At 43.9% G+C, this 127,169-nt stretch overlaps 4 protein-coding genes and 1 non-coding gene across 5 annotated transcripts in view; 4 read left to right on the top strand and 1 right to left on the bottom strand.

Moving 5' to 3' along the window:
• Nucleotides 1-11,725: 11,725 nt before the first annotated feature.
• On the top strand, nucleotides 11,726-65,267 carry STOX1 (storkhead box 1). The gene is made up of 6 exons (XM_056850517.1): nucleotides 11,726-12,062; nucleotides 35,134-35,286; nucleotides 40,858-43,204; nucleotides 63,232-63,550; nucleotides 64,772-64,867; nucleotides 64,983-65,267. The coding sequence occupies exons 1-6, from the start codon at nucleotides 11,726-11,728 to the stop codon at nucleotides 65,265-65,267; spliced, it is 3,537 nt and encodes a 1,178-aa protein (XP_056706495.1).
• TRNAT-GGU (transfer RNA threonine (anticodon GGU)) lies at nucleotides 46,424-46,495 on the bottom strand. The gene has a single exon. It is a non-coding gene; the product is annotated as a tRNA-Thr (tRNA).
• Nucleotides 65,268-68,516: 3,249 nt separating the features above from the next.
• DDX21 (DExD-box helicase 21) lies at nucleotides 68,517-83,575 on the top strand. Its single transcript, XM_056850516.1, has 15 exons — nucleotides 68,517-68,963; nucleotides 71,457-71,717; nucleotides 73,254-73,329; nucleotides 74,510-74,688; nucleotides 75,899-76,016; nucleotides 76,719-76,904; nucleotides 77,596-77,741; nucleotides 77,866-78,015; nucleotides 78,866-79,027; nucleotides 79,579-79,698; nucleotides 79,945-80,018; nucleotides 81,202-81,361; nucleotides 81,751-81,885; nucleotides 82,555-82,599; nucleotides 83,310-83,575. Exons 1-15 carry the CDS (start codon nucleotides 68,517-68,519, stop codon nucleotides 83,502-83,504), a joined length of 2,454 nt encoding a protein of 817 aa, XP_056706494.1. The 3' UTR covers nucleotides 83,505-83,575.
• A 3,542-nt stretch (nucleotides 83,576-87,117) lies between these two features.
• On the top strand, nucleotides 87,118-100,605 carry KIFBP (kinesin family binding protein). Its single transcript, XM_056849320.1, has 7 exons — nucleotides 87,118-87,502; nucleotides 90,458-90,556; nucleotides 94,773-94,852; nucleotides 94,933-95,116; nucleotides 96,385-96,469; nucleotides 97,433-97,542; nucleotides 99,341-100,605. The coding sequence occupies exons 1-7, from the start codon at nucleotides 87,122-87,124 to the stop codon at nucleotides 100,211-100,213; spliced, it is 1,812 nt and encodes a 603-aa protein (XP_056705298.1). The 5' UTR covers nucleotides 87,118-87,121; the 3' UTR covers nucleotides 100,214-100,605.
• A 22,647-nt stretch (nucleotides 100,606-123,252) lies between these two features.
• SRGN (serglycin) overlaps nucleotides 123,253-127,169 on the top strand; it is a 9,944-nt gene continuing 6,027 nt past the window's right edge. The window contains exon 1 of the mRNA XM_056850515.1: nucleotides 123,253-123,377. Coding sequence (XP_056706493.1) covers nucleotides 123,287-123,377 — 91 coding nt within the window. The 5' untranslated portion in view covers nucleotides 123,253-123,286. The remainder of the gene's footprint in view (nucleotides 123,378-127,169) is intronic.

Below are 127,169 nucleotides of genomic sequence, written 5' to 3'. Positions count from 1 at the left end.
AAAATTTATGGGTTTTTTTATAAGAAAATATCTGCCATTGTTGGCCGAAGGTATAAGTTTGAATATCACTCAGATCTGGATTTTTCACACCTGATCACTTTATGATCAGGTGATGAATTACAAGTGTAAATGAGCTATCAAACACCACAAGTGAAAATCTTATCTTCTGTCTTCTCAAAAAATGTTTTTCAATGAAGTCAGGATGGACATTCAGCTGCAAGTCATCCAGGGTTGAGCATTAAAATATACTGTATGATGTGTGAACAGTCCTCAGCAATATTGAAGGTCTAGTATTTTATGTATCTCACAGTGCTTTTCATCAACAGCATTTTAGGACTTTAGCTGTACACTGAAAATGGAATGACTGGGGTATTTCTGGGCTCTTTCCTCTCCCTATTGTGAGGAGAAAAAAATGGGCCTATTCAGACACAAGAGGAAGGCACTGGCAAACCACCTCTGTTAGTCTCTTGCCTTGAAAACCCCATAAGGGGTTGCCATAAGTCGACTGCGACTTGACGGCACTTTACACACACACACACACACACACACACACACATTCAGACACAACCGGTTTGGCTCCTGGCTGCTAGCGGATTTTTTTTATCTGTTCAGACAAAGCCGCTTGTGTCCCAGTCGCAAAGCGAGGCTGAGCTGTTTTTTATGAAAACTGCTTTGAAGCGTTTTCGGTTCTTTCTTGCACCTCTGAATCGCTCCATTGTGCTGTTTGAACTGCCTGAGACTGCCATTGTTTTCCCACTTTTTTTGCCGGTGTGTTTTTACAGCTTTTTTTAACATTCTGAGATTTGCGTTAAAGCACTATGAAGTCGGAAAATACGCGGCGGGAAAAACAATTGTAGGGCTGTTTGAACTAGCCAGAGCGCTTTAGAGATGGCTCATAGACGGATTGAAATGAGCTGTATGAACACCCATCTTTGTATCGCTTTATTCCAAAATGGGTCAACAACAGATGACATCCAGTTTATAACAGTAATCTGAATAGGGCCAACATGAATTAGACATAATTGTGATTTGGTCCCTGCAAAAGTTGGCATTTGCATTGAGTGGCCAGGACTTACTGTATTGATACATTGACTAAAAATGTTTACAAATTAAAAATAGTAGTAATAAGAGGGATAATGAAGAAATCTTACAACAGTTTGATCCCTGGAGTTTAGTGACCTGTCGCGAGTATTCTTCAGTGTAACCTCCGAGTAGGGATCTGAATGGGATTCCTGGCTGCTGTCTTTGTTTCTCATCCCTTCAACTGTACAGAATTACTGTATTCATTGCCCTACTTTCTTCTCCAGAACTATAGCTGAAGCTTTTGTGGCTGACCTCAATAAAAGCCTGATAGTGTCTATGCCAAACACCCAAACACATTCCAGCTGCAGGTTCTCTTAATTGCTTTGCTTCCCTTCTGAAACTCCCTCATCCCTAAGACAGAGTGTGTGTTCCTCTTGCTGATTAGCTTTCTTTGTATGCAGTTTAAAGGGCAGTGGGGAACGTTGTGTAGAGCTATAGCAACAAAATTTACAAGCTTAACTCTTAACTTTGACCCTGTAATTGCTGAAATAGGAGGTATTGTATGGATGTTGCTGAAACTGTCAGACAGAATCAATGCTGTTAAAGTTGCAGCATTGCCTAAATTGATGTATTTATGCCAAATTGTCCCATTCAGTATACCAGACAAAGTCTAACATGGGTGGCAGAAACTTTTGTCTGGGAAAACAGAACACCAAGAATAGATAGGAGCTCAGTTCAAGGAAAATCAAAGCTACGGTGGGCTAGCTCTACGCACCAGCTCTGACATTGTATATTCAGATTGTTTGTTCAATACAGCCACAGGTTTATAATTGACATTTAACCATCCTGATAGCCTTTAACATGAATCAAGCTATCTCCAGTAAAATTACATTTAAAAATCTGGTCAATCCTAAACAAAACAAAGACATTTTATGTACAAACAACTGGGGTTACAGACAATGTTGTAACTTAGAAAAAGATATAATGCAACCTGGCTCCTCCCAGTGTTTCTCCCTGGAGCTGGCTCCTATGTTTGGATGGTCCAGGGTAGAAGGCAAGCGCTGGGAGGAGGACCTTGGTTGAGCAATTACCATGAACTAATTCAAGAGAGGGAAGTGATTTCTTATGAAATGGGGTCAGTATGTAGGGATGGTGGCATTTCATTTATCATATAGAATTAAAAGGTTTTCTCTCACTGCGATGGACAATTTTTAAGAGATGGGTAAGTTAACTGTGTATACTGAAAGAAAAAAACATGCACAAACTTTTATGGCTCATTACAATTATCTCATAAACCAACTGTGATACTCTGGGTTATGATATCAATTCTAATGGTTTATGTTTATGATCAACTAGTTCTTAGCCTCTCATTTAGAGAAAACCTATGTAAAATGCTGCATCAATAGTATTTGTCCTGTCTGAGACTTGCTAGGACATACAGAAACTACAGATGATTCCAGGTTCTGTGATGAACCAGGGGCTGACTTTCTACACGTGGTAGAGGAGCAAATGATTCTGTAAGATAGTTAACAGAGGGGCTTTGGCAGAATTTCGCTTTTTAAATGCAGTGTACAACTGTATTACTCTTGCTCAGTTATGTTGTATCTAATCCACAACATTACCACACCACAGGTCTTCATATTAACCTCAGCTAGATTAAGTCTTGCTAAGGGCTGGCAGTAAACTTTCCCAGAAAAGAGTGGGTTATTAGGATAAACAACATCTATTTTTTCCTTACAACACAGTATTTGTTTAAAATACTCCAGAAGGGGCCAAACAGTCCCTTGCATAGGTAGTCTTGCAAATTTGAGAGGATCATACCACATGGGGGGGAATACATGTTCCAAAGTCTGAGTGCAGATTTATGTATGCATGTTCATTAGTCCACAAAATTGAGGTATGTGTAAAATGGATATCCCAGCCAAAACCTCTTAAACCACTGCTTTTCAATAAAGGCAGTGCACAAGTTCACCTGTAAGGAATAATGTTCTACCTTGCAGAGGCATGTGAACAATGCTGCACTGCCTTTATACTGTAGCATACTTTGTGAAACTATAAAATCTGTGCTTGAAGTAGAAAAAGATGTTGCTGAGACCATTCCCTCTGCTCATGTGCATCCATTCACTCTTGAGTTTTGACACTGCAAACACATTGTATTTATACAAAGCTGCAGTTCTCATGTGCTTTTGTACAGGTAAGTTGTATTATATGCAACTGAATGGCTTGTATTTGCTGACTGTATTGTACTGCAAAGTTTGCAGGAGGAAGGCTAGTGTGACTTAAGCCTGCTGCTGATAATCTCACTCTTGCAGGACTGAGGAAACCACATCCTCTCTTCCTTGTAAATAACTTCCATCTTGCAAAGGGAAGATTTAAAGTATAACGGTATCTGGGTTTCTTTTCAAGATTAAACTAAGATTGGGTTTGTATCCCTGTTGAGAAAAGGGTGAGCACAGCTTTAGCCAAATTTTAAAAAAATACCTTCAAGTCATAAATTATTCTACGTAAAAGTCTGTGTACCGAAAGGAATTCTAGTCAACATCTTACAGAAAACGTGTTTTCTCCAACCCTACCTTGTTTCTAAGTCCCTTGAGCCATCACTATACCTAATAATAAGTTGGCTGGCCTCTGTATGGCTCATGAAAGCCACACGATGGGACCACCAGTGGGGGCAGAACGTGGAGGGCTGCTGTGCAGTCCAAGCCCGGCAGAATGGTGGGGATTCTGTTCTTTAAAAAGCTGTGGGCTTTTAGCACAGAACTCCCAGGATCTTGTTTGAATGGGAGAGGAAAATGGATTTCTCCTCAACTACCCCTCTCCCATCTGCCCCACAGTGCAGAGAAAACATCCTTCGATTTGAAGGGTGGGATTTCCAAATTGTTTCCCTTTCTTACATCCCCAGCTTGCCTAACACTGCTAAGCAAAGTCTACCTGGTAGAATGGGGAATATTTTGAAATGACTCTCCCAGGCCTTTATCTCTGTTGGGAGCTTTGATATGCAGCCCGAAATGCAAAAGGAAAGCCTATGTTCTCAGAACCCGGGGTGCGTATTTGTAGAATTCGGCTTTCCCTTGATAACAGGTGCTAAGTGTCCTTTGTATGAAGGAGATAAAGGTGCTATTTACTTAGCTTTCTTGACTACAATTTTAAACAATGATCCTATGTTTCTATCCTGCTAAGATAAAGTCTGATGGATGTAGGCCAGCTATTCATATATTTCACCGGACGGCAACAAGTTGATGAAATTACATTCTCAAATACGCAATATTTTACTTTTGTCTTAACATTCTGACACGAGCATTATGAAGTAGACTAGCGCAGGGAGGGGGAATACTACTCTAGACCCTTGGACTTGTGTAGACAGTCCTTACAGTCTAAAAGGTCTCTAGGGAATGGGGTTGGACTCAGAAAGCATGCCTTTGTCAAACTCCTACCCTTTCTGGTTTAGGCTCTGGAGATGCAAGTGACAAGAGGGTGTGCGCCTGTGCAGGCAACCTTCACTCCTTGCCCATTTTGGGAAAATCACTACCTCTAGTTCTGTTCTGGCACCCAACCCATCTTGCGGGGCACCCGTTTCACAAAGAGCGATCCATGAAGGCATATTTCTGCTTTCGCAAGGCCACAAAGAGCAACAGAATAATGAATCTATTATGTTGTCAGCTCCTTTGAGAGGGTTTGAATAGTGTGTGTGTTAAGTGCCCTCAAGATACTTTCAACTTATGGTGACCCTGTGAATTAATGGTCTCACAAACGTCCTATCCTTAACACCCTTGCTGAGGTCTTGCAAACTGAGGGGTGTGGCTTCCTTGATAGATCAATCCATCTCATGTTAGATCCTCCTCTTTTCCCACAGCCTTAAAATTTTCCTAGCATCACTGTCTTCTCATAATGTGACCGAAGTACAAAAGCCTCAGTTTAGTCAGTTTAGCTTCTAAGGAGAGTTCAGGCTTGATTTGATCTAGAACCCACTTATTTGTCTTTTTGATGGTCCAAGCTATCTGTAAAATTCTCTTCCAACACCACATTTTAAAAGACACTTTCTGGTTAGTGGCCAACCATATTTGCATATAAAAATATAAATATTGCCACTAATTTAACTGGTGAGTGCATTAAATGCATGATTAGAAACCAAACTACCATATATAATCGAAATGTATTAAACTGCAGTCCTACGCCCTGATGTACTCTACTGAGAACCCCTGATGTACTCCACTGAGAACTGGGGTTGCTCTCAACACAGCAATAGGCTGAAAGGGCTTGTTCACATTTTGTGTGGGAAGTTCCATTGGTCACTTGTACACAGTTTTGGATGGGGGTAGCTGTGTATGTCTGCTTGCCAGTTAAAGTAAACCAACCCACATTTATAGCTTTCCTTTCTTGCACAATAAAATATGTCCTCCCCCACCTTTAAGTGTTCATCACGGCAAATGCCATTATACATACAACAAACCAGTTTGCTGCATAAAGTGTGGACTGCCTCTGTGTGGGGAGTGTTACAGGACAACTATTGAATGAATGGCTGCAGGATTACATTGTTGTGGCTGCATTCCAAGATTTAAACAAGCAGCTAGTGCATACTTACGTAGCCTATACCAGTTGGTAGACTAGAACTAGCCCTGACCTGGATGGCCCAGGCTAGCCTGATCTCTTCAGATCTCAGAAGCTAAGCAGGGTCAGCCCTGGTTAGTATTTGGATGGGATACCACCAAGGAATACCAGGGTTGCTGTGCAGAGGAAGGCACTGGCAACCCACCTCTGTTAGTCTCTTGCCATGAAAACCCCAAAAAGGGGTCGCCATAAGTTGGCTATGACTTGACGTCCAGTGTTCCAGGACCCATCTGCTGGTTCAGCTCTTTGGCAATGAGGTGTTGGCCTGCCACAGTTAAGGCTATGAATTCCCCCAATGCATCTAGTCTGCCCCTCCTTATTAACAGTCAAGAGCCATTTTCCTTTTTCAATGTGATTGGAAAAACAAAGGATGCTTTCCCAGTTTACACTGTTAATCCTAAACACGTTACCTCACGAAGCCCTATTATGGTCACAAACTATAAATAAAATAGAGAATTTTATAAATAAGGGCGAGAAAGGGGAATGCATTTTGCTCAGTCAGGACGGAATGATGAATATGAAGACAAAGAAATAAACTGTAACATAGGAATCGTGTTATCTTATTGTGTGTGTGTGTGTGTGTATGCATATATATATATGCATATATATATGCATATATGCAAAAGGAAAGTCCGAAGCTGTTCAACGTGTATAATAGGAACATGGAATGTGAGGAGCATGAATCAGGGTAAGCTTGAAATTGTTAAACAAGAAATGGAACGTATGGACAATTCAGTCCTGGGAGTAAGTGAATTAAAGTGGACTGGATTAGGACATTTTCAGTCAGAAAAATTACAAAGTGTTTTATTCAGGGAATGACAAAAAGAGAAGAAATGGAGTTGCTTTAATAGTGAGGCAAGATGTAGCAAAGGCAGTCAGGAGCTATAATGCAAAGTCTGACCGAATAATATCAATCAGACTTCAGGGAAAGCCTATCAACATAAGTATCATTCAAGTTTATGCCCCAACTACAGATGCTGATGAGGAAGAAATTGAAAGTTTTTATGCCAGTGTTCAGGAAGAAATTGATCAGACACCTAAACAAGATATGCTGATAATCACAGGTGATTGGAACGCAAAAGTAGGAAACAAAGCAGAATCAAATGTTGTTGGCAGATTTGGGCTAGGAGCACAGAATGAAGCAGGAGAACGCCTCGTAGAATTCTGTGAAGACAACAATCTGTTCATTGCAAACACATATTTCAGGCAACCAAATAGATGATTGTATACATAGACATCACCATGTATACATGGACATCAATATAGAAATCAAATAGATTATATAATTGGAAGCAGAAGATGGAGCTCTATTCTCTCAGTCAAAACAAGACCAGGAACCGACTGCGGTACAGATCATGAATTGTTAATATCGAAAATCCGGATAACGCTTAAGAAAAATACCAAAACATTCATAGCACCGAAATACAATCTAAGCAATATTCTGGAAGAGTTTAAAGACCATGTAAGGAACAGATTTGCATTACTGAGTTGAAGTGAATGTAAACCAGAAGAACTATGGGTGGTAACTAGAGATATTATCAAGGAAGAATGTGCAAAGACTATTCCTGTAGCCAAAAGAAAATAAAAACCTCGATGGATGTCTGAGGAAACTCTTAAAATTGCCAGAGATAGATGAGAAGCAAAAGTAGAAGGTGACAGAAATAGAATCAAAAGTCTAAGTGCAACATTCCAGCGACTCGCACGTAGAGACAAAGAGACCTATTATAATAACCAGGGTAAAGAAATAGAAGAGAACAACAAAAAAGGAAGAACAAGAGATCTGTTCCACAAGATCCAAGAAATCAAAGGGAAATTTAAAGCAAGGTTAGGCATGCTGAAAGATCAGCATGGAAGTACATTAACTGAACAGGACAAAATAAAGGAAAGGTGGGAACAATACACTGAAGAACTATACAAAAGAGATAAAAGGATAAAATATTCTTTCCAAGAAGAATCTTTTGAAGAAGAACCTACAGTTTTAGAAAGTGAAGTGAAAGCTGCATTGAGAGCAATCGGGAGAAACAAATCACCAGGAGCAGATGGGATATCAATAGATCTATTCCAAGCCACAGAAACAGAGTCCATCAAAATCTTGACAAGAATATGCCAACAGATATGGAAAACAAAACAATGGCCCACAGACTGGAAACGATCCGTTTACATTCCAATTCCCAAGAAAGGAGACATCAAAGATTGCAGCAACTATCAGACCATCGCATTAATTTCTCATGCAAGTAAAGTGATGCTCAAAATCTTACAGCAAAGGCTGTTACCATATATGGAACGAGAAATGCCTGATGTTCAAGATGGTTTCAGAAAAGGAAGAGGCACTAGAGATCATACTGCAAATATACGCTGGTTATTGGAGCATACGAGAGAATTTCAGAAGAAAATCAGCTTGTGTTTCATAGATTACAGCAAAGCTTTTGACTGTGTGGATCATGAAAAGCTATGGCTGGTTTTAAAGGAAATGGGTGTGCCACTACATCTGATCGTTTCAATGCGCAACCTGTACACTGGACAAGAGGCCACAGTTAAAACAGAATATAGAGAAACAGAATGGTTTCCAATTGGCAAAGGTGTCAGACAAGGATGTATTTTATCTCCCTATCTCTTCAATCTATATGCAGAACATATAATTAGGAAAGCAGGATTAGATTTACAACAAAAAGAGGATTCCTGCACCTGTTTATGTACACAGGGCAGTTTATAGTGCCACAGGTAAAAGACCTTTATTTGGGGCACTTCACTCCTCCCTATGATGTCATAGCAATGCCTTTTTCCCAGCCCCCCCCCCAAATTGGAAAGTTTACACCCCTGGATTGTTCCTTAGTAAATATATTTAGGAGAACAGCCTTAATTATCAACCCAAGTCCTGATCACTCTCACATAAATAGAAGTTGCTTGGATTTTGTTCAGCTAGAGTTGCAGGAATAAGAAACAGGATTTTTAAAAAAGGATTTAATGTTTGATAAGAAAAATTATGTATATAACAAACTTTAAGCAACCTACCATTTCCCCCTATAACCAAGCACTTCAATTAGTAGATCCATGTGTATCTTCATATATCTGTTCTGGAAAGTATAGAGGAAGGGGATAACCATATTACTCCTTGCATTAATCCACTAACAGAGCAATTCTAAACAGGCTTACTCAGAATCCTACTCAGGTCTATTCAGTGGGGTTTACTCCCAGGAAAGTGTTTTTAGGATTAAGTCTAGAGCCGTTTGAGCCTCTAGGAAAGGTTAAGTGACTCAATTTAAAGATCATGTTAAAATCCCACATAGGATGCCAGCAGCTTTCAAAAGAGAGAGGATTAGTTTAATGAAAGCTTCAGATTTTATAATGTATGGAGACTTGTGGATTTAACCAGCATATAAATGCATTCCCTAATCTGCTGCTGCAGCAACACTTTCAGAAAATGGAAATTACCATGAGGACACCAACAAGCCATCTCCTTCTGTGTTTCTACAACAAAAGAACCTTCAGTCAAATGCTTTTTAGAAGAATATCACAAAGAAAACACACTCACCCAACTAAAGCAATTAAATTGTATGTTAGCTCAGCTTGCTGTAAGCATTTGGCAGTCCAGGGTATCCATAACCCTCTCCTCCAACACCACATTTCAAAGGAATCTACTTTCTTCCTAACAGCTTTCTTCATTGTCCAGCTCTCACACCCATACGTAGTAATAGGTGATACGATGGCATGAATTAGTCTAATCTTGGTGGCCGGTGACACATCCTTACACTTCAGAAAGAAAATTAGTATCTTGAAAAAATGCAACTGACAATTTATATTTTTTATTGTAAGATAAGTAGCCCTGACCTGGATGGGCCAGGCTAGCCTGATCTCATCAGATCTCAGAAGCTATGCAGGGTCGGCCCTGGTTAGTATTTGGATGGGAGACCACTGTTATAGGAGGGTTCAAGACCAGTGCTGGAGCAAAGAGACACTGGGACCAAGTTTCAGGAAAAACAGTGTTTATTTAGTAGCTGCTAGACCCAGCCCGCTTTTCCAAGCACCAAAAAAGGCTGGGCCCTGAACAAAGGCAACGGGTGTTATTTTATTACTTCTTGCAGTGCATTAATTATTCAAATTACTCGGCTTCATTTTCTATGCATTTTCTAACTACATTTGCTTATTGGTTACAAAACTTTTGCCTATTAATCATTGGTTAAACAGTATTTTACTCGCTTCTAACTGGTTTTCTCATAATACAAATGAAGCAATCTTACTGGTTAATAAAAGTTCTGTTTGGACCCCTCTATTTGCATATAAGTTACCACATCTTCTTCTCTACTGATTGGCTCTAAGATAATTTATTCTACACAATATTATTGGTCAGTTTTGGATACCATCATTTACATATAAGCTGGCACCCAAACAACATTACTCAACATTTTCCCTTTGAAGCTTCCAATTTCTTATCTTGGACTTCTCTGTGCCTCAGTAGTCCATTCCATCTTGTGTATTCTCTGCTTCCAGGCCAGAGCATGGATTTCACTTCGACTCCCTCCCTCCAGACGACCCGTCCTCTGAACTTTTTCTAACCTTTTTGTAATGTTTTAATAATTTTCCAGGTCTACTGTCACACCACCCAGGAATGCCAGGATTGCTGTGCAGAGGAAGGCACTGGCAAACCACCTCTGTTAGCCTCTTGCCATGAAAACGCCAAAAGGGGTCGCCAGGAGTCGGCTGCGACTTGACGGCACTTGACACACACAAGTATCACAACAGTGCTATGGAATACAATGGATTGTAACGTCTTGTTCAAAGTGTTGCAGGAATCCATCAGGCTTTTATTTCTTCTACAAGAAATCTGTTTTATATATATAAATACACACACACACACACATATATATACATATACATATATATATAATTTTTCAATAATTACGATACATCTCATTTGACAATAAATCCTATATACCAATCTTTGACTCGATAAAAAATTATTAGGTGCATGTCTTCAGTTTTAAATATAATGAATAATAATTGACTTCCCCACCGACTTCCTCCCTGCCTACAAACATCCGGTGTCTCCTTTGTATTAATATTTTCTAATCCTTATAAGTCATTATTCACAACAGTGCTATGGAACACAATGGATGATAACGTCTTATTCAAAGCGTTGTAGGAATCCATCAGGCTTTTTTTTCTTCTACAAGAAATTTGTATATATATATATATATATATATATATATATATATATATATATATATATATATATATATATATATATATATTCCAATAATTACTATACATCTCGTTTGACAATACAGCCTATATACCAATCTCTGACTCGATAAAAAAAGAAAAAATTATAAGGTGCATGTCTTCAGTATTAAATATAATGAATAATAATTGACTTCCCCACCGACTTCCTCCCTCCAAACATCTGGTGTCTCCTTTGTATTAATATTTTCTAATCCTTATAAGTCATTATTCACAACAGTGCTATGGAACACAATGGATGATAACGTCTTATTCAAAGCGTTGTAGGAATCCATCAGGTTTTTATTTCTTCTACAAGAAATCTGTTATATATACAAGAAATCTGTTATAATATAATATAATATAATATATTATATTTCAATAATTACTATACATCAGCCTATATACCAATCTCTGACTTGATAAAAAATTATTAGGTGCATGCCTTCAGTATTAAATATAATTAACAATAATTGACTTCCCCACCGACTTCCTCCCTCCTCCCAACATCTGGTGCCTCCTTTGCAGTAATATTTCCCAATCCTTCTAAGTCATTATTTTAATGGGATGCTTTCCCCTTATTTAATATATTTCGATAAGCAATAACATAATATAATATTAATAATGAAGAGGGGAAAAAAAAGAAATCTGTTTTTGAGCGTGGGTCGGCCCCCCGCAGCTCGCCTGGCCTCGGGCGCGGAAAAGCCGGGCCCCCCCCGCCGGGGTGGGGGCGGCGCAGCAGCAGGTGGCTGCGGGCCTGGCCCCGCCCCTCGAGCGCCGCCGGGCCCGCTCTGGCCCCGCCCCCGCGCCAGAGCAGGGTTCCCCTGGCAGCGGCGAGGGCCGCGCTGAGCGCCCAGAGCCCGAGCGAGCGAGAGAGATGCCGCCGCCGCTTCCTCCCCCGCGGCGGGCCGTGCAGCTGGCGCCGAGCTCGCTGGCCCTGGTGCTGCGCCGGCGGGAGCGGGGCGAGGCGGGCTGCGAGGAGGAGGAGGAGGAGGCGGCGGCGGAGGCCGTCTTCGGGGCGTTCCGGCGCGCCAACGCCGCCTGCCCCTGGGACGCGGGGCTGGCGCGCGCCGTGGCCCGCGTGGGGCTGCAGGGCTGGCTGCGGGGCGGCGTGCTCCTGCTGCAGGGCCCCGCCGCGCCCCTCCAGCGCGTGCGCGACGCCTGGCTCCGCAGGGCGCTGCGGCCGCCCCAGGGCTTCCTCATCAAGGCCGTGGGTGAGTCGGGGGGCCGCGGGGGGGTGGGGGGCGGGTCTGAAAAGGCCCTCGGTGCCGCGGGGCAGGGGGCGTGGCCCAAGCCCCGCCCATCACCCGCACGTGTCCTGTGTGTGTGGTGTGTGTCAAGTGCTATGAATCAACGTCCTCCCAAGTGTCCCCTCCTTAACAGCCTTGCTCAGATCTTGCAAATTGAGGGCCCTGGCTTCCTTTATTGAGTCGATCCATCTCTTGTTGGGTCTTCCTCTTTTCCTGCTGCCTTCCACTTTTCCTAGCATGATTGTCTTTTCCATTGATTCTTCTACTCTGTGTTGTGTTAAGTGCTGTCAAGTCATTTCCGACTCGTGGCGACCCTATGAATCAACCTCCTCCCAAGTGTCCTCTCCTTAACAGCCTTGCTCAGATCTTGCAAATTGAAGGCCGTGGCTTCCTTTATAGAGTCGATCCATCTCTTGTTGGGCCTTCCTCTTTTCCTGCTGCCTTCCACTTTTCCTAGCATGATTGTCTTTTCCATTGATTCTTGTACTCTGTGTTGTGTTAAGTGCTGTCAAGTCATTTCCGACTCGTGGCGACCCTATGAATCAATGTCCTCCAAAGTGTCCCCTCCTTAACAGCCTTGCTCAGATCTTGCAAATTGAGGGCCCTGGCTTCCTTCGTAGAGTTGATCCATCTCTTGTTGGGTCTTCCTCTTTTCCTGCTGCCTTCCGCTTTTCCTAGCATGTTATAAAAATTAATAAAAATTAATATTAAAAAAAAAACCTTTTCCTAGCATGATTGTCTTTTCCGGTGACTCTTGTCTTCTCATAATATTGATGCAGTCAACCAGAGGTTCGTGGGGGAGAAGGAGAGCCGAGACCTTTGTTTGCAAGAAAACAGTTATTTATTCGGAGCAGCTGCTACCCAGAGCACTCTACCGAGTAAAAATCTCTGAGCCCCGATCATACTGAGGAAGGGATATTTATCCAAATTCAAGATATGACAACCCATCAATATTCAGGGTAAAGCTGATAGCACTACCGACATGGAGGTGGCAGTATAGTAGCAATTTCACCCAGTTCTTGTTATGGTTCATTATAACTAAATATTGTCGAAGGCTTTCACGGTCAGAGTTCATTGGTTCTTGTAGGTTATCCGGGCTGTGTGACCATGGTCTTGGTATTTTCTTTCCTGACGTTTCACCAGCAGCTGTGGCAGGCATCTTCAGAGGAGTAACACTGTCCTTCAGTGTTACTCCTCTGAAGATGCCTGCCACAGCTGCTGGCGAAACGTCAGGAAAGAAAATACCAAGACCACGGTCACACAGCCTGGATAACCTACAAGTTCATTATAACCCTCCGTGACTCTTGCCCCAGTTCCTTAGCACACAGACACACAGAGATATTCTGCCCAGCAACAAGCTATTCTCTGACTGTCCTAATACATTTCAATACATTTTACAGAAAGGAAAAGAGATTATTGCAAATTGCTAAATCAGTGGATCTTCCATAATCAGGGGAAGTCTACCCTGCTGTCTCAATACGTTCAAAGTACGACAGCCTCAGTTTAGTCATTTTAGCTTCTAGAGTCAGTTCAGGCTTGATTTGATCTAAAACCCACTGATTTGTTTTTTTTTTGGCGGTCCAGGGTAACCGTAACACTCTCCTCCAGCAACACATTTCAGAGGAATCTACTTTCTTCCTATCAGCTTTCTTAATTGTCCAGCTCCCACACCCATACATAGTAATAAGGAATAGGATGGCATGAATTAACCTGATCTTGGTTTCCGGTGACACATCCTTACACTTAAGAATCTTTTCTAGCTCCTTCATGGCTGCCCTTCCCAGTCTCAATCTCCTTCTGATTTCTTTGCTGCAGTCTCCCTTTTGGTTGATGATGGAACCAAGGAATAGACACATGTCTTAGGGGTCCGGTTTTGGTTCCTCCCCCTTTGACCCAACACCCTCGTCCAGCAGTTTCCCTCCGAATCAGTTGGCAACTCTAAAATGTGGCCAGCACGTCCCGGGACCAGAGGCACATGGGAGATGATCGTTCTGTGAGGGTGCTTAATGGAACTCTGGAGCTTGTGCCTGTTCTTTGGGGGAAGGGGGCTAGTGAAATAACCCCCCATCCCCATCAGTTTTGGCCCATAACAGTTCAAAAGGCACCCCCCTTCCTGTGGGATACTTTATAAATTATGCAGGTAGAATAGAAAAAAGTGACAAGTTAGCACGTTAGAGTTGGAGCAGTCTGGTTGGGAAGTTTCTTATAGTCTATGGGGACCCTACAGCGCCATCCTAAATAGAATCACCCCCTTTTCAGCCATCTGAGTTCCCGCCATAAGTCGGCTGCGACTTGACAGCACTTTACACACACAGAGACGACTTCGGGTTCATTCTCTGGCTCAGAGCACATGATGCAAAAGACTGCCGCTTGAGACCCCGGAGGGCCCCCCGCACCACCACTTTGCTACTGTCCCTAGGAACAAGGATGCCAAGACTTAGCAAGGCTTTCCCTTCGTATTCACTCTGCCGTGAAGCCATTTCGGTTTCCATGGGCCAGTCATGCTGTCTTCACCTCACAAGAGTTTGTAACTGACCCAAGGTCACCCAGACAGCTTCCATGGCGGAGTAGGGATTTAAACCTGGGTCTTCCGGCTCCTACTGCCAACACTCTACCCACTGCACCACACTGCCTCTCCTTGTGCACAGCAGCTCATCACGTGGACAACTTTTATCATCTGCTGCTGCAAGCATTTATCTGTATGACTGAGTTGTGTTATGAGCCACTTCTTGTTAACTGTTAAGAATGAGGGTTGTTTGTAAACCAGCCTCCATGTGTGTACCCACTGACCTTAAGTATGCTTACTAATTAATCGAAAGTAAAATGCTGTGATTTTAATTGCATCATTTAACACGGAGAGACTTGTGGTCCATTTAGTGCCCTGCTTTTGTGGCGGGGAGGGGGAGAGTGTCTTTGATTGCTGTATCTCTGCTGAAGAAGTGCAGAGGACAAAACAAGTGAACTGTAGGACTGTAAGCTCTTATTGCAGTAACTGGATTGGAAAATTCTGGAAGTGGGACATCTATCTGCCTCTGGTCCTTAGGTGGGTTTAGGTGCTTGCAGCACACCTCCCTGCAAGAAAACCCACATTCACCCCAGCATTTCCTGCTGGTTGGCCTGTCACTCTGTGTATAATCTCTTCATTGTCCTAAGGGTTCCTTAGTTCATCATTTGTAGTCAGATAATTGTGTGGGGTGGGGGAGAAGAGGGTAAACCAGCATACAGTGCCCACCGTAGGAGCCCGGAAGATTAACCTTTCCCTTTTTGCTGGCTCTGTGGGGGATGGCAAGAGCATCTAGACATCTAGTCGCACTGAGTTCCTTTTGATTTGAAAAAGAGGCTGGCAGTGCAATCCTATGCAGAGTTACTCCAGTCTAAACCCATTGAAATGAATGGGCTTAGACTGGAGTAACTCCATTTCGTTACTTGGATTACTTAGTTCAGAGAGAAGTGGTTTGCTGTAGGAGCAGCCAAATACCCTTTACGGAAACAAATGATTTATTGGGGGGGGGGGGGAGATGAGAATATTGCTCGTTTAACCACTAACATATGTAAAGAGTTCCTACATATTTCTCCTGCCTTCAGCCCAGCCTCTTAAATGTTCATATTTGTGTGTTCTCGCTTTGAATATTAATCTGCCTAAGCGTGTAGATTTTGATACCTCCATGTCTAGTGAACCCAGTAAGGTGGAGAAAATGTTGCTGTTCCCCATTAACATGGCAGCATTCGGTAGTATTTCTGTTCCATTGCAGTACTCTAGATTCATATGCGCTATAAGTGGAAAGCCAGCACATAAAGGAAATGGTTACAAATGCTGAATTCTACAAACGTTGTTGTAAGTTTCCAGTTAAAGGCTATCTCCTTGATCCTGCAATTGGATCCATATGGGAGGCCCTTGTGCCCCGAGGGAGTGTTGTTGAAGTTAACCGCCAAGTAATACAATTCCTTCGGCGTTAGTTGGTCAGGAATTTTATGCTAGAGAGGATGTAAGTGGTCTAATATTCATGTGCTGGAATTCTGTTAAAAGAAGGTTGTGTAAAGTTCTCTGTGGAATCTCTTTTCTGGTCAAAGTGGCTGAAAGTTTTCATTTTGCTGAAGCCTCTCCTAATGGTGAATGATAACTGAATAATATTAATTTAGAGCAAGTCAATATTTTTTATTTTGTCACATTTTGTCACATTTTCAGGGACTGCGCTGGTGCTTGCTTGTTGTTTTTTTTTATTGTCAGATGAAACAGGATTATTTGGGGGTTCTTCTTGCTTATACTTTCTTCATTCCTCTTCAGATTACCCCTTGATAATAAGGGATCAGTTAAGATTTACCTTTTAAGACTGGAATCTCCTACAGCGGTCATAATTAAAATTCTAAGGAAAAGGGAAAGTGGCCTCTATCAATCTCAGTAACATTAAACTACGTAGCAACATTTCTTATTGTATACTTTTTTTGTTTCACCATTTAATCTACTTTGTAAAGGCCTTTGGCTATTTACAAATAAATATTACTTACGTAGCAACGTACTTTTGGCAATATTGAGTCTGCTGCTGAACCCCTTTAAAGTGGGAGGGGGTCATTTAAACTGAGTAGCATAGGTAAGCAGGAGTGGTAAAACGATTCCCCCCAGATTTTTTTGACCCAAATCTGCTTATTTTTAGCTATTTTTCTCATATTAGTGCATTATATTGGTAATGAGAGAAAAATGCCTGAAAAAGAAGGGCTTAACTCTTCTTTTCCATGCCATTTTCCTGAATGCAAATCCCCCCCAGCCATTTTAAGCCCCAGGAGGGGGGAAAGGCAGGTACCTCTGATGTGTCCTACCACGGCTTAATGTAGCCTAGAGAGCCAGTTTTGCTTAGGGAAAAGGCACAAGTAGTGGGGAACAAATTAAATCCTCCTTTCCTAGGGCTGATGCATCTGCAAAAGGGAGTAGGAACTAGAAAACTATTTACCGTCATGGCTTTTTTGCATGAAAAGCAGTGATTTGGGGGCTACTAAGGCATTGCCGTATGGGGACGGCAGCTGTGGTTTCCAGTTAGAGAGGCCAGTTCTCCAAAGGGGCCAGAGTGCTGCCCAATTGCAGTTTATGGGTGGGGGGAGTTTTGTAAGTGTGAACTAACCCCCATGATTCAACTAGATGAGGAAATAGCCAGTTTTTCATCCCTGACTACTCAGTCTTGAATAAGTTAGCTTTGATTGCTTAAATGGAATGTACTTTGGGTTTGCTTGGGATCAAAGCCCTCACTATTTTGCAACTTGATTTCTCTTTAGTGTTGTTTGTGAAGGGGTTAATCTTTGAATACACTGTCTGAATACCACATGGCAGATATTTTCTCTGCTGACTCTGCCCCCCCCCATGTGTTGTTATTGAGCACTTGTAGATTGATGTTGCTGCAGCAATAGGAAAGAGCCAATTTTAAATCCAGTGCATTTGATTTGGAAAGTGTAAAAACTTTTTAAAAACGTAATTTATGAAAATGGGCTGAGGGTTTGCAATACTTATTTGTCATGTTTGTGCATATTAGGGGCATATCTTTTTTGTTGTTCTTACATCTTTGGAGGGGGAAATATTTGCCATTAACAGTAATAGTTGTAACACACCAAAAGTTTGTAAATTGCAGCTGGATTACAAACCTGCATAATTTGGCTCTCCCCTGTAAATGCACGATAAAAAAATTATTTTCTCTCTCTCAGATTATCATTTTCTGATTGTTTTGGATCACTTTTGACATGATAATGTGGCAGTCTATAGAGAAACTTTAGAAAAATGTAACAGATGCTTTATTCACTGCAGTTAAACATTAAGCCGCAGATTCGTTCTATGTTAAATTACAGGCTTGCTTGAGACCGAAGATCTGAGGTGTACATAGCTTACAACAAAATGTCCAAGTTTATAAAGTGATAATGATTAACATATGCACAGGAAATGTTGGAACAATATCTTTGTGCAGGAGAGAAAGCAAGCAGCTGTTCATCCCATAAGAGTTCTCTTAGGGCCTTTCCTGATGATCACTTGCTTTGGTTCTTGTAGGTTATCCGGGCTGTGTAACCGTGTTCCCACGGTTACACAGCCCGGATAACCTACAAGAACCAGTGAACTCTGACCGTGAAAGCCTTCGACAATATCACTTGCTTTGTTCCTTACTTTATTCATAGTGCTCATTTTGATCCCATGCCAGCGATGCTGTATCGTGTCCCTATATCGCCTGTGTTTGCTCTCACTTTATTTCTCTTTTCCAGAAGGGGAAGATGTGGGGCTCCTACCATAGAAAGGGTGATCATGCAGCTTCGAATGAGCCGAAGCAAAAGTTTCACAAACCTTTGACCGAAAACTACAGTATGTGCCACACAGGAGAGGCCTGTATGGCCCAGTTAGCCCTATTGACCTCTTCCATTAGCTCTTCTGGTGTTTTGCTGCTGCCTGTGACGTCTCCCATTCCATAAAAACGCCTAGTGGCTTGTGGAACGGGCTGAAGTAGCTTGCCTTTGTGGCTTTACCTTGTAACGTGTTCCATATGTGTGTTTGGGCTCTGAGTGAAATGGTTTCAATTTAAAGCCCGTGGTTCCTTTCCTTCCCTACCCGCACACCAAATATCTCCTGGGGGAAGAACAAAGTCTGTGTTATGTATGTGCTCCAGAACCACAGCCGGTGCCTCGTATTTTGACCGCGGAACTCAAATAATCCTGCCTTCCTTCCTCGTTTCAGCCATTGCCCGTTATCATTTTCCAGGTATTCTATATTGACTTTTCAGCTTTGAATAACTGTGTTCCTGCGCGTTCTCTGGAGTATTTTGGGTTTTATGTTTCCTTGAAATAAATGGCTTCTTTCAGTTACCAACAGAGTAATTGAAAATGTCAATCCCACCTTGTCTCTTGAGATGCCTCCTGCTTCATTTTCTTGTCCTGATATTTTATCAGCCCTCCCCAAAGCAGGGCTGATTCATACGATCGCAGATGGTCTGAAAAAGATTTCTCCTGCCCAAGTCTATGTTATAGCTTACTTCAGGCAAACTAGTTTCTGAGGTTTCTACAGCGATTGCGAAGCACGTAAGCATAGGTCTGGGGGTGTGTGAGAAACCCCCAGGAAAGCGGTTTGCCCTGGGGCTTATAAACAAATAGCCAGGCCTGTTCTTAGTGGTTGTATAAAAAAACCCTCATAGACATGTAGGAATGAAATGCTCTTGCTGAACATTTTGACATGATTCTCTTTGGGTTCAAATTCCTCTCCTCTGTTTTATCCCCTGTGAGGTAGGTTAGGCTGAGAGTGCATTACTGGCCCAAGATCACCCAGTGTGCTTCCATGGCAGAGTGGGGATTCGAACCTGGGTCTCCCAGATCCTAATCCAACACTAACCATTACACCACACTGGCTCACTCTTCTTGGGCGGCAGCCTGTTAACTGTGTTTACTTGGGAGATGTGGACCCTGAGTTGTAGTTGCGAGTTACTAGTGAAAGGCCTGTGAAGTTGCACAAGTGGGGCTGTGGGAAGAGAGGGCCCCTCCAGCTCTCCTTCTCCCACCTCCCTATCCCTAGATGCAGAGCTGGCCAAATGGCCAAATGTGTGCATTCACATACGTATAAAGCCGGGCACTCAGGGGTTCTGTTGGGCAGAGGGCCAAATCTGCACCTGGTGGCGCTTCATAGCTCCATCCTGGATTCTGCTCTTGTTCACTAAAGTGGAACAGTATGTTGAGAATGTTCTCTCATATCTATCTTTAAAAAAAAATCTGTCTCATATTTCTGCAGATAGAACCACCCACACATATGCTGGGGGCCCGTGAGGAACTGGGGGTGATGGTAGTGGATATAAGGTTCCCACCCACCCTAACGGTTGTCAAAAGATTCTGTATCCCTCTTAGAGTAGTGGTTCCCAACCTTTTTTTGACCAGGGACCACTAGGACTTTTTTGTTCGGTGCAGGGACCCCAAGGTTCAAAATAAAAATTCCAAGAATTTGAAAATAAACTTTAATCATAACTGTTAGTTAAACATTAAACTTAGAATAATATTTGAATATATTTTTAGAATAGAGAACTTTTAATTGAAAATATTAATTTATTATGGGTTTATAACTTTGTTTCGTGGACCTTAATTGAGTTCTCGCGGACCCCCGGTTGGGAACTAGTGTCTTAGAGGCTTGAGCAAGCCAATTTCCCCTTCTCCCTCTTTTTCGCTCCCCTTTAGCTGACTATTAACTACTCTGAGCATTCTCAGTCCTAACTGGGCCATTGGGGAGAACCTGTTCCTTTTTTTTGGTAATATACCAAGTCATATTTTCTGCATATAAGTGGAGTCCCCCAAATATGTTGAAAAACCCTACTTTTCCTGTGAGTAGTCAGTTTTTAAGGAGCCCCATGGCACAGAGTGGAAAGCTGCAGTACAGCAGTCAAAGCGCTGCTCACGACCTTAGTTCGATCCCAATGGAAGTTGGTTTCAGATAGGCAGCTCAAGGTTGTCTCAGCCTTCCATCCTCTCGAGGTCAGTAAAATGAGTACCCAGCTTCTTGGGGTAAAGTGTAGATGACTGGGGAAAGCAATGGCAAACCACTCTGTAAACATAGTCTGCCTAGTAAACATCATGATGTGACGTCACCCCCCCCCCCCCATGGGTCAGTAATGATCTGGTGCTTGCGCAGGGGACTACTTTTACCTTTGCCTAGTCAGGTTTTACTGCATTTGTGATTGGCCCAAGCTGTCTACTATTATATAATTAAACAGTGGTGCAGCTTAGATATTTGCACTGATGGAGTGCCACTGCTATACGTTCCTTTTGGACTAGAGAGCACATCACTGGTGTGTTTCTAGTCAGAGTCTTCATAGAAATTCCCACTATTCTGAGTATCCTTGAACCTTGGGTCAGGGAAAAGGAAACTTTTGGGATGGAAGAGGAAAACCCTCCCTGCTTTGCATACACTACAAGGATTTAAGAATATGAAGGAATGTCAGCTGATCCTGAAAGTATTTAAATAACAGCTCCCAGATCCCAGGATGAGGGGTACAGTGGTTCCTACTTTGCCTAGATCTTCTGAGATGTGGGTGAAAGTGAATCTATTTCTCCCCACCCCCAGGACTAGAACGCCATTTGTGCACTTGCACAAAGGCCTGGCTGCTTTTCCTTCTTGACCTCAGCTGTCAAGCAACATCAGATCCTTCTCCTGAAGATCCTCCAGCTTCATGGAATAGATTTTTTGTTGGGGATGGCAGTCTGAGATAGGAAGGGGAACCTGGACAGCCTTGGCCTAAGGCACTTTAGCTCCTGCTCACTGTTTTAAGGGAATGTTTACACAGTCATGCACTGGTTACCAACTTATTTCTTTTTCTGTTATGGGAGCTGAAAAAGTTCCCACCTGGTTAAGAAGTAACTTTTGACTGTTGTCAGCTGCCTTGAAATTAAACCTCTGTCTACAGAGGATAAGAACTGAAGCTGAAGGATTAATTGATGCTAACTAAGGACCGTGTAATTAGTGCTTGTTTTATGTTACTGGGTATGAATGGTAATTTTATTTATTTATTAACATTATTTACGCCTTTCTCTCTTGAACTCAAGGTGGATTCCAGTATGCGGCATCAAAGGCTATTCTTCAAATGCTGTGGAACTTAAATCAGATGCCACATGCACCCATCAGATGCCATACGCCTTCTTGTCAGTAAAACAATTGTAATGTTGATGTTTTTACAGCTGTCTTTGTGAATTTCCATCTGAAATAAATTTAGCCATTTGTCACTTTGTAATGATTATGAGTTGGATCGAAGGTGCCTTTGCACCACTGGAAGACACATGCCCAGAGGATTTCCAATTTGAGCAGTAGCATTCTGAGAGGTGTGAAATACCTCAGAGAGTCATTTCACAAGCTGACTTGTGCTTATGGTTCTTTGGATCTCTGTGATTACATTTTCTACAGACTTCTACAGACATTTTGCCCTGCTGCCCCAGGGACTCCAAAAGAAGCATATGGAAGGGATGTGTGTAGGGAGAGGCAAGAACATAAAACGCATGCCTTCAGTTTGAATGTTTGAGCAGCCCGTGCAGTTATGAGCAACATGTTGATGTGGCGATGTTAAAAGGTAGGGGTAATGTGTGTTTTTTAGGCTGCTTGCCTTACCTTTGCCCGAACATCAAACCATTCATGAGCCACTTGTTCTGTGGTGTTCTGTGCGCAACCAACAGCACACAAGCCTAATGAAGGATGGCAACTCAGCAGGAGGCTGTGTGTTTATATGTTGCTTGGATTTCTTTCATGACTGCTCTCTTTCATCTCAGTTTTTTTCATTTTGATCCCATTTGGCAAATGAGCACAAGTTTGAAAACGCAAGGCTCATTAATATTGGACATAAGAAGCACTAACGTTCATAGTATGCAATAATTGCATGTATTCGTACTTCTTAATTAGGCTCCCCAAAATGTCCTGATGGTCAGAGAGACAGATTATTGTTGTATCTGATTAAATAGCTATTTAAACAGCATAGCCAATACTTTGCTATTTGTGTCTTACTTCCTTTAGCCCGGCATACCTGTCTTTAATGGTGGTCAATCAGAACTCATGGGTAGGCCCTGACCTGGATGATCCAGGCTGGCTTGATCTCCTCAGATCTCAGAAGCTAAGCAGGGTCGACCCTGGCAAGTATTTGGATGGGAGACCTCCAGGGAATTCCAGGGTCGTGATGCAGAGGCAGGCAACGGCAAACCATCTCTGAACATCTCTTGCCTTGAAAACCTCATCAGGGATCGTCATAAGTCAGATGTGACTTGACAGCAAAAAGGGAAGGCAGAATAAAGGGATGAGTATCTCCACCATCTAGTAGTCATTCCACCTCTGAAGAGGGTTGCATTCCTAGCTATCAACAATGGTAGGCAGGTAAATAGTTTAGGGTTTTCTAGCATAGTGGCATCGAGGCCATATTGCGCCGTACTCTACGTCATGTTGCAATTAGGTACAACAGTACCTGGGTCCCCAACCTTGCTGCTACAAAATGGCAGCCATGGGGAAAGCCCACCACAAAATGACTGGGCAGTTCAAGGCCAAACATCCTCCTACAGCAGATGGCTCTGCTTCCAGATAGGTGGTCCCAGAAGATGCAAAGGCAATTCCTCCTTGTCTCTTCTAAAGACCCTTGTGTAAGGGGCACACACCAGCAAGCCTCCCCTTTTACTAGATTTTAGTCTTGGCAGTCACTGGGATGATCATCTTCACCCAATTTCAGTTCTAGTTCAGGCTGTGTATGTAAAGTGCCGCCAAGTCGCTTCCGAACTCATGGCGACCCAATGACTCAGTGTCCTCCAAAACGTCCTGTCATTAACAGCCTTGCTCAGGTCTTGCAAACTCAGGGCCATTGCTTCCTTCATAGAGTCAATCCATCTCATGTTGGGTCTTCCTCTTTTCCTGCTGCCTTCAACCTTTCCTAGCATTATTGTCTTCTCCAGTGACACTTGTCTTCTCATAATGTGACCAAAGTACAATAGCCTCAGTTTAGTCATTTTAGCTTCTAGGGACAGTTCAGGCTTGACTTGATCTAAAACTCACTGATTTGGGAATACTATGGCATGAATTAACTTGATTTTGGTTACCAATAACACATTCTTACACTTAAGAATCTTTCCTAGCTCTTTCATGGTGGCCCTTCCCAGTCTCAATCTCTTTCTGATTTCTTGGTCGCAGTCTCCCTTTAGGTTGATGATGGAGCCAAGGAATACAGAGTCTTGAATAATTTCAATTTCCTCATTGTCCACCTTAAACTTAAATAATTCTCCAGTAGTCATTACTTTTGTCGTCTTGATGTTTTCTTGATGTTCAGCTGTAGTCCTGCTTTGGCATTTTCTCTTTTAACTTTCAGCAGTAGTCGTTTCAAGTCTTCGCTATTTTCTGCGAGTAATGTAGTTTCATCAGCATATCTCACATTGTTAATGTTCCTCCCCCCCAAAAAACTTTTTCACTCCACCTTCATCTAAAAAGTGCATAAAGCAGTCTCAGTTTTCAGTGTGTAACCAGGTTTGTAGAAACCTGCCCGCTGATGCATAAGGTCAGTGGCTTGCTGGAGTTGTCTTTTGCAAATGGCATGCCAGAAGATTTGCAGGATACCTGGCAGTCATCCACATGTGGTAAATTGCAAACTGCAGACAGGAGTGAGGTGGTGATGCCATTAATCTTGACAGAGAAAACAGTCTCATGAAGAACATTGCCTAGAAGAGTTTCTTCCTGCTGAGAAGGTCTGGAGTGGGCAGGGGCAAACACAGAACGTATGGTTATTCCAAACTCTTTGCATGAAGATAAGGATTACCTTTTAGTCCAAATTGATCAAGGTCTCTGAGGATTCTGTGCTTCCAGGAGGTGTCAGAAGCATTTTTAGGGGCCAAAGGAGGTGTTCGCATCCCATAAAGATGTGATGAAACAGAGTTTAAAACTGAAGCAGATTGTTGTCTAGGGAATCTGTGCTGGGTACTCAGCACCAAGTTGTTATGCTTAAAGTATGCTTTACAAAAGGTAGAAAAAGTAGAATAGTGCTGTAACAATAGCAATTGGGCAAGGAGAAAACAGCACAAGCTCTAAATTTAAGAAAAAACAATGCTGTTTATAGAAACAAACTATATACAACTAAGTGAAACAAGACATATCAACTACAATGCCATGGAAATACTAAGCAATATCCAATATGAATTGCTGTGTTGGCACTTTGCGATAAATAGGTGGGTTTTGGGTTGCAGTTTGGGCACGCGGTCTCTAAAAGATTCGCCATCACTGGTTTAGAGGGTTCTTGTTGCCTGGCTACCACTACTAATTGGAGTGATGTACAGAAGTGCCTTATCAGAAGTACAAGGTAACCTCATCTAATTACACCACTGATATATTTCCAGTGACAGTAATGTATGGTTATTGTGAGTGTTTATCAATATATCTAATTCTCAACATGGCCCAATCTGTGGATACTTAAATCCAGAGACTGGGCCCATGGACAGACAAAGCAGATCTTGCTGCAAACCTGAGAAAAGCCCCAGGTTTGTAGAAACATCTGAATGTAACAAAAAGGGGAGTTTAAAAAAAAAACCCAAAATTATGAAAGGAGCACCTGTATCTTTAAGAAACAGATACCCTCAGTGGCTGTTGATAGGCAACTACAACACTATTGCGAGTCTTGTTTTCTTTCAGTAAATGGGAGGGGAACGGGTCCTTTCCAGGACTCATTGTGGCCAGGCAGTAACCACTGCTACCATGCAACTTGTGTGACTCACCCAGGCCTGACTGCTAGCTACTTTTCAACACTAATATCAAACAGACCTATATATGAGAACCTCCACAAAACACAACAGCACGCTGGCTACTCTTATTGGTTGTAATGGTCACCAACTCAAATGAGAATACATAGAACACAACTACATAACGCAAATATTGTAGTACACTTCACAAATCAACTCAAAAGAGCCCAGACATGGGAAAAGTACACCTGTGCATGTCAAAAGTCCAAAAGCAACAACTGGAGAATGAGTCAAAAGCAAGGATGCTGTTATCTTCTTCAAAAGAATTTTCTTTGCTCCTTTTGACTGCAGAAGTGTGGTGCTAACCTGTAGCACAGGGCTGTTATGAAAGTTGCATTGTGCAGCTTGGCCTTCCCAGGTATAGGCTGATAGGGGGAGGGAAGAAGGAAAAGCTGGAGATGGGGCGGGGCAGATAAAGGTAGGTTGGCTTGTGGGTGTGAAGGAAAGGAAGCAGCAAAAGGGGAGCAGCTATGGAGGTTTTGAGGGAAGGGAAAGATGTAATAGTGGGGGAGGGGGAAATGCCCCTGCAAATCTTTGTGGGTGGTCCTGTTGTTTATTTATAAATGCCACTGACGTGTGTGTGTGTGTGTGTGTGTGTGTGTGTGTGTCCGTGTCCCATCAGAACTGAATTTCCCTTCTTACAATTACTTTTCAAGGATTGTTGAAAGGTGTCAGGAAAAGTGTCTGTCTTCCCTCCTTTGAAAGTGAACAGTCGCGCCAGATTGTTTGCTGGGTGTTTTGTTTCCAAATTTTTAGGCTTTCCTGTGCACAAATCCCAAGCTGAATCAAAATAGGTCTGGAGCATATTCAGAGTTGTTGTTTGAAACCCATGTATATGTTGATTAACAGCTCTGAAAGAACAAATTGTAGCCAGGAGGAAAAGGTGGGTGTGATGAGAACCATTTCAGAGCTAAGCAGAGGACACAAAGGAAAGGCAGGGGGATGGGATGGGTTGGGGATTAACTTTGAAATGAAATCTGCATTAGTCATTATTCACCTCTTTAAATCCTGAGCTAATCCTATACTGATGTTAATGGGGGGATGATTTATTTGTTCCATTTGACAGGTAAGTCAGGGGGAAATCCATCACATAATAAATCTCCTATTACCACCAGACAAATCTGTTAATGTTTTCATAGCGCCTTTCCTCTCCCTGCCTTTTACACTGCAGATGAACTTGTAAAGGTTTATGTATACTGTATTCTGCTCATTGAGCATTGTGATGCTTTGATATATATATAAAAAAGAGTAATGACACTCAAGTGAACAGTTGAACCAAGCAGAGGCTTTTACCTCAGTAGAGAAGTTCCATGGAAAACTGAGGTTAGATTTCAAAGGTCTCTTTATCATTATGATACAACTGAATTAATTGCAGAAATATTCTTAGTGCATACATGGTAGAGGGGTTAGAACCCCAGGCTAGTATTGGGCAGCCCTGAGTTCAAATCCCTGCTAAGCCATGAAGCTCCCCTTGGGCTACTCCCCTTCTCTCAGTTGAATTCTTTCTCATTGGTTTTATACATTTAAAATAAATAAGATGATGATGATGATGAGTTGGTTTTTATATGCCGACTTTCTCTACCACTTAAGGAAGAATCAAACCGGCTTACAATCACCTTCCCCTCCCCACAACAAACACACTGTGAGGTAGGTGAGGCTGAGAGAGAGTGACTCACGGGGTTGTAGTGAGTTGAGTTAGGCTGAGAGTGACCCGAAGTCACCTGTATGGACATGACAGTCCATCTGCAGATTACTGTTATAGCACAATGAAAGTGATTGAACAACGCAAGGACACATTCCATAGTTCAATTCAAGGTATCGTGGAGGGATTCTGTTGTTTTTATGTAGTTGAGATCTGGTGCTGAATTGAAGCTTGTACTTAATTTATGCCACAGCTGACCGAATACTATAGTAAGGACTGTGGGAACTGGACTGAAGGGCAGGTGTGGGAGTGCAGGCACTCACTGGACCCTGGATCAGATAAATGGGAGCTGCAAGTTGTATCCAAGGAAGCAGTTAAAAAGGGGGCGGGAGATAAAATTAGGCCAATGAAGTAGGGAACCAAGGTTGTAGTAGATATAGAGTGTCAGGTAGGAGTTGCAGCCCATTAGAGGACTGGATAACCAAGACCTAGTATCCATGATGTTTCCTAACTTGTCAGGATCCTAAAACTGCACATTCTATGAGCAACTTGCAAAACACAGATACATGTAATTTAATCTATATTTGCTTGAGGGTCAAGCATGAGGGAAGGGTGGCGGTAGTAGGAGCCATGGGGCAGAGGCCCTGTGGAGGGAATGTTTGTGCGGGGAAGGGAAGCAATAATTCACAGGCTGTTGATCCATCCTGCTCTTTCAGCCATGAAGGCCCCCCCCACAGCGTGGGCCAGGTGGGAGTAAATTTTATTGCTGGTGATCAGAGGATGAAAACAATACAGCATGAACTCCATAATGACCCCAAGTGATAGCAGTCATCACAGTCAGTTTTAAAACTTCAGATTTTGAATTCATGAAACATTAGAAAAATTCAGACCACAGGAGGACAATATGAAGACATTATACATTAATGTCTTCATATTGTCCTAATTAAGTTTGTACATTAAATTAGGGTTAGCTCAGTTCTGTGCGCACTTATCTGGGAGTAAGCCCCATTGGACATAGTGGGACTTACGTCTGAGTAAACTTGCCTAGGATCGTGCTGCACCTCTGATATAACCTTGAGCCTTTGATTTCTTTACAAGTTTTTTCAAAAGATAATTTCATTAATCGAGTTGGCGACTTTTGGGACTAGTAGGACTGTAGTTTTTCAACCCCTTTTCCTTTCTGATCCTGGGATGTTGACCAGGCCACAGGACAAATGTTCTAGAATGCACAGACTTTTAAAAAGTGGCACACATACACCCATTGCCAAAAACATACATATCAAAGCTTTTAAAATGTCACAGAACACTTGCTTCTGGTTGCATTGAAGTTTTTCACCTACCCTTTATTCAGCCTCTCAAAAACTGAGATGTTGAGAATGCCCTAAAATTGAAATGAGTATTTCAGCTCTGTAGACAAATACAAGAGTTTCATTTTTACTTGTACCCCATCAGAGCTTAAAATTAGAACCTACTTTTAATGCCATGGCCCCGTCCTGGACATGTGCTGTCATAACCTTTGACCTCACCAATCAGTAATTGCAACCAGCTTTCACATGACTGGGACGGACATTTTCCAGGCGGAAGATACGCAGCCTTGACATCCCACAGTGTACATTTTAGGAATTCATTACAAACAATCCTTCAAAGAGATGTATGGGAAAGCCAAGTAATACCAAACAAGCCTTTCTTGCTACCGCTGAAAACTGACAAGTAGGTTTCACATTTCCACATAGCCACATTTGGCGAGGGATTTGTAACCTGGCAAGACGCTTTGTCTCTTCTGTGATCACAGAAAGTAAAACTTGGTGGAAGCTGATATCTAGCATCCAGTACATTTTTTATCCCTTCCTTCCTCCAGGGAGTTCAAGGCAGAGTAGGTGGGGTTTCCCTTCCTCGTTTTATTGTCACAACGACTCTGTAAATGTGAATGTGGGGGGGAGTGGGTCACCTGGCAACTTTCATGGCAAGATGGAGATTTGAGCTTGGGTCTCTCGGACCGTAGCCCCAACACTAGCCACTAAACCGCCATGGCTCTTCCCCTTTGTAGGAGGAAGAGAAGCTTAAAGATGCCAGCAATAATGGCAGAGGTTGGGTTGAGTGGGGAACAGCCCCCTAGTGGGACTGGCTGTGTGGAAGGGGCTTTTCTGGCTGCATTCCCACCAGAGTCCTCAAGAGTCAACCTGATTCATTCTGCAGGGTTCCCTCCCCCTTCCAAGTGCTGCTTTGAATTTCAGCTAGAGATTAGTTTGGCGAATCAAGGTGATGTGGATGTTTTAAACTGCATTTCCTTGCCCCGCCTCCTTTTTTCAAGGCGGTCTTAGCCAGTCAGTCTCGCTGCTACTGCATTGGTCCCTTTCCCCCAGTGGACCCAATGAAGATAGATGGTAGTTCACAGAGGCTGATGAATGTGTGTTCCTCTGAGCATTTCTTTTGTGTTAACTATTCAGATCATGGAATAATTGTCCGATGCAAACCCTTCTATGGTTATAGAATAGCAGTAACTCGGTTGTCTATTGAACACTTTGCAAAATACATTGGAATAAATTTTGGATTTACGACACACAGTATGTACTGTATTTCCACATATGTGCCACCAAACATGAAACAATAGCATCAGTTTTCTCTCTCCCTTTTAAAAAAGAGGTTGCTACGTCCTCATGACTACTGAGAAAATTTTGGGAATGTGTGACCAGTGTCAGCTGAAGAAACAAGAATACCAAGGGGAAGGGCCTCGGTGCTCTGGGGCACTCTCTGTCTTTCCCCTCTGGCCATGTCCCAGCTGAAGGTACTTCCAGATGTTACTTCTAGCAGTAAATTGTAGTTCCTTCCCCAATATGGTCATCCACAGTTAAAACACAACATTCAGAATTTGGGGGCTCTTTACTCTAGCGAGATGTGATGCATGGCTTACCATGCTTCTCTGTCTCATTTGAAGCGTGAATATACTTGGTATTTGTCCTGTAGAGTTTTGGGGTATTTCCATGCATATGGATACAGGACATGGTTTGGGAGACATACTAGCATCATTTGTTCTTTCACTACACATGTGTTTCATTTCAGTCCATTGATGTTTCTTTCATTGCTTTCTGTTGGAGCTGGAGTGAAGCACTGTTATTATCATAGTTATTCCTAAAATCACCATCATTCACTAAAATCACAGAATAGGGAAAGGAATAAAAGAAAGGAGTCAATCTGGAAGAAGCCAGAATGAACAGGTGTGTTTTAAGGAGGCATTTGAATTTTAAGGAAGAAAGAAGGCTGTGTGCTGGAAGGGCATTCCAGTGCTGGGGAGCTGAAAGGGGAGCGGAGAGGGCATTCCTTTCCTCCTCTTGCCATGGTCCCAACTCAAATGTGTGCTTGGGAAGTTCCCTGCAGCTGCCACCTGGCTGTAGGGGAGGCGAGTTGGCTTGGCAGAACCCCAACCCGATTTGTAGCCCAACATTCATCTAGTTTGGTCCTCAGAAAGGATTCCTGGTGGATAGTATCCAGTAAAAGTCTAATGAGTAATGCAGGTGGTCAGGTACGCTCACCTTTAACAACGCAGAGGTAAAGTGGCACTGCAGCTGGCAGCCGATTTGCTAGCTGTGTCTGAATTGTGCCGACTTGTAGCATGACGGACGGCATTTGTGTGTCAAAGGCAAGAGAGATATGTGCTACCTGCTTTGTAAAGGCACTGTTAATCCAGTGAAGCTCGAGTTACAGGGCCAGAACAAAACATCCTTTTATGTGGGCCGAGCATATCTGGAGACTTTTTGTTCACTGTGTTTTGTTATCTGACGCTTCTATTTCAGATGACTTTCCTACATTGCATTTCAGTTAGATGCGCTGAAAATACGTTCTCGGGTTTCGTGTGTGTAAACAATTAGCTGTGTTTGAGTAGGCTAGTAAAATCATTTGACAGTTTTAATACACGAATTTCTGGCAGGCTGCCTTGGCTGGAGTTCTTGTAAACAAAAGTCTTTTTTTAAGTTTCTTTTTTGCAGTGTGGAAATGGCGCTGTACTGTAGCAGTCAGTGGGTTTGCCTTTGCTGTGTTTGACGGGTGACAAGTTCCTTCTCTCTGGGCCAAAACAAATATTCTTGCTAAGCCTTAAAGATATTTCATGAAAAGTGTTGTGCCAGAAGGTATGCTTCATTTCTGCAGAACAGAATGGTAAGTGCTATATTTGTGGTGTGGCTGGCAACCCGCCAAAGATTACTAGATACACGGGCGAAGCTGCCAAACTTAAAGGGCTATTTATGGGGAGAGAGAGGGCTGTGCATCTAGTTTTTGCAGTGTGGTGAAAGGTTTTTATAGGGCATCCCTTTCCCCACACTGCACATTTGGACCTAGAGTGCATCACACCATAAGGCATTCTCAGTAAAGGAAGTGCTGCAGTCCTCGCTGGCTGTGCCCTTAGAAGCCAGAATGTGAACCGCTGAGCACGGAGCTGAAGCTGACCCTAGTGTGCAGCGAGGAGCAGGAGAAAAGCCAGGGAAGCACCAGCGCCTGTGTGCAGAGTTCAAAAGCGCATAAAATGCTCTTCCAGACCCTTGGAACTGTAGAAGGGATATGACAAGCAAACTTCTCCTTGCCTGGCAAACCGTTGTTAAGTACAAAAAAAGAGAAAACGTGAGGAAGTGCAATGAGATATCTAAAACTGGCCCTTAAACATGAATCTGCAGAGGTAGAAAAGTATTTGTTGATGGCCTTTATGTAGCTCTGATTTTCACTGCTCATATTTGAAAAGCTCTGCCTTGGATGCCCACATCTCCCCATCCTACCTCCAGTTGTTGGGATCTTTCTGACATAGGGAGAGGCTGGATTTACAAAAATATTCCCAGATAGTAGATTGTCAGAGATGATGGAGAAGCCACCGAAACAGCAGCAGTAGAAAGTCAGGGATGGAAGGTTGGCGCATTTTTGAAGGGAATGTGCCTACCTCTACTCAAGGCGGGACCAAGGAATTATGTGTCATTTGTGGCAAATGAATCATTGTGCAGTCTACATTGAAGTGCAGAGTCAATCAGCCTTGCACCTGTTCTTCATAAACCAAATTTGGGAGGAATCCACTCAAATTGGCCCATATTGTGCCAGTGCCACTATGAGTCAGCCTCTGCTGAGGAGCTCTCCTCCCCTTCTAGTTTTCTTAGTTCTCAAAGGTCATCGTGCTCACTTGAGAATATAAAAAAACTTGAGGTATTCTCTCAGAAATGATGGTGTCCTTATCATCATCTTTCAATTTCTTGGGAGTTCTTCCGTTTTTGATGGGCAGTTTCCATTTATATCCCCCCCCCAAAAAAAAAATTAATCATTGGACACTGCAATTAGAAGTAGTTCTGGACATGATCAACGAAGCAAAGATTGTGATCTTATTCCTTAAGCTAAGCAGAACATAACCTTTTTAAAAATGAGGGGGGTAATCCTGACATTTCAAGACTGGCCCTTCTGAGTGTTTAAACTGAACATGTAAGGGGCTCAAAAAGTGTGTTCATGAGCTATACAGAGAAAAGCATCCTTATGAAATCTGAAATCCATTGTATGGGTTGGTAACGATCTACCTTTGGCTTCGTAGCTGGGTGTTTTCTGGAACATAAACTTTGCAGAACTGGCAAAGGCAAAGCAGACCCCCCCCCCAAAGGTATACTTTGTGAAGAATTGTGAAAGGAGCTGTTCTGCTTACAATAACTAGCCCAAATGATGTGCTGTTTGCAGCAATTCCCCCTGAATTCTCCTGCGTCACACAAAGAGAGCTGACATTGATTTACACACCTGCTAGTAGTAACTTAGCAACCTCACTGAGGAAATGGCTCTTAGGAACTTCTCTGAAGGCATTCATTCTGTTAAACATAACCCTGGCAAGTTGTAAAGCAGAGGTCAAGAACTGTTTAACAACTGATTCAAAAGGCGCTCTTGTTTATTTTGTTGACTTAAGAGAAATAGTCTTCAAGCAATTTTCCCCCTTTAACCATACAAGGAGAAAACACAAATAACAGACTCATTCAATTGTTTTTAATAGCCCATCCCTTAAATTAAACCTGGATGGTATTGCTTCATGTTAGGTAAGGTAAAGGTCCCCTGTGCAAGCACCAGGTCATTCCTGACCCATGGGGTGATGTCACATCCCGACGTTTACTAGGCAGACTTTGTTTACAGGGTGGTTTGACAGTGCCTTCCCCAGTCATCTTCCCTTTACCCCCAGCAAGCTGGGTGCTCATTTTACCGACCTTGGAAGGATGGGAGGCTGAGTCAACCTTGAGCCGGCTACCTGAAACCGACTTCCGTCGGGATCGAACTCAGGTCGTGAGCAGAACTTGGACTGCAGTACTGCAGCTTACCACTCTGAGCCACGGGGCTCTTCTATTGCTTCATGTTAAACTCTGCAAATATCTCACAGGAAATCTTGCTCTTGCTTTTAAAATATTGCAGTGTGTATGTTGCCAGTTGCCCTGACCTGGATGGCCCAGGCTAGCCCAATCTGGTCTCAGAAGCTAGGCAGGATCAGCTCTGGTTAGCTCTTGGATGGGAAGTCCAAGGTCGCTCTGCAGAGGCAGGGCTATGGCAAACCACCTCTGAGCATCTCTTGCCTTGAAAACCCTCTGAGGTCGCCATAAGTAGGCTGTGACTTGGTGACACTTTCCACCAGCCCTAGGCATGACTGTACTACTGGGTTAAAGCTGATCTGACACACAGCTCCTGTTGCACCATTGTTATACAGGCAGAGCCAGCTGCATCATTGAAATCCGGGACAGTGAAAAAAACATGTGTAGATACAACTCAAGATATGTGTTAGGCCTTGGTACATGACAGCCTGGTCATAAGCTTTTCTTTGAGGTTTCTTGATCTTAACCTGCCAGCGGCCAGATTCTGTCTTATGGTAGTGATTGCCTTGGAAAGGTATGGCATGAAAACGGTAACCATGCGACCTCCATGCTCCAAATTAAAAAACAAAATGTATTGTGCAAGGAGCATTCAGAGGCACATTTCCACCTACACTGACCAGTAGAATGAAACAGTTTTGGTTTCTTTTTCAGAAATCGAATTTTGATAGTTGCAATGAGATAATTAAATCGCTGGGTTTTAAAAAGGCAATGAGAAAGGGAACCCAAGGGGCATCTTCTCTGTATGGCTCTCTTGGGATCAGCACAATCGGCAGGAAAAAAATTCATCCACCATAGGAAAGTAGAAGTGGGGGCCCTGGAGGGGAGATAGAAGAGTTGGCCTCAGCCGAAAGGTGTCCTTCAGTTTCCCTCCTCTGCAGCCTTTCAAATCTCCACCTCACAGCTTGAGGGGCGGGGAGAGGAGGGGGATAGAGTCAAAGAATGAATACCTGAAGGCACATCTCCTCTGAGCTCTGTCCCGCCTCCCTTCCAATAGACTTCAGCCTGAGTTGCTGCTACCTGCTGATCTCTGTTGCGGTGATGCTGTGGTTCCTGCCCATCTGGGAAATGCACTGGAGGATTGCTTCACTCGCTTAGTATTTCTCTGCAGTAGACTCCCCCCGCAATAGTTAGGGCTTGTAATGGCATAGCCACTTTTTCTAGTAGACAGTGGTTGGAACTTGTAATGTCCTTACAAGTGTAGTGGTTAAGAGTGGTGGTTTGGAGCGGTGGACTCTGATCTGGAGAACCGGGTTTGATTTCCCACTCCTCCACGTGAGCGGCGGAGGCTAATCTGGTGAACTGGATTTGTTTCCCCACTCCTTCACATGAATCCAGCTGGGGGACCTTGGGCTAGCTAGTCACACTCTCAGCCCCACCCACCTCACAGGGTGACTGTTGTGGGGAGGGGAAGGGAAGGGGATAGTAAGCTGGTTTGATTCTTCTTTAAGTGGTAGAGAAAGTTGGCATATAAAAACCAACTCTTTTTCTTCTCTTCAAAATGCAAGCAAGCAGAATTCCCCAGTGTGGTTCCAGCAGCTACTGTTCTTCCGGGGCATTACGTGGCTTTTGAACAGGAACATTTGCTTGCTCTTCTGGAGACCCTATGCTTCTGTTTACTGTGTGGTGTGTGTGTTTGCATTGACCACTGTTGTGGGGGCCTTTATCCACCACCAGTTGCTCAAGCTAACTTTAAAAGAGGCCAACGTTTTGAGAGAGCCACTGAGAGAAAAGGAGCAACATACTCAAGGCAGAGCACTCATTTTTCTTCCCCCTTTTGCGTTCTTTTTAGGCGATGTCTCTCCAGTTCACATGAATCCCATTTTGCAGTCGCAGTTTGTTCCTCTGGCAGAAGTCTTGTGCTGCACTATCTCTGATATGAACGAGGCTCACGTGACTGTGACGCAAGAAACCTTACTGGATCAGCTGGGCAAACACTACCCAGGTAATCTGTTCAATCACAGGCTGTTGACGCTCTGAATAAATATTCGGCTTGGAGCCAGAAAAGCCACAGGACCTCTCCTACCTGGGGACTGGAAAGCAGCTGCGATGATCCTTCTGCATTTCCATACAAAAAATAAAGGGGAGGATCTAAGGGGGTCAAACTAGAGGTAGTGACAGGAGACGGATGAATAGATCTGCTGTTTTTGAAACTGCAAACAACCTTCTGTGGGTTCCCTACCCCCCATTCCAATGGAGGTTTTTTTTTTACCCTTGCCCATGCCATTTCTTGTGTTCTCCAGCACCTTCCTGTGCTGCTGTTTGCTCCCCAAAAAAGAAAACATAATGTACAGGCATCATAGGATGCCTGTTATGTTCCACCCTCCATCCTCTGTACCATTCATAGCATCCCAAGGGATAAATTAGATAGAAGAAGAAGAAGAGTTGGTGTTATGCAGACTTTCTCTACCACTTAAGGAAGACTCAAACCGGCTTACAAACACCTTCCCTTCCCCTCCCCACAACAGACATCCTGTGAGGTAGGTGGGGCTGAGAGAATGTAAATTGCCCAAGGTCCCCCAGCTGGCTTCATGTGTAGGAGCGGGGAAACAAATCCAGTTCACCAGATTAGCCTCCGTCACTCATGTGGAGGAGTGGGGAATCAAACCTGGTTCTCCAGATTAGAGTCCACCGCTCCAAACCACTGCTCTTAACCACTACACCACGCTGACTCCCAATACTACAAACTGCGTGTGTGTGTATGTGTGATGGTGGTAGTGGATTTAAACATACACACACACACAAACATACACACCCACAATGTGCTGATCTGGCAGTTCTTTGTGGTTTTAAAAGCAGCAGGAGATCCGCTGAAACTTCCTGTCCCCACATTTGGCTTGACCCTTGATGTTCCACATGGCTTTGCATTGCAAATAGAGTCTACTAGTTTACAGATGTCAAATTTATGACAGAAAAAAAAGACTTGAAAAATGCAGGCCTTAATGTGACTATCTAATAAAATAACCAGGAAAAGGATAAAGGAGTCTGATGGAATCCATACCTGTCCAATATGTGACTTTGAAAACATTGTCACACTAATAATCACCATTTACATTTTTAGGTAAAATATATATTTGCTGCATACACCTCTAAAATATAAAGTTATCTTTATAAGTAGTATATTTTGTAGAAATAAAAAAAAATCCCTTATCAACAGCATCCATATTTTTAAAAGATATTTTTATCCTGCTTTTCTCCCCAGTGGGTATCCAAAGTGGCTTACAACACTGTTCTCCTTCTCCTCCATTTTATCCTTACAGCAGTGTGCCCCCCCCCCCCGAGAAGCAGTGCTGAGACAAAGGGACAGGCCCAAGGTCACGCGAGGAGCTTCCATGGCAGAGTGAAGTTTCAAACCTGGCTCTCAGGGGTCATTTATGCATGGGAGTTTTACGTGAGGTTCATTGCTGGCTAGACCCACACTTTCCAGTTGTGAATCTCTGCACCACGCTCTCTCCAAGCTCAAATCAAGTCCTGCCCCTTTAAATGCTGCTTTGGCTTACTTCGCAGTGCTTTTGCAGTGCTCACTGTGAGAGATGATTCCCCACCCCAAAACCCAATTGCCTCATACAAAAGCATTTTAAGAACAAAAAACAAAAAATGGAGCAATCTGAAAGGTGGGGGTGGAATCCAAGCCTCGGTTTTAAAAAGCCTTTCTTTTGCTCAGAAAGAGCCCCAAGGAAGCTGGAAGCATTTGAATCCCTGCCTCTTTACACACTGCTTTGTGATTGGCTGTGAGAGATGCCAATCTTCCTGTGGCCTGAGCTTTGCCTTCTGCATGGAGTTTTGAGCTGGGCTGAGCTCAGGGGAGAGGGAAGAGTCGGGTTAACAGAGGGATGGGAAGACCCGGACATTGCGAGGGCTGGCAGCAAGGTCATTTCTAATGGACGGAAAACATGTGCAGAACTCCAAGGAACAATCGAGTCAGACGGGGGCTAACATGAGTTCAAGTACCCATGCATAAATGTCCCCAGATACTAGTCTGTCATCCTGGCCACTGCAGCACACTGGCTAGAGGCTATAAACAAAAGCCAGCTCCTGGCATTCTCTCACACTCTCAGGTTACCAAGAAACAGAATCCAGGGTGAGGCTGCACCGGTGGAGAAGCAGATAATGCAGAAAGGCACAGGTTTGATTTTCAGTGGATGGAGCCATCGGGGGCAGGGAGTAAGTTCAGCACCCATTACTTTCTCCCATTGATATTAATAGGAACAATTCCATTCTTCAGCAGAAAATCAATCCCCTGGAGGCACTGTTGGTTTGTGGGCCAAGGCCTACCCTTCTCCCCTGACTAGGGTTGCCAAATCTGTGTTGGGGAATTCCTGGAGATTTGGGGACAGAGCCTGGGGAGGGTGAGGTTTGGGGCAGGGAGGGACCTCAGTGGGTATAATGCCCTAGAGTTCCCCCTCCAAAGCAGCCTTTTACTCGGAGGTCTCTGTTTTTGGAGAACTTGTGATTCCAGGACATTTCCAGGGATTGCATGAAGGCTGGCAACCCTACCCTTGACGCTAGGTAACCTGGCTCTCCCTGATGGAGGTCCAGCTGAAGGAGCCCTGCATTTGCACACAGAGAAGGCAGAGATGTTCAGCTCCTCTGCCTTCAAGGGGGGTCCCATATCACCCTTCCTCTATGCAGGCCTCGCCCATTATAACAATGAGTACTTTACAGATCAAAAGTTGTCATCTCTGCCTTTACCAATAACCCCTCGTACAACCATTTCCAGATGGCAAGGAAACTTGCTTTGGGCTTGGTTGACTGGTCAAATTAAGGATCTGGGAGCTTGACAGCATTAAAGCGGTGACTCTGCCAGTGACATCTTCAAATGGGTCTTTCTTGTCTGCTGGACTGTGGGAGAATTTGAGGTTCTAAAAAGTATTCCCAATTGCACAGAAAGGAAAGTGCTCTTCAGAACAAAAATAAACTTCCCTTGGGCACAGGATGTGGCCTTCTCATGTCCATTATTTGCAAACATTACTTGGAGACATTGCAGTACAATGACTTAGAGACTGAGTAGCACTGTGATGCATCTTGTTTCACAATTACCCTCAGTTGACAGCTTTTCCTTTGCTAGGCTCAAGCACCTTCCTAGCTGCAAAGATAAGCAAATGGGACAGTGCGCTTGGCTGGTTTCAGTTAACTGAATTCAGTTTTCCAAGCTCTTCAGTCTGTGGGTTATCTGAAGACAGCAAGGAGATAATCACAGTCTTAGTGGATGTGATAGGTCATCATTCCACATAGACTATAGAAGGCTTCCTATATGGAAGTGATGACATTGGCCCCTTAAGGACTTACGTGTGTATCTACTGCCCTCTAACGTATGACTGGAAGAAGGCATCTTCTCATTGGCATTAAAAGAACGCCCTCGCTCTGCATCCGTAGAAATGCATTAAGATCAGAAGTTTGAATGTGTGTGGTTCAGTGTTTCTGTGTTCAGGATTAGCTTTATCATGAAGCCATTAATTTGGGCAGAAGGTTCCACAAAGGGTGCCATTTCTTTTTCAATTAGTGGCATTTTCCAATAACTTTGTTGCTCAAATCTCAGATTTTTAGATATACATTTTATTTTTTATTGGCAGTTTCATAAAATGTATTTGGAAGTGAATGGCCTAGGCTAACCCGATCTCATCAGTTCTCAGAAACTTAAGTATCTGCGATGCAGAGGCAGTCAATGGCAAACCACCTCCAAATGCCTTTTGCCTTGAAAACCCTACAGGGTTGCCATAAGTCAGCTGTGGCTTGACGGCACTTTCCGCCACCACCATCTACATTCCCCTTCTGCCTGTGCTATACTTCCACTCGTGGACTAGGAGGAGGCCGATTTTTGCCAGTTCTCCCCTTTCACTCCAACCCCCTCCTTCAAGTCCCATGGTGTTCCAGAGAGTCTACTGATCCACTGGAGTATGATTTGGGGGTCATAGAAGGCCATATTGGTGGATTGGAGGGACTGTTGTCATTCATGCAACAGAACTCTTCTGGTGCTGCATAAGATCCTAGTTACTCCCAATTTATATAAAAATCTAGGGAAATGATCCAGAGAACAGAGATCTTAATTTGGATGCTTTGATTTGGGAGTTCTTGTCATGGCTCAGGAGCAGGACAAGGCCTTTTATCTTAGGAAGAGTTGACATTGATGTGGCGATGGACGGATCTTTATAGCAACAGGGAGGCTAGGAAATCCTCATTTCTCTCACAGCTGTAGAGGAGGGGAGAGTGGGAGGAAGGTAGCTGTGAATTTCCTGCACTGTGCAGGGGGGTGGACTAGATGACCCTTGAGGTACCTTCCAGCTCTATGTTTCTGTGTTAGAGCTCGATGTTTTCACAACCTGCAGGGAAGATAAATCCGTCTGTTAAATGCCTAAACACCTGTCTGTTGGCCGATGAGTTCTGGCAGGCCCATGCAGTCAGAACCTAGATTGCCCGGGACCTTTCTACACACATTGGGGAGAGAGTTGAAAAGGAGCTATCTTTTAAGTGTGAGTGTGTGTGTGTGTGTGTGTGTGTGTGTGTGTGTGTGTGAGAGAGAGAGAGAGAGAGAGAGAGAGAGAGAGAGAGACTATGGAAGAGTGCATCTGTGTGAATGATGCATGCACTCAAACACTATGCCAACATGGTGTAGTGGTTAGAGGGATGGACTATGATCAGGGATACCCAGGTTCGAATGCCTTGTCTGCCCTGGCAGCTTGCTGGGTGACCTTGGGTCACACACAGCCTAACCTACCTCATAGGATTGTTATCAAATGGAAGAGAATTATGTAAGCCACTTTGGGTCCACATTGAGGAGAAAAGTGGTATATAAATGAAGTAAATAAATTTGCTTCTTCCAGGTCAGAGGGAAGAGCCAGATACCAGGGACTTTAGATTCCAAGTTGGGCTAGGTTTCTGTTTTTTATTTTTTTGTTAGTATCTGCAGTATAATTTCTGTAGCTTGTGTACACTGTAGAGATGTTCTAGTAGAACAAAGCCTGTGTTAAGATATAAAGAGGCTGCCTGGATCCCTTACCTGTGCCACCTTGCTGTGGCCAGCATTACCGAAACCACCCTATTTGATGTTCTTCCTGTCATCAAGCTGGAAAGGGGAGTTAAAAGCCTATGAGGGCATGGCAGCATCCAGAGAGAAAGCCCCCCCTCCCAAGCTCTTAAGAGAGAGAGATTTGAAGAGCTGCAAAGGATCCCCGCTGGAAAGAGTGGGTTTCCCTCGGAAGAAACATTTTCCCTCCTGGCTTCGGAGCAGGGCTGGGTCTCACTTGCATGCTTGTGGACTGGTGCCATCAAGTGCAGCTGACTTATGGTGACCCTTTAGGGTTTTCAAGGCAAGAGACCAACAGAGGTGGTTTGCCAGTGCCTACCTCTGCATATCAACCCTGGTATTCCTTGGTGGTCTCCCATCCAAATACTAACCATGGCTGACCCTGCTTAGCTTGCAAGATCTGATGAGATCGGGCTAGCCTGGGACATCCAGGTCAGGGCTAGAAATATTACTACTACTAATGTTAACATATTTTTATTGTTACTATTTTAGGCATTGCAACTCCCACACATGACATTTTATACAATACGCTTGGAATACTAATTAAAGAACGGAAGATCTACCATACTGGGGAAGGATACTTCATAGTGACCCCAAATACTTATTTTATCTCTAATAATGCTGTGAAGAATAACAAGAGGGTCCTTTTAGAGGATGTTGGCCCTCGGGAGTCATCTATCACGTACCTTGTAAGCATGGAGGACTCTACAGAGCTTGTGAAAGAGGATTTTCCTGTTGCCTCCCACTGCAGATCCTGTCATTGTTTCCCCGACCATACTGGGGTGGGTGAACCTCAGCAGCTGTCAAGCCATAAGGTTAATGGGAAAAGTAAAAAAGGGTCTTGTGAATCCAGATTATCGGTTCAAAATCCAGCCACCAATACACTCCCCGGCAGCCGTTCTTGTGAAACTTCTCACTCCTCGCATTCAGCAAAGGAAAAAGATAAGGGTAAAAAGTTTGGACTGAATTTTTTCTGGCGCAACACTTCTAAAAAAGAAAAACCTAGAAAAGTATACTGCTCATTTTCTGCCCAATTCCCTCCTGAAGAATGGCCAGTCAGGGATGAAGATAGTTTGGATAAGATCCCACGTGATGTTGAGCATGAAATCATCAAACGCATCAACCCTGTGTTGACAGTAGACAACTTAATTAAACACACAGCTCTGATGCGGAAAATTGAGGAAGAGAAAAAATATATCAGTAAAGGCACATCGACAGAAGTGTTGACTGTGAAGCACAAACATCTTCCCAAAGGGTGTGTGAGGAAAAAACACAGCAAAGCTGCAAAGCATCGCAGGAAAGCACAGTCTGGCAAAGAAAAACAGGTCCGTAAACCATCAAGAGACTTTAAAATGGATGACCTCATACCAGCTAATGGCAAACTGGGAAACTGTGTAGAACATCCATCATCCTGTATGACAAATGAATATTTACTTTGTGATAAACAACTGTGTGAGAATGCAACAGAGGCTGAAGCATGCTTTATACTCAAGAAGGAAATTACTAATCCCTTTCAAGATATTCTTCGTAGAGGGAATAAATCCACAAAAGGACATAAAAGTCGGAAATATGACTATGTAAAATCTGCAGTTCCTAGACTGGAGAGGAATTTTCTACAGTCCCACTCTTTGGACTCCTCAGAAACTATAGACTGTAAAACAAAACAGTGGTATGCTATCAAATGTGGTGATGAAGGTGACAGAAAGGAACATCTGGCTGCTGATTGTTCCAGTTTCCATTATGTTGCAGACCACTGTGCTGAACACTCTGATCGCTCACAGTACCGAGCTTTACAAACAGGTGGCGAATATGGGTCCTTGGGAGAAAGTATGGCTTATAAACATAATTCACATAACGGACCAAGCCCCAAAACCTACGCTGCCCTCCTGGATGGATCAGAAATGAAGTCTCCACAAGATTCCAGTCGTGCACACCAGTGTGGCAAAGCTGGCCTGTGTAGCTTACAGGATCAGAATTCAGGCCAGTTAAGAAGTGTGTGTTTTCCCAGCGACACAGAGGCTGCTCCCCAGTTGAAACCATCTGAAAATGTTGTCATGCAGAGACGTGACGGGGATTTAAAGATGGAGCTACAGTCGAGCAATGCAAGCACATGGCATGGATCTGTTAACCCCCAATGCAAAGGATGCTCTTACGACAAGCCAGTTCCATACCCAAAAGGGCAGGATGCTGATGGTTGCAGTTCACTGCATCGTGATAGTGAAGAGCAGCTGTGTAAGGAAGTGTCTGAATTGCCGTCCAACCAATCTCCATTTAGTTCTTCAGACCCAGGGAGGCAAAATGACATCAAATGCAAACAGGGCAATGACATGTTAAGAAGCAGGAGTATAAATTCTCATTTCCCAGGGCATGGAACTGATACAGACCAGGTTGATTCTTGGGGGCATGAAGGGGATGAATTTTTTAGCATTACTAGGTCAAACAAAAGCTCCAAAGAGTATCAGAAGACAATCTTTGAAGGAGAGAGTTGTGTCGTCCACCAGACATCGAAGGGTATTTACAAAAGCCATGAAGAGGGCATGGCTCTTGGTGGACATGGGCAACCGCCGGAGACCGCCAACACTCTTGTGCTTAATTGCTGTGATTTGCATGAGGCGGAAGCCAGAACTTGGCAGGAGTCAGTAAATGAAGTGGACGGGAAATTGGCATCCTTGCCCTTGCCCTTCAAAGGCAGAGAAGTTAAGATGAGCATCGTGGAAAGGCCACAGACATTTGGCGATGCGGCTAGCGCTGTAGATCAGTGTCCCCAGCGTGAACAAAACCACTTGGAAGGGACAGGAAGCCACAGCATAACAGGAGACAGTGGAATAGATTCTCCAAGGTAAGAGCACATGTTAGTGGCATTTCCCCCTGAACACTTAGTCATTGTTTAATGCGGCATTTAGGCAATGCTTAAATAAGGTTACTTGTGTAGCAGGCTCCTGCCCTCAGTTCACACAGGCTTCTCAGGAGTGCATCTTAACCCTGCTTAATATGAAAAGAACCCTGCTGGGTCAGACCAGTGGTCCATCTAGTCCAGCATTCTTATTCACACAGTGGCCAACCGGTTGCCCTGGAGAGCCAACAGACAGGATATAGAGGACGAGACCTTCTGGTGTTGCCTTCTGGCACTGGTGTTCAGAGGTTTACAGCCTCTGAATGTGGAGACTCACGGATAGACTTTTACTCATGAAGTACATAGGAAGCGGCCTTACACTGCTGGAGCAGACTACTGATCCATCACAGTCAGTATTGTCTAAGACTGGCAGCAGCTCTCCATGGTCTCAGGCAAAGATCTTTCATATCACTTACTGTCTGGTCCTTTAAACTGGAGATGCCAGGGATTGAACCTGGGACCAGCATGCCAAGCAGATGCTCTACTGCTGAGCTGCGGCCCCTTTCCTCCATGAATCTGTCTAATCCAATTTTAAATCCATCAATGTTTGTGGCCATCACTTCATCCTCTGGCAGCAAATTTCACTTTGATTTTCCCCTTGGAATGCATTGGATCCAGGAGTTCTTAATGATTGTTTGAATGATGTGCTCACATTGCTTTAACATGGTTTTCATGAAGGATAAGGACAAAAGCATGCTCTGCTATCAAAACTGCACAGCTAAAGCTATCCAAAAAAGTCACATATGTAATGTTCATGGCTTTTTTGCACAATACATTCATGAGTGAGCCTTAGGCTGATGTTGCCTCTCAAATTCCAAATTAGAAAGGTGAAAAGCATGTTGTAGGAAATCCAGTATGGTGTGAAGAACCTAAAAGAGGAGAAGTCTAGGTGACTGCCTGAGGCCACATGTTTTAAGGAGAGTGCTTTTACCACAGCAAAGCTCATGAAAGGAACCCTTCCTGTCCAGTGCCACTGTGGCTTTGGGGGGAGGGGCTGTAGCTCGGGAGTTGAAGCATCTGCTTGGCATGCAGAAGGTCCTCAGTTCAATCCCTGGCATTGCCAGTTAAAAGGATCAGGTGGTAGGTGATGATTAGCACCTCTGCCTTGGAGAGTTGCTGCCAGTCAGAGTAGACAATACTGACTTTGATAGATCAAAGATCTGACTCAGCATTAGGCAGCATCATGTGTGTGTCCATGTGTGTTCCGCTGCTCAGGAACAGCAGAGACGATGAAGGCCTGGAAACTCAGATATTACAGAAGGGCAAAGAAAAATCAGTCCAGTAGGTGGGGATGGACAACAGGTACAGGATTGTGAGGCAGAGGTGAGGGAGGAGCACCAGCCTTTTCAGCCATTGCAGGCAAGGCTTGCTGGGAACTGTGGACAGGCAGGAACAGTGCAAGGGGATAGCTGTGGGAAAGGTGAGGGGTAGGAGGCCCTGTTAAGTGCCACAAGCCACGGAGGGTCAGGCAGGCCAGATGCCAAAGGGTACAAGAGCTGCCGGACCTTGTTCACATTGGTGGAGGTGCATTAGCGTTTTGTCAAGGGAGCCAGAAGCCCAGCCAGGACAAGACACCAGGGAGTATAGACTAGTCTTGTGGGTTCTAGGCTCCAGGGTATGGGGGGGGGGTTTGTGTCATTTGTATTGTTCAAGAGTTGGCTGACATGAAAACAGAAGATAATTCAAGTTGAGTAGCCATGATGGTCGATAGCAGCAAAATAAAACTGGTCCAGTGGTACCTGAAAGACTGATTCCAAGATTGCTTATGCTGACTCATGAAAGCTTATGCTGGAATCAATTTTGTTAAGCTTTGCGGTGTTGCTAAACTCCTGTGTTATTTAAAATAGAAGAATGCACATGCTCCTGGCTGAAAAGAAGCACTTTCAAAGTGAAAGATATGTTTCAGTTTACATAATACTCTTCAGCTTTAGGCCAAAGAAGGGCTACTTTATTTTGTTGAGGCAGCCACTATTTTATTTGAAAGCAGTGATTTTGCTTCCAGCTATCTTTTGGGGGAAAGGAATAATTTTGGAATGTGGAAAAACGGATTGCTTAGTGAATCTTCTCTTTTACCAAATCATTATTTCTAGAACACAAAGCCTAGCATCTGCTAATTCTGCCATCTTGGAAGGACTGAAAAAAAGAAGAAGTTTCTTGATGAATTTAGAAGGCATAGAGAAAACAATACAGAGTGGAAGGGCTCTCACACGGAATTCCTTGCTTCAGTTGACTCCAGTCATGAATGTTTAATCCCCTCCTTCTTACCAAACATCTGAGAATTTTTTGTAAAATTGTTAATATATTTACTGTAAAATCTTTAAAGCTACAAATATGTTAAAGAAGTAGCTGAATTCATGATATGCTCCTTTAAAATGTATGGAAGCTTTGTAATAAACTTTTTAATATTAAAATGGAAATCCTTCTAATAGTTATTGAGGTAATGCTTATAATATTACTGAAATAATGACTTGTGCATTCTTCATGGTGGCCTTTAGACCCAAGCAATGCTGGCCTGAAAATATTTAAGGCTGGAAGCTATGGTTGCCAGCCAACCAGAACAAAAAGCCTTGCCTGAGCACACATGAACACATGAAGCTGCCTTATACTGAATTAGACCCTTGGTCAGGGGTCTCAGAAAGTCAGTACTTTCTACTTAGACTGGAAGCGGCTCTCCAGGGTCTCAGGCTGAGGTCTTTCACATCACCTACTTCCCTAATGTCAGGATTGTTTCTGTCAATGCCTGCCATGATGCATATAGTGATTTATTTGTAATGGTAATCAGATCAAAATCTGAATCCCTGTAGTCTGAATTCCGGGTGAGAGTTGAGAATGTGTGTGTGTGTGTGTGTGTAGGTTTCCAAGAATTCGCATAGCCCTGCAGAAGAGTGATCTTGAGAGGCACAGATAACACTGGAGGCCTGGGAAGGGGGGCGAAGAGAAACCACCGGGTCATGAGGGGGATGGGATCCTGTGCCGGCTATAACAGGAGCCTATGGGAAGGTATTGGTCATTCGAGTTTTTGTGCTTGTACCAGAGCTATGAGATGTTCTTAATGCTCCTTGGAATTACAATAAATCACTGGTTACTGCTACATAACTACTGAGTGCCTGTGATTATTGGAATATTGCCGGGACAATGAGAAGTCTGACACTTAGTCCCTTTAACTGGAGATGCCAGGGATTGAACCTGGGACCTTCTGCATACCAAGCAGATGCTCTACCACTGAGCCACAGCCCCTCTTATCTTTGTTACTAGGCCACTTGCCAGAAAGCGCCTGAAGCTGTCTTATGCAGAGTCAGACCATCAGTCTGTCAAGGTCAATACTGTCTACTGGCAGCAGCTCTCCTGAGTTTCAGGTAGAGATCTGTTCGCATCACCTGGTACCTGATCCTTTTTAACTGGAGATGCAGAGGTTGAACCTGGGATTTTCTGCATGTGAAGCAGATGCTTGACCACTAAGCTATGCCCCCTCCCCAAAAGCAATGGACAAAGCTATTCTCAATCCACTTACCTTCAGCCATTTGTAAAGCATATGCTGTAGGCAAATAGACAGCTTTTTCTGCTGTCCTGCAGTCCAGACCTGGCCACAAGTAACTGGGCCACAAGCCTTGGAGCCTTGACTAACAAACACAAACAGTGAAGATTTTCAAGAACCAGAGATCAGTTTGCTGTGTTGTTCCCCCAAAGCTCCCATATTCAAGGCACTCCATGGTGCTTGCTCTGGTTAAGATCATCCATGCTCTTTAACAATACTCATCATGCCGTTGACCTTCCCTTTCATTTCTCCCCCTCATTTTTGGAAGAAGATTAAATGGAAGGAATTAGGATCGTTGCCACAGCAGTGTAACACAGGGTTGCGCTTACCTGTAACTGTTGTTCATCAAGTGGTCTTCTGTGTAGTGACACAGTGGCATTGAAGGTCATCACTATTTAGATAATGTTAAATTATTATTAGATAATGTTAAATTATTACCTACTTCCTTGGTACAAAGCCAAGTTTTCTAGAAACTGGGTTGTTCAGAAGACTAGTAAGGGCAGCAGGTCAAGCAGAGTGTCACCTGTGGTGCATTTCATTGGCCTATTTCCTACCCCCTTTTGGATGCACACCTTAATGTGGTGAGGGGGTTTGTATGTGTCAGCGAAGCTGGGAGCAATACCGTATGGGGTCTTGACTCTGACAAGAGACTAGACTCCCAGCACAATCACTCAAGATGGAATGGTCACAGCTGAGACACTAGACAAAGATGCGTCCACCCACTTCAGGGATCAATGGCCACATCAGCAGAAGAGAACAGGCACTGCGCAGAAGAAGGCAATGGTAAACCACTTCTGACCAACCTTTACCTTGAAAACCCTATGATGAGACAATCCAAAATGAAAAAAGATATAGTGCTGGAAGATGAAACTCCTAGGTCAGAAGGCACTCAATCAACTACAGGGGAAGAGCGGAGGACAAGTACGAGTAGTGCTGTTCTTAATGACGCGACTGGACTAAAGCCGAAAGGACGTTCAGTGGTTGAGGTGAATGGATGCAAACGAAAAGTCCAAAGCTGTTCAAGCGACTCATTTTCCTCCCATGCACGCCGCTCGGCTTCTTTGGCGTCAGCCCGCTCGGCCTCCTCAGTGGAGGTCCGCTCAGCCACTTCGGCAGCCCGCTCGGCTGCTTCCAATAGGAGGTGCCGAATGTCTTCCGATTCCCCCGCCATGGCGTTGGGGGGGGAACGCGACACCGCCGCCCGAAGACCGTTGAAATTAAGGTAAAAAAGGGATTAGCAGCCTAATGTCAGGATCAGGCATCTACCCCTAGCATCCCATAAGCAAACTTGTCCAGGCAGGTAGTCCTGAAGCAGTAATACTTTATTAGGAGCAAAAAGGTAGAGTAAAAGAACTGACTGTCATCAAACAGAAGAAGGCTGCTAATGGCGTTATATTGGCAGGTTACATGTTTAAAAGCACTCTAGCCTGTGAAAGTAAAACAAAGCGAGGCAAAACTGAGATAAGGTCTTCCCAGGAAGCGTAGAGTAAATATTACACAGCTGTGGAAAACAGGATGGACGAAATTGTACACAGAGTTTACAGGCATGAGAACCAAGGTCTTGACATGGAGCCAGAGGCTGGCCTACTCATGTCAAGCAACCAGCAAAGGCCTGACATGCAGTTCCTGTGTCTCGCCCCATTGGCTAGAGTCTCAAAGGCAGACCCAAGTAAAAAATGGGGCAGACGGAACTATCTGTCAGCCCCTGCCCCGCCGAGCAGAAGTGCGTTGGCTTACGTGTGGCAACTCCAAGCTTGGACGCTGGCAGACCTACCCCCCTCTTTAGGGGGACCACCTTTCCCTTGGTTCAAAGGCAAAGCTTGCAGCCACCCTCTTGCCGTGAGTGCCCATTGCCCCCTTTGCCAATCTGTGGCCTCCAGCGCTGGGAGCAGCCGGTGCATGAGGTGGCTTCTAGGTGGAGGCCCAGGGGGAGCTGCCGTGCAGCCATTGAGGGCTCCCACCTGTATAGGCACAGGGGGTGGCAGGAGGACTATGTGGGGATGACGGAGGACATGCTGGACATCGGGGAAGGCGCGACGTGTTCAGATGGGTGGCTGCATGGCAGTTGTACTTGCCAGCACCGAGGACTGATACCTCACTGCCACTGGTGATGCCAATGTAGGGCGGGTAGGCACGGATCCATGGGAAGGGCACCTCGTTCCCCAACATCTACCTGCTCCCCCTCATGTCTGTGCTCCCACTCTCCAAGGCCCGTTGCCTCCCAATAAAACTGCTGTCGCTGAAGGCAACGCCTCCTGACTCTTGTCTTGGTGGCAGGGGAGCGGATGGATTGGGGGCTGCCATGGCAATCCCAAACCCCGGGGAGGGATGTGGGAGCCCATTGAAGAGGCGCTTCTGAGATTCAGTGGCTGGACAGCTCCCACGTTGGCCGCAGAGCCAGAAAAGAGGTCGCGAGGGCAAGGGCCAGCGTCGCTGCACTGGCAACTCCCAGATACCTTCGCGGACATTCGCATGAAGGATCCGCCATCCTTTTGGTTTCCAAAATATAGTTCTGAAGTATCTGTAAGGCATGCCACTGTTTTTTGCAGAATTATAATTTGTTTAATTCCTGATCTGGGCCTATCCGAGATGTTCCGGAGGCATTTTGGCCTGGAAAGGGTTAATCAATGCATGTTCTCTCCCCATATTGATTTCTAAAATATTGCTCTGGAGCCCCTGCAAGGCATGCCACTGTTTTTTGCTGTGGTATGATTTGTTTAATGCCCCTTCAGGCTGTTCCAGACCATTTTAGGCCGTTCCGGAGGCATTTTGGCCTGGAAAGAATTAATCAATGCACGTTCTCTCCCCGTTTTGATTTCTAAAATATTGTTCTGGAGCCCCTGCAAGGCATGCCACTGTTTTTTGCTGTTGTGTTATTTGTTTAATGCCCATTCCGGGCTGTTCCGGAGTCATTTTGGCCTGGAAAGGGTTAATAAATGCATGCTGTTTCTGTGTTTTGGTTTCTTAAATATTGCTCTGGAGCCCCTGCAAGGCATGCCACTGTTTTTTGCTGCGGTATGATTTGTTTAATGGCTGTTCCGGGCCATTTTGGGCGTTTTTTGAGGCATTATGACTTGGAAAGGGTTATAAATGCGCTCTCTCTCCACATTTTGATTTCTAAAATATTGTTCTGGAGCCCCTGAAAGGCATGCCACTTGTTTTTGCTGTGGTATGATTTGTTTAATGCCCATTCCGGGCCATTTTGTGCCGTTCCGGAGGCATTTTGGCCTGGAAAGGGTTCATAAATGCACATTCTCTCCCCGTTTTGATTTCTAAAATATTGTTCTGGAGCCCTTGCAAGGTATGCCACTGTTTTTTGCTGTGGTATGATTTGCTTAATGCCCGTTCCGGGCTGTTCCGGAGGCATTTTGGCCTGGATAAGGTTAATAAATGCACTCTCTCCCCACGTTTTGATTTCTAATATATTGTTCTGGAGCCCCTGTAGGGCATGCCACTGATTTTTGCTGCGGTATGATTTGTTTAATGCCCGTTCCGGGCCATTTTGTGCCGTTCCAGAGGCATTTTGGCCTGGAAAGGGTTAATAAATGCACGCTCTCTCCGCATTTTGATTTCTGAAATATAGTTCTGGAGCCCCTGCAAGGCATGCCACTGTTTTTTGCTGCGGTATTATTTGTTTAATGCCCGTTCCGGCCTTTACCCTGTCCCGGCAAGGACAGGTTAAAATAACAGAACACATAGTTGAAAGCCAATATGAAGCACCTCCTAGTTTTCTCTTTCGTTTCCCCAAACTGCCCGATGGAGAGCTGGGAAGCCGAAACTTAACTTCTGGCAAGCTTTTCCTGCGTGGAATGGGGGGGGGCGTGGCTTGTCTGATGGCAATGCTGCATGCAATGCCCTGCTTACTCAACTGTTCTGCCTCATTGGTGTCGACTGCTGTCTGCTATTAGCCTCTCCCCCTATATAAACCTAGCCCCTCAGAAGACAGGTAGAGAAGGGAAACATTTTGGAGGTGAGTGTGTAGTGGGAAGAGCAGGATGCAGCAGAGGTCTGGCTGCTTACCGGAGTCTTTCCTCTGTTGCGGGACAGCTTTGCAGGGCAGGAACGGGTTGGAACTGATGGAGTAGGTCAAGCCAAGAGAGCAGGCTCATTTTAGGAAAAGTGGAAGAGAATGTTTGCTTCCTGGGTTGGCTTCTTGGAGTATGGGAACAGTTTGCCTGGCAAGCTGCCTTGCTTGCCTTTCGTTCTGTCTGCCCGGAGAAGGGCTGGGGTAGGCTGCGTTTCCCAGTCCTGGCTGGAATTTGGGGTTTAGGTGGAGCATCTAAGCAAGAGGCTGTGAAACAGGCTTGCCCACCCACCCCTTACTGAAAGCCTCTTCAGTTATGTCCTTTTCCTTAACAGTGGGGAAATCCATGTAGTCTGCATTCTACAAACCTTTCTTTTAGATTGCTTTTCCCTGGTGGGAAAAGCTTTTTCTCTTGACTGTCCTGTAATGGTTCAACCAAAGCAAACCTTCAGACTTGTGCAGAATCGGCTTCTGTTGGGTCAAGATTTCCTCAAGTGAGAAGAAAGCTTGCGTTTTAGCAGCTGCAATTGAACTTTAAAGAATTTTAAACTGGAGCGTGAATAAAGGCTGTGGTTCGGCACATATGTCCATTATTGAAAGCAGTGTTATTTCTGAGTACATATGCTCTGTTTTGCTATATGAAACTTCTCCTTGGGGAGTGTTTAATGGACTGCTTTTATTCTCTGTTTGGTCTTCTAGATGGGGTCTTTGACATAGTGATCCCCTGTAGTTTCCTGTAACCCCCAATGGAGAAGAGGTGTAATCTGAGCAATGGAAAGGGCTAGAGACTTGTGGTTTTGTTTTTTTAAATTAGCAATAGCTGGATCACTATGGTGCTATACCAATTCATCGTTTAGGTCTCATGAATGGCCAGCTTTCGTTTAAAAAGGGCCCCAAAAGCCCCTTGGAGGTGGTAGAGAAGAAACGGTGTCTGCGGGGAAAGAGGGTGGAGAAAATGGCGCCTCCGTGGGTGGAGGCTGTTGGAGAGCATTCTTATCTTCCACGTGGCAGGCAGATGCTGCACTTGGGCTGTGTGCTTGCAGGAAAAAATGGACCAAAGGGAGATCGCGGAGAAACTGCAGAAAGACGATGGATGGGCGACAAAGCTGTGAGAAAGCTCAGGAATAATCTGTTGTATCTGAAGCCCAAACCAGAGCCCATGTAGAAGTCAGCAGTGTAAGGAAATGGGCTGAGATGGCTAGTCTCTGAGTAGTGATTTTTGCCTAAGTGAGTTTTTAGCCTCTTTGCAATTTCTTTAAGCTTGTCAAGGAAAAACTTGCTTTCCCTCAATCTCCCAACTGACCTGTTCCCTCTGTGTTTTCTTTCATAAAACTTGGTTTGTGTTACACAATTCTGTTTAGTCTTGTAATGGCCTTGTGCTCCCACTGATGGTGCGCACATTGCGTCCTCTGGCTTTGTAGTTGAGTTCAGTTTATACTGTTTTGTTTGTCTCATGCACAGCTTAGCCCACAGAAGGTGAAAGAGAAAAGCAAACAAAAACCCCCACAATGGGTGAGTGTTTCAGTTTTCGTCCATCTAAAATACAGTTTGGGTGGGGTTTTTTCCTCCTGTGTTTTTCCCCCTTCCCACCAGTGTATATATGGTTAGGGTAAATGATCTTAGGGGATACTTTTATCATTTCTTCCACTGCAGTAATACATCCAAATCCCCTTTAGGCAGATAGCCAACAGTAGAACTATCATCATGATTCAAACCCCCTCTTCTTGGTGGGATCGACCAGAGATTTGACTTCCCTCATCCAATAGTGGCCTACCCTCTGTCCTGTAACATAGAAAAAACAGGCTAGCTCAATGTCATCAGGTCATGGAAGCTAAGCAGGGTCAACCCTGGTTAGTACTTGGATGGGAGACCGCCACTGAAGTTAGGGATTTTACGCAGTGGTGGGCTATGGCAAACCATCTCTTGTTCACCTCTTGCCTTGAAAACCCGCCTACAAGGTTGCCATAAGTCGGCAGTGACTTGATGGCACTTTCCACACTAAACCTGTGACCCATAACCAGTTTCTCTCCCCCACACACACATAAGCAGGTGCATCAGAGGCATTGATGGGGTGCAAAACAAATTTGAGAGAAGCTAGGACTACACTAGGAATGCTGTCATAGCAGCCACTAACCCTGACGGATTGCTTAATAGTGTGTGTTAATACACTTTCTCCACAAAGTTGCTGCGGGTTTTGTTGCCTTTCCTTTGGAGTAGATCTCAAAATAACAAGCACTGACCTTTTTATGACAGCAGAGTTGACAGCCTACATTCTTGCATGTTTTTCCATCATCTCCCTTGACCAGCTGGTCAAGAATAGGGGGTCTGTACCTACTGGGCAATAGTAATGTGACTGTGATTTCCCCCATTTTTGTGTCAGCTGTTACATGGATTGCATTGGGAAATCATCATGCATTGTTATTACTCCTCTCCTTAGAATGATGTCTGTGCCTTTATACTGGTAATGGGTACAGGGCAGGGAAACAAAGCTGCAAAAAGCTTCTTACTCTGAGAGATGTAGAATCTTGGCTTTGTGCAAGACAACTCCTTAACTTTTTTCTTCAGTAAATTGCGGTGGGGGGTGGCTGCTGTCTTTTTCATATTGGTACAGGGCAGGAAGGGATGTAACTGTTCCTTATTGTGTTGGCTTGCCAAATCAAAATTGGAAACCCCCCCCCCAACGCTATGACCCTTTGAGGGGAGAACAGATGGGTGAGAAAGAGTAGGGACTGGGTTCTCCTTGTCCTCTCCAGGGACAGGGCTGATAATGGGTTAATAAAATGGAAAAGGTGAAAGATTATTTATTTATATCTCACCTTTCTCCCCAATGGGGACCCAAAATGGCTTGCACCCTTCTGTCTGTGTGTCCCAGTCTGAATTGGCTGCAGTTTTGCTTCAGAAAGTACCCATGGCCTGAGATCTGGTGAACATCAGCCTTGCTAGCTGAAGCATTTGCAGCTTAGCGTGTTCATATCTCAAATGTCTCGCTCAAATATTTTTCTATAGCTGTCGTTGTTGGTCGTGCTTCTGGGGCTGCCATTGGGGCTGCAGCTGGCTTGGGTAAGTTGTAAGTTTATTACCTCTAAATGCCCTCATACGCTATTTGGTTTTGATATTGCCAACAGGACTTCTGAACTGACACAGCTTATCTTTACCTTCATCAATTTCAGTGGGGAAAGAAATAAAGTTGAGCCAGCCTTGCTCTTCTCCTCCATCCCAATCTCAGCTTGGGCTCAAAGGACCGTACTCTGTGCAGGGCAGGGCCCCTTCAAAAATTCCAACAAGCCATTAGCTATTTTCACACTCCTTTTAAGAAGCTCCAGGTTCTTTCTTTCAGTCTTTCATATCCCGCCCTCCCCCGGCCAAGGCTGGACTCAAGGTGGAGTACAACTTGAGAATAAAAACAATATCGCAATTTATAATATAAATATAATAAAAACATGCTTACACAAAGATACCGTGTCTAGAATATGGTGCCTGAAACGACAACAGCTTCCTGAGACTAAAACAGTCCATAATTAAATATTGAGAGCCAGCATGGTGCAGTGGTTAAGAGCAGCGGACTCTATTCTGAAGAACCAGGTTCTTAACTCCTTCACATGCAGCCTGCTTGGGCTAGTCACAGTTCTCCCAGAACTCTCTCAGCCCCACCTATCTCACAAGGTGCCTGTTGTGGGGAGGGAAAGGTGATTGTAAGGCGCTTTGAGACTCCTTAAGGTAGAGAAAAGGCGGGGTATAAAAACCAAATCTTCTATTCTGAACGGTATGGGGAGATAAACAATATGAAAATAACAAGTATTATGCAATATATAATGTAAAACAACGGAAGAACTATGAGAGAACTATGAGAGAACACAAGATAGAACTCAACAGAAGGGAACAAAAAGGAGTAGGCATCATGGGCTCAAGAAGAGGTGTGATGCACCACCTGGTAGAAATCTGCCCACTGCTAGCTTGTCAATTGTTGGCCACTTGTTCTGAGCAAGGATTGCTTTCCAGGTGAGCAGGCAGCTTTACAAAAGTTAGTTTGTTGACGTTCAGAGCACAAATGACCGGCTAGTTAAACAGGCAACTAAGTTCAGGACTGTTAAGATCACTCAGGGTTGCTTCTGCGAGGCAAGGATTCTCCTTGTTGCTTACATTGTCTCTGCAAGTGTGGAGACAATCACAGCAGGAATGGAGTATCCATGTGGCAGCCCCTCCCCATTTTCCTTCCCTCAATTCAGTGCTGCTACCATTTCCCTCTGCAACCAGAAAGTTTTTTTTAAAAAACCTGGTAGTCGACATATTGCTATAGTGTTAAAATGATCAATCTGCTAGTTTCTCTGAATTGCCAGTTTTCATTTTTTTAAAGTTTCTAGCCCTTTTCATAGCAGAGAGATCCTTATATCTCCATAACAAATAGGGGTTGGGATTTTTTTTTAAAAAAAAGAAAGCTGGGAATCCAGAGGAACTTGTGGGTAGAGCGTTGTAATGCTGCAGCAATGAGTCAATTGCTGATTGTTTTTAAAAAGCCCTCTGGGGTGGGAAAAATAGTAGAGGGTAAGGAAAACAGCACTGGTATAGGTGGGAGCTGTGAAAAGAGCCACACAAAGGCACTTTAACGGGGCAAGATAGAAATGTACTAAACACAGAGTCTCTAATATTGCACTTCTTGTAATATAGTGATGGTTGCTGCTGTCCCAGCAGTTGCTGGGGTACTTGGTTTTACCGGAGCTGGAATTGCAGCTGGAAGCAAAGCTGCAAGCTGGATGTCAGCAGCTGCCATTGCCAACGGTGGTGGAGTGGCTGCTGGGAGCCTTGTTGCCATACTTCAGTCCATTGGTATGTCTAACCAATAATCACTTTGGAATTAACAAGGGATCTGTCCCCATGTTGAGTCTGACACTTGAGGATCTGCATCATAGCAACATGTTCTTTGATCTCTCATCCCAGGTGCTGCAGGTATGTCAGCAGTTACCTATGTTGCCGGGGCAGCTCTAGGAGGAACTGGAGGAGTCCTGCTTCGTGCCGTGTTTCGCTTTTGAAGGAGGGAAAAAGTAGTTCTAGGCTCTTCAGAAGAAGAGGGGCACAGTTCATGCTTCAGGATGAGCCTTGGCCATTACCCCAGCAAAATGATCTCTGTGATTTACCTATCTTTAAGAGATATACATAATACTTGCCTTCACTGATATAGATGAGAAACGTCAATGACTTTTTGTTTTGAAGAACCAGTATTCCCTTGTCAAGTGGGAACAAGACCCATATTGAGCCAACTGTCTAATTATAATCCTATGCAATACTGGTTTTAGATGTAATTGTGCGTATGTTGGTTGTATTACAAGGGTTATGTGGAATCCTAAGGGTAATCTCAAAGGGTCAGGATATTTAAATGTAACCATATTAATCATTAATCAGCATTTATAGTAAATGACTTTTAAAAATAAAAGGTAACTAACAAATATGGCTGATAAAATATTGAGTGGAACCAACGAGGAGATCGATAATGAAAGGAAGACAACCTCGAACATTTATGATCCACTAATTGTATGGCTGTATCCTGGAATCAGGCACAAGAAGAACTTTTCTTTCTTGAAGTGCTCCCTGGTAGACAAAGCGACAAGGTTGTGAAGTTGCTATAATCCACTATGAAGCTCTTGGCAGGAAAAAATACCCCTCAATGTTATAACGCTACTATAATCTTGCATGCTTTTCTGGTTAGTGAAAGCAACATTATTCTTTGATAGAACTCAATAATTTTCTGAAGAAGGGAGGGGGGCGCATGTTTGCAGTATTCTCTTGTGTTTTCCGTGGCATCAAAAGTAACCTGATTAAAGAGATCTGGTTTAGAAAGGGGGGTCTGGGCTTTCATTGCCACACATGGAAAAAGTGCCAATGAGACACAAATGCACTTGTTTTATGAGGGGTGTGTGTGTGTCCCTAATGGTGGATTGAGCTTCAGTATTGGGGCATCCATTTTGTGCCAACTTCTTTGCTGGGGCACATGTGTGAAAAAAACGAACAGTAGTGGGATGTGGGGGAAGCCTCCAGCACAATCACCCGCAAAGTAACGGATGACGTGACACTCCCCACCTGAAAACATCGCTTTCAGGGGAAAGTGCGAACAGGATAAAACTGATATGGGAACACAGAAAACAATGCTGGAAATGGAGGCATGATGACAAAAATTGTGGAAATTGATTTCAAGCCTCACAGATGAACCATGTGGAAAATCTGGGGTAAGTGATGCATGTGGAAATGATCTATATTTGGTACTGTGGAACACAGGCAGGATAATGCTGCTGCAGTTGTCTTGCTTGTGGGTTTCCTAGAAGACTTGTTTGGCCACTGTAAGCAGACTGCTGGACTTGATGGGTCTTGGTCTGATCCAGCATGGATTTTCTTATGTTCTCGTGTTTGGTTGATATTTCTTCTCAGTTCTGCTCCTCAGCCTAGGAGCCTGAAAGCCCAGATAGAGAGTAAAGGTGAGGCAGAAGCTGGGACAATGGAGAGTGGCGAAGGAGCATGGCTCCAATCTCCATGCCCACTTTGGCTAGAATAGGAGCCTCCTGGGGAGTACCCTCTCCAAGGCGGACATCCTTGGCGGGGAAGGGTGAGCCCGACAAGCAGGATCCTGCACTCAGGTGTCCTGCACCTAGTGGCCTGAAGGATTTAACTGACTGGTCAATCCCAGAGACATTGAGAGTGGTCATGGTAAACATGAGGAAAACATCCACCAGACAACCCTGTGATGAGTACAAGTTTTTCATTACTTTCACTTTCCAGCATGGTTGGGCTCTATTTGTCTGCACACTGACTTCCATACTACACTTACAGCCTGTAAGTTTGGCACACTGCTGTCACCTTTGCCATCTCATCTCAACCACTTACACAAGGAAGTTTGCTGTTCTGTAGTGAAGCAGTTCTTTCAAGGTCTTTTTTGGCTCTATCCTTGAGTTCAATCTCTTCCCCGTATGAGATCTGCAGCTTGTCATCACTCATCTGAAGGAAAAGCCATCAAACCACTGAGATTTGTGACAGCTGTCCACTTTTTAGATGGTGTTTGTGATGGAAATCTGTTCTGCTAGAAGGACATCCAATCTTCCTCTTCTGAGATATGATCCTCCATTTTCATTGGGACAAAGTGTTTCTGCAACTATATATCTCGTTTCTCCCAAAGGTAGTATCAGGGTTCCACCTCATGCCACATCTAGTCCAGAGCTGCTTTCCTTGCACATCTAGAGATGCAGAGTGAGCTCTGCACTCAGTAGACATCAGGAGTGTCCTTTTCTTCTCTGCTGATATAATTGCTGCTTTGTGTCAGTACACAGGTCTCTTTGTTTGCTATTCTGGCCCTAAAAAGAGACAGATGTATTTCCCAGACAACAGGACTATGCTACAAACTGGCTCCTAAACCACTCCCATAAAGACCATGAGAACTGTAACAACTTCAGCCTTAGAGGGGTACCTCTAAGAACTATGCTAAGTCACACTTTGGCCCAGCCACCAGCATTCATTAAACATGACACTCGGATAATTCACAGTGGGTAGCCGTGTTAGTCTGTCTGCAGTAGTAGAAAAGATCAAAGTCCAGTAGCACCTTAAAGACTAACAAGAATATTTTCTGGCAGGGTATGAGCTTTCGTGAGCCACAGCTCACTTCTAGCTGTATCTGGTGCTACTGGACTCTTGCTCTTTTCTATGACACTCGGGTGTATGAGTTAGGGCTGATGTCTGGTTTAGGGCTGATGCACCTTTACCCTCTTACAGGTTGGTCAGCCTGCTAGTCTCTGCCTATCAGTGTGACATCTGGCAACCATTAAGAAATAAATACAGGTTTTTTATTTGTAACTTGTTCTTTGAGTGGTATATTCACACAAATCTCTCTCCTTCCCCTCAACACATGCCTTTAAGTTGCTGCAGCATGACTCCCTCAATTTTAGAGCAATCCATGCTTGTGTTTCTGAGGGGGATTCTTTCACACCTAAAAGCAAGCTCTAAACATTTTTTGAATCACAGCTCAACACAGGTGCAAAACTCATCAGTGTAATTCACAGATGTCCCCTCAAAGAACAATAGTTAGAAGAGTTGGTTTTTACATCCCACTTTTCTCTACCAAAAGAAGTCTCAAAGTGGCTTAAAACCAACTCCCCCCCCCCAATAATACACACAACAGGCACCTTGTGAGGAAGGTGGGAGTGAACTGTGACTAACCCTAGGCCACCCAGCAGGCTGCATGTGGCGGAGTGGGGAATCAAACCTGGTTCTCCTGATTAGAGTCTTCTGCTCTTAACCACTACACCATGCTGGCTAGTTACAGGTAAGCAACCTGTTTTCTTTTTGATGGTGTAAAATCTTGCTTGTGCTTGAGATTTTGTCCCAAACTGTCTAGGGTTTCTCAACATCTTAGGGTTTCCAACTCTGAGCAAATTGTAGGAGTTGGGAGGGGGCAGTGCCTGGGGAGGGCAGAGTTTGGGAAGGATGTGACATTGCTTTCAGTGAGCATTCTAGGCTGCCACCCCTAGTATCGTTTTTACTATGGAGACTAGGGGAAATTCTTAGTGCATCATTGTGCGAAGGCCATTTTTTTCTCCTGTTTCTGAATTTCTTGGGGGTGGGAAATTGGGGCTGGAGACTACTAATTCCCTGTTGTGGGTGAGTAAATGGGAGGCCCAGCTATGGTGTCCCCATGCTCATATCTACTTCAGACTCCTCCTTCAACCCTGGTGAGCTGTTTGAGGCTTCACACTCAATACTTGCTTTGTAGTAGCCCTTTGCTGCCATGGCAAAGGTAAGAATGAAAATTCAGCCATAGCCAGGTACCAGCAAATGTTGGCTCAACCAGGAGCCATCGGCAGAGGAGAACAGAAAGCGCTTCTACCAGGATTGAAGTCCAGCAAGTCAAAGAACAGCCCTGGAACCTGCAGCCGCCTTTAGCATCAGTTGGGTCAGCTTGGAATTTTGCTGCCATAGCAACCAGGTAAACACAGGTAGCATTGGATTCCAAAGCAGTAACTCATGTTTTAGTCAAAATAGGTAAATAAAACAAAAGGCTAGTGGCACCTTAAAGAGTTAACATTTATTTCAATTGAGCTGCTGCATTAAACCGCCACTGGATTTTTGTTTCAGATTATCCATTGAGAATCCTTATTTTAGAGCTTTAAAAATCTCAGTTTGTGTGTTTTCATATCTACTGTCAATACAAGAATGAGAATTATGGCTACCTGGAAACACAGGGAAGGAAAATACTATAAGGTAAAAGGAAGGAGGCCCTGACCTGGATGGCCTAGGCTAGCCCAATCTCTTCAGATCTCGGAAGCGAAGTAGGGTCAGCTCTTATTAGTACTTGGATGGGAAACCACCAAGGAAATTCATGGTTGCTACACAGAGGCAGGCAATGATAAACCACCTCTGAATGTCTCTTGCCTTGAAACACCCAAGGGGTCATCATAAATTGGGCTGTGACTTGATGGCATTTTCCACCACCCTAGGAAGTGGAAGTCATCTTAGTAAGACCTTGGCTGCTGTTAGCCTGCTGCAACGAGCCAGCAGGATTTCCCTCAGTTCCCTCCTCACTGAGATATGTTTGTTTCTTTGTAAACGGAACTTCTTTCCTTTGGTAAGCCACTTTGGGTCCCTGCGGGGAGAAAAGCAGTTCTAAAATGCTCAAATCAGAATGCATGAAATGCTCTTTAATTTCCCTGCACTGTCATGATGGCAGCCAGGAAACCGACAACTTCTGTCAGTGTTCAACCCCTTCCTCTGGGGTGGGTGGAGATGAAGGGGGGATGATGCTTGTTGGCAGAAGAAAAGCCAAGAGCCAACTGGTGAGATGCCTGATCTAAACACACGCTTCCTGAGGTTTCTCCTCCCAAGGAAACACTGTTGACATTTGAGACTGCACATAGGAGGTAGATTGCAATGATCCAAGTGACAGCCAGGTGATAGCTGGAGTCACATGATAGCTCAATGACTGAGCAGAAATTCTGGACAACTGGACTGAGCAAGTTAGTCCTGGCCACAAGGCAGCCAACAGTTCATTGGCTGGTAAACTGCAAGAAGTGTATATATCTACTATATGTGTATAGTGGTTGTGGGAAACACATCACTGATCTGGCCCGTTTTGACAAAACCCTCTTGAAATACTGGAGAAGTTCTGGCCAGCCTCCAATCTTCCATTCTTGGGCAAGGTGCTTGAGTGGGTGGCTGCTTTTCAGCTCCACGGGCTCTTGGAAGAGACTGATTTTCTGGACCCATTTCAATATGGCTTCAAGACAGTTTGGAACAGAGACTGCTCTGGTCATCTTGGCTGATGACTTCTATCGAGAACCAGACAGAGAATTTAACCCTGCTATTTCTGCTGGATCAGGGCCTTCGATAAAATTGAGTCCTATCAGGGGGGGCTCAGAGGGATTCCTATGGCCCATGCCCATTGACTTGTGGGGTTCCACAGGGTTCAATGCTATTTAGTATCTACGTGAAGCCACTGGGAGAGGTCATCAGGTTTGGGCTGTGGTGTCATCAATATGCGGACGATACCCTACCTTTCTTTCCCACCTAATTCCATGGATGCTGCTATTGTTCTGAACTGGAGCTTGGAGTCAGAAATGAGGAAACAAGCTGATACTCAGTCCTGACAAGGCAGAAGTTCTCTGGGTTCGTAGAAAGCCGGCCTGGGATTCGAGACCTCTCCTGTCTTGGATGGGGTTATACTCCCCGGTATTACAGATATTGTAATATTGTTTTAAAAAATAGGTAGGTGATGCACCAATCAGTGTCCCTATGGATGCCCATTTATATGAACCATATAGGGAAAAAGGAAAGCAGTGTGGGCTGAACCTGATTTTTTTCCATAGGGAAAAAGGAAAGCAGTGTTGGCTGAACCTGATTTTTTTCCACCTCAGATTGAGGAGGATAAAGATGAACCTCAAGCCTGCCACTCAGAAATCCTCCTAACAGGGATGTTACTAAGCTGTGTTCATTTGCTTAAAATTAATATTACAAGAATTCACAAGCAAAATCAATATAAAACGGTTTGTCAGTTAACCCGCATAGGGAAACATATATTTATAAGTCTTATCCATGGTAATTGCAAACCAAACCCTAACTAAGGTCTCTATTTTTAGAGTTGTTTGTATACCTGAGCTAATGTAGGCCAGCTGCTACAATTAAATTCCTAAGTAATATGCCATATTTTTTAATCATGATGTATACATCTGCTAAAAATATGTCACATAGCCTGCACAAAGCCATACACACACATATACATTATGGACTGAATTCCAAAATCATTGGACAAGTTCACACTCACACCATTTACATAGCTGAGTGCCTTTTGCTTCACCACACTTCCAATCAAGTTCTAAATCAAATACTAAAATCCAGATGAACGTACTTCCTAGACTGAATTTTTTATTTCAATTTTTGCCGATTGACATCCTTGACAGAATAGAAAGTTGGCAAAAACAAATCAATCGATTTGTCTGGAATGGGAAAAAACCGAGAATTAGATTTAAAGTGCTACAAGACGAAAAGAAAAGAGGAGGATTGGCATTACCCAATCTCAAATTATACTACCATGCTGCCTGTCTAACCTGGATTACAGAATGGATAAAATATCCTAAATCTAGACATGTTATTCTAGAACGAGCGGATCTCGGACAAGGTTTTCACAAAGCGCTGTGGGATTCTACAACAAAAATTCAAAAAGACAAAGCACCAGAAGACTGCGATGTTAAAATAGCGTTATTGAAAGTGTGGAAAAAATACAAAAAGAGAATAAGTCCTTCTCCACCATCTATAATGTCGCCAATCGAAGCTTATCATGATAATGTCACACTGAAACCGGGTGTTCACTTTACCTACAATCAAATGATAGAGCCCACAGGAGAAATTAAGAGCCTGATTAAACTTCAAGAAAAATTTCAAAAATTGAATTGGCTGACCTATTTACAACTGAGGTCTAACTTACAAAAAGATTGCTTATACCCCCGGCCATTCCGTGAACTAACAGAATTTGAGCAGACAATATCCAAAAACGACTCTCACTTTGTGAGGACTTTGGACCGGGGTCTGGGGGTCGGCCCTCGTTGAGGCCCTTGCTATCCGTTCGAGAGGAGCTTCCTCGGCCTCAGACCACTCAGCAGGCGAGTCTGAGCTGTCCTCGCCTGCTGTGTCGGCCAGCGTGGTAGATTGCAGAGCTTGCACCAGCCCTGCAGCACACCCACCACTGGCTTTCTCACTCCTCCTCGGCCTCCGCTCCCTCTCTCCCTATATCCCCCAGCCCCGTCCCTCTCCTACCTTATAAGGAGGTTGCCTACTTCCGGCTCCACCCCTCACCCTTCCTTCCTCCCGAGCAGGCCAGGGAGCTCGGAGGCTGCTCCTCCGTGCTCTTCCCGTGCTCGGGGTTTTCACCTGGCCTTGGTCTCCCTGCAGGGACCCGCCGCCGCGCCCCTGTCTGGGCGCGGTCCCTTCTCCGGGCCCGCGTCTGCCCCCCTCTCCAGGCCGGCACGGCCAGCCAGCGGGGGCCCCAGCGACGGCGCGCCTCCCCGCCTCCTCTCTGCCTGCCGCGGCCACCGCCGCGGCATCGGGCCGGGCTGAGGCGCTGGGCCCGTCCGCGGTCGCCGCCCGGGTGCCGCCTGTCGGGGCTTTGCCTCGCCCCCCTAACGCGGCCCTCGGGGGCACGAGCCGTCGGCCCGGTCCCGCGGCTCGTGGGGACCTCCCGTCTCGCGCCCCACCCACCGCCGGACCGGAGGTGAGTGCGGAGGGGGGGGTCCCCGGGGCGAGTCCTGGGCTGGCACTGAGCCCGTCCCAGGACACACTTAGGAAAAATTTATAAGCTTCTTTTGAAATATGATACAGAAGAAGAAGAAGTGAAAATCAATATGATAAAATGGATGCAAAACTTTGGAGAAATGATCAATATGGATTTATGGGAAAAACTCTGCACTTCCGAAATGAAATATACTGTATGCCAAGAAGTGAAAGAAAATTGGTATAAGACATTTTATAGATGGTATTTGACTCCCAATATGCTTTCCCAGATGACCGGAAAAAGAGGCGCCTGCTGGAAATGTCAAGACACGGATGGCTCCTACTTCCATGTTTGGTGGACATGTCCAAAACTACAAATATATTGGAAAAGAATTCATCGTGAACTTCAGCTGATGTTAGATACCAAGATAACATTTGACTCTAAATTTTACTTACTTAATATAGTGCCACCAAACCTGCCTTTGAAATTCCAGGACATTTTCAAATATGCTACAACTGCAGCCAGAATAGTTCTGGCAAGAACTTGGAAACAAACTCACATACCCGAAATAGAAGACTGGAAAGAAAAACTGTTGGAATATGCCAGTATGGCTAAGATGACTTTCGAGTTAAATTTAACGTTCAGTGAATCTACAGAGCAATTTGATGATAAGTGGGCGTCATTCTATACTTATATGAATTGCAACTAATTGAATGAAGTACGCTGGCTTAACCTTTTATAATAGGCTATGTTTTATTTTATATGTTTTAACTAACTGTTAAGTAAATTCCGGATTTTCACATAATAGAACATTAATATGACACAAGTAGAATAACTGAATGATATTTTGCAATTATTTTTAACGTAGAAAATGTTTTATAATATATCACAAATGACCAATAATTTTTTGTTGTATACAACTGAGTTTATTTTATAATGTTGAATTGTTTTTATAAATATAACGTTTTACCCCTCCCTTTTTTTTCTGTACCCCTCCAATTATATAAATAAAAATCTTTAAAAAAAAAAACTAAAATCCATATTGGCCAAACTTTTTTTTTTTAAAGGATTTTGTACTGCTAATTACAGGAGTTCCATATTGGCTGGTAACTTACTCTTCTGCTATGATGTAAGCTGTCCAGGGAATCCTATGTATGATTGGAGGGCCAGGTGGGAATGGGTTGTTAAGACATAGCTAATACTGTGTTCCTTGTACTACAGCGGCTGCAGCTGCTCTCCCAGCAGTTGCTGGGGTGCTGGGTTTTACCGGAACAGGAGTGGCTGCTGGGAGCGTTGTTGCAGTATCGCAGTCAGTTGGTATGTAATGTCTGCCACTTGCAAAGGGGGAGGTCCAGCCAAGGTTTCCTCCTGCTGATGAGGGTGACCCGAGGGCTTCCATCCAGTAACGGTGTTCTCTGATCTCTTATCCCAGGTGCTGCAGGTGTGTCAGCTGCCACCAGTGTTGCAGGAGCAGCTGGAGGAGTACTGCTGGGTGCCTTGTGTACCTTGTTTTAACTCAGGGGTGGAGAACCATCCCTGTTTTAACGGAAGAGGGAAAAGTGGCTCTCCCAGCCCTTTGGAAGAGAAGGAGTGCTCTGTATGCTTCAAGATGACACTTTATGTTTGTAGATTTGAATTCAAATGCATCTGCCTAAAGAATGTTCACAGTGCATCTGATGAATGGAACCCTGATTCATTAAAGCTTATCCTGGAATAAATGGTCTTAAGTCTTTGAAATGCCATGGAACTCTTCTTTAATTTTGCTGCAACAGATAACTACTGCTGGAGATATAAGGCAGGGAAGTGCAGACTATAAATAATAGAAGCAGTTTACTACTAATAATATATGCTCCAGGGAAATTTGCATTTTTCCATTACACTTTAGGCATGTGTAGCTGCAGTCCTAAGCAGCATTACACCATTCTAATCACTGACTTCAATAGATTTAGAAGGGTATAACTATGGCTGTTACCGCACTAGGTATTCCCAGCGATGTATTAAGAATTTGAAAATGTTATAAAAAATACTGTTCGCACTTTCTATGTATTCTCACCGATGTATTAAGAGTTTGAAACTTATAAAAAATACTGTTCGCACTTTGTTTGGCCCCTTTAGCTGTGAAGACGTCTTTTTTAGCCGTGGCATCCAAAAACCCTTTTAAAGCGATGTTTTTTATAACATTTCCAAACTCTTGATACATCGCTGGGAATACCTAGTGCGGTAACAGCCTTCGTTTAGGATTGCACTGTAACGGACATGTTGTTTCTCACAGTAATACTTGTGCTACCTGTAAGCACTTGAATTTATTCTATCTACAGAAATACTTGGATTGGATTCAGGGTCATTTGTAGCTGCAACAGAATAGTACAGGTTTGTTGTAAAGATTAGAGGTAATGTTTCTGAAGCATGTTGATCTCTGTTATTAAAAATACTTATTATTTTTGTCCATTTGAGGAGATTCTCTACTGTTAAGCAACTCAACAGCCTTGATTTAATACAGTTCAGTGGCTGTTTTCAATGACTGTTGCCCTGATTTGGATATCCCAAGCTAGCCTGATCTCATCAGATTTCAGAAACCAAGCAACATCAGCCCTGGCTAGTATTTGCATGGAAGACCACCAAGGAAGGTTCAGGGTCTCTATGAAGGCTTGGTGATAGTTTCTACCACCACCACAGTGGCTGTTCAGAAACTCTGTATGCTTTTAGGAACAAACATCAATGTATTCTAGCAGCTGCTCCTTTTAGTAGGATTAGGCTGCAGGTTTATTAAGACATTTTAACCTCAAGCATGTATTTTTGAAGCTGAAGGCAAGAGTTCAGCCATAATCAGTTTTCTGTTTTGTATAGGCAGGAATCCCGAAACATGCATTTAGTAGACAGAGTGATGCCATAAACAGGCCTACCTCACTCACTTTAGAGGGGACTGCTGAGTGAGACTTCGGTGCTTTGGTATATTGACAAAGGGAGCTTTGACTATGGAAAACTTATGCCCTGAAACTCTTTTATTAGTGTCTGAGGTGCTACCAGACTCTATAATCTACTACTGCACACCTAGTTTTTAGAGAAGGAAAACAAGAAAAAATCTTGTCTTATGGAGCGAATGACGGCTGGGCGCGTGCGCGTTGGGACGGCACGAGCCGGCGTTCCCCGCCCCGATGGCCAGCTGGGAGGCGGGTGGGGCTGCACAGAGCTGGCTGGGCACGTGCGCAGGGCAGTTTAACCTCTGCACACACACCCCGCTTCCCAGTCCCGAGGCTCAGCTGTTGGGTAGCATCCCACACCTAATCCCATCACGCCTGCTATTCACATTTACATACTGTTAACATTTACATCCTAATGCTTGTCTGACTTCACTTTCCTCTACTTAAAGACAGATGGATTCACATTATAAGCTGTGTCTGGAGAAGTGAGCTGCGGCTCACGAAAGCTCATACCCCACCAGAAAATATTTTTTGTTAGTCTTTAAGGTGCTACTGGACTCTTGCCCTTTTCTATATATATATGTGTGTGTGTGTGTATATGTATATTTGTGTGTGTGTGTGCATATATGTATATGCACAAAAATAAAATTTGAAATATATATATATGTGTGTGTGTATATATATATTTGTGTGTATGTGCATATGTATATTGGTGTGTGTGTGCATATATGTATATGCACAAAAATAAAATTTGAAATATATATACCGGTATGTATGTGTGTATATATATTTGTGTGTGTATGTGCATATGTATATGTGTGCATGTATGTATATGCACAAAAATAAAATTTGAAATATATATATGTGTGTGTATATATATTTGTGTGTGTGTGCATTTGTGTGTGCATGTATGTATATGCACAAAAATAAAATTTGATATATATATAATCAAATTTTATTTTATGTGTGTGTGAGCGTGTGTGTCCACACACACACACACATATGTGTGTGTGTGTGCATATATGTATATGCACAAAAATAAAATTTGAAATATATATATATATGTGTGTGTATATATATATTTGTGTGTATGTGCATATGTATATTGGTGTGTGTGTGCATATATGTATATGCACAAAAATAAAATTTGAAATATATATACCGGTATGTATGTGTGTATATATATTTGTGTGTGTATGTGCATATGTATATGTGTGCATGTATGTATATGCACAAAAATAAAATTTGAAATATATATATGTGTGTGTATATATATTTGTGTGTGTGTGCATTTGTGTGTGCATGTATGTATATGCACAAAAATAAAATTTGATATATATATAATCAAATTTTATTTTATGTGTGTGTGAGCGTGTGTGTCCACACACACACACACATATGTGTGTGTGTGTGCATATATGTATATGCACAAAAATAAAATTTGAAATATATATATATATGTGTGTGTATATATATATTTGTGTGTATGTGCATATGTATATTGGTGTGTGTGTGCATATATGTATATGCACAAAAATAAAATTTGAAATATATATACCGGTATGTATGTGTGTATATATATTTGTGTGTGTATGTGCATATGTATATGTGTGCATGTATGTATATGCACAAAAATAAAATTTGAAATATATATATGTATGTGTGTGTGTATATATTTGTGTGTGTGTGTGCATTTGTGTGTGCATGTATGTATATGCACAAAAATAAAATTTGATATATATATAATCAAATTTTATTTTATGTGTGTGTGAGCGTGTGTGTATCCACACACACACACACACACATTTGTGTGTGTATGTGTGTGTGCATATGTATATGTGTGTGCCCTGGAGCTGCTGCTGGAACGATTCCAGTCTCTTTCCCGCCACCTTTCGCACCGGCACCGTCAACGCCGGGAAGGCGGTCGGCTGACCGGACGGAGGGCAACGGCGGCTCGTCACGGCCTCGAGGTGGGGTGGGTGGAGCCAGCGCGCGGCCTCCATCCCGCAAGGTCGCCGGCTCCGCGTGCGTGCGCGCGTGGGGGAATGGGCGGGTGGCGCGGCTGCTTCGGGCGGCGGGTGGTCTGGGCGGCGTGGCGGCTGCTGGGCTCCCCGGCCTCCCCCCCGGGCCAGGCCCGCTGCGCCACACACGCCGCCGCCTCCTCCTCCTACTCCTCGCGGCTGGAGGTTTCGCGGCCCTTGTCCCCCTGGCGGCGCTGCTACTGCCGCTGCCGCCTCCTCCTCCCCGCCGCCGCCGCCTTCCTGGGCCGGGCGCCGCCTCGTTTCCTCTCGCGCGCCGGCGGGGCGGAGCTCTTTCCTTTCACGCCGGCCTCGGCCCTGAGCAGCCGCCTCGCCCGACCCCTCAGCGGCGGAGAGTCCCAGGAGATGCCCGCGGCCCCTCGCCCCGACTGCCACAGCGACGACCAGGTCGACCCGGAGAGCCTCATGGAGCCCGAGACCGCGCTCGAGAGCAGCGGCGGCCGGAGGCGCAAGGTCTGCGGGGCGGGCGGGCCGGCAAGGCCCGGTGGTGGTTGGAGGAGGAGGGGGGGGGCGGGCCTCGTGGCTGGCGGTGGCGAGGGGAGGAGGAAGCCGGCCCGGGGGAGTCAACGGCGGGGACGGCCACAGGGAAAGGCCGCGGCTTCGCCTGAGACCCGAGCGGCCTAGCCCGCACGCTTGCGGCGAGGCGGTGGTTTCGGCCTCCCGGCGGCCCTGAGCCGGGCGAGGTCCCTACTGAGGCCTCCCTCGCGGGGACGCGGCCACGTTCATTGCCAACCGGCGTTGGGGCGGGCTCGCGGCCACGTGGCCCCTTTAATAACGCGACCCCCGCCGTCGTCCTAGAGAAGAAGAGCTGGCTTTTATATGCCGGCTTTCTCTACCGCTTAAGGCAGAATCAAACCGGCTTACAATCACCTTCCCTTTCCCACAGCAGACACTCTGTGAGGTAGGTGGGGCTGAGAGAGTGTGACTAGCCCAAGGTCATCCAGCTGGCTTCGTGTGTAGGAGTGGGGGAACCAACCTGGTTCACCAGATTGGCCTCTGCTGCTCATGGGGAGGAGGGGGGAAGCAGACCCATTTCTCCAGATCAGATGCCACCGCTTGAAACCACCGCTCTTTTTTTTTAATAAATTTTTATTAATTTTTATAACATAAAACAAAGCAAACAAATACAATAATAATAATATAAAGAAAAATTAAAAAAGAAAATACAAAAGAGTATCTATATAATCTTATTAATACATTCATGGTTACAAAATTATAAAGTTCAAAAAGATATCCCTTTGACCCTCCACCCACCTTAAAAAGTGACCCATCACCCGACTTCCGAAGAAGGGTCTAAACAGTTTTAAAGATATCCATTAACAGTAAAATATAAAAGTATTAAAATTAGTTTCTGTAACTCACTATAAACCACCGCTCTTAACCAACTACACCACGCTGGCTCTAATCGGAAACTATCTAATCACGGAGGGGAGAACGTGTGCGTGTGTTCAACAGAAAAGGTGGTGTCGTGGTTACAGTGTAGGACTAGTATTTGGGAGGCCCAGGTTCGAATCCCCGCTTTGCCGTGGAAGTAACATCGCCATCTGCAGGCTGGGAAATAACTGGAGATTTTTTTGGGGTGGAGCCTGAGGAGGGCAGGGCTTGGAGAGGGAAGGGACCAATGTCATAGAGTCCAATGGCCAAAGCGGCCATTTTCTCCAGGGGAACGGAACTGATTTCTGTCCTCGGGAGATCTGCAGTCCCCACCTGGAAGTTGGCAACCCTACGTGGAAGCTTGCTAGGTGACCGTGGGCCAGTCACACAGACACAGCCTAATCTGCCTCACAGGTTAAAAATAGTTTATTAATTCCAAAAAATAATATTTCATATGAGGTTTTTTTCCCTCAGTGTTTCCTCAAACATCCAATTTTCCCATTGGAAAAAGGGAGGAGGGAGAGACAAAAGGCAGCCTGAGCTGACTAATACTTGATTTGTACTATTAAAGTACTAAGCCTGGAGCTACCATGCAAGCAAATACTGGAGAGCTCATGCAGTATAAACAGCAATATTACTTAGTGATGGGGGTGGGGTGGGGAGAAGTGATCAACGTTTATTCATTTATACCTTGCCTTTCTTCCCAGAATGGCTTACATTGTTCTTCTCCGCATTTTGTCCCCACAGTAACCCTGTGGGGTTGGTTAGGCTGAGAGTGTGTGACTGGCATAAAGTTATCCAGCAAGTTTCCATAGCAAAGCGTCAGTTTGAACCCAAGGCTCTCAGTCACTCTCAGAGTCACCATTTAGTATTTTTGTTCTCCTTCTTTATTTTAATTATGAGTGAAGATGCAGCCAGACAGCAATCTGGTATTACTGGCATGCACTAAGCACTACTTGTGTATGAAAGTCGTGGCTTTTTCATCAACCCATTTTCAAATATCCCATGATAGTTTTTGAGATGTACTGCTTCAGGGGAAAGCAACAAACCGACCAAGCATTATATTTTCTGCTCTGAGTCTTATTCTGCAGGACAAACATGCCTATTAACATTTAAGCATGTTGCACAGAATGAGATACTTGGAACAGAAAAGATAAATTTTGTCTGACCGTTTTCAAATTAAGCAATGAAAGTGATGCGTTTGGTGCAGTTGATCTTCAACTCTTAACAGTGCATTCCTAAAGAGAATTATTAGTCTAAGCCCATTCATTTCAATGGGCTTAGACTGGAGTAACTCTCCTTAGGAAAGCACTATAAATGATGGATTAAAAGGTACTATTTCATCTGCTAAATTTCTTGGGTTACAGAAAGCATTCAAAAGAGATGTTCCAGAGCTGTTATATGTGAAATAACTGTCCTGGTCCCCGGTTAGAAATGATGAGGTATCAGAGGGAAAAAAAGAATCTAAGGTTTTCCATAGGGACAAGTAATAAGAAAACAAATACATATCCCATGAAAACGTGCATATATTTTAATTGAAGATGTTATTCTTTATTGATATTTTTTTTTCAGAAGGATAAAAGAGAGAAATCCAGAAAGCATAAACTGAAGAATGAAAAATCTCAGCCAGAGGAAAATGAACTGTCTGATGCAGAACTTGAACCTCCCAAACCAAAGAAGATTAAGAAAAAGAAAGGAGTGGATAATGATGTTGAAGAGATAATTGCAGAATATGAGACACAAACCTCTGTAACTAATGGGGTTGGCCATTCAAAAAATCGAAGTAATTCTGGTGAAGAGTCAAGTATAGAGGGTGACAGTGACCAAGATCAGGTGAGATGATGCCTTCACCCCTTTCATTTTTATCTGCTGACTTTGTTTAGTTGTGTTCAGTTCTGCTGAATGTTAAAAGATATGGAAGAGTTGATGATATAACTTCTAGTTTTTACATGCACTTATGGTGCTGTAGTTTGAGATAAAAATTAGTTTTGTAAGGCAAGGTGTAATCTCTATAATATAATACATCTTATATTTTCATTTTCTAATCTATGCCTAACAATTCTTGTTATGTACAGTTTCCATGCAAGCAAGGAAATGTTATTAATGTGAGGAAGTAAGATTTATAAACCTATAACTAGGATTATGTACTCTCTGTCCCCCGGGACTAAGCCCTGCTGAACTCAGTGGGAGTTACTTCAAGTAAAAATTAGAGGATCAGCTATAGGTCTCATTTTTTTCATACATGGATATGTTTTATTGTGGATAGAAAATAATGTGACTGAAAGCACCATTCTATGCAGGGTTTATCCAGTCTAAGTACATTGATTTCAATAGTAACTCTGGAATAACTGCATGAGATTGCATAAGATTTTATCAAAACTTTTGCTATTTTCTGTTGTTTGTTTTCATATGTAGTTTGTTTTATAATTTCCTGTTGGCTGAACTTACATGGTTCTAATTTTACACATCAACAGCCAAACAAAAAAATGTAAGAAAAAGTTAAGAGCTTACAGTAAACCAGTTCTTATTGAAAATGTTTCCTTTACCAACCTTGGTATAATATCTTGTTCCAGCGTGTCATACTATCTGTCTTTCCTTTTGTATGCAGATAGAGCGTGTCAGTTTTGGTAGGTGGCAGTTTCCCAGCATTTACAGCCCATTCCTGAGCCTTTTGGTGGCCGGGGACAGTGTGGCTGTTCCCCGGTGGCCTAAAGGCTTAAAAAAGCCTTTTAAATTTCTTATTTTTGAAATGGGGCATTTTGTCCCATTAAAAACAGCAAAGCTGTGCCAATAAAAAGCTGGCACAGCAACGCTGTTCTTGTTGGTGGCATTCCTGGTGTGAAAGGAGTCAGGAAGCTGCCTACTGGCAGCTTCACCCCCCTGCACGCCCCGGGAACACCCCCCCCCCGACGGGGCTTTATGCTGGTGGGACACAGCGGGAGGCCAAACTGGCAATCCTGGGCCATACTGCCATGGCAGAGCAGGGAGGCTGGCGTGAGCAGCCCAACACTGGTATCCCTGCCTCTCATGGCGGTATAAGTGGCCTGGGTGCCGGTGCAAGCAGCCTGGACGCCGGCGCAGGCACTTGCATTCCTCCTGAGCACTTTTTGGCTAAGAGCTCAGCAATGGGCTATTAGTCACACTCTTGCTGATAAACTATGTATCTGTCACCAAAATATTTGCATATAATCCTGCTGTAACAGATCATATTGTTGCCGTTCTTGTATAATTCAACAAGGATAAACAAGTGTTTAATGTATTGTGGTGTTTATTTTCTCCCAGTTTCTTTATATGTGGTAAAAGCTTTTACTTATGGTATTTCCAACACTTTCTGGATTCCTAAAAAAAATCTTTTTAAAACTCTAACAGGAATTAACTGCAGAGCAAAAAGAAGGAGCATTTGCCAATTTTAATCTCTCTAAAGCAACTATTGACCTTCTCAAAGGTATGTTCATTAAATGTTTACAGTCTTAAGCACTCCCCCCCACTTCCCTTTGATCCATGTCTTACTAGGGTCTGATAAGAACATAAAAACAGCCCTGCTGGATCAGACCAGTGGCCCACCTTGTCCAGTATTCTGTTTCACACAGTGGCCAATGAGTTAATACGTAGGGCCCACGACAGGGTAAAGAGGCCAAGGCCTTTTCCTGATGTTGCATCCTGGCACTGGTAATTCAGAGGTTTATTGCCTCTGAATGTGGAGGTTTCCTCTAGTCACCATGGTTAGTACTGCTAACCTATCCTCCATGAATCTGTTCAATCCCCTTTTAAAGTTATTTTATGATATCTACCGGCAGTGGGTGAGCAACAGAATGACATCTGAGGGGGGGAGGAGGAGGGGGAAAAAAAGAATGACAGGTGAGATTTGCGTAAGAGCAAAATGATACACAGCACTAGATGGATTGGTTGGAATAAAAGATCATATGGCAAATCGGCTGATGAGTTCTTACTTGGCTGCAGTTACTAAGGAAAGATCTCAGGGTCATAGTGGAAAACGAACTGAAAACAGTTCAGTTCTCTGTGGCAGTGAAAAAGGGAAGTTATTGAAAATTCTTAGGAAGGGATGGAAATAAATGTTGCAACTATTGCAATGGCTACTGTGCTGTGGCCACACTTATACTATGTGTAGTTAATCACATCAGAAAGGACATTAACACTGGGAAGCATAAAGAAAAAGACAGCTAATACTGTAGTCCTGTGTTCGGTCTACGTTTCACTGGATTTACGAGTAACTCTGAATAAGATCACTAGCATTGATGGCTTTCAGGAAAGATTAGTTAACCTCATAGAGAATGGGTCTGTCAGCGGCTATTCCTGTTTACCAAATTCGGGACATAACAGGCCATAGGATAGACATTACTTCTGTTTGCAAGCTTCTCAGAAGGCTCTAGCTGACCAGGAGGCAGAATGCCTGATAGGAGGTACTTTAATCGGATTCAACAGAACAGTTATCTTTAATAAAATATATGGACTTTTGCATCTGTTTTCTCTATATGTGTCTTTCCATATATTTTTTAGCTTTCATAATTGTTTCTTGCATTAGATTGTAGGAGTGTGTCAGCTGTCCGGCCTTGATGAATTTATAGATCTTCCTTTTAACAAATTTTAACTGTATTCATCCACAGCTCGAGGAGTTACCTACCTTTTCCCTGTCCAAGTAAAGACTTTAAAGCCCATAAATGAGGGCAAAGATGTGATAGCCCAAGCTCGAACTGGAACTGGAAAAACATTTTCTTTTGCCATTCCTTTAATTGAAAAACTTCAGGGAGATCCCCAGGAAAGAAAGAGAGGCCGCATTCCAAAGGTAATTAAATCCATTATAACCTTTATGGAGGAAAAGAAAAGGAGGTGATACTTTTTCAGGGCTCCCACAAATAGATTTATTCACCCAAGATGGTCCTTGCATGTTAAGTATAAAGTTTGGAAATCTCTTAATTAAAACAAGCAAATACACCTGTTTGTCAGACAAGAAGCAATGTCGAGAATGGAAATTACTGGCTGGGTAATTGGTTAACAGTGAGAATGGTTGTAGCAAGAATTTGGAAAAGTGAGGGCAACAACCTTCAAGAGAAGACTGGATTCAAGACAAGACTATTGGCTACATGGTAAAAAGGAAGGCTTCTAGTGCAAGCCCAGAGTTGCACTCTTTTAAGCCCATGGGTTTAGATGTGTGTAACTGTTTAGGATCGCACAGTGCATGCTGTTTCCCAGTTATAGGAAAGTTGAGGGCCACTTATGGACTATTGTAATAGTACCTAGACATGAGAAGCTGTTTGGGCTGAGGTACTGTTGATGCTCTGTGGCTGCGATCCAAAAATACAAAATGAAAGTAAGGCCTGTTGAATAGATTGGGTAACCTGAATAATCTGTTTGGGGTTGCTCCCTAAATTAATTCTTTATAACTGCAGATAAAAAAGTAAAGGTCCCCTGTGCAAGCACCGGGTCATTCCTGACCCATCCCGACGTTTCCTAGGCGGACTTTGTTTCTACGGGATGGTTTGCCAGTGCCTTCCCCAGTCATCTTCCCTTTACCCCCAGCAAGCTGGGTACTCATTTTCCCGACCTTCGGAAAGTTGGAGGGCTGAGTCAACCTTGAGCCGGCTACCTGAAACCAACTTCCATCGGGATCGAACTCAGGTCATGAGCAGAGCTTGGACTGCAGTACTGCAGCTTACCACTCTGCGCCACGGGGCTCCTATAACTGCTGATAGCATAACTGCAGATAGGGGAACTTTAGAAATGATGGATATAAAACTTTGCCCTTGAGCCTTCCCAAAATGATAATTTGAGATTTTTTTCCTGTTTCCTTTTCCCTTTGAAACTTGCTGGTTTGTATAGAGCTGTACAACTCTATGACTAAGAGATTCATTGTTATTGTGTATAACGTGTATATCTAGTAAAATGAATGACAAAATACCTTTGTTATTTTGAGATCAAATGAGAATTCATTTCTTACTAATGTAGTACTCCACTAGCAGTAATGCCATTTCTGATTGAGTTATTTGACTGTTTAGGTGTTAGTACTTGCTCCAACCAGAGAACTGGCAATGCAGGTAGCCAGAGACTTCAAAGACATCACAAAGAAACTCACTGTGGCGTGCTTCTATGGAGGAACAGCATACAATGGACAACGTAAGCTGCTTTAGTGTTTTTGCACACTGATTCCTGTCGCTGTAGATTCCCCTTCAGTGTTTGAAAAAGAAAAGGCAATACAGATGTGGAGAACATCTTGCTTTTAAGTTGATGAGGGATAGTGTTAGATTATTGTATGTCAATCCTGAAAATATGTTATTGCTAAAGAGGCCTTTACCATTATAGTCTAGCTTGAAATAAATATATTTTACAGTCTTTGAGTAGGCTTGTTATCAAGTTTAACTGTCCTTATGTTCAAGAGAGATGTGGTACAATCTGAAAGCTGCATATGGGGAACCTGTTACTTGAAACAAAAGCTGAAGAGGCATATTAGATATTCAAGAATTACAGCCCAATCCTGTGTGTTTGCTCAGAAATCAAGTCTCTCTGTGTGTGCAATGGAGTGCAGTCTTACATGGCAGATATTTTTCTAAAGCATGGGATGTTAGTGGAAGCACTAAAAACAATCTCTAAGTGAAGTGTACGTTTAGGAGGATGGCGTGAGGGTGTGTAGTTCTACAAAATACGTATCAAAGAATTTTGGAACCTTTAAAATTTTTACTCTAGATTTGACCATGCCTCTTTACAAAAAAAAAAAATTGTAGATATTTTGGTCCAAAGTTGTTGTACTATTTCTACTTTGCTACAGTCCTTGAAAATTCATTGTCCAGATTTGTATGTAAACACTGACTTCCCTTTCAGATGATTTAATTAGGAATGGCATTGATATCCTGGTTGGGACTCCAGGCCGAATCAAAGATCACCTTCAAAACGGCAAGCTGGACCTTTCTGGTCTAAAGCACGTTGTCCTGGATGAGGTTGACCAGATGCTGGACATGGGCTTTGCTGAACAAGTAGAGGAAATCTTAGCATATGCATATAAGAAAGGTAAACACTTCACCTGTGCAGTTGCCATCTCAGTGCAGACAGGGTTCTGGAACTATTTGCTTGCACCCTAATGCTGGATTCCTCTCGCTTGTGTTCTCAGAGAACTGATGGGCAGCACTTGTGATTAAAAGTTGAACTAGAGTTGTTTTGCCTTTTCTAATACTGATTCTGTTCTGTGGGTCTTCTGTCCAATTTACAGCCAAGATATAATATGGCCTAGTATGAAGAGGTGGGCTATAGCCACCTTGGGCACAAGTTATGCTTTACAAATTTAAAAGCAAATTGAAAAGTTGACTGTTAATTATGTTGAGATACCTAGTCCTTTATGCTGCTTGTGGTACTGAATGATATTCTGGGAAAATCTGCCATGAAGCTGCCTTTCTGAGGAATCTTCAGAAGTGCTTTTCAGTTTAAAATGTTTTTAATCTAGTTTGGAGATCACACTCAGCAGTGTACACCATGGTGTAATGTCATCTAAATGAATAAGTTCCTGTTATCTCTTCTGCACTTATTCTGTCCAAAGTACCTTGAGAAATGTGATCCTTGTAGCAGGCATGGGCACATAATTAACCCTTTTCATGCCTCTTAACTTTTGCCTCAACTTGTTCTCAGAAGTATTACAATTAGAAAATGCCTAGTTCTTAGCAGTGTTGTTTTAAGTTTGTATGACACAAGATGCTTTGTTTTAAAGATTCTGAAGACAATCCCCAGACATTACTTTTCTCTGCCACTTGCCCACATTGGGTTTATGACGTAGCAAAGAAGTATATGAAATCCAGATATGAGCAAATTGATCTTATTGGAAAGAGGACTCAAAAGACTGCTATGACCGTGGAAGTAAGTTAGTAAAATGCAGTTTGCTTTGTGCGCTCACAATAAGCTATTCTGTCTAAGTGAGCATGTTTGTTTTTTCTTATCTGCTTATATGTGGCTAACTAACATTAATATTGTTTTCTAATAGCATTTGGCTATTGAGTGTCACTGGTCCCAAAGAGCAGCGGTCATTGGAGATGTTATTCAAGTCTACAGTGGTAGTCATGGACGGACTATCATCTTTTGTGAGACAAAAAAGGAGGCAACTGAACTGGCTCTGAATGCCTCAATAAAACAGGTGCAAAAAATTGTTTTGAATGTGTATCTAATTGATTACTGAGAAAGGAAGGGAGGGATCAAAGGTAAACACAAAATCCTTGGAACCTAATGTACAGAGAGACTCTTTTCATGAAGGCTAGTTACTTCAGCTTACTCTTAAATTCATAGAGCCTGGTTTAAGTGATCTTCTTAGTCTAGAACTAAGTTTCTCTCTCTTGGGGTTTGCAAACTGGATTAATATTTGTCAAATATTTACCTTGTAAAAACTGCAGCAATTCAGTGGTACTTGTTTGTTGAGCTATACTATGTCCCTTGCAAATTCGTGCTTTAGCAATTAATCTTAATCCCATAAATCCCATCCCATTAGATCTCAATGGCTTGCATTTGTAATTTAGACCCCCTTTGGCTTCATGATAATCTGTACCCTTCTATATATCATATAGATAAAATACACACTTGTGACCTATTGCAATGTCTTCAGGAAAAGTAGTATTGGACGTGTGCGTGTTCCAATAATATGTTACATTTTCTAGCTATATTGAAAGATTTCAGCAGATTGCAGTTCTCAATGTCTTGCTTGGTCTTAGATTTCCCTCAGTTTCTTGCCATTTCAGCGCTCATGTTTGTTTTCTTTGACTTCAGAATTGTCAAGTGAGGCATGTGTGCAAATACGGAATAAATAGAGTTTTCTGTGAAGGGGGGGAAAGAAAATGGTATGTCAGAACTTGAATCACACATTCAGTTCTGTAATACAAAATAAGTTTGAGCTCATATATGCTGTCTTCTGGGAAACAGAAAATTGTAACATTGTAATTTGGACCATACTGCTTATTAATTTGTTTTATTAAATCTGTCCTTTGTGTACTTAGGATGCACAGTCTTTGCATGGTGACATTCCACAGAAACAAAGAGAAGTCACACTGAAAGGCTTTCGAAATGGATCTTTCGGAGTTCTGGTGGCAACTAATGTAGCTGCCCGTGGTTTAGATATCCCAGAGGTTGATCTGGTAATCCAGAGTTCACCACCAAAAGTAAGTTACTAATTTGGGGTGGTGGGGAGAGAACTTGATTAAAACCTACAGTTATTTTCATATGACATGGTGTATAACTCAGTTGAGCTCATTACCATCCTGGCTGTCAGTCAGAAGCCTTATTCCAAGTATATTGTGAGTGATTCATCATCATAATAAATATTATTAAATGCCACTTCATAAATTCTTTATTTACTGACTTGGGTGGATTTACATAATTGTGTTCTTACTGTCGGGAGACATTTAGCAGGCACCTTACAATGAAATGTATGAAATCTAGTCTCATGAATGTATACAATATATACTTAGCTTGATTTGTCTTGGCATTTGATATGCACAGTCATGAAATAACAAGGTGCCTATGGAGAGAAGCAATTAACCAGGAAGACATCTGTACTCTTTGCCTTCTTGATAGTCTGTTTACCATTGTGTGCAGTTAACCAAATGTTCTTTTATGTGACATGTCAGTAGATACTAGCCTTTTGGCTTGCATCTCTGACACTTTTTGGTAAGGCAGTATAAATTTCTCATTTGGATTTTCATTTGTGAAGGATGTAGACTCCTATATCCATCGTTCTGGGCGCACAGGTCGAGCTGGGCGAACTGGGATGTGTATCTGTTTGTATCAACGCAAGGAAGATCATCAACTAAGACAAGTAGAACAGAAAGCGGTAACTTTTTTGATTTCTTGTGGCTTTTAACTCATTCATATGCTGAGCACTTAAGCTGCAGTGTGGATCTTAGATGTTCATTTTATTGAAATGAAATAAATGATGGTAAGCACTTTAATGCATTAAAAACTACTGTGGAAATTTATATAAAAATATTTAAGTGCACTGTATGGTTAATGTTAGCATACCTAGTATGGCCAATTGATGGATTTAACAACATGTCTTCTTACTTTGTTTTAATTTCAGGGGATTACATTTAAACGTGTAGGTGTACCTACAGCAACAGAAATAATAAAAGCCTCCAGTAAAGATGCAATCAGGTATATTTACTGTTAGTATTTTGAATGACTCTTAAAATAATTACCTCTTCGCTCCTGCAGAATTCTTTCATATGGGGGTTTAGACTTCTCTCCTTGATTACCAAGGTGTTGTCGTTTGCTCTTTGTGGACATCTGATTTGTCAAGTATTTGTTTGCTTATCAGCAAAATTCTGAAATTTACATCAACTGTTCCAAGTAATGACATAGTGCTTTCTGTGTCTTGAAAAAAGGACTTGAGAATAGAAGTCATATAAGGAAGATTATAAGAAGCAGACTATAACTCAACAGTTTTTACATACCCTTGGATGATTGAGTGTGTATTATGATGGTATATTCTGGGTCTTAGCATCGTTCCCTCTAATGGCTGTCAGTAGGGGCAGCCAAAAGTACCCACAGATAGATATATTTGCTTGCTTGTAAGACTCCAAGATACAAGGAAGAACACCTGGATTATATCAATCCATGCAGCAGCTAATTAGTATTACTAAAAAAAAGTCCACATGTCAGAGGGCTGCAGATAAAAAGGGAAAATCAGAGAAATCACTCCGGTGATTTTGCCCAGTTTTTCCCTGGCCTGCATGGCTTTTTGTTCATGCCAGCTCTGGGACTCTAAGCATCGTCTTTCTAAGCATCGTAGTCAAAACAGACTACCGGTGGGGAGGGGGGAGGATAACATGGGAAAATCCATATTACTTTGTACACTTTTTAAAAAAGTGAGACCACAAAGTAGTTGCTTTTTTTTACCCTACTTTTCAGTTAGAAGGATTCTTATGGCGGCTTACACAAAACAAAATACATTTCATCCCCTGATGCAGTAGACGCCTTAGAGTGGCTTCTCACCCTAACCCTGGTTCTCTTTAATCTTTTCTCATTGCTCCCAGCCACTTCCCCCTTCTCAGACCTCTTGACAGTTAAGTCACCTGAATGTTTACTCCTCCCCGACATAATCTTCTTAGTGTCCCAATGGAGAGAAAGAAGAGCCACATGAAACAGGCTTACTTGGTTGATGTGCTGAGTTATGGCTCTTAGCAATTGCAAGAGATGGGAGGTTACTACTTCATTATGAACAAAGTGTTTAGGGCAATATTCTAAGCATTTGTATTTGAATATTTCATGTTTTATGAAATGTACATTTGTCCTGCCATCGTCTGGTATATACTAAATTCTAACACTTTGTGGTCAGGTCTTTGGATTCTGTTCCTCCTTCTGCTATTGACTACTTCAGACAGTCTGCCGAGAGGCTGATAGAGGAAAAAGGAGCAGTGGAAGCGTTGGCAGCAGCATTGGCTCATATTTCAGGAGCGACCTCCATTGAACAACGTTCCTTACTCAATTCTGATGTGGTAAATAAAAGTAGTAAAACACTTGTGTATGTTCAAACCTTTTTGTTTCTGTGATTGAGACTCCTTTATGTTGAGTGTGTTCTTTTTTACTACCTACTGTGAATTGGGATGACATCGTCTTGTCCACACTGCAATACTACCAGAGGGGGGAAATATCATAATACTGCCGCATACGAAAGAAGTGGCTTCTACCCCAAGGAATTAAATACTTGTATTGAAAGATTTCCTGTTACATTGCACAGTATGTGTAAGAGGAAACACGTGTTGTATGTTGACCTACAGAGTTAAAATGAGCTGTAGGCTCATCATGTCAATGAAAATCTCTTTAAATAGTATGGTTGTATGGGTTTTGTCTTCTTGTAAACATATACCCTGCCTCTTTTTTTAAGGGTTATGTGACCATGACACTTCAGTGCTCAGTGGAGATGCACAGCATTGGCTACGCTTGGCGGGGTTTGAAAGAACAGCTGGGTGAAGACATTGACAGCAAAGTGAACAGAATGCGTTTTCTCAAGGGGAAGACGGTAAGAAATACTGTTAGTGGGCATTCTGTGGATGTTGCTGATTTACTTGGGCATATTATGTAGCACTGACTTTTCCTTCTCTGGTTATGTGGAAGTACAAGCTTTCACACTTAAAAGCCAAAGTGACATTGGTAAAGGATGAAAGGAGTATTCCTATAATAATAAAAATCCTTTCAGTTCCCCAGCCCTGGTTTATTTCATTTTGAAATGACATTCAGAATGGCTAGGAATGAGGAGTATTATAACACATGTTGTTTATATCAGAATTTCTAAAATTAAGATGGTTGTTAATTTTTATTCATACTGTAGATAAGTAGCAAGGATCAAATAAAACTGCTGTTTGTGTATTTGAGTTCTACAGAAAAAATTCCAGGTACAGTTAGGTGTCCTGTTTCTCCTCCATTTGATTTGTGTTCTTGTTCAGTACTCAACATGTAGTGTTATCCGGAGACAGCCTTTTTCTGATGGTTCATACTGGTCTATAAAGTGCTTTGCATTTACCAGAACATGGGTTGTTCACTTGCTCCTTGCCTTTGAATGGATGTCAAATGCCAGGGGCACCTTTGTAATAGAAAAGGTACTGCCACTGCTGTTTTCTGCAATGGATAAAACTGCCTTGAGTTCTCCAGACAGTTTTCAATTCTCTCTCTCTCTCTCTTTTGTATTTAGGGTGTATGCTTTGATATTCCTGCAGCTGAACTAAGTAAAATCCAGGTGAGAGTACTAAATGGCCTGTAGAATCCCCCCCCCATATCTTATGAATATGCAAGTGGCAGAAAAGGACATTGAAATAAGATTGTATTTAGTCAAAGCCAGATTCCTCACTCACATACTATTAAAAGGTCCCCTATTTCCTTGCTATAAACAATTCTCACAAGATCCATTAGATGAACAGATTTGAAAAGGCTGCCCTATATATATTTGGTGGGGTGGAGTAGAAGTTATAATCTCCTGCAATAACCTCTTGGCTGAAACTTGATGTCATTTTAGTCCTACTCCATTGCGAATTGGTTGCATGCTAACTCCTCTCCCCTCCACAGATCCTCATGATGTGCTTCATCCCAATGTTTGTATTTTGAAGAGTACAATGAGTTTTGTGGGGAGGGGAAATAACCTGTTACTGTGCTCATCCTGCCCTGTATTTCAGGATTACACCTCCAACACTTAGAGGCAGTGTACACTGTTTATTACCTTTGCAAGGAACATATGCCCATCTGTAAAAAGAAAAAAACGTAACAGAATGGAGATCCTCATAAGTGCGGCATTCTTAATTATTTAGGGTGTTGTTTTGTATTCTTGGTCTGTCTGAGATTGTATAGCTCAAAGTGTATTTTTTATTTTAAATATTTATGGGCATAAACCTTGTAAATTCAGTACTGACTGAAAAGATAACCAAAATAATTCAAGGCTTCCCTTTTCATTAGCAAACGTGGCAAGACTCAAGACGCTGGCAGCTTTCTGTAGCAACGGCCTTGCCAGAGCTTGAAGAATCACCACGTGAGAGTAGCCGAGGTGGCGGTGGATCGGAATTCAGAAATGGAAGGCGAGGTGGCGGCTTCAACCGACACGACCGATTCAGAAACAGGGGCCAAAAACGAAGTTTTGATAGGGCTTTTTGATTGCTCGTTAATATATCATAGATGGGACTTAAATCTTTTGTTTTATCAGAAGTAAAGTCATTTACACTTAACTTTGGTGGTTTTCATTACTGGTGTGGATTTATCATCATGAAATTATTTACATACGATAGCATAATGTTAAAGACTGCCTTTACCGTCACCAACCAAGCCTTCTCCTGATGCTGTGAAATGGGAGGGGCGAGGTAGAGCTTGAGGCAACATGACCATTTTTCTAAAGGCATTTTCTGCACTGTACCCTTTGATGGTTATCACCTGGGGGCACCTGATGGACAGAAAAATAATAATTTATCCTACTAGACGTACTGAATGATGTTTATAACTTTATCAGTACAAACTGCCTGCTACACCCCACTACCTTAGCACAATGGGGTCTCGTTCTGTTTATGAAAGAAGAAGCGCTACTCCTAAATCTGTAATCTTTACTCTTGTTTATATTTTAATTCTGTCTTTCTTCCAACTGGTTGAGTGGAATTTTTGGTATCCTCACAACAATCCTGTTAGGGGAACCTGAGTTGAGAATGTGTTTGATTTCGCAAGGCCACCCCCTGAACTTCAGTGCAGAAGATGGTTTTTCTAGCAGTATATTTCACCTAATTGCTTCAAATATTTGTCTATGGTGCATGAAAAAACTTACATCCTTTTGAAATCAGTTGGGAATGTTATGGGTTCATTTTTATACCTTTCCATACTTTAATGTCTCTGGTTTGAAATAAAACTAGAAGCTTACATAATGCCTTTTTAAAGCAGATGGTGTTACCCAAATCAGGCCCTCAGCCCACAAAGGCATCTCCTTTTTCACATATACAAACTAAGCAAACAGTTACAACACTGGGGCAAATAATGGAATCTTTTGGCCTATGTATATGTTCCCAGTTTTGACGCGATAAATCAGATCTAGGTGGGAGAGAGATGATGGAGGAAAGACAGGATACTTAAAATTGCTTTCTTATTAACCTAATATATGGGAAAGGGCAAGAGTCCAGTAGCACCTTAAAGACTAACAAAAATATTTTCTGGTAGGGTATGAGCTTTCGTGAACCACAGCTAACTTCTTCAGATACTCATACCCTACCAGAAAATATTTTTGTTAGTCTTTAAAGTGCTACTGGACTTTTTCCCTTTTCTACTACTTCACAGACTAACATGGCTACCCACTGTGAATTATCCTAATATATGGGGAAATCAGTGTAAAAAGGCATAAAACTCAGTGCAATCCTGTGAACAGTAGCAATTTAAAACCAAATACCTAATGAAGTTAGAACATTTCCTCCAGAACTGACATAAGCTGGGGGGAAGGGAGCAAAAGGACACATGGACAAGCAGACAATGGCGAAGCCTAGCTGCTGATCAGTTTTGGTGCAAGAGAAATATAAGGGCTTTTGAGTCTTATCTTGCAAACCTACGCCATTGTATATAAGCGGGGGGGGGGGGGCTCTGAGGACTCTGTTATAGCCTTCCTATGTGGCCGAAAACAATCTGTGTGCTGCCGCGTGGGGAGGGTCAGTGTATCCCTTAGGGTTTCCAGGTCCCTCTTCACCCCCTGCGGGAGGTTTTTAAGAACATAAGAAAGGCCCTGCTGGATCAGACCAAGGTCCATCAAGTCCAGCAGTCTGTTCACACAGTGGCCAACCAGGTGCCTTTAGGAAGCCACTAACAAGACGAGTGCAGCAGCACCCTCCTGCCTGTGTTCCACCGCACCCAAAATAATAGGCATGCTCCTCTGATACTAGAGAGAATAGGTATGCAGCATGACTAATATCCATTCTAACAGCCATGAATACCCCTCTCCTCCATGAATATGTCCACTCCCCTCTTAAAGCCCTCTAAGCTGGCAGCCATCACTGCATCCTGGGGCAGGGAGTTCCACAATTTAACTGTGTTGTGTGAAAAAATACTTCCTTTTATCTGTTTTGAATCTCTCACCCTCCAGCTTTAGCAGATGACCCCGTGTTCTAGTATTATGGGAGAGGGAGATAAACGTCTCCCTGTCCACTCTCTCCAAACCATGCATAATTTTATAGACCTCTATCATGTCTCCCCTCAGCCGCCTTCTTTCCAAGCTAAACAGCCCTAAGCGTCTTAACCGCTCCCCATAGGACAGTTGCTCTAGTCCCCTAATCATTTTGGTTGCTCTTCTCTGCACCTTCTCAAGCTCTGTAATATCCTTTTTTAGGTGCGGTGACCAGAACTGTACACCGTATTCCAAGTGTGGTCTCACCATGGATTTGTAAAAGGGCAGTATGATATCAGCAGTTTTATTCTCTATTCCTCGTCTAGTTATAGCCAGCATGGAATTCGCCTTTTTCACAGCAGCCGCACACTGGGTGGACATCTTCATTGAGCTATCCACTGCCACCACAAGATCCCTTTCTTGGTCTGTCGCTGGGGCGGAGCCTGAGGAGGGCGGGGGTTTGGAGAGGGGAGGGCCTTCAATGCCATAGAGTCCAATTGCCAAAGCGGCCATTTTCTCCAGGGGAGCTACTACCTGGAGGATGGCAACCCTAGTATCCCTACTTTGTGCTCAGGAGAGCTCATATGAGCTCTGAGCACAAAGTAGGGATACTAGGGTTGCCATTGACATTCTAGCTGTATCTGAAGAATTGAGCTGTGGCTCACGAAAGCTCATACCCTGCCAGAAAATTATCTAGTATGTAAATGTTAACAGTATGTAAATGAATAGCAGGCGTTTACATACTGTTAACATTTACATACTAATGCTTGTCTGAATTCACTCTCCTCTACTTAAAGACAGATGGATTCACATTCTAAGCTGTATCTGAAGAAGTGAGCTGTGGCTCACGAAAGCTCATACCCTGCCAGAAAATATTTTTGTTAGTCTTTAAGGTGCTACGGGACTCTTGCCCTTTTCTACTACTGCGGACAGACTAACACGGCTACCCACTGTGAATTATCTAGTATGTAAATGTTAACAGTATGTAAATGTGAATCGAAGGCGTTTACATACTGTTAACATTTACATACTAATGCTTGTCTGAATTCACTCTCCTCTACTTAAAGACCGATGGATTCACATTCTAGCTGTATCTGAAGAAGTGAGCTGTGGCTCACGAAAGCTCACACCCTGCCAGAAAATATTTTTGTTAGTCTTTAAGGTGCTACTGGACTCTTGCTCTTTGAAATAAATGTTGCCAGTCTCGAAGAAGCAGCCAGGCCGCTGTTTTATGACAGCCTCGGCTACATACTCTTATTAACCGAATATATGGGGAAATCAGTGTAAAAAGGCATAAAACCCAGTGCAATCCTGTGAACAGTAGCAATTTAAAACCAAATACCTAATGAAGTTAGAACATTTCTTCCAGAACTGACATAAGCTGAGGGGGGAAGGGAGCAAAAGGCCACATGGACAAGCAGACAATACTCTGCTCCTCGGTTCCATGCTCGCTTGCGGCGCGAGCTGCCTTCAGCCACCAACGCCGTCCCGCTTCCGCTGACGTCCCAGGGTCCCCCCGCCGCCATCTTAACTGAGGGCACCGCGGCCGGGAGGCGGGGCCCGTCGCGGTCTCAGAGCCGCGCGTGCGCAGTGGCGCGCTGGTGGGCCTGCGGGGAGCGACCGCCGCAGGCCGAGAGGGGCGAAGATGGCGGCCTCGGCCGGCTGGGCCTCGCTGTGCGAGCGGTTCCGCAGCGCCGTCAGCCTCTCGTACGTGGAGTCCAAGAACGACCCGGAGACCGAGCCGTACCGCTCCAAGTACGCGGCGCGGGAGCTGCTGGAGGGCGTCAAGCAGCTGCTGGCCGCCGAGGAGGCCGAGGGGCCGCCGGGCGAGGAGGGCCAGGAGGGCGACGGCGAGGCGGGGCGGCTGCAGGCGGTGCGCAGGGCCGCGGTGGAGTACGAGCTGGGCTCCAACTACACCGACACGCAGGAGTGCTCGGCGGGCGAGGAGCACCTGCTCAAGTGCGTCAGGCTGCTGGAGCGCCACCGCCTCTGCCGGGAGGGCGTCTCCCTCTACATCCAGGCCCAGGTGGGCTCTGCGGAGGGGGGCGGGGGCCGCCCTGGCCCCTGCTCCCTTTCTGTACCCCCCCCCCACCGTCATTTCAAGGTCTTTCCTGTTTGCAGGGCGCACCTCAGGCATCGTGAGGGGCGATGGATGCGTGTGGCGGTGCTGGATCAGAATACGCAGGCGAGGTCCGCCGAAGCCTGTAACAAAATAACTCACAGTGGGTCGCCGTGTTGGTCTGTCTGCAGTAGTAGGAAAGGGCAAGAGTCCAGGAGCACCTTAAAGACTAACAACAATATTTTCTGGCAGGGTGTGAGCTTTCGTGAGCCACAGCTCACTTCTTCAGATACAGCTAGAATGTGAATCCATCTGTCTTTAAGCAGAGGAGAGTGAAGTCAGACAAGCATTAGTATGTAAATGTGAATAGCAGGCGTTTACATACTGTTAACATTTACATACTAGAATAATTCACAGTGGGTCGCCGTGTTAGTCTGTCTGCAGTAGTGGAAAAGGGCAAGAGTCCAGGAGCACCTTAAAGACTAACAACAATATTTTCTGGCAGGGTGTGAGCTTTCAGGAGCCACAGCTCACTTCTTCAGATACAGCTAGAATGTGAATCCATCTGTCTTTAAGTAGAGGAGAGTGAAGTCAGACAAGCATTAGTATGTAAATGTTAACAGTATGTAAACGCCTGCTATTCACATTTACATACTAGATAATTTACAGTGGGTAGCCGTGTTAGTCTGTCTGCAGTAGTAGAAAAGGGCAAGAGTCCAGGAGCACCTTAAAGACTAACAAAAATGCTGTGGCTCACGAAAGTTCATACCCCACCAGAATATATTTTTGTTAGTCTTTAAGGTGCTACTGGACTCTTGCCCTTTTCTACTCCTGTAACAAAATGTATGTGTCCGTCGGATCTATCTCACAAGAAGTGGGGTTTTGTGGTGATCAAGCTTCTAAACCAGCTAACCAAGAGGTTGCTTTGCGTATGGCTCTTTGTGGAAGAGGACTGGGCTTTGGGGCCTTTCAGCAAATCAAAGTCAGGTGGATTGAGACCCTTTCATTTCCCCCTTCATTTTCTTAGACGTGATAACTTGATCGATCCAGTGTGTTTGGCAGCATGGGAGAGGCTTCCGTTCTTAGGAGGCCGGTTGCTGAAATTAAATGAATACACATGAAGCTGCCTTATACTGAATCAGACCCTTGGTCCGTCAAAGTCAGTATTGTCTACTCAGACCAGCAGCGGCTCTCCAGGGTCTCAGGCAGGGGTCTTTCACATCGCCTACTTGCCTAGTCCCTTTAACTGGAGATGCTAGGGATTGAACCTGGGGCCTTCTGCATGCCAAGCAGATGTTCTACCACTGAGCTACGGCCCTTCCCCATTTACAGTATTTAGGAACACCTCAGGTGAGGAATATATTTTTGACCTGTTTCCATAGAATTTTGGTTCAGGTAATGCTTGCACAGGGGACCTTTACCTTTTTAATAATGAGACAAGGTACTGCTGTGATGATTGGTGCATATAACACACATTTAACATAGGGAACTGTATTTGTTGTGGAAGCAGGTGGTGATCTCTCTTCTCATTTTCTTATCTCTCTGACTTTGAGCATGGCAACTCTATTTATAGTACTACTGATGCAGCTCATGGCAAATAAAAAACTAGAGCTCCGGAGAGGAAGATGGAGAAAGTTGTTATGCTAAATAATGAGGTCTAAACAAAACTTGTTAAATTTGTGACAGTATTAACCAAGACTTGCCTACTCATCTAATGCGTGGAGCAGTCAACCTTATATCCTGCAACCATAGCATAATGGGCAAGGATGGTTGTAGTTGCATTTTCAGCCCTAGGGAAATGCAGGATAGCAGCGTGGTTGCTGCACTGAATGTAAGAGAGCCCTGACCACAAGGTTTATGTGGCATTGTGCTTTGCCAATAAGGTTAGGCCTGGTAAGTTGCTGTTGAAGCTCTGCATCATCTTTTGTTTGATGTGTGGTAGGGGATATAAAACTGTGTATGTTGGGGATACACATAGCTATGCAGTGAGCCATGGGTGGGGGGAGGCAGAGCAAGGAAGCTTTGGGAGGGGTTGGAAGAACAAAGGTAATAATGCAGGAGGGTGGGTGGAGTTGGCGGGTCATCACTACATTCCCCATATTGTTTATCAAGCCCATAATTCTTACATTTCAAGCAATATCAAATTATATAATCTGTTTGCTCATTCTCTCAGCCCTGACTAATATGTTACCATTGTTTTGTGGGGGCTAATTAAGTGCTGTGGGCCAGCAACACTGGCAGAGAAAGTGTCAAATTCACCATATGGCTTATCTTGACACAACAGTATAGGAGTGAACTATATGTTAACAGTTCACATGTACGCAGTGGTAGATAAAATTGGCCTTTATGAGTATGGCATTTCCTCTGTTCCTCACATTTGAAGGAAGTATATCCTATTGAAGAAGAAGAGCTGGTTTTTATATGCTGACTTTCTCTGCCACTTAAGGAAGAATCAAACCGGCTTACAATCACCTTCCCTTCCCCACAGCAGACACTCTGTGAGGTAGGTGAGGCTGAGAGTATGTGACTAGCTCAAGGTCACCCAGCTGGCTTCATGTGTGTAGGAGCGGGGAAACCAATCCAGTTCACCAGATTAGCCTCCGCCGCTCATGTGGAGGAGTGGGGAATCAAACCTGGTTCTCCAGATCAGAGTCCACCGCTCCAAACCACCGCTCTTAACCACTACACTATTAAGATATGCCATAAGCACATAGCAAGTTGCTGGCCCACCGTCTGGGGAGTTACCACTGAATCACACAATAATTCTAGTAGCTACCTTGACGCTGCTGTTCTCCCGCTACTTGTTCCAGCTGACCTCATATTCCTCTGAAATCAGTGGGGCTGTATTGACATTGGTGATTATGGATTTGATTCTCTGTGCCTTTCATAACTTCTGAAATCTTTTTATTTTTTATTTTATAGAATAACCTGGGTATCCTGTGGTCAGAAAGAGGTGACATTAAGACAGCGCAGACTTATCTTGAATCTGCAGAGGCCTTGTATAATCAGTACATGAAAGAGGTAATATATGGCATAGACTTTCCTTAATGTTTTAGCTGTGATCTTGTCTGTAAGAAAGTGGCATTCCATGGCACAATCAAAATTTCAAGTTCTAGTGTGTTGGGGGAAAAATACAAGCCTCCCCAGATGTATTGTTCTTGAGTTCTGGAAATTAAGTGATGATTAGTAAATGTTAAGTGAAGAACATATCTGGTAATGTAACTTCATTTTAGGCAGTTTAAAAAATATTGTCGAAGGCTTTCACGGTCAGAGTTCATTGGTTCTTGTAGGTTATCCGGGCTGTGTAACCGTGGTCTTGGAATTTTCTTTCCTGACGTTTCGCCAGCAACTGTGGCAGGCATCTTCAGAGTAGTAACACTGTCCTTCAGTGTTACTACTCTGAAGATGCCTGCCACAGTTGCTGGCGAAACGTCAGGAAAGAAAATTCTTTTCGTGGTCTTGGAATTTTCTTTCCTGACGTTTCGCCAGCAACTGTGGCAGGCATCTTCAGAGAGACACTGTCCTTCAGTGTTACTACTCTGAGGATGCCTGCCACAGTTGCTGGCGAAACGTCAGGAAAGAAAATTCCAAGACCACGGTTACACAGCCCGGATAACCTACAAGAACCAAAGTTTAAAAAATAGTTCACATTTAACATAGAGTGGTCAGTGTGGACAACTGATTTGAGGATTATCACTTGTGTAGAATGTGAGTGGTGTAATTCAGCAGCCACCTAAGACATTTCTATAAAATATCAGTTATAATCACTGATCTGTTTGTCCTTGTTATTGCCAGAATGGCTTGCACAACCAAGAGGTTTTTTTTTTTCAAAACAGCTTTTTGTGTATATTGGGATGACTTGTAATATGCTGAACTCTTATGCATAGCAAACAGCCATCTAAGTTGTTGATTCTGCTATGCAATTGCACTGGCACAGTGGGGCCTTTGTTAGGACCTCTGAAGCCCTGTTTATGTTTTGAAATGCCTCCGGGGATGGCTGTTCCAGTGTTTGTCAGTACTCCATTATGGTGGCTTTTATGAAAACAGTGGAATGCTGCACTTGTCCTGGAAAGTGATGCTGGGAAAATATTTCACTTGTTTCATGTTAATGTTGTTGTATAACTGGCTTTGCTTTATCTTATTTTCATTTTACTTTAAAAGCATGACACATGCTTTCCATCTTGGAAAACATTTACCGTGAAAACAAACAGCAGAGCCAAGTAGGAACAAGAAACCCACGATTCAAAATGCAGAATTCAGCAACCAATTTGAAATTCCTTCTTAAAAAACCATTAAGTTAGTTCAACAGTAAATATATATCTGTAGAAACCCAGCAGCCTTTGCACAGATGAAAGTGTGGGGAGGAAATCGAACATTTGAGCACAAAGGAAAGTCTTCTGATTCTTTGTTTGATACTTAGTTTTGTGGACATACATTTTAGGAGGTTATAACTCAGCATCCATTTTAGCTAATGAATAGCGCATATTATTTAACAGAGAGAACTGTGGTAAGGGATAGAGAAGGTAGTGTGCTGTGTGGTGCGGGGAGGAAAAAGAGGGCCAGGAGCCATGTTTTTGAGCCACTTAGAATCATAGAGTTGGAAGGTACCACCAGGGTCATTTAGTCCAACCCCCTGCACAATGCAGGACGTTCACAACTACCTCCCTCCCACACCCCCAGTGACCTCCATGCCCAGAAGATGGCCAAGATGCCCTCCCTCTCATGAACTGCCTAAGGTCATAGAATCAGCATTGCTGACAGATGGCCATCTAGCCTCTGCTTAAAAACCTCCAGGGAAGGAGCACTTACCACCTCCCAAGGAAGCCTGTTCCACTGAGGAACCACTCTAACAGTTAGAAAATTCTTCCTAATATTTAGACAAGTTCTTTTTTAAAAAAAAATAATTATAAAGAAACTCTTTTGATATAATTTCAACCCATTGGTTCTGGTCCAACCTTCTGGGGCGACAGAAAACAACACGGCACCATTCTCTACATGACAGCCCTTCAAGTACTTGAAGATGGTTATCATATCCCCCTCTCAGTCTTCTCCTCTTCAGGCTAAACATACCCAGCTCCCCCATCCTATAATTATGCATTTGATTTTTCCTACCTAAATGCAGAACTTTACATTTATCTCTGTTGAAATGCATTTTATTGGTTTTAGCCCAATTCTCCAGCCTGTCAAGATCATACTGTATCCTGGCTCTGTGTTCTACCGTATTTGCTACCACTCCCAATTTAGTATCATCTGCAAATTTAATAAGCATCCCCTCTATTCCTTCATCCAAATCATTTATAACAATGTTGAACAACCCAGGGCCCAGGACAGATCCCTGAGGCACTCCACTAGTCACTCCTCTCCAAGTGGATGAGGAACCATTAACAAGCACTCTTTGGGTGCGATCTGTCAACCAATTACAGATCCACCTAACAGTAACAGGATCTAAATCACATTTTCCCAATTTGTCAACAGGGTGTCTGTTGTGGGGAAGAGAAGGTGATTGTAAGCTGGTTTGATTCTTCCTTAAGTGGTAGAGAAAGTTGGCATATAAAAACCAACTCTCCTTGTCCTCCGTAAAACTACAAAAGCGACTCCATAAAACTACAGAAAGCAGCATACAAACAAGGATAAAAGAACATGAAAGATACTGCAGACTTGGCCAACCTGAGAAATCAGCAGTGGCTGAACATGGACTGACCCAAACAGGACACAGGATCTTATTCCAAGACACTGAAAGACTGGACAATTCTACCAACTCTTTTGTCAGATTGCACAGAGAAGCCATTGAAATTCATAAACATCAGCACAACTTTAACAGAAAAGAGGAGAGTTTAAGAATGAATAAGGCTTGGCTTCCTGTCCTGAAAACCTCCAGACTAACAAAGACTACAGTCCACAATAGCCATGCAGATTAGCTTTGAATTCCACATGTTAACAGATCACTTCAGGATACAATGGTTCCACATTAACATTTCGCACCCTCATTAGAACATTATCTTGATACTTACAGGACAATGATTAGCACATTACCTTTAATACTTTGCAGGACGATGACTCAGCTCAAACCCAACCCCCTTCTGACTATATATTACTCTTCGTACACACTTGACACTGAGAGACACTGTCCTTCAGTGTTACTCCTCTGAAGATGCCTGCCACAGCTGCTGGTGAAACATCAGGAAAGAAAATACCAAGACCACGGTCACACAGCCCGGATAGCCTACAAGAACCGATACAGAAAGTGCCTTTGTATGATTTCAGTTGTGTGCCCTGGGGTAAAGCCAACTTTGATTAGATTTAATGGTCACCAAACTGACATATTAAGACTGCTCTCAAGGCTCAGAACTTGGGAAACAGAAGCATGGTTCTAGGAAGGGGGAAGCTGGAGTTCAGATATGTAATGCCAGAGAAAATAAGGAGGCAGACTGGAAAATATAAGGATTTGGTTGGATTTGATGAGTATTTAAAACAGGAGTGATGCCTTACATCCGTGGCTAATCTGTGTTAAATATCAGTATGGGGCTTATTTAAACTCAGTTCGTAGCATTTTTCATGTTTTGGGTTGTGCAGGGAGATCTGAACTTCTTACAAATGTTGCCAAAAGGGTTACTCTGCTGAATTTATTGTTTTTCTTGTCTCTGCCCTGATACTTAGGTTTATTATCTGTATTCGTACTTTTTCTAGTGTATTGTAGATAATTTGAGTTGTGATGCACCTAACTGTTCTTGAATTGTTTGAGAGATGTCTGAACTAAAGTGCTGTTAATTCAGCACAATATTCTATATTGCTTGATTTTATATCAAGGTACAAACTACTCTTTTCTTTTTAATGTTTTATGAATCTCAAATTACAAGAATTTTTAAAAGAAGTTCTTTGTGGCTCATGTGCATCTTGGTGAACTTTGTGCTTCTTGATGCATTATTACATTTTGTGGAACATATTTTTAAAACATGTAGCAGTGAGCTATTAGGAGTAGAAGAAATACATTTTTGACGAATTTATGACTAGGCCTGCGTGATAGCAGGTTCTGCCCTTCAGCAGGGACGTTTGTGGGTTTTTCCTTAAAATATCTGTCAGGTGTCTGACTCTTGGATGCTTTGTACAATAACAACACTGCAGCCTATTTTATGATTCTTCCTATTAGCAGTAGTTCTGTGTAATATTAAAAGGCAGCTGGTAGAGAGAGCACAAACTTTCCATATGTACTATCTTTGTTGTATGTTATGCTTTGCAGAATGGGAGCCCTCCACTTGATACCAATGAACACTTCATGCCGCAGGAAGAGAAACTAACAGACCAAGAGAGGTCAAAAAGGTATCTGGTGTCTGAAGTGGAGATATGAGTGGGAAGTATCTGTCTGCAAAAATAAAATGTAAGCCCCTCTGTTTCCCCAGATTTGAGAAGGTCTGTACTCATACGCTGTATTATCTGGCCCAAGTCTACCAACACCTGGACATGACTGAGAAGGCCGCACAGTATTGCCACACCACCCTGAAACGGCAGCTTGAGTATAGTGGCTACTCTCCAGTGAAATGGGCTCTCAATGCAGCTACTCTGTCTCAGTATTATCTCACGAAGGTACTTGTTTCAGTGTTCCCTTCAGACTGCCTCATTTGTTAAGTGGCTGTCGTGGTCAGAATTGTTCTTTGATCACCTGTCAGAATTCTGTTGTCTTGAAACTGGTGGTTGGTTGCTTGTTTGCAAACATTGCCTCTTCTTTAAAGGGTGAGTAGGATGGCGATGCTGCCAGACCTCTCTGGCTATGGATATATCTAGGAAGAAAGGTTCAGCTGCAGATGGTTTCAGTTGTAGAAAGAGAAAATCTCTGAGAAAACTAAATGTTTGAGAAAACTAAATGTTTATGCACTGCCTATTCAAAAAGGATGTAAGTAATTGTAGTGTGTATTATAATTTCTAGCAAAGTAGTTAGTTGAAACAAACTGAGATTTGATTTTCAGTGTTACTTTAGTCATTATTACCTAATACTCCTAGATTTGCAGAATTTTCCTAGATTTGTGTAATCATAGAACTAAACATGAAATGACTGTTTTCCTGCAGAACGCGGTATCGCTAACTGAAATCTCTTTGCTTCTGAAAGTGCAACTTGATTTATCTTTGCCATTAGCTAGGAAAAACTTGTAATGATTTTGTTTGCACAATATGTATTAAAACACGGAGAAAGTATTGATTTCTGAAATTGGATGTTAAGGTCTGTCTTCACAACTGCCTAAGAAATTGAACAAATGAAATCTTTCCTCGTTCCTAGTTAGGGAATGTTGAGCATTGGCTTTGTCTTCAAAATATCTTTTTGAGAGTTAATTCTCAAAATATTCAGAATTTTCTCTGGTGGGAAATGTAATAGGGGGCCTGCACACATCAAATTACACTGACACATCTACAGGCAGGGTTTCAAATGTTGGTAAAATATTACTTCAGAAGTTGCTTTTGAATTTCAGGAAACTTCATATTGTAGCCTTCCTTGAAGGGAAGTGCCTCTAATCCAGTGTTCTTAGTAGTTTTATCATCCAGAGCTGACAAAGATCCAACCAAACAGCCTGAAACATACCTTTGCTGTTGACATTCTTCACAGCTGAAGCTCCCACTGAAAGCCTCGCCATCTCAGTCAAACGGGCATAATATTACCACTTATTTCCATGCATCCCTGAAGCACGAACAAGTTTGCTGTTGAATTCCATATTGTACAATGTTGTTCAATTATGTTTTTGGGTTCCTCTGTGAACAGTGTTCCAATTTCAGAACTTAGATGTTCAGGAATTGTAGATAAGTGAAAAAGTAGCCACTTGTCATGTGTCACTTACAAGCTTTACTGTGCCTTCTGTCCACAGCAATGCTTCATGGAATCCAGGCATTGTTTAGCAGCCGCCAGTGTCATCTTTGCTCAAACTGGACAGGTGCCATCTGTGGAGGACAGTAAGTTGTCTCATTTCAGTTTGAACTGGAGCAGCTTTGAATTAAATGAGCACACCACAGACGTTAGCATATTGTGCTTGCCTTCTGTTGTTCTGGTCACGGATATTGTCCCCTTGGTTCCCTGCGTGTGGTTTGCTGTCATATATTTCATTCTTCCATTGACTTGAGGGAGATGGGGGAGGAAGCTCCTGGCCTCTGTGCAGCATGTTTTCCCTCCATTACATCTGTACGCAGGATCCGGGCTGTTGCCACAATAATGCTAAGGGGGAAAACAGAACTGGACTAAATAGAAATGGAAGGTGCAGATACAAAATGGATGAGTTACTTTCTTAAGTTAGTACAATTTGGATCAGAGGAGCATGCCTAGTATATTGGGTGTGGTGGAACACAGGCAGGATGGTGTGCTGCAGTCGTCTTGTTTGTGGCTTCATAGAGGCACCTGGTTGGCCACTGTGTGAACAGACTGCTGGACTTGATGGGCCTTGGTCTGATCCAGCAGGGCCTTATGTTCTTATGGATTGGCAATATATTTTGCTTCTTTAATTTTATTATTTATTTGAAACACTTCTGTGCCACCAGAGAACCTGCCCATTTATTTGTGACTGTTACAGTGCAAATAATGCTTACAGTTTTAATTGTGTTAGGAAAGCTGTGCTGTAAATGGTTCTTTACAGCTTGACTTTCTCAGACAGAAATTAGATTTCTTTTTCCTTCCAAGAGGGGAAGAGCCTGTAAGTTCTTTGGTCTCTGCTTTTAGTCTAGAAATATTCCAGGGTCAGAAAGACTTTTGTCTAAATACCGCCTTCCTTATAACTAACTGATAAAGAGAGCTATATTCATTATCTGAAGTCCTCAAAGACGTTGGGTGACTAATCCTTTCTTGAGAGATGGTGTGACAAAATGTAGCACTGAATTAGCACGACGGTTGGAGCTGTTATATGAATCTCTGATATTTTTAATCAGATGACACAGAGCAAGACCAGCAAGATCTTCAGCAGAGGAAAGCAGAAATTGCAAGATGTTGGATTAAGTACTGTTTGAACCTCTTGCAGGGAGCTCGGAAGTTGCTTGAGGTAATTGAGATTGTGCGCATACCATGTTTTTATTCATGTAACACACCCTCCCCCCAAAATGAGTCCAGTAAAGCTATGAGTTTATGGTCTATTAAATCAAGCCATAAAACTGCTTCATGGACAAAGTCAGGAGCCCAAAACAGCCACATCCTGAAGCATACAGCGCTCTCTTTACTGGAGCAGTAAAGTATAAAGTAGGGGCCCCGTGGCGCAGAGTGGAAAACTGCAGTACTCCAGTCCAAGCTCTGCTCATGACCTGAGTTCGATCCCGACGGACGTCAGTTTCAGGTAGACGGCTCAAGGATGACTCAGCCTTCCATCCTTCCGAGGTCGGTAAGATGTGTACCAGGCTTGCTGGGGGTAAAGGGAAGATGACTGGGGAAGGCACTGGCAAACCACCCTGCAAACAAAGTCTGCCTAGTAAACATCGGGATGTGACGTCACCCCATGGGTCAGGAATGACCCGGTGCTTTGCCTTTACCTAAAGTTTGAAGTAGCATAACCTTGTAATCCGCATCCTTAACTTCCAGGGACTGGTCACATCACTCTGATTTCATTATGGCCCTAAACGCTTAACTTGCTTTCTGTATAAATGGCTTCAGTTCTAGGGATGGAATGTTTAATGTCACCAAGAATAGAGAGCTCTATTTTGCCAGTGTGAACTTGCTATTGGCGCACATGCCAAATGTATTGGTTTCTTCTGCATACTTGCTTTTTGGCCTTTCTGGTAGTTTTACTCTTGCCTATTGCTGTCCTACCAGCAGTCAGATAACTTGATAGTGAATAATGGACTGGCAGACAAGTCAGCAGATATTCCTTGAAGCCTCAGGGGGTATATAAATAAGATAGCTTTCTGATATCCTGAACACCGCAGACTGTTGAAATTTTCAGTTCCAAAAAGCTAATCCTGATACATCATTGTGTAGACAGTGGACAGATGTATGTTTTATGGCCTTTGGCCATCTGGCTATTAAGGGGTGCTGAACATCTATTGGAGGTACAAATAATCAAGTGACAAGATTGAAACTTGGCACCTGCCTAGATCCTTTTCCTGAAATCTTTAGGCCATTTTTCTGTAACTATGTAAGTGAATGTGGTAGAGCAATTATGTTGTGAAATATTTATTAACCTGCCCCTTCACAAGGTTGCTGCTTTTAGCTTCTCTCTATATTGAATTATTGCCCTAAATGAATTTAAAATATATGGATTCGAATCCATCTAACTGCAAATGGAGCAGAGTTCATGGAAGGTGTCTTTGCCACCCTCCCGTTGCAGCCCCTGGGAAATCATATTCTGAGTATGGGGGGGTGTCTCTTGATGGGGGGGGCTGCATTGGGAAGAGGGAAAGGGCACAAATTGCCCCACAAACACATGCATTTGGTCTTGCTGTTTGCACTCACGGAGAAAGGTGTGTGTGATCCCACACTGCAGCTTCCCCCTCCATGCCCCATCCCATGTCCTTGGCATGACCCTCAGTGGCTTGGTGGTGGGAAAGCTCAGGAGGCTGCAGCAGGACGGGGAAGGCAGCACAGAGGTCTGTACCACACACTCTGCTGCCCCTCTGAAGTGGGCTGGATCCAAGCCGTGATGTCCTTTCAGGAGGTTCTGCTGTGGGACATGGAAGAACCTCTGAATTGGTGCATTTGAAGCTAAGAGTGCCAAGCAATGAGCTCTTCTCACAGGCAAACAGCTCTTCCTGGAGGTTATTCCTAGAAAAGGATTCATGTTATCAATGATACTCTTTAATCTCCTGTAGCTATGATGGTGACACGTTTTAAACAAGTATGTTTTTGTTCAGGACAACATTGGTGAGCTGGATCCGGACAGGCAGTCAGAGCTGATAGCCCAGCGGAAGAAAGAAGAGGACGAGAAAGAGAAAGGAAGGAAAAAAGCGGTCCTCTTTGGGACTAGTGATCTGTGCGACTCCATTTTGGCCATGGAAGAGAAAGTGAGCTGTGTGTTTCCTTTAGACTTTCAGGAAGCCAGAGAAGTCTTCCTGGTGGGTCAGAATTATGTCAGTGAAGCAAAGGAGTTCTTTCAGGTAGATGGGTATGTTACCGACCACATTGAAATTGTGCAGGACCACAGTGCCTTGTTCAAGGTGCTTGCGTTCTTTGAAGAAGATTATGAGAGGCGCTGCAAGATGCACAAGCGTAGGATAGATATGCTGGAGCCCATCTGTGTGGACTTGAACCCACAGTATTTTCTGCTGCTCAGGAGGCAGCTGCAGTTTGAACTGGCAGATACCTATTATGAGATGATGGATCTGAAAGTGGCCATCGGAAACAGGCTAGAGGAGCTTGACTCCCACACCATTAAAAAAATCAATTCTCTTGCCCAGATGGCCATAAAATGCTATGAACTGTTTTTGGATTCCCTGAGGAACCCTGACAAGGTTTTCCCTGAAACCCTTGAGGAAGATGTTCTTCGCCCTGCCATGGTAGCCAAGTTTCACATTGCACGCCTATACGGCAAGCTTATTACTTCCGATGGCGTGAAACAGTTGGAGAACATGCAGACGTCATTGGAATATTACACATTTCTGGTAGAGTACTGCGAGAAGCATGCAGATGCTGTCCCGGCCATTGAAACCGAGCTAGAACTCAGTAAGGAAATGGTGGTTCTTCTCCCAACAAGAATGGAAAGGCTAAGAGCAAAACTTCCTTCTTAAAACTCTTTCCTACGGTGGAAATGTGCAATATTAAAATGATCTCTGTCCAAAGAGAGGGCTTCCCTTGTGGCAGATGCCTTGTAGTAATCGGACATTTCCTGCTATTGTGAGCTCCCACTGTGACAGGCAGCCTAGGACCCTCGTGAAATGGAAAACTGTCCCATGTTAGAGTTCTCCCACACTTCAACGCTAATTATACAGTGAATGGTCAACCGGTGCTCTGTATTGCCTGCTCTGTACTGAAGTGCAAACCTTCCTGCCTTATGTTCCCTCTTCCACTATGTGGCCCGGTTTCTAACGTAATGCTGTTCTCCACTTGTTTCTGGTGAAGGGGAACTTTTTGAATGGCTTGTGTTTACAATCTAACCCACCTCCACAAAAGAGGCTTTAGGCATTGTAATGGCATCATTTTAGGTTGCCTGACTTGTCCCTTCATAAATAGTTCTAACAGATCCTTAATTTAAGTGTTGTTTATTTTGTAGCTGTTGGCTGTCTCCCCTTCCCCCCCCCCCAAACTCTAAATAAACGTGCTTGATGTAACGTTCTTCCAAAAGTCCTTTTAATCGTCAGTGTGTGTTTCATAACATCTTTGGCGGCGGAGAGCCACCCTGCTTTTTCTCTGGGGATTACACCATACACTTTTTAATACCCTCTGTTTTTTTTGAAAAGATAGGATGGAGCTCTGTGTAATCAAAACTTAAAAGGGGGGGAAAGAAACTACATCTTGTCTTTCACTCATGGATCAGGACCCTCAGGTGGGTTATGGAGCCCAACCTGCTACGTTGTGACCCCTGCTACTTTTGGAACGATTTGTTGCTGAGGTGCATGCACAGAGTTCAAGGGCGCCACACCACCTGCCTCTGTGCACCTATGGTGAAGTGGAGAAGCAGCGCAGTGGTGTGAGGTCGTTCACTGATGGAGAGGATTCCTATTTGGCAGAGTTCTTTCTGTTCCTGTGAGGTGAATCTGATGTCACTGTTACTTCCTGTCACATGCTTACAATGATGCATAGCATGGGGTCCAATGTGGCTCCCAGGTTTGGAAAGGTTGAAATGCTATACAGGTTTATGTAAGTTAATGGGGGGAGGGTCATCACCAGTTGGGTGTAGCTCCCTTCACATCTTTTACTCTTGCTGAGGTCTTGTTTTCATTTGTGCTTACTTTCATTTCTATAGTAATAGACTTTCCTCTTGGATTGCTGAGCTTTCTGACCTTCATGCTAAGGACATGTTCCCCCATTCATCCTTGATATGAGTGTGGGGTTGCCACTTCTGTATTCAGAAATTCCTGGAGATTTGGGGCAGTGCCTGGGGAGGGCAGAGTTTTGAAAGGGGAGGGAGCTTTGCAGGAGTGTGATACCCTAGAGTCCACCCTCGAAAACTGTCATTTCCTCTAGGGGGGTTGATCTCTGCTGTCTAGTGATCAGTTGTAATTCCAGGCTCCACTTAGTTGGAAGCTCTGTGTGTGCATATCATGCATCTGGCAGAATGAGCTGGGGCTCTTGAAAGCTTATTCCACACAGCAGGTAGTCCTCAAGGTAACACAAGAATTTTTCTGGCGCAAACTAACATGGCTGCCTTTGAAGAATATTTAGGGCAATCAAGCCCAGCTGTGTTTGCAATTGAAACAGCAGGTTGGGCCACTTCACTGCCTATGTCATGGCAGAGTTCACCTTGTATGAGGATGCAACAGACGTGGTTTGTGGCTGACCAAGGCAGGCTGCAAAGTCCTCGTTAGAAGCTGTCCCCCTACCTTGTACTGCTACTGCTGCCTGGTTCTGAGATTGGCCATCTTAAAACTAGGTGGCAGCAGCATAAATGTGTTGTTTTTTTTGGGGGGGTACATCTTGTTCCATGCTGCACTCATGCTGTGTGGGGTAGCAAAATGAATTGAGCTGGCCCTGGTAGCAACTTGGGTGTGGGAGTGTATGTGTAAAGTGCTGTTATATCGCAGCCGACTTATGGCGACCCCTTGAGGTTTTCAAGGCAAGAGACGTTCAGAGGTGGTTTGCCATTGCCTGTCTCCGCGTGGGCTGAGAGTTCTGAGAGAACTGTGACTGGCCCAGGGTCACCCAGCAACTTACAAGGGACAAAATCTTAAAGTACACATTTCTCAGAGAACTTAGTTACTCCCCCTCCCATTTCTGGAAAGAGGAGAAACCTCTGACACTGCACTGATATCAGACCATATAGACATCCGTAAGGGAGCACCCATATTTCATTAAAATTCAACTGGCTATCCAGCAGGGCATTTCACACAGCATGACAATAAGGAATCAGCTCAAATTCTCCACCTAAAGCACTTTCTAATATAACAAAAGGGGAAGCAGCCCAAATAGAAATTAAGTGAATTACAGTGCATTCCTGAGCAGAATGACTGCACCGGGCTTAGGAGGCAACGCAGCGGCGATGCCTCCTAAGGAGGTTTTGGCCAGGCTGAAAACTCCACCCGGCGCCAAAAATCCATGCAACCCACATAGGGTTGCACGAGAGATACGCCACCTGAAAGGTGGCATATCTCTGCAAAAATAAAAGGGGGTGTTCCCAAGCCATAACGGCTTAGGAGGGCACCTAATGGCGGCCCAGCTGGTGCCGGAACGCCCCGGGAACGCCTCCCAGCGTACCGGAACACCCCGGGAACGCTTCCCAGATCGCCACCGTGTCCAGGCCCGGTGCTGCCATGGCAGTGACTGGAGTCCGGCCCTGCATGCCAGCGCTGGGGCCACAAACGCTGCCGTGTGCCGCCCGGATGCCGGTGCTGTGGGCCCTTGTGCCGGCGGAGGTCATCGCTGGCCTCCAAAGGCCTTTGGGTGTGGCCGCCGGCGCTTCTCAGGAATGTGCTGTAAGTCCCTTCCCCGCTCAAAAATGCAGGTGATGTCTCAGTGATTAGATATGATAGCACACCCTTAATGTGGAAGGATGAAGTTGACAATCACCCTGTCTTAAGTTATTGCTGTCCCAGCATACGACCACACCTGGTTCTTTGTCTAGAACAGTCAGTGCCTGGTTTATTCCAGCCACCCACCTTCCCCCCAACTTTTGGTATATCATTTTTGCATTCATAATTTTTCTACCTGGCAGTTAGAATCAAATTGGCCATTAAGATTCAAACTTGTGGAGGTTCTCTTAACACGCAAGGGAATGTTAGGCCCCCATCACCCCGATATGTCATAATGGCATAGGGTACCAAAGTTAACAGGAAAGAACAAGGCACTGCTTTCTCAAAATGAACCAGTTTCCAGGGCTCTGGGAAACCACTTTTTGGACCTGTGGCAAATATTTGGTTGCTGTCAGAAGGAACAGTTTGTATTTCCCCTGGCCTCCAAGGTGAGACAGATTGCAAGACATGAAGAAGAATCCAGCTTTCCTCGCATAGATCATGAAGAGCCCCAGAGCAGACACTTAGCACTCTGAGAGCCAGCAACTTAATCCTGTCAACAATTAGAACCTATTCTTCTAATACCAACTAACCTGTTCTCCATATCTAAATTTCCCTCTAGCTATATCATACTTGTCCTGACCTGGATGGCCCAGGCTAGCCTGATCTCGTCAGATCTCAGAAGCTAAGCAGGGTCAGCCTGGTTAGTATTTGGATGGGAGACCACCAAGGAATACCAGGGTTGCTGTGCAGAGGAAGGCACTGGCAAACCACCTGTTAGTCTCTTGCCATGAAAACCCCAAAAGGGGCCCCCATAAGTCGGCTGCGACTTGAAGGCACTTTACACACACACATATCACACTTGCAAAACTGCCTGTCATCTCCTCTCCTTCCTGGGAGGATTCCTGAAATCTTCTCACATCTAAAACTCTACATCTGTCCTTAATCCAGCAAATCTAGGTATTCTTACAACTTGCTGTTTTTTCACACACAAATATCTAAACTAATCAAGGAGTAATCAAACCAGCCATCGCCTGCTCTGACTGGTACCTTCCGTTCTGGGATACTCATCGCCCTTCCTGGGGACCCATAAATGAAATCACTACAGCCATTCTGCTATATCCTGACATTACATCACTGCCCATCACACGTATTGGTCAAACTAACTAGGAGCAATTTAGACTTTTGTCTCTGGCAATGTTTGGTTGCTACTGAGGTCATAACGCCTCAGGATACATTTCTGGGTATAAAAATATCCCCAAATGGCATCCATTTTTTTTGTGTGTCCTGACCTGCATGCACGCACACCCCTCCCTGTGGGAGCATCTCTCTCTGCTGTTTGGATGTCTCTGCAGGAAAGGTGACTTATCATCCCTCAATGACCTGACATCCTTATGTCTGCCCCCTCCCCTCTATTATTTTCTTAGGCTCTCGTATGTTTGAGGTGTGTGATCTGGGTTGTGTGTGTTTAAATTCTATTTTAATAAAACTCCATAAAAAGTACAAAACACTTAGTATTTAAAAGGGTTATTCTGCTAGCGTGGCTACCTATGTAGCATTGGAATCAAAGGTCCCGAGCTCCAGCCTCTCGCAAGGCTCTTGGTCTCCATAGCTAATTCCCCCAAATAAAAGGAGACCCCTAACAGGAGATGCCCCAAGTGTTGAGGGTCACCCACTGGCAGGCCATTTGGGTAGCAACACATGGCTCTGTTGGAGACTTCTGTGGCTGCAAATCACCCCCGCTGAAAACGAATGCAGGGCCATGGCAAAGGGAAGGCTTTGAATTGTCATTTCAAGGTATTGATAATTTGGTGTTATCATTTGTAATCTGCCTCAAGCAGAGTTCTGGAGATGCAGTGTAAACTTCCACTAAATAAATGAAATTGGAGAGGGGCTTGCCTCTAGCTGCTCATTGACTGATATTAAAATGAGATTCCTTTATCTGCTCTTATGCTTGCTCTGTTTATTGGCTAGGGGAGAACTCTTATGGCTTTCAGAGTTAAACATTCTTGCAGTGATACATACTGAATCCCTTATTAATCCCATAGCACACCCCTTTTTAAACCACACAGTCTTCATCCCCTGTGGAATTATTTTTGTATAGAAAGAAATATTTTATTTGGAAAGAAAACAAGATCAGAAAGAACCAGCACTAAATATAACTAGAGGCCAGGGAAACTACATCCAGTAAGCTAGTGGAAGAAGTTACTTTTAACAGACAAAAGGGGCAGTGGATATAGGAGAAGGGCAGCAGATATTACCTACTAGAGATGGTAGGATATCGGTTGCTATTTAGGAACAAAGGGAGGTCCCTGGAATATTCTTGGAAAAAAATTCCCAAGTAAATTTTAGATGGAGTTTACAGGGTCAGAGGAGAAATGGTATTTCATTTTGAGGCTATTATACCTGTAGGAGCTTGGGGGCAGTATATGCTGTGACAGTTTACAGAAGTCAGATTTGGTGAGGAAGAGCAAAGGAAATCTGGCTGCAAACCTTGATGGCTTATGGTCGCTGTCAGTGTCCTCCTTAGACTAAAGACTCTGAGTACCCCCACCTCTTTTCTTGGGAAGAGGGGAAATACCCAGAGTGAGTGTTGTGCATATGAAAGCGAGAGAGAGGATACTTAAAAGTCTCCAATTTGGGATGGTTGTCAGTTCTTAATATCTTGTTTTCTGAACCCAGACCACTCTGAAGATGCCTTTTTGATGGCACTGTTTGAAAGTTGCTAATTCATAGACTTGCAACCCAATTGGCTGATGCATTCAATATTTGCCTCCCTAAAAAATTCTGGTTCTTGAATTAGCAGTGTGTGGAATTCCCATGCATAACCAAAGGATACAAAGTGGGGAGGTCAGCAGGAAGAAACCCTTCCTTCCTTAATATGGGAGAATACACATGAACACATGAAGCTGCCTTATACTGAATCAGAACCTTGATCTATCAAAGTCAGTCTTGTCTACTCAGACCAGCAGTGGCTTTCCAGGGTCTAGTCCCTTTAACTGGAGATGCTGGGGGTTGAACCTGGGACCTTCTGCATTCTAAGCAGATGCTTTACCACTGAACCACAGCCCCTCCGCTATATATCAGAGGTGAATAGAGACTGCTCCATGTGAAGCTGCTAGCCTGTAGTTCGAAGCCCCAGGCTTCAAAGAGGCCACTGTGGCCTTGTATGCATTTTTATTAAATTCCATCAAACTCTTGTATTTCTAGGTTTCCCTGAAGATCTGAAAGCGGTTTATGAATGACTCAGAAATTTCCTTTTATTTATTTTTTTAAAGCTTCAGACTGGTGCTAAATAAAACCTGCCGAGATCTAGCCCCTCCTCACACTAGTTTAGGGTAGCCTTGTAGATAAATATACTTGGGGGATGTTTGCCCATCGTTTCCTCTTTACTCACAGTGTTCCTCAGCAAGATAAAGGATACAGTTGATCAATCTTTCCGGTTTACAGAATACTGGGAAACGGTTGCCCACATGCTAGATGTATTGGGGCAGGTGGTGGTTTTTATTTTTATTTAAGTAATGCATTGCTTGTCGTTTGAAAGATCTCTCTATTGTGCGTGTACTTGTATACTTGTTTCTGCCAGTTCAGCTTACAGTGCTGTAGGACTTCTGAGAATCCATTCATCCAATATTTGTCCATTTGCTTTAACATAAGAGAGCCCTGATAGATCATGCCAAGATTCCACCTACTCCAGCATCCTTGTCCACAGTGAAAAACGAGATGCCTTGGAAAGTCTTCAGGCATTTGGCCCAGACCCTAAAGCTTCTCCTTGTTCAAAGCCTTCCCCTTGTTGTTGCTCTTCAGGCCTAGTATTCAGAGGTTGTTTACCTCCGAACATGGGGGTTCCATTTAGTCATTGTGCCTAATAGCCATTGATGGGCCTGTTCTCTCTTGAATGTGTCAAGAGAGCAGCCATCTCTACATCTTGTGGCACAGAGTTCCACAAGTTAATTATGCATCCGGAAATTCTTTTGTCTGTTCTGCATCTATTGTTCATCAACTTTACTGGGTGTTTGATTTGTAATACTTCTAGAGAGGGAGAAGAAGTTCTGTCTCACCCCATTCCCGCCCCATGCATAATTTTATAAATCAACTCCATGATAATTTTAGTTGCTCTTTTCTGCACCCATTTATTCTTTCTGGGTGGTATTGTAAGCTTTGATGTGTTGATATGTACACTCATTTACCAGCTGTGAAGTGGTGAAAACAAAAACAAAAAAGTATCATGGCACCTGAGCAGAGAAGTTCTCATAAATACCACATGGCCTAAATGGGCAACAGATACACAATGTGCTTTGTGTTCAAATCTTGTTATAATCTAGATTTTGCAGTTGTGCCAGCATCTCCACTTTGTTACCAGTTCACACAATATGCTTATGAAAACTATATTGGGGGGGGGGATCTCTAACCACTAGGGACAGGTTGAAGTTAAAACTGTTGGGAAATCTGCCCTTATAGGACGGTGTCACTTGCCTGCACATTGAGAGGGGGAACTGACCACAGAGTCAGATAGATAGACAGGACAGGGGGAGGTCATCTCTAGTTACACCTTGCCCTCATTTCCTACCCCTTTGATGTTTAGAGGATGTATTGTCAGGGAAACTTCCCCTCTCTCTCTCTTTCTCTTTGCCCATCATCCAAGCAAGATTAGAGCCGGGCGCTCCGTGCATCCAGGCCTTCCCACCCAAAAGATGAAGGCAGATACTCTTTTATACCTAGAGAATTAGCAAGGTAGATCAGGACAGGGGACCCTTGTTTGTCCTTTCCCATCCAATGTGCATTTCAACAGTAAATGTACTTTAGTTTGATTAGAGCAAACGACTGATGCTCCTTTTGTTTTCACACACGCACGCACGTGTAGCTTCTGCTGCTACTAAACTTAAGGCACTCTGCTAAATACCGGAATATCCCCACGATAGATATTCCAACAAAAACAGCCCAAGAGCAGCGTGGCTAGTGGCCACACCATTGACCCCCCACACTACGAGTGGCTAGATCTGAGCCAAATGGTCTCTGTGGCACCACCATTTGCCTTGCCACGAGCAGCCCTTCAGGAGAGTAGCCCCCTCAGAACTTCTCCGGTAAGTTAAAGGGCCCACCCACCCCCACCCATCCCAACACCGTTCCCAGTGTCCTGTCTTCTGAGCAGGAGGGAGAAGCACATGGGTAGGCTTGTTAACATCACCCTGCTTCTATACAACTTTTTCCTATAATAGAGGCACTGTAACTGTTTGGCAGGAGCCCCGTGGTGCAGAGTGGTAAGCTGCAGTACTGCAGTCCAAGCTCTGCTCACGATCGGAGTTCGATCCCGACAGGAGTCAGTTGCAGGTAGCCGGCTCAAGGTTGACTCAGCCTCCCATCCTTCCGAGGTCGGTCAAATGAGGACCCAGCTTGCTGGGGGTAAAGGGAAGACGACTGGGGAAGGCACTGGCAAACCACCCCGTAAGCAAAGTCTGCCTAGTAAACGTTGGGATGTGACGTCACCCCATGGGTCAGGAATGACCCGGTGCTTGCACAGGGGACCTTTACCTGACCTAACAGTTTGACAAGCTAACTGTGTTCAAAAGCAACTCCGTAGCAATGGGACAGCAACATGGCAAATTAATTGCAGGCTTGTAGGGCTACATATTGGTTGTCACAAGGCAGTTAGATGTAATTGAGAAAACTCCGTGAAGAAACACGTCTACAGTTCCTTTCTCCTTTCTGGGTGCCTGCTTGAATTATTGGCTGATGCACTGCCAAGTCCTTTGACAGTCGCTCAAGTCCCCTGGACAGCTACTCTGAAATGAGAAGTGTGTTATTTTGCATCTTGTTGTTTGATGGCTTCTGGAAGCTGATTAGTAAGCTAGGCGATTCCCAGTAGGGTTTCAGGCAAGATTTTTTTTTTTAAATGTTAGCTTTTATTAGCAAGGAGAAAGGTTGCCAAGCAACAGTTGCCCAGTGCTGATTCCTCCTCTTTCTAAAGAAGAGTCTGTGTGTGACACCACAATTGCCCGCTATTCTGTGGGCAGCTCCCCCAGAGCGCTGGTTGTCTGGGTCCATCTATGCATGGGTTGAGTGAAAACTTTTCCTTTGCAGAATTGTAAACTGTGGTTGTCAGCCACCCTTAGTCCTAAGCATAGGAATTTCATAGTAACAACTTGCCAAGAAGAGAGGCTTGGGAAAAGTGTGAGCGTAGCTGAGTTATTCCGGAAAAGAGATCAGTTGAGACCATGATTGGTAGTGCAGAGAAAACAACTGAATAGGAGTAATTTCCTTGTTGCTCACAAGAACTGCTTTTATTTATTCGGTCATTTTTGAACCCACTTTTCTCTGCCTGATGTGGACCCAAAGCAGCTCACAGTGCAATAAAAACGAGACGCCCCCCCCTCCACCCACAACAAAAAACCATCCAAGTCACAAAACATATGTTAACCCCCCCCCAAAAAACCTAGCTGCCATTAACTGTGTGGTCAGGGTGGCTGTGCAGGTGCTGACAGCTCTGCCCTTTTGGTCTCTGCCCAGGTGGGCAGCCTCGCCTTTCCCAAGGGAGTTGAAGGGAACGGTTGTCAGCAGTTCCAGTGCAAATTCTGCGCCTGTATGCAAATGAGCATTTAGCACTTGATTATAACTTTCCACAATTGTAACTTTCGGTTGCCAGCAAATGTAGGCGATGGTGTTTGAAGACCTTGTGCTCGGTTAATTTCTTGTGTTAAATGTACAGGGTTGCCAACCGCCAGGTACTAGCTGGAGATCTCCTGCTGTTACAACTGGTCTCCAGCTGACCGAGATCCTTATTTCTCTCAAGGCCCAGCCTCCCCTTTCCAGTTTCATCCCAGTCTGCTTAGAGGGTGCCTGGGAAATGTAGGCCTGTTGTAAACTTTACATGAAGCCTCAGAAGCTTCCTTGATGCATATACGCCGCTCATTCTTTAGCCTCAGGCCTAGGATCATGACAAGGTAAATTGTCAAATCTAGTGCGGTGTGAACTGATGAATCAATAGATCATCAAAATGCTTAGCTTTGGTTGGATTGTGCCCAAGGATCTAATGTAAAGCGCAGGAAGACTGAAATGTGATTGTAAGTCACCTTCCTTCTTGGCTATCAATTGATTCAGAAACTTGATGCAAGCACATGCATTTCTATTTTTCATCTGTGCATACCTAAAATGGGGGAGAGGCCAAAAAGCACATGATCCATGTGAATTTGCTTGAAGTTTTCTGTTTGGGTAGATTTAAATTGTCTGATTTCAGTGGAGGATAGGGTTGCCAGGTCCCTCTTTGCCACCAGTGGGAGGCTTTTGGGGCAGAGCATGAGGGGATGGGGTTTGGGGAGGGGAGGGACTTCAATGTCATAGAGTCCAATTGCCAAACCGGCCATTTTCTCCAGGTGAACTGATCTCTATCGGCTGGAGATCAGTTGTAATAGCAGGAGATCTCCTGCTGCTACCTGAAAGTTGGCAACCCTAGTGGAGGAGCTTCTTAAAATGTGGGGCAGCAATTAGAAGGATTTCAGCGTCCCTCTGCATTTGTCCTGTCCAAAGCTTCTCTCTCTTGTTACCCCTCATCCTGGTATTGAGAGTTTGACTGCTTCTGACCATGGAGGTGCCATTTAGGCATCATGTCTAATAGCCATTGGTGAAGAGGACCCTTTCCTCATTAAGGTGTCTGCCTTTTTAAAAAGCCATCTAACCTGGTTGCCATCACTACATTATGCATCATGTGAAGAAGTACTCTCTTTTGTGTGTTTCGAATATACTGGCCATCAGCTTCACTAGGGGGTCCTAAGTTCTAATATGCTGGGAGAAAGACGTTCTTTGTCCTTTTACCAAGCCCATGCATAATTTTATAAACCTCTGTTATGCCGTCTTCTCTTGATGCAGGCAAGGAGTTTACTGATCCAACTGTATAATGGACTAATTCCCATTAACTGGCGGGTTAATACCATGTTTTGTTCATCCTATGACTTTGCAACATGTCTGGTTAATGTTTGCTGTGACCTCAGCATGAAGCAATGATTCTGAGAAACAAAGGAAGCGCCAAATTCACAGCTCTTACCTGCTAACCCACAAGGGAACAGGAACTCACTAAAAACAACACCAGACCACCATGGGCCGGACTTGGGCTGCCAGCTGGGACAAAGAGAGGCTGTGGGGTGGGGAATTACAATCAGAAAAGCAGTGCAGAAAGTCCCCAGCCCACCCTTCCCAGAGTCACAGCCCTGATCAGATCGCCCCTTCCCCTGTGGATTTTTGTTCGACTTAAAAAAAAAAAACCCCACAGGAAACAACCTGCTTAACCTTTTCACAGGAAACAACCTGCTTAACCTGTTCATATACAGTTCTCCTTAACACAAGACCTAGTTCTCCTAATTGTCAGATGAAGTGGTAAGAACGTTGCTGTACTGTATTACTTCATGCTGCAGGTAGGGTTGCCAGCTCTGGGTTGGGAAATACCTGGAGATTTTGGGAGCAGAGCATGGGAAGGGCAGGGTTTGGGGAGGGGGAGAGACCTCCTCAGGATACAATGCCATATAGTCCACCCTCCAAAGCAGCCATTTTCTCCAGGGCAACTGATCGCTGTCATCTAGAGATAAATTGTAATACTGGGAGATCTCCAGGCTCCACCTGGAGATTGACAACCCCACTTGCAGGTGAGTATGTGTGTGTGTGTTACATCAGTGACGGCTCATGTATAAAAAGAAAATGACTTGTGCATGGAAACCCAGATGGCAGACAGCAGGGCTACAGTTCTTTCTTTTCATCCCCTCCTTGAAAGAGCATTCAGTCATGGGAATCAGATGAGTATGGCTCCCACATATGCAGAAATTAGGGTTGATGATTCTAGAAATAAATGGCTGTGGGTGGGGATGGAGATTGAATAAGTTTGGGTTTTTTTAATTGGGAATGGAGCCGCACCATTTTTGTTAGGTCTAGGAGTTAAGTCCAGCCCAAAAGGTAATTTGCCTAAGGTGTTTGGTTTTTTTTTTCCAAAGACAGGCAGCACTGTCTTAAACAGAGTTACTCCCTTCTAAACCCATTGGTTTTTTAAATTGCTGTTTGGGGTTCTTTCTCACACTGCAGACCTGCTTTTTGTTTTCTCTTGCTTTTTTGGGCAACTGAGCCAAGTGTGGGTGTGTTTTTGAGAGCCCTTTCCCCCCGACCATCTGGCATCCTCAGGTTATGTTGGCACTAGGGTTGCCAGCCTCCAGGTGGTGGCTGGGGATCTCCTGTTATTACAACTGATCTTCAAGCGACAGAGATCAGTTCCCCTGGAGATCAGTTCCGCTTTGGCAATTGGACTCTGTGGCATTGAAGTCCCTCCCCTCTCCAAACCCTGTCCTCCTCAGGTTCCACCCCCAAAATGTCCAGATATTTCCCAACGCAGAGCTGGCAACCCTAGCTGGCCACACACTCACTAAGACTGCAGTTCTAATGATACTTTCCTTAGGGGAAGCCCTGTTGAATAACATGAGACTTATTCGGAATAGACTTGCTTGGGCTTGCTCCCTAATTTCTGTGTGAAGAACAAAACTCCCTTACCCAAGAGATGAATGTGTTGACGTTGCAAATGGATGTTTTAAAGTACTGGATGCTGAAAACTTTGGTCATCAGTTTTGGAACCGTTTTTACATAGATTGGGTCTCTCTGGAACAGCTATCGCTGTTGATTTTATGGATATCCAATAATATGTGTTTTTTATACTGAGAGCTGTTTGAATTCTGTGCTTATAGTGGTCTTGGGCTTTCTTTTCTGTTACAGGGATAAGATCATATTGCTGTTTAATTTGAGAAAAATAAGACTACAGCAGTGATGGCGAACCTTTTAGAGACCGAGTGCCCAAACTGCAACCCAAAACCCACTTGTTTATCGCAAAGTGTCAACAGGGGCTGCGGGGAGTCCAGGGAAGGGGGGGGCTTTGAAGGGCTCCAGGGGAGTCCAGGGGGAGGGCTTGCTCCCCGCTGCCTGCAGGCAGCGCGGAGCCCTTCAGTCCGGGGGGGGGGGGGGCTTGCTCCGCGCTGCCTGCAGGAGCCCTTCAAAGCCCTCGCCGTCTGGGGGAGGCTTGCTCGGCAGCGTGGAGCCCTTCAAAGCCGGCGGCGGGGAGTCCAGGGTGCGGAGCCCTTCAAAGCCCCCTCCGCCCAGCTGGGCAGCGGGGAGTCGCGTGCCCACAGAGAGGGCTCCATGTGCCGGACTTGGCACGCGTGCCATAGGTTCACCAACACAGGACTACAGTGATCAGTGTTTTCGAACAGCGGCCCTCAACCTTTCAAGACAGAGGACCCACTGAACAAGGGACTGGCCAAGTCTTGGTCTCAGCCCTTTCTCATACATGGCAACTTCAAGTGTATTTAATAGTAGTATAGCAGCAAACCATAATTAATATTATGAACAGAAAGGGGGAGTTAGTATTTCCCCATAATCTATCAAAGTAGTAGAAGGATGCTTCACCCCCTCCACCCTTCACATGCATGATAATAGAATGTGAATCTACCTTAGTGATAATAAATGAGGAACAGAAGCTAGAACTTAGCCTCCATGGCAAATAGCATGGGGAAGGGGTCTGGAGATAATGTGGCCAGGGTATTCTTCTGATTCCTCTCACTTTAGGCTCTGAAACTCCCACAATCATCTTGAAGTTGGTGGCCAATTTTGAGATTTCTAGTTCTGTTTTCTGATCAGTTATGCCTGCCACAAATGGACAGACAGATGGACATGCAGATTCTTTTATTATTATAGATGCGTGGTAACAGCCAGCCTAGTTATTTGTTTTGTCACAATACTTGATTTGGATCAGGGTCATATGGAGGCGGGGGATATCGTATCTTTGTCCAGGGGCCCATGGTGCCTCTCAGCAGTCCTGCCTATGAATCTGTTCCACGAGCCATAGAGCCTTTCCCCAGCTCCAACAGAGTAAGCATGTTCTATTTTTGGAAGCTGCCTTGCACTAGAAGAAGGCTACACTGCTAGTGGGCAGCCCAGTCCTGTGTTTGTCCATCCTGGCTACAATGCTAAGCATGTCTGAGCACATTGGGCCTTGAAGTATCTCCATGGCCTGAAGAGTCCTTCTGATGTTTCAGCAAAGTCAGCCCAGATTGAATTGACTGCTCCAGAAGCCCAGCTGGTCTTGTCCATGTGCCGGATGGCCCTGAGCATGTTTACTCAGAAATGTCCTCCAGAGTTCCATTGGGCTGATAGTGAATGTATGTCCTCTGCATATAATGAGTTCAGTGGAGTTTACTTCCAAAGCAATTTGCTACACGTAGATGTGCATTTTTTTAAAACAGGTAATTTCAGAGTCTGTCTTTTGAAAAAAACATAAAAACTTCTACCAACCAGCAATTCCAACCAATGTTCCCCCAAATATGCAGCAAGATGTCTGCACAGCATTGGTGGGCCAACACAGCATTTTACCTAGACTGTTGTTACATTCCAAGTCCTACATTGTCTTTGGGAGAGGAAGGTGAATCCAGCGTTGTCGGTGTATCATTACTGTGTTCCGTTCTATTCAGATTTTATGCTATGAACAGGTGAAATCAGCACATTTCATAGTCTGTAATTGTGTGCACTTCAATTACTGATTATCAGCATAGTAGAAATACTGACAGAGGATTTTCTTATAGTTAGAGACATTCCAAAGGCCATAAAAGCCCAACTCTAGTGAAAGTATACTTTTCTCCATAGAGGGATATGGGTAGAAGGACTTACATGAAGAAGTCTACACTGGGGGGAAATCAACATGAGTTTTTTTCCAGGAGAACCAACTAGGACTAGTTCATCCGTTGCAACTCTTCCATGGGAGGAGTGATTTGGCCAGTTACCCATTTCCAGGTAACATCCAAATTGGACTACTGCAATGTTCCGTATTTGGGGCTCCCTCTGATGATTGTTTGGAAACTTCTCCTAATTCAAACAGCAACAGTTAGACAGCTAGCAAGTGTACAGTACAAGGACTATATCTTGCCAGCTATGGGGATTTTGTTAATCTAAAAGACAAAATAGAAATGTTTTAAACAAATTAATGCAGAAGAACAGGCATTGCCTCCCATCTAGACAGTATTAGATGTGCTATCCTGCGCACATTAGCCTCACCTAAGCTATGGATTTTGAAAAGAGCTAGAAAAGATTTTTGAAGTGTAAGGATGTGCCACTGGCCACCAAGACTAGATTACCGTAATTCATGCCATCGTATTCTCTATTACTATGTATGGGTGTGAAAGCTGGACAGTGAAGAAAGCTGATAGGAAGAAAATAGATTCCTTTGAAATGTGGTGTTGGAGGAGAGTGTGACAGATACCGTGGACTGCCAAAAAAAAAAAAATCAGTGGGTTTTAGAACAAATCAAGCCTGAACTGACCCTAGAAGCTAAAATGACTAAACTGAGGCTGTCATACTTTGGACATATTATGAGAAGACAAGAGTCACCGGAAAAAACAATCATGCTAGGAAAAGCTGAAGGCAGCAGGAAAAGAGGAAGACCCAACAAGAGATGGATTGACTCTATAAAGGAAGCCACGGCCCTCAGTTTTATAGGACATTTTGGAGGACATGGATTCATAGGGTCGCCATGAGTCGGAAACGACTTGACGGCACTTAACCCACACACAGTGAGGAAAATTTTACTAACACTTCCACACCTGATTAGAAATCTGAATAACCAGAAGAGTGGAAAATATAGATAACTAGGGTTCAAAGTGTACATATACATTGAAGTGGTAAGCAGTACAACTTAGTAACTGGTCACGTGGATGACAATGTGGTTTTGTTCTTTAGAAAGAGATAGGCATCTTTACATGAATAACAGAACGTTTTTATTCTTGTAGTCATCGTAACTGACATATCAAGGGGAAAGAAAGATCTGGGAAGTAGTGCATTGTTCATACAGACTTGAGATGGCGAAGGCCGTTTACGTTTATGGAAAGATTACTGTTGAGTTACAAGATTAATTCCCCCCTCCTCCTTTGATTAGTCTTGAGGGGTTTATCAAAATCTTTGAGAAGGCAGCTTCCTTCAGGGAAGTGTTTAGATTATCTTTAATAACAGCATCGGATTTTTGTTGTTAACCTTTTTATTATCAGACTCTTTCCCCCTTTTTCATTACACCAGTATCTCACTGAAACACACACACTCACATTTAGGGCCTTTTTCACATACGACTTATATGGCTTATGCTTATATCAGTCTGCAGTGCAAATGTAAAATTTACACTGGCGAAAATGTGCATCTCATTTCTCTTCCATGTTCTGTCCTTTTGGACATCCAGATGTGGCACCAGAAAAAAAACACACCAGAGCCTCAGAGTCTCTCTTCAAGTAGTGGCTTGAAACCTTGTGGGGTGGAAGCTTCCTGTGGGGAAAGGATTAAACACCCCCTCTTCACTGCTAATCCTGTAGTCCCAAATTTCCTCTTCCAAGTTGTTTCTTTCAATGTGTGTGGGGGTGGGTGGGGGGAAGCCACTGGGTACCACAGTAGGTGTTTGTATGTAATTTGTAGTTTGGCCCTTAGTAGCCTATGTGAAAATTATCCTAAACTGATTGCCGGCCTTGTCTGATCCTGCCAGACCCCTTACCTGTTTTTTCACACTCTTATCTTTTTGTGAACAGCTTCTCCAACATTTTATAACCCTTCCACTCAAGATTTTCTTCATCTAGCTTCTGTACTCCCTGACCTGGATGGCCCAGGCTAGCCTGATTTCGTCAGATCTCAGAAGCTAAGCTGGGTCAGCCCTGGTTAGTATTTGGATGGGAGGCCACCAAGGAATACCAGGGTTGCTGGGCAGAGGAAGGCACTGGCAAACCACCTCTGTTAGTCTCTTGCCATGAAAACCCCAAAAAGGGGTCGCCATAAGTCAGCTGCGACTTGACGGCACTTTACACACACACACAGCTTTTGTACATTTTATTTATTTACTTCATTTATACCACACATTTACCCCCAATGGGGACCCAAAGTGGCTTACACCATTCTCTTCTCCATTTTATCCTCACAACAACCCTGTGAGGTAGGTTAGGCTCCCCTGGTCACTTAGAAATGATTTTTACTTGCCATAGGTGACCAAAGAGGAGCTTATGAACACATGAAGCTGCATTATGTGGAGCCAGACCCAGTGCATTGGTTTCAGGGCACTTAAAAGGGTATAACACTGCTTAAGATTGCCCTGTCAAGGTCAATACTGTCTGGTCTGATCAGCAGCAGCTGTCCAGGATCTCATGTAGAGGTCTTTCACATTACCTGACACCCGGACGCCCAGGCTAGCCTGATCTGGTCAGATCTGAAAAGCTAAGCAGGGTGGACCCTGGCAAGTATTTGCATGGGAGACCGCCAAGGAATACCAGGGTCGTGAGGTGGAGGCAGGCAATGGCAAACCACCTCTGAACATCTCTTGCATCGAAAACCCCACCAGGGGTTGCCATAAGTCAGATGTGACTTGATGGCAAACAACAACCACCATCTGGTCCTATAACAGAAGATGATGAGGACTGAATCTGGGACCTTCTACATGCTGAGCAGATGCGCTAACCCTGAGCTATGAAGGGAGCATTGACTCTCAAAAGCTTATAGCTTGGAAATCTAGTTGGACTTTAAGGTGCTCCTGGACTCGAATCTTGCTCTTCTACTTCAAACCAACATGGCTATCCACCCAAAACACCCCTAATGAGCATGTTGCTCACATTAGGCCTCCAGGTGGTTCTTAACACCTTATCTTGATTCTCTGTTGCTCATCTTTGAACAAAGGAAGTGGTCCCTGAGCTTCTCTCTGAACAACCTGAGCACCTATACCTCTATTATAGAAGTCTCACTTCACGTTCAACCTAGCCTTTTCAGCACTCAGAAGCTTTGCCTGTATTTATTTCTTCATTTATCAAAATTCAGGAAGGATTTTAGTTCTTAAGTAATTCATGGGGAAAGACATTGGCATCTGTACTAGAGGTGGGCATAAATGTATGAAATAGACAATGGGCTGGGTGTGTGAATTTGTTATACAACCCATTACCAAGGGACAGAAAGGGCTTACAAGTATATGTCTTTTACATGCACACCCCCAATCCAAAGGCAAGGCTATGTGCACACTAGTGCAGTCTTGGGGGAGTAACAAGTAGACTGCCAATAATGAGATTACCTGCCTGAAGTGTGGATTGACTGGCTTACTGGGTGGGTCAGCATCGTCTGGGGTTTTCGTGAAGTTATTGTCCAGCATGAGGGTTGTTTGTGAGCTTGAGGGGAATGCCACGAAGCCAAAGAGCAAAGCCTTGATTGGGTGTGTGTGCCAGTTTGCTCTTGAGAAACCTTGGTTGACTCATCTGAATTACCTGTAGTTCTGGTCATGATTCTCCGGTTTGACATAAGGGGGATTCTCCCTGTACCCATGACTGCATACAGCCTTGGGGTTGAGGGGAGGGGAGCTCCAGGAAACATGGTTCTTGGTAGAAAATGATCTGTGGGTAACAGATCCGTCCACATTGTATAACAGGGAATTCACTGGAAAGGGGAACTTAGGTTTTGTAACTGCCTCTCTGTGCTCAGAGGAGTACAGAAGGAGGAAGGAGTGTGGCAAATGAGCCACAGGATCCCAGAATGTCCTTCAAACAAGTTCACAAGTTCACAAGGTTGGAAGAGACCACAAGGGCCTCCCAGTCCAACCCCCTGCCAAGCAGGATCCCACAATCAAAGCACTCCCGTGGCCATCCAGCCTCTGCTTAAAGACCTCCAAAGACGGGGACTCCACCACCCTCCAAGGCAGCACACTCAGGCTCCATGTTCTGCAATCCAGCATAGATGATCTCAAGTCCAACTTGCTTTTGTTGAGCCTTTCTTTCTTAAGTATCCATACGGAAGACAGCTTTATCACTGGCCTTTTTCATTTATCTATAAACCAATAACAGCGGCAAGAGATCTGCCTTTTCCCAGGCAGGGCTTCTTTGCCTTTAACAAGTGCATGTCAGTCAGGTAACCATTCAACAGTTGCAATGTTTTGTGGCAGGAAGACACAGGAGTGGGGGGAAATGTCACAAGCTGAATTTCAGTCTGTCATGAAGCTGTCAAAATGCAGGAGTCCAGACTGGAAGCAAGGTGAGAGCAGCAGACACGACCATGCAACCGAACCCCCCCCCCGCCCAACGCTCAGACTTGTGCCATGAAGTGTGCCATGAAATGATTTCTCCTCAGTCATTTTTCTCCTAGCAGGAGGTACTTCCAGAAAAATGGCTGGGAAAAAGGCGTTTCAGGCAGAAAAGTGTGACTAAGGGACAGTTCAACATTCCCCCTTCCACCCCATATATGCTGTGCTTTTAATAGTTCCACCTGGGGGTGGAAAGTGCCAATGGGTCACAGCCAGCTTATGGCAGCCCCATAGGGTTTCCAAGGCATGAGACAAGCAGAGGGGCTTTGCTAGTACCTGCTCCTGCATCAGGACCCTGGACTTCCTTGGTGGTCTCCCATCCAAGTACGAATCAGGGCAGATCCTGCTTAGCTTCTTAGATCTGATGAGGTTGGGCTAGCCTGTGCCATCCAGGTATAGGAAATCCCACTGACCCCCGCTTTATAGGAGTTAATCACAACCCCACATTCTTGGGGTTGTGCCACCAGGACGCTTTGTTGCTCCTTGAACTTCTCCTTCCTAGATTTTGAAATATTTCAGGAGCTCGGCTGAGGTGGGCGAGGGAAGGCAAGGTTATATTTTCTGAAGAAGCCAAATCCAGTTCAGCCATGTGTTTGAAGCCTTGGGAGTGGGACGAGGAGGGGGTAGTCCTGCGAAACGTACTTCTTCACTGGTTTGCAAGGCTTCCATGGAAAGCTGATTATTGTTATAATAATAACATTTTTCTGTGACATAAAGGAAGCTGAAGCTGATAAAGCACTAAGCAGAAGCAGTCTATCAAATTAGTTTCCAGCTGAGGTTGATTGCATCTTTTTTTAAAAAGGCAGTTAGTAAAAATAGGAAGTTGCAAACGCTCTTGCTGCTAAATTCGTAGTCAGACGGCTCTTTGAAGTGTGGTTTACACAAAAAGCCCTGAGCAGAGAAGGGCATAAACTCAATTTGGGCAGAAAATCAAAGCAATGACTTCACTTGTCAAATGCACAATACCTCCAGAATCAATTCTTTTTATTTAGTTTGGAATAGGGCCCCCAGTGTGGTTTCTCCCATAAGCTTGCTTCTTGCGGCTCAAGAGAGGATTGCTACACTCTACTATTGTAATGACTGTGCCTGGGTTGGATTTCCCCCCCCCACACACACACCTTATTAAAAAAACATTTCTAGAGCTTTATAATTTCTGTTATCACTGACATTGTCATGGGACACGTGCCATTTGCCTAGCGGTTTGCTGAGGGGTGGAAGAATGAATTTACTGTGCTCTCCTGCTTTCTGAATGACTAAAAGGATCAGCCTCACAGTCTAAACCTTGAATATGTACAGGCACATTTTTGTGTGTGTGTATGTGATAAGCCACAGTGAGGGAAAGCACTGGAGCTGATGGGGTAAGAGGGGATTGCCTACACTTAACTTCTGCCCAATTAGGAGCAAACCCTGCAGTGAGCACCAAAAGACTGTCCCCAGATTTTGTTGCTATGACCTTTTCCCCCTCCACCTCTTGGTGGACCTTCCCTTACCTGCCCCACTGGTAGACCACAGTTTTAACATTTCTGTTATTTCATAAGCACTGGAAGTGTATTCTGCGGGCTGTGCAGTCAAACTTAAAACAAACAGCCTCTGGCTCGAAATCTAAAAGGACGATTGTTCTAATCTTGCCAAGCAACATGCAACTGTGCATGCCCGCCATGCTAACCCAACACGGTGGCGCACAATTCAATGATGTGGATGTCCTTCACAAGCGAGGGATTTTGCATGCCAAACCAGGCAAAGATAATCTCACTTGGGCACATGATAATTTGCGTGTTTGTTTGTGTCCGTGTCTGGTAGGATGGACAAAGAGAGCAGGAGGAAACTGATCTCAGACTAGCACCGCTGGTATTCAACAGCCATGATCGCTGGGAGTAAAGCAAAGATAATTTCAGTATATGAAGCTGCTTGAGCAGTCCATCTAACACAGCCTTGTTTAGTCTCCAAGGCAGTGAGAGGTCTTTCCCAGTCCTGCTACCTAACAGGGATTGTATTTAGGATCTTCTGTGTGTAAAGCAGATGCTGTGGCACTGATCCCTGGCCCCACCCCAGTGACCATGTATTATTTTTCATGACAAACCAGAGATTACTGTCTGGGATCTTCCCAACCCAGGTTTGAGTCCCCAGTCTGCCGTGGAAGCTCACTGGGTGACCTTGGGCCAGTCCCATGCTCTCAGCCTGACTGACCTCGCAAGTCTTTTTGTGAGGATAAAAGGGAGAAGGGAAGGCTGTTACCAGCCCCTTCAGGTCCCCATCAGGGAGAAAAGCAGGGTATAAAATAAATAAATACATGTTGTTAAAAGGTGGGTAATTGTGGTGCTGTTGCATTGTAGTCTTTCTACAATATGTTGCATACAGTCTTCAATTTATAATAATTATGTGTGTGTGTGTTTTAAGTACTACAGCAGGAAGCAAAAGGCTTCTTGATGGACTCTTAAGTAATTATTTCTTTGAAATTGCTAATATGAAGATGGGTTTAGTGATGCTTGTTGGAGCCAGATACTGGATGTTGAAGCATATTCAAGCTGAATGTTGCATTGATGGTCAATAATCTAATGACCCATTACCTGAATCCTACCAGTTTTTCTCCTGGTGCCAGAGGGGGCACATGAGCCACAGAAAACATTTTTTCAACCCTCTTTCTGTTGTTGTTATGCACATGCAATCCTAAGAACACTTTCTTGACAGTAAGCCCTACTGAATAAAAGGAGACCTATGCCTGAGTAGACCAGTTTAGGATTGCTCTCTATGTAGGAAAGTTGTTTTTAACAACCACATTTCAGTTGTTACATGTATGAATTGTGCCTATGTGAATGCATCCTCTGTTGCTGTTCCTTATAACATGCCAAGTGATTTTGAGAATCTTTCAAGAGTGTTCCCTGTAAGATCTTTTTATTTGGGATGGATTTTAGTAACTGTTATAGACATGGATGGCATTTCATTCTGGATATGGGAATTGTTCAAAGGTTGGTGATCATGGAATTTTTGGTGTCTATAATATCCAGGTTCATAGCTTTAGAACCAGTGATGCATTTAGGTAATCCTGGACCTTTGACTTAATGGTCTTGCACCTCCTCCCTTTAGATGGTAATGGATATTTCAAATGTGAAACTATAGCTTGCTTTGGGGGCCTCTCTGTTGAATTCATGAGCTGCCTCCCCCTTCCTTTGGAGGTCTTTAAGCAAAGGTTGGATGGCCATCTGTCGGGAGCACTTTGATTGTGGGATCCTGCATGGCAGGAGGTTGGACTGGATGGCCCTTGTGGTCTCTTCCAACCTTGTGTGATTTTGTGATCTACACCCCAAAGTCCAACCCTGATGGTATCTCCGCTTGAAACTTCTCTTGAGAACTTTGCTTGGGGTGTCACCTGACTGTGTACTTTAAATCAATGATTGAAAAGTCACCACACAAGTCTATGGGGTTCTCACCCCAGGAAAGCTGGTCGTACATAAAAAGCTTGCCCTGATCTAGATGGCTAAGGCTAAACCTGATCTCGTCGGATCTCAGCAGCTAAGCAGGGTGGGCCCTTGTTAGTATTTGGATTGGAAACCACCAAGGAAGTCCAGGGTCATGACACAGAGGCAGGCAGTGGCAAACCACCTCTGATCGTTCTCTTGCGTTGAAAACCCTCTGGAGTCACCGTAAGTCAACTGCAACCTGACGGCACTTTCCACCACCGGAAAGCTTAACAAGAAAGACCTATTGCTCAGGAAAGAGGGAAGAGAAGGAATATTGTCAACTCATTATAAAAAAAGAATTGGGGGTTCGTGTAAAACTGGGGTTGGAGGTGTCCTTTCCTGCAGCTCAAAATACAAATTCTTAAACGCTGTACATTGTAATGACTTGCATTTGCCAATTCTAAAGACTCACACTTCTGCTCTTGTTTGGGCAAAGTTTCTCTTGTGATAAATGGAACAAGAATTGTGGAACGCGGCTCTCGGTTTTGATATCGGATGCGTCGCTTCGCTGTGCTCAGGAAGTTGTGACGCAAGTCATGGGTTGGGTTTGAGGTTTTGGAAGCCTTCTCTAAAGGCAGTCGGCGCTTCCCTCGCCCTGTGGTAGTTCTGGAGTGGCAGCGACAGTTGGCAAAGCGTGGCGTTATGCAGGCTGAAAAGCAGATGCTGGTCCCATGTAAGGGGAGGATTTTCCTGGCTCTTTGCATAATCCTCTTTATGGGATGCACAACACAAGGTAAACCTGCAAGCACTTGTTCTTTCTGTAATCTCCTTGGTCAGGTTTATAGTGCTGTGTAGCAGAAGCCAGATACGAGGCTGTGGGGCGAAGGGCTGGCCCAGAGGGTGCCCCCTGCTGCGAGTGTCGTTCTTAGCCCTGTACAGCAATGCTGGCATCAGTAGCACATGATGCCCCATCCCTCCATAATGAATGGGGAGAGGGACAGCCTTGCTCTGTGAGTGAGTGTGGGTGTGTGGTAGCCCTTCAGATGCATTTTTTTACAGAACACAGGTGTCTTTTCCGTCATTTATTTAAGTTCCTAGTAAGGTGAGATCATAGCCAAAGCTCGAAGGAGATGCTTGCTTCTTGGATAGAAAGGCAACCTCCCAAAATTTAAATAAGGTGGGAGGAAATGAATAAAAGTAACAAAATATCATGAAGTTGCAGAGGGTTGCTGCAGGAAAGGGAAATGAGTTTGTGAATGTTCAAGGCTTCTCTTTCTGTTTTAATTTGATGTTCATTCTTCATGTGCATTCTTAAGAAAGGTATACAAGAGGCGCACTTAGCCTTTTATAATATGTGTGTGTGTTTATACACACATACTCACAGGGAGAGAGAGAGAGAGACCAATATGGTGACAGGTGGGTGAAAGTAGTTGTGTCACTTATGCCCAGTGATGCCATGGGCATGGTGATGCACACCCACATTTCACAAAACACTTGTAAGTTACAACTAGGGTTGCCAGATCCCTCTTTGCCACCAGCGGGATGTTTTTGGGGTGGAGCCTGAGGAGGGTGGGGTTTAGGGAGGGGAGGGACTTCTGTGCCATAGAGTCCACCTTCCAAAGCGGCCATTTTCTCCAGGGTAACTAATCTCTATCGGCTGGAGATCAGTTGTAATAGCAGGAGATCTCCAGCTAGTACCTGGAGGTTGGGAACCCTAGTTACAATGTATATATAAGCTGAAGAAAAATACAGCACTTTGACAACAACAAAGCATTGCTATCTGTGTGCTGAGAAAATGCAATACTCAGATTCAGTGGGGGCAACAGTGGAGTAAAAGTTGTATGTTTACTGTGATGTACAGTGGACATCAAGATTAGGGTTACCAGGTCCCTCTTCACCACTGGCGGGAGGTTTTTGGGGCGGAGCCTGAGGAGGGCGGGGTTTGGAGAGGGAAGGGACTTCAGTGCCATAGAATCCAATTGCCAAAGCAATTTTTCTCCAGGTGAACTGATCTCTATCGGCTGGAGATCAGTTGTAATAGCAGGAGATCTCCAGCTATTACCTGGAGGTTGGCAACCCTAATCAAGATAGGCCTTAGAGCAGTGGGCTTCATTCTTTTCAGACCTGGGACCCATCTTTAATCCCCCAGGTGGCATGGGACCCACTGTATTGCAAGTATGTGACCGGAAGTAACAGGGCACCACAGTCACATGCCAGGAAGAGCCCCCTGTTGATAAAAGTCATCCTCTCCACCTCACATCTCCATCTTCGTGCAAAGAGGGGCAGGAAATGTGGCGTCCTTACTCTCTGTGGAGGCATGCTAGCAGCAAATCCTTTCAAAAAGAAAAAAATACCCAGCAAAAACATGGTGGATAGGGTTGCCAACTGCCAGGTAGTGTAATGCCCAGATATAAGGGCTGGTTTAGAACACTATGTATTCATACGCGCACACATGGAAGCTTTGGGAAGTTGGCATCCGGGAGCCATGAACCAACAAATCATGCTCTCTGGCCTGGTACGGCCTTTCACCAGTAGAGAGTTGTGAAAATAATGTATATGGGGCTCTGCGATCCGCTTGAAGTTTCCAACCCATGGATTGAATACCACAGCCTTAGAAGAGTATGCTGTCATTTTAAGTATAAGTTTCAGACTTTGTAATCACAGACTTTAAGGCTGCAGAACTAAGCATAAATTCCAGATTGGCAAACACAATGGTTTCTGCCCTGATGCAGAAATACTATTTATATGAAATCAGTAAGCATATAATATGCACACGTCGTTTCAGGAGTTTAGCTCTTCGAAGTTTCTAGAAAACTACTGTACCCCTAACTTCACCTAAAATGTGTGTACAGAGTGAGCAGGAGAGGGGAGAAAGTGTGTGTGTCCCCCTCCCCCGGTGTTATATCTACCTATCTTATTGACTCTAATGGTTTTGCTTGGGGGTAACATAATATTGTGGCATGCAGGAAGCAGAATAGCAAGGCGTTTGTAAAGGAATTCAACTTCTTCTGTTGGGACGTCCGTTTTGTCTTTTGGCGCAAGAGGAAATTTCTGTAAGGGTGAAGAAATTGAGGGTTCTCTTCTATGCACCCAACGTTACCACACAGGATACATAAACAGCTAAAAGGAAATGCTCCTAACGCTCATACATCCTAGACGCATTTATGAGACCTCTAATTTGTTAGCTTTTCCTGTTGGGCTGATGAAATCATGCTACATTCTGAACTGCCCTTGTCTGATATTTTTTCAAACCACCACGCTGCACTCAAAGCTGGGATCTAAAGAGCCACTTGGGTTCACCAAAAACAGCAGAACAGTTGCCCTTTTCCGACCAGCATATCTCCTTTCTTTCTCTACTACAAACTGCTTTTGAAATGCTCATCACTTTCAAAAGTAGTTGTACCAAGCAGAGGATGGGGAGAGGAAATGGTGTTTTTTTTGGGGGGGGGGATACCATTGCTATCCAATCTTGCTCATTGGAATTAGTGTAATACTTATTTGGATTCTGATACATATGATGCTACTTATGTTTATGGCTATTGTAAAAAGGACTTCTGGAAACAGAGCAGCTGAAGATAAGAAGTAAAAAGGGCCAAACCTTCTTTTATTTAATGAAATTGATCCATGCTTCTTAGAAAGCTTGGGAAAAGATTCAGTTCAAATGTGGAAGGAAGTGTAACAAAATAGATACAGCCATAAATACTCAGTGAAACTTGGGTAAACAAAGGATGAATGCAGCCAGAAAGGTTTCTTTGTAATACATTAATACTACTGAAGAGTGGGATGAAAGATTAATTCCATAAATAGTTCAGCCAGGTTTCAGATGCTTTGTTTGGCTCCTTTTAACTTTAGAAAAGGGGGGGCAACTACACTGGAATGTGGTTTAGCTAATAAGAAGGAATTCATCTGGAACACTTCAGTCAGAAATCATCCTAGATAACATCCGCAGTGGCAACTACTTTCCACAACAAGTTAAAAGACGTTTATGAAGGAGTCATCTCTTCTGATAGCCTTTATCTTAAATTGGCTCCCTGCCCTTTGCGTGGCTAGAGATGACGATACATAGTAGAGGAAATTATGTGCTTGCTACTTGGAAGCCACTCAATGTTTGTTGACCAAGGGATCAAATGTACTACGTTTCCTGTCCTTGTTCAGCCAGATCACACAACCCTTCCCCAAAGGGTTGCCAGATCCAGATTGGGAAACTCTTTAGAGATTTTGGGATGGAGCCTGGAGAGGGGAAGGACCTCAATGGGGCACAATGTCATAGAATCCACCCTTCAAAGCATCAGTTTTATCCAGGGGAACTGATCTCTGTAGTCTAGAGGTGAACTTCAATTCCAGGGGATCCCCAAGTCCCCGCAGAGGCTGGCATCCCTACCACCCCAGACACTTCTTTTTCTGCTGATTGCTTCTCATCTCAATTCTTTGCAGTTGAATAAGGTGGCTTCCTGAATTTGGACTGTGTGTGGCTACTGCCACACAAGGATTTTCCCCCACGTGGAAAGCAGGAAACCCCTGGATTAAAGGAAAACATCTGCATGACACAGTGCTCATTCTCAAGCATAACTCACAACGTTTTTTA

This window comes from Euleptes europaea, chromosome 5, assembly GCF_029931775.1.
Source record: "Euleptes europaea isolate rEulEur1 chromosome 5, rEulEur1.hap1, whole genome shotgun sequence".
In the NCBI taxonomy this organism is placed as follows: domain Eukaryota; kingdom Metazoa; phylum Chordata; class Lepidosauria; order Squamata; family Sphaerodactylidae; genus Euleptes; species Euleptes europaea.
This window is presented reverse-complemented; position numbering and strand designations above follow the sequence as displayed.

What these genes read in the sequence shown, in the direction of transcription:
- STOX1 (XM_056850517.1), top strand. Translation starts at nt 11,726, where the DNA reads ATGCCGCCGCCGCTTCCTCCCCCGCGGCGGGCCGTGCAGCTGGCGCCG. An exon ending in GCTGGGCAAACACTACCCAG is followed by an intron (nt 35,287 to 40,857) that starts GTAATCTGTTCA and finishes TTACTATTTTAG; the next exon opens with GCATTGCAACTCCCACACAT. An exon ending in AGTGGAATAGATTCTCCAAG is followed by an intron (nt 43,205 to 63,231) that starts GTAAGAGCACAT and finishes GTCTCCCTGCAG; the next exon opens with GGACCCGCCGCCGCGCCCCT.
- DDX21 (XM_056850516.1), top strand. Translation starts at nt 68,517, where the DNA reads ATGGGCGGGTGGCGCGGCTGCTTCGGGCGGCGGGTGGTCTGGGCGGCG. An exon ending in GTGACAGTGACCAAGATCAG is followed by an intron (nt 71,718 to 73,253) that starts GTGAGATGATGC and finishes AAACTCTAACAG; the next exon opens with GAATTAACTGCAGAGCAAAA. An exon ending in TCCAGAGTTCACCACCAAAA is followed by an intron (nt 79,028 to 79,578) that starts GTAAGTTACTAA and finishes TCATTTGTGAAG; the next exon opens with GATGTAGACTCCTATATCCA.
- KIFBP (XM_056849320.1), top strand. Translation starts at nt 87,122, where the DNA reads ATGGCGGCCTCGGCCGGCTGGGCCTCGCTGTGCGAGCGGTTCCGCAGC. An exon ending in ATAATCAGTACATGAAAGAG is followed by an intron (nt 90,557 to 94,772) that starts GTAATATATGGC and finishes TATGCTTTGCAG; the next exon opens with AATGGGAGCCCTCCACTTGA. An exon ending in GGTGCCATCTGTGGAGGACA is followed by an intron (nt 96,470 to 97,432) that starts GTAAGTTGTCTC and finishes ATTTTTAATCAG; the next exon opens with ATGACACAGAGCAAGACCAG.